General features: G+C 43.6%; 2 protein-coding genes across 2 annotated transcripts; both read right to left on the bottom strand.

The window, feature by feature from the left end:
* Nucleotides 1-9,890: 9,890 nt before the first annotated feature.
* LOC138802639 (adrenodoxin-like) lies at nucleotides 9,891-28,174 on the bottom strand. The gene is made up of 5 exons (XM_069986159.1): nucleotides 28,111-28,174; nucleotides 19,987-20,189; nucleotides 13,180-13,304; nucleotides 12,316-12,445; nucleotides 9,891-10,394 (listed from the first exon to the last, which is right to left on the bottom strand). Exons 2-5 carry the CDS (start codon nucleotides 20,142-20,144, stop codon nucleotides 10,277-10,279), a joined length of 531 nt encoding a protein of 176 aa, XP_069842260.1. The 5' UTR covers nucleotides 20,145-20,189; nucleotides 28,111-28,174; the 3' UTR covers nucleotides 9,891-10,276.
* A 2,265-nt stretch (nucleotides 28,175-30,439) lies between these two features.
* On the bottom strand, nucleotides 30,440-91,348 carry MSN (moesin). Its single transcript, XM_069985820.1, has 14 exons — nucleotides 91,201-91,348; nucleotides 90,905-91,052; nucleotides 56,914-56,997; nucleotides 48,022-48,117; nucleotides 46,887-47,161; nucleotides 43,085-43,168; nucleotides 42,446-42,592; nucleotides 40,036-40,132; nucleotides 39,520-39,683; nucleotides 39,292-39,422; nucleotides 38,366-38,526; nucleotides 37,997-38,089; nucleotides 34,088-34,321; nucleotides 30,440-31,939 (listed from the first exon to the last, which is right to left on the bottom strand). Exons 2-14 carry the CDS (start codon nucleotides 90,914-90,916, stop codon nucleotides 31,775-31,777), a joined length of 1,743 nt encoding a protein of 580 aa, XP_069841921.1. The 5' UTR covers nucleotides 90,917-91,052; nucleotides 91,201-91,348; the 3' UTR covers nucleotides 30,440-31,774.
* Between the last annotated feature and the right edge of the window lie 30,589 nt (nucleotides 91,349-121,937).

The following is a 121,937-nucleotide window of genomic DNA, read 5'->3' as shown; positions in this document are numbered from 1 at the left end:
TGGGTCCAGGCCAAGTGGCCTATGTCTCCATATGGGATCTTTCTCCACTTTGCACCTTGGGAACAGAGCGGGAGTTAAAAAATAGCATGACCATGGCTCGGACATTCCAGGCAATGCAATGAAGGACCTTGTGTTCGGTGTGATATGTACATCAGTGACACCTCGGAAACTGAGTATGTGATGAAAAGTTCATAGATTAAAGATTTTATGCATTTCTGAGCAGAAGCCGGACATGTTCTCACATACTGAAGCCAACTGTTCCCATAACTCACTTATTATGTTACTTTTATAATATTTTTTTACATTATAAACAGACTTTTTGCAGCTTTTATGCAGTGCAGGTTACGTTCCCTATGAGAGTATGCACACTATTTCAAGGACAAATCCAGTAGTTTTAGGTGGTCATACTGACAACATAGCACATTCTAACTTAGGTTGGTTTAGGGTTTGCAATGAATTACTGAGGCTTTTTTCTCACTATGTTTTCGTATTGTCCTGCCAGTGAACATGTCAGGGGATTCTACAATGCAGCTATGACAGATGTCACTTAGTGGTATCCATAATCCACAATTTATGCAGTAAATATTTACTATATCCTGCTTTATGGGATAGCAAAGATATCAAAGAACCAGAATCCCTGACAGAAATTTCCCATATGGAGGGCAAAATTGCACATGTTTCACCTCCATTGGGTGATTGGGGTCTATGACTATGTTTTCTGTATGTGTTGGAAGATTTTGAAGTGGTGTGAAAGAAGCCTTAGTAATTCCTTTTAGATATCTGTTGCCTAAAGTGACTTGGTTGATAAAGTAGTGAATGTGTGCGGTGTAGGTAAGGACAGTGCACTTATAACTTTTTTCATATAAATAGCTACAATATGGTTTATAGGGGGAACTCTTTTACCTTCACTATGAATCTATATGCATTAAGCTCCCCCTAGTGGCAGCATAAAGAATCTTATCGGTTCAGTATATGGCCACCTAGGTTTAGTGAGGAATGCCCAGTGTTCTTTATCTATACTGTAGGGTATATACCAGCCCTAGAAAATACTTTACAGACATGTACAGTGCTGTGCAAACATTTTAAGCAGTCGTAGAAAAGATACTGCAAAGTAAGAATGCTTTCAAAAGCAAACTATTAAAAGGTTTATTATTATCAATTAACAAAATGCAAAGTGAATAAACAGAAATCTAAATCGGATCAGTATTTGGTGTGACCGTCCTCTGTCATCAGAACAACACAATTTCTTCTAGGTAACTTATATACAATGTATGAAGGAACTCAGCAGAGAGGTTGTTCCAAACACTTTGGAGAAGTAAGCCCAGGTCTTCTGTGGATGTCGCTGCTCAGATCCTTGTCTTCATGTAACCCCTGACAATGAAGAGGCAGAGAAGGGGGGCTCCCTGGTGCAGAACACAAGTAGGGAAGTAGCCAAAGTGACTGCTAATCCCTAGAGATGAGCGCCTGCTTGGATCCATCTGAGCCTGAGCGTGCAGCATTTGATAAGCGGTGACTGAAGAAGTTGGATGCAGCCCTAAAGCTGTCTGGAAAACATGGATGGCTCTTGAGGAGATAGAAGATGTTGTTTTATTTTCAGTCTGACACAGTGCTCTCAGCTGACATCTCTGAGACAGGAACTTTATAGACAAGGAGAGGCTTTCTATGGAAGTATATAGGAAGACTTGAGATTTTCTAATAGAAGTAAATTACAAATCTATATAACTTTCTGACACCAGTTGATTTGAAAGAAAAATATTTTCGCTGAACAACCCCTTTAATCCACCATTTGCTATGGGGATCATTTATTATAGAAGATGGTGCAGAGTTCAGCTACAATACGTGTCAGTGTCGTGTGTGTTTTTCAGCCATCCCAACCATGGTGACAGCTCTCTTTGAAGCTGTAAGTGGAACAAGATTCGGCACAGGCAGAAGCAGACGACAGAGTCGCACACAGAGTTGTGGGAACATTTCTTTGCCTTGTTTTATTTTCATAGCTGAGATTTATTCTCGGCCGAGATCACAGCTGACAACATGCATTACTGCGGTCACAGAATGATTGCAGATGAGATGTAAAAGGAAAATAAATCCATCAACCATTTTTTATGAATATTGTTCACATCAGAAGATATTTGCCAGCTAGTGCATTGGTATACATGTGAAAACTATGACTAAACCAAACTAGTAATATACCCTCCAAATGAAAATACAGTAATTAAATAAAATGGAAATAACCACATACTGTACAATAGTAAAAAGCGATTTTTACCAATGTTTTCCATTATAGCTACTGTAATATGAAAAAATAAAGTAACAGTGCATCTTTTTGGAAGGTCCCAGTGGAGTGACTCTGTTTCTTCACAGCCTCCTTTTTCAGGAATTTTGCTTTCCCAGCTGTTGCAAAACTTCATTTGTTTTGCAACAGCTAGAGGGGAAAAGGTTTCCTATCCCTGAATTAGGGGAACTCCAGCGATGATGTGGTGACCCAGGGGTGCTAGGTAGTATTAGCAAGGGCTGATGGGACGGTACCGCTGCGGCACTCGTAACGGGGCTCGAAGTCACAGACTTTTCAATATAACAGACTGAAGTGCGTTTTTGATAAGTTCAGCGTTTTGCGTGTGAGAGGAAGTTATGCCAGTGTTTCCCTTTAAGACTGATGCTTAGCAGTTTAGGTGAATAATACCTGACTTGCAAAAGTCTCTTGTGAGGTTTTTAATAAAAGGCACAGTCTTACAACCTTGCCTACAGTTGTGTGGCTTAAATATAGAAGAAGGCTATGAAGTTCAGTCTAATACTGGAGAGATCACAGACTGCCAGAGCCAGTAGTACAGGCCCCAGGGTTGCACGACTAAGCAGAGCTAGTTCCTCATGATTACCCAAAAAGACCAAGCAGGAGACAGTTGGGCTCATGGCCTAATTGCACTTTTCCAAACCATAAGTCCTTATTCAGACTTGAGATACTTAGATAGCAATAATCCCCCACAGCGTAGAGAGGTCAGATTCCCTCTTTAGCAGTAGTTACCCCTGTAGTGCTCTAACAGGTCATAGCCTGGCTGGCTGGAACTTGAAAAAAGAACAAAAGCACAGTCTTTAAGTTACTTAGGCACCTGGCCAAAGGGCCAGGCCCTGGAAAGGACTCCCTCAGGAACTCTGCTCTCTGGTGGTTGTCTGCTCAGTAACTAAATTAAACCAGAAAAAAACAAGTTTGTCTCCATGCCAACTTGTAGGCTAGGGCTGGGACCTACAGTATCTTCTATTGGTGACAATGCACACACATTTGGCACGACCTCCAGCTACCATGTGCTGCCTTCAGTAATTTCTCTCTCCTTTCTGGCAATCACAACTTAGGTAAAGCAACTCTATACTCACAATCTGACCCCTCCAAACCGCTTGTACCTTCGGATAGCTGATTTTAATCCAAGATCTGTCCTGGGGTCCGTTTGGCAGGTGATGCAGTTATTGTCTTAAAAAACAACTTTTAAACTTGCAGCCCGATGGGCGGGGCCTAGATTGTGTATGCATTAGGCTGGCACAACCTCTCTGTCCCTCCTCCCCGCCCTCCTCATCATTAGGAATGCCCCAGGCAGATTGTCTCCTATTCCCCACCTGTGTCATCCCGGCACATGGGCTGGATCATTAAGGCACCTGTGCAATGTTCAGACAGGAAAAAATGTTCCAGTGGCATTTCTAATGATGAAGAGGGTGGGAAGGAGGGACAGAGGGGTGGTGCAAAGTTAGGACACAGATATTCTAAGCCACACCAATGGACACAGGGCTGCAAGTTTAAAAGTTGTTTTTTAGGACAATAACTGCATCACCTGCCGAACAGACCCCAGGACAGATCTTGGATTAAAAGCAGCTATCCGAAGGTTGAAGTGGTTTGGGGAGTCAGATTGTGGGTACAGAGTCGCTTTAAGAAAAGGCAGGGCCGGATTAAGATTGGTGGAGGCCCCGGGTGACAATCCCCCCCCCCCAAAAAAAAAACAAAAAAAATAACTATACCACGATCTATACAGATAACTGCTTACTGTAGGTGAATTAGCACAGACCCCTCCTCACTCCTGGCTGTATGGCTCAGCATTCTCTTCTGTTATGCACGTGGTCACTAGAGGCTGCAGTACAGGGGAAGATGCAAGGCCCTAGAGACAGGAGCGGGGGGGGGTGGACTAAGTATCAGAGTGTATTCCCACATTGTGTTTGTGTTAATAATGCAATGTGAGAACACAGCACTTTCTGCGCGCTCTTGCCCACTGTGTTAGGGCCCTATTACATGGCCTGATATCCTGGATAAGCAGCACCGTTCTGCTAGGGTTCGAGCTGGTGGGGGCCCCTAAGTGGTGGAGGCCCCGGGGCACATGCCCCTGGTGCCCTCCCTTTAATCCGGCCCTGAGAAAAGGCCATTCAAAAATTTGGAGAAGATTCACAAGGAGTAGACTACTGCTGGAGTCAGTGCTTCAAGAGCCACCAGACACAGGGGTATCCAGGACATGGGCTACAAGTGTCACATTCCATGTGCCAAGCCACTCATGACCAATAGAGAACACCAGCAGCGTCTTACCTGGACCAAGGAGAAAAAGAACTGGACTGTTGCTAGGTGTTGTTTTCAGATGAAAGTAAATATAGTTATATTTCTTTTGGAAATCTCGGTCCCAGCGTCTGGAGGAAGAGTGGAGAGGCTGTACACAATCCAAGCTGCTTGAGGTCTAGTGTGAAGTTTCCACAATCAGTGATGGTTTGGGGAGCCATGTCATCTGCTGGTGTAGGTTCACTGTGTTTTATCAAGATCAAAGTTAGCGCAGCCGTCTACCAGGAAATATTAGGGCACTTCATGCTTCCCTCTACTGACAGCATGATTTGGCACCTGTCCACACAGCCAAAAGTACCAATACCTGGTTTACAAACTACAGCATCACTGTGTTTGATTGGCCAGCAAACTTGCCAGACCTTAACCCCATAGAGAATTTATCGGGTATTGTCAAGAGGAAGATGAAAGACACCAGACCCAACAATGCAGACGAGCTGAAGGCCGCTATCAAAGCAACCTGGGCTTCAATAAGACCTCTGCAGTGCCATCTGCTGGTCGCCTCCATGCCACATTAATGCAGTCACTCATGCAAAAGGTGCCCCTACCAAGTATTGAGGGCATTTACTGTACAGACTTTTCATTTGGCCAACATTTCTTTTAATAATGTTCTTATTAATTGCCATCCACTTTTATACTTCACAGCAATTTCAGGTCTGTTTTTCAGGCAGAAATTGGTACTTTCTGTGAAAAAGGAAAATGCACTGGCAACCTGAGACCATGGACAAGAATGTTCAGAGGCCAAATGACCGCTTTAACAATGTACAACATTGGCTGAACTGGATGCATATACAGTATACATTTTTTTTTTTCAGCCTTACAAACTATGTAACAATTGTAACAAGCAATTGCCCACCCATCATCCACACACTATGCACAATCACTTGAGACACCATTAACATACACAAACACACATTACTAACACACACACTTACTGGCACACTTATAATATAGATATAAAAAAAGGTTTATTTTATAGACACGAAGTCGATCTGACCTCTTTATCAAGTGTCATACATTGATAAATAGCTTTTTAACATATACTGTATATACATGTGTATATATGTTATAGCTGTTACTCTATGTATGACATTTCATAAAGAGGTCAGATCTACGTTGAAGGGCGTCTTGTCTGAAATTATATATATATATATATATATATATATATATATATATATATATAATATATATATATTAACTTTCTTTTCCCTTTGAACTGTGCCCGTCCTTACCTGTACTGGAGACTGGAGTGGAGGAAATTTGTCTGACATTTTATTATCCCTAGAGGATCGTACAGCAGTGGCTGCGGTTCAGCATTGATAGTATCCATGGGAAGAGAAATTTCGGTCTCCAGCTTCTTAAAAGAATCAAAATTTTATTTAAGCGTCATCATTTAAAATCTCAGGTTAAAAGCACGCCGACGCGTTGCGAGGTAGACACCTCTTAATCATGTCTACCTCGCAACGCGTCGGCGTGCTTTTAACCTGAGATTTTAAATGATGACGCTTAAATAAAATTTTGATTCTTTTAAGAAGCTGGAGACCGAAATTTCTCTTCCCCTATATTCCACACGGGACACGGCCCGCAATATAGGTCTATCGTGCTTCTAATTCCGGAGAGCCTCAATATAACCATTACTGAGGTATGGAGAGCTGATACTACTTTGTTGCAGTGTTCCTTCTATTGATAGTATCCACCCTTGGTCTTGCCCAACCTACCAAGGTGAGAGTTCTCATCTTACACTCACCAAGAGAGTCTTTATGATTCGCTGTAGAGCGCTGTTTATTATTTTTTCACAAACGGTCACTTACTAACACACACTTCCTGACACACTCTGACATACACACATTACTGGATGACTGACACACACAGCACAGCTCAGTCTTCTTGCTCTTCCTCTCTGCCGGACTGATCTCCACACTGTAAGGTTGAGGTCCTGCTCCTTCTCTGTCTTCTGATGTTCAGCCCTCTCACCCTGCACAGTGAGCTGGCTGAACATTAGAGCACTGGGTTCCTCTTTGAGCCTCTAGAGGCGCTGTGGGCCTACCCTGTGATATTTACCATTTTAGGTTAGTATGTCCTGAGGTTTCCCAATACTTGTCTAGGCTTTATCATCTGAACATAGTTAAAGGTCTATTCATTTATGCATGATTTCTTGTTGTGTCCTTTCACTTATATGTACAAGTATCAGAAATGTTAGCTTGTGGATAACCTAAGATAACACCACAGTCTTCAGAAATTTGTCCATACAAGTAAGTGTTGGGTAGCTGGCAAAGCCTGACTGAAAACTGCTATACTTTCCAATAACCACTAGATGGAGCCTCTGAATCCCTCAACCTGAAATATGTGTTTCTCCATAATAACAGCTCTGTAGTGTCACCACCAGGAAATGGCTGCCACTACCATAGTTTCTATTAGAGGTAATGTGAATCTGTCTGCTGCAGGTTCCAATCTGCTGACAGTTAGATAGCTGTTAGGGCAGGGAGGCACATGGTACCTTTCATATATCAGTCTGTGCTTCTAGAATGTAGAAAAATGTTTTCAGGACCAGCTTTAGGCTTTGTGGGACCCGGTGCAACATTGCCCTCTGGTGCCCTCCCGCAGCTTCCCCTTACAGTGAATTCCAAGTGTGTTTAGTTATAGTGATACATGCCCCCATAGGCTCCGTTCACACTATGGAATCAGTATGGAAAAGAATTGATATGGCAATTCTTTAAGCGGAGAGCTGGGTGCACAAGCCCTCCCGATTAAGCACAAAACCGTAGTGTGAACTGAGCCATATACAGCAAGAAAGACTTTCCGTTCAGACTGCTGGGTGACAACACTGTTGTGCCACAATGCCACAATAACCTAATACTGCATGATAGATACACACTTGATATCGCTGATGCATACTGGGTGTTGTTACCCAGCTTTCCCAGGCCGCCATATCTGCCCAGGTCCCCAATTCTCAGGTTACAAAATTACCAGTCTAATTTGTTACCCAGAAAAAGCTGGATACAAATCCCCAGGAAGCTGTAGATGACATATCTACCATGTTTTGCTAAAACTGCAAAATTCTTAATCTACCTAGTTAGGCAGATTTACTTTTCATGGTCCCAGGAAAGTTGGGTCTGCAAGAGTTGCCTCAACAAGTGTAAATTAACAGTTGCACCAATGCTATATAGCACTGCTTCTCAATTCTAGACAGTTTTATCTGACAGATTTTTGAAGCCAAAGACAGGAATGGATTTGAAAAGAGGCTAAATCTTAGTTTTTCCTTTATGCCTTGTTCTCTGTTTATAGTCTGTTCCTGGCTTTGGCTTCAAAGATCTGTCACATAAATCTCTCTGTGTAAACGGACCATAAGAAAACCTGTGCTAATACCTGATTCACTGAGTATAATTACATCACCTGTGAACTACTAAGAAAATCCTCAAAACATGACCTGTTGATGAGCCATGTGGGCTGAAATTTTGAAGCACTGCTATATAGCATACATATATACAGATAAAGGTGTGACATGTCCTAAGTAGAGATGATCTAGGTAATAGGCTGAATCCCAGAATTCCAGGCGGTACCCGGGCTGTCTCCTCCTTTCCCACGGACTGGGAAGGCATTCGGAATGAAATGCGGAAGGTTCAACAAGGTTTGAGTTCGATAGAACCTGAGATTTTCCGATGTTCGATCATCTAGTCCTAAGCAGCCTCCTTCCTGGGGCACAGTCCATGGGGGTATTGAAGTGAATGGACTCTATTTCCCCATTCTTTCCCTGAATTTACAGTTTAAATGGCAAGCTCATAGAGAGTTATCAGCCAATCCCCAGCTGAAGATGGAATAAAGGAGATATTTCTTTGGCGGGCAGGTGTCTGGCGTTATGACTCTACAATTCTTGATGGACCACCAACTCCCCAATAAAATGAATTAAACCAAAGAACACAAAATAAATACACAAAAACTGTAATCAGGTGTCAAATGGTCAAAATTTTATTTAAAATCACATGACACTGAAAAGGCAGATCCTTGACTCACGAAGGGTAGGGGAGTGTAAATGAGTCAAGCTCAAGGTCCTCTGGTGGATCCATGCGGCGTATCTTTCTTTTATGGAACCTTCTTTATGACATAAGCAATTGTCCTCACAGTTCATGCTTGCCATGGTTACTACAGGTGCCCACAGTCATATAAAGCATTAACCCTTTAATGTAGTGGAAATATGCTTTACTACAGATGTCATTAAACACACTTATGACCAAGCAAGCAGCACTAATTAAAAAGCTTAGTGACCACACAGGTACTGTAGCTGTAGATGTGATATTCCCGGAACTGGCCCTATAACCAGCACATACCTCCCAACTTTTTGGATGACCAAAGAGAGAAACTACACTGCAACAACACAACCTGCACACGTCCTATAGCAGCTCTGTAACTGTCAGTGACTGCACTGCATACGGCGTCTGTGGTTGTCATAGTGATGCTGCCGCAACTTAACATGGCTGTTCTGCAGGACCTTGTGCTGTTAGATGATCAATAAATAAAAAGATGTATGGAAAAAAAACTACAGCACTTAGAAAAAGGAAAAATAGGATGCCCACACACCTGGTCCCACAAGGAGTAAATTATTTATGTAGAGAAAATGAGTGCAGCACTCAAAAAATATTGAAAAAAGACTAGATGAAGTAATTTTCCCATAGGACACAGCATAAATCGTTTCAGTCTTTCAACCATGCATAGTGACTTCCATAAAAAAAAAAAGAAAAGAAAAAAACAAAAAAAACGATCAAAACGGATAAATTTTTCTTTTTTTTTTAGTGTACACAAAACCATTTACAAACGGATACATTAAACGGACTGCAAAAATGCAGTGTGAACCCAGTCTGCCTATCATTTGTTAGTGACACTTGACACTATAAAACTAACAGCTTATGATGCTAATTCCTATTCTATGAACATTTCCATCATGGAGACCAAATTTTCCCCAGATCCTAATAACCAAATACATGGATGACTCCCCAGCACTCGTATACAAATACAACTACCCCTAATCGAGCCATGTTTATAGCATGTTGTCTAGATTGCCGATCATCGCTCTGCTCTAAAAGCAGTGGTCTGGCTAATATACATATATATAACTACAATATAGCTTTCTCTCTCTAGACATCAAGCCGGTAACAATAGGAGGGATAGAGCAGAAATTTCAGAAGGTAGAAGCAAGTTTGCTAAATTAATATATTTTCAAAAATATTTAACTTGACGTGCCCAACAAGTATAACTGTGTTAGTTGAGATCGGAATACCCCTTTATTAAGTGATGTCTGTCAGAAGAATGAGCACAATAAGGGTCAGGTGGCTTTACTGCAGAAACATATAATACAATGTCAATACATACATTTAGATTTGTCATACACATATAGGATAAGAGTGCATAGTATAATAATAAACTTGTCTCCTGGTTCACGTTCAGTCTTTTACTATCTTTTACTAGTCTTTCAAATCGTCATTCCAAACTGTAGAGAATGGTCAACTAGAATGCAGAACACTACCACAGTACCATGAGTCCTTGTCCAAATCAGCTCTAACCAAGCAGGCCATAATGACCTAAAACAGGGTTAGCACCACCGTGTCTCCAAGAACAGAACAAAAGAACTCTTGAGAAAGAAGAACACCAAAGACAGGTATTGCATACATCTAATTATGAGCACCAGCAAGTATTGCCTGTTAGTTATTGTTTGCTCTGTTTTTCAACCTGATCTCTTCTGGCATCGGATATATCTCTTGGAACTCGAACTGTCAGTCCGTCGATGGCTTTTGTCATGCAAATCTGGCATCCAAGGCGTGACCTATAAAACATGAAGCATTATAAAAGTTAACATAGTTATAAAATGTTCAAAAAAAAAAGTTAACATACATCTAATTTTCCCTAGGTTTCCAATTGTTTGCCAGCAGAGATGTACAGGCTTTGGACATTTTAAGTGGGCCAGGATCCTGTGGCAACATTTATATCTTCATTTTTATGTTCAAAGTTTTTACATTATAAGGCTGGGTTCAGACTACGGAATTCTCGCAGATAAATTCCGCCGATTTCCATTGCCTGTACGCGTTCACGGCCGTGTGCCTCTCTGCCCGTGCCAGAGACACTATTCTATGCACGGGCGGATTCCACATTCCGCCAAAAGAATTGACACGTCAATTCTTTCAGCGTATAGCGGAATCAGCCAGCGGAGAGGCGCGCGGCCATGAGCGCGTTTTAGCAACGGAATTCTGCAGAATTTATCCGCCAGAATTCCGTAGTCTGAATCCACCCTAAAACTTGTATTTGATTTGCTGCCTGTTCTTTATGCATGGCCAAACAACAGAGCCAATCTGCACCAAATGTGGTACATAGGTAAATCAGACACTTGAGAAGGTTTTACACTGTGTTTCAGCTCTCTAGCACCTACTGACCTCAAGATATTCTTAGTACTCCTCTCCTCTCACATGTTCTGTGGCTCCTCAGCTTGTTTTTACCTGTTTGACAACAAGGGCTTATGGCAACAATGACTCTAGCTTTATCCAACAGTGGAAGATGTTGCCTTCAAACAGGCAGTTATGTAAACTGAAAGTTAGGGTCACTCTCATTCACCACAGGGTACAATGTGGACATACATTGGCAGGACATCAAATTTCTGAGTGATATTTCTGCCATTTTTCTGTGCTCGCTGTGAATTGCACCTATACTGAATGTATGCATTCTCATAAATAGAAATGCTTTTAGACCAATCACGCCTCTAAAAGGGAACCCTGCTCTTTGGATGAAAGTGCATGTCACAAATAGTGATTTTCCTGCAGGTTCCTGTGGGAAAGTAGGGGAGGATTATACACCTAATTTTTCCCCAAGAAGAGAAAGAAGTTATTGAAGGAAAAGAAGTATTATACCAAGCCAATCACTTAATCTGCCTTAGAAGTGACATAGCTACATAGACATAGAGGTCGACTGAGCTTCACTGTTCAGGCAGTGCAGCCTTATAGAAAGCCATCCATATGTTCAGACTAACTAAAGCCATTTTGCTTCAAATCATCTGAGCTATATGAATATGTATAACAGGCTTCTTTCTTCTTCCTTCACTCTCCACATATTTAGAGCTTGTGAGGTAGCTACATCTAGTGTGGGCCAATCCAGGCACAATGATTTAGATAAGGATGATGGAAAAGAAAGTAGAAGATTGGTGGTTCCCTTGGTGGACACGATGGACGAATCTCTCTTTTCACTAAAGGATCCTTTAGAGAAAAACGAGGTTCGTCCACCAGGTCCACTGAGGGTTCAGCGCCAAGGGAACCTCCAATCTTCTACTTTCTTCTCCACTATGGTAAATAGTTTACTTTGTCAGATATATTGGCTTCATATCAGTTGCAAATCAGGTTTACAACCATACACAAAGGGCAAACAGTTGAAATCAACCTGTGCAAACCAAAGTAAAGGCTCTATTCCATGAAACAATTATCGTCCGTACTTGACCGATTACCAGCAGTTCCAGCCCTTAATCGTTTGGTGTAATAGCAACTATTGTGCGGACATGCACAGTCTCTTCCCCGCTATACTGTGTATGTCCACAATAGCCTTGAACGTATTGCCATTCAGTATTTTGTCATTGTTATGAAAGATGGACATAATTTCTTACGTAGTGTCAACCTAGCCCAGAATTGTACACATGAAGATATACTGATATACCAATGAAGATATACTGTATATGCATAGAGTTCAATAAATCTATAAGAACATACGTGTTGGTCAATCCAAAAGCCAAATCCAGCATGTCCATCTCCTCATCTGTAACAGAACCGAGCTGGTCAAAGACTTTCTGATCAAATATGAGGTGACAAGTGGAACAAGCTAGAGTCCCCTCACAGGCACCTGAGGGAACAAAGGATGAAGACAACATATTTATACAGTTTATCTATTAAATTCCTCCAAAAACCTCTGTCCTCCTGTTGTGTGTGGTATTACAACTCAACTTTATTTACTTCAATGGAACTAATTTTCAATACCACTCAAAAACTGAGGACAGAAATGGCGCTGTTTCTGGAGAAAAAAAAACAACTATTATTTTTTTCTAATCCTGGAAACCCTTATGGTGTATGCTGTAGAGTCAACAATAATACAATTTTAGAATTGTACTTAAAGTAATTGTTCTACTGCCAGTGGCACTACATTCTTTGGAAAACTAAAATACTTTAAAGGGGTTGTCCAGTGAAAACCTTTTTCTTTCAAATCAACTGATATCAGAAAGTTACAGTATATAGATTTGCAATTTACTTCTATTAAAAAATCCCAAGTCTTCCCATACCTTTAAGCTACTATATGTCCTACAGGAAATCTTGTTTTATTTTCAGTCTGACACAGCGCTCTCTGTCTCGGTTTTCTATAAATCCCCATACTCTGCACAGTTCCTGTCTCGGCCAGAGATGTCAGCAGAGAGCACTGTGTCAGACTGAAAATAAAACATTTCCTGCAGGACATACAGCAGCTAATAGGTATGGGAAGACTTAAGATTTTTTAATAGAAGTAAATTACAAATCTATATAACTTTCTAACACCAGTTAATTTGAAAGAAAAAGATTTTCACTGGACAACCCCTTTAAACTCACCGAAGCCTTCAATATTCAGGTGGTGGCGGATGACCACGTCCAGTAGACTGTCCCCTTCTTTAGCTGTGGCTGTCAGAGTTTCACCCTCACGGTTGATGAAATGAACAGTCAAGTCTTCTGAACTTCTGCAAAAGAGATGTGAATAAAGCCTGTAAAATACTCAGTTTCTTCTATTGTGACCACAAACCTGTACTGCAGGGATCCATAGAGTATGCTTTGTTCCAGTTCCCAATTACTTCAATGGAGAATGTAATAAAAAAAGTATGTGGATTTTGAAAAACTGAGCTAAGAAGCAGCACTGGAAAAAAAAGTGACATTACCTCTTATTTCAGTGATTTAAAAAAAAAATACATACACAAATACCGGTTTAGCGCTAAAGTAGTCACACTAGTGCGTAATGCTCCAGGATACTGTCAATATCCAGCATTGTTGTCAACAACTCTTGTATACAACGTATCTGAGCTCCACTTCTTTACAACTCGTGTGAGCATAATGAGTAAGGAAGCTGCGCCTTCCGAAACATTGTGCAACAGGGGAAAGGACGCCTAGCCTCCAGCTATCTCCAGTGCCTGTTTACACGCAGCCTAAGGCCCTGTTCACACAGAGCAAGAACGGCAAAATTCCGCGGCAGAATTGATACCGTGTCATATTGATACTCTGTGGGAGGTGCGCGCTGCATCTCTCGGCGCTGAAGAATGAACATGAAGCGCGGGGAGAGGAACTCCAATAGAGTGTCATTATGACATGGAGGCTGCCGGCATTCCGCAGCAGACGATTCCGCCGTTTTTCTTTTTCTTTGTGAAGGGGGCCTAACCTGTACAACTGAAAGAAATAAAGACAAGTCGTTTGAAGACTACAATACGTGAGTGGACTTTCTTTATTAGTTACGCTCACATGAGTTGTATTGAAGTGGAGCTTGGATACGTTTTTTTTTTTTTTACTTTTCCAGTAAAGTCAATGGGAGCTGGGAGCTCATGCTTTTTGGGGGGCTTCTTTTGCCTGTGTAAACAGACCCTAGAGCTGTATTTGTTATTAGTCAAAATGACAATCTATATTTTGTTGTATAGTATAGAAGTTATAACAGCCTGCTCAATAAACCCGATTAAATACATTGTGGGGCAGATTAATCAATAGCTGCCAATTTTTGCACGACAAAATTTCCCTGGGTTGGTGACTCTGGATCTATCAGCCTAATACTGTAATTGCGGCGAAAATGTTAATACATTTTCTGCAAGGGGAGGCCACACCACCGCTTGCATAATACCGTGCCCCCTTCCTGCCCACATGGCAAATGTTGTGCAAGGGGAGGACAAGTAGTACTGGCTGGGTTAAACATCTCAGACAGGGGCAGTTCTGTGACACGGCCGTATCACAGAACGGCTGCTGTTTTACCACATCTGAACATGGCCTTAAAGTAAAAATTATCTAACATAGAACAGAGATTGCAAACTGGAAATTCCCTGAAACAATGAAAGCCTTACACCCTGAAACAAAGAACACACATAAACACTTCAAATTAACCTCACTTCACTCCTTAAAATCACACCTTGCCCTGGTATCTCATAGGGCTCAAAAGAAATGCCATTTTCTCCCATAAGAGAGCATCAAGAAACCATATATACTATAAACTCTACTAACACATTGACTTTCAAACTAAAAAAAAACTCAAGGGATCAATTTCTACAATGTGGTCTATTGTTGTTTATAGCTCTGATCATTGCATGGAAAAATGCAAAGATTTAACAAATTGTTAAGTTTTTCCATGATTGTGTAGTAATCATTTGACTGCACTGTGTGACTATCGGCCTTAAAGGGGTATTCCAGGGAAAGATAACTTTAGGGGAAAAGTAGGAGATCGGGGGGTCCTCGACCTCTAATCCCCCTGGCAATCTCCGTATCGGACCCACCGGCTCTGTTACGAATAGAGCCCCGAGTCGGCACACGACCCGCAGCTCTATTCATTCCTATGGAGTGTCAGAAAGAGCTGAGTTCGCTGGAATAGTGATGTACTCGGCTCTTTCCGTTGCTCTATAGGAATAAATAGATTTGCGGGTCACGTCGGAAGGGTCCGATACGGAGATCGCCGTGGGGTTCAGGGGTCAGACCCCCGCGATCTACCCCTTTAAGGTTGTCTCACTGTAAATGAAAGCCGATCTTGTAGATTAGTCCTCGGTTACAGAGCCTGTTACAAGGCTTGAGCATCACATCCCCTATGACAGTAGGGATGTGAACCCAACAAGGAATAATTCTATTTAAGAAGTAAAAAGGCCAAACCAACCACGAATGAGCATTTTCTTAATCATCTTCTGATTGCTAGTCCTGTTACATAGGAAGATGTAGGGCTATTTGTTCAATATTCCCCACATATATAATAGGGCCCGAAGTCTATATAGTCGGAGTTAGGGATTGATGCATATTGCCCCTATATGCTTAGGGACACTAAGAATTTTCTTACCTTCATCCTTAGCGCCATTTTCATCAAATCTTTTGTTTAATCTATATGTAAATTAGACAGTTTGGTGCATTAGGGGCGGGATTACCTATTACATCTGCCCACTCCTCCTCATGAACATTTATTTTGTGCTATGCAGTGATGAGTGCCAGAGTGACGTGACTTCAGAGTGCCACCTTAATATTCATGAGAAGGTAGCTAGTGCATGGAGCAGATTGGTACATTGAGGGCTGTAGTTCTGCCCCAAGTGCACCAAACCACTTAATTTACATATTCATTAAATTATTACAAACTTAGTTAAAGGAAAGGCATAAAAAACGAAAAAATGGGGAGCAATCTATTTTCTAGCAACCAACATTTAACCTTGATATCATTGAAGTAAGTGGGTTACTCACGTCTCGGAGGGGAGATTGGTAAAACTCCCCCCTCCCCCGCCACCAGGAAATCTCGTAGCTGCAATACAGCCAGTCGGTGTTGCACTTCTCAGTGAGGGACAACTTTATTCCTTGTCCAAAGCTTATCGGAATACCCAGTTCCTTCACGCGTTGGGCAAGGAATAAAGTAGCTGCAGAGTATGCCAGAAGACTCAATAGGCTGTGCATAGAAGATCTGGGGAGAAATCCTGTCCTTCACTGAGAAGTGCAACACCGACTGGCTGTATTGCAGCTACAAGAATACGGGAATTTGACCAATCTTTTTATTACATTTTTTCTGCCCAATTTTGCACTTTTGAATTTTTTTGCGCTTACGCCATTTATTGTGCGAGATCAGTAATGTGATTAATTAATAGTTCGGGCGATTACGCACGCGGCAATAGCAAACATGTTGATTTATTTATTTACTTTTATTTAAAACATGGGAAAAGAGGGGTGATTCAAACTTTTATTAGGGGAGGGGGCTTTTTACTAATAACAATCCTTTTTTTTTTTTTTTTACACATATACTAGAAGCACCCCTGGGGGACTTCTAGTATATACACTTTGATCTCTCATTGAAATCTTTGCTGTATACTTATACAGCAAAGATCAATGAGATCGGCACTCGTTTGCTTTCGGCTGCTGCAGCCGAAAACAAACGAGTGCCGAGCCGGGTCGGTGCCATCTTGGAGTGGACCCCGGCCGGCACCACACACGGTCCCTGACAACATCCCGGAGGAGCGATCTCCCCCACTAGACACCAGGGAACGGCTGCCTCCGGTAATCGGAGGCAGCTGTCAACTTTGACAGCTGCCTCCGATTACCTGATTATAGCCGCGGTCCCGGGCTACATGCGGCACCCGGGATAGTGGTGGTTCAGAGCGGGGTCGCCGCGCGGCCCTGCTCTGAACACCTCCTGGGGACATATGATGTACGGGTACGTCATATATCCCTAAGAGGTTAAATGAGAAGTCCAGCGAAAATTTTTATTAAAGTACTGTATTGTCCCCCAAAAGTAATACCAAATAAATCACCAATATACACTTATTAAGGGAAATGCTTATAAAGTGCTTTTTCCCTGTACTTACTACTGCATCAAGGCTTCACTTTCTAGACAAAATGGTGATGTCACGACCCGAATCCCAGAGCTGTGAGGGCTGTGGCAGCTGGAGAGGATGATGGCAGGGGGATGCTGAGTGTCCCTCCAGTGCCCCGTGCCCCTCAGTGTCCTCCTGCCATCATCCTCTCCAGCAGCCACAGCCGGCACAGCTCTGGGAGTCGGGGTGTGACATCACCATTTTATCCAGGAAGTGACATCACCATTTTTATTCAGGAAGTGAAGCCTTGATGCAGTCGTAGGTGCAGGGGGGGGGGGGGAAGCACTTTATGTGCATTTCCCATAATAAGTGTATGTTGTAATTTGTATAACTTTTGGGGGGCAATACAATACTTTAATAAAAATTTTCGCCGGACTTCTCCTTTAGGAAATTGACCTTCATTCTCAACATTCAGTGTGCTATGGAAACATTACAGCAGGCTAAAGTCTTCTAACCTGCTGTTAGTTTCCCTTTAAGGCCCTTCGTAGACTCCATTCATCATTTAGCGATGAATTGTAGAAGGTCAATGACCATTGTTATCATTTCGGGAGGACCTTGAAACTCTTCACATCTGAGAAGTTTAACTGCAGTCTGACAGCCTGACCTCTTGGTGTATTGCTGTAACCCTGAATTTTTCTCATCTGTAATAGGCATGTTGATTGAAGACAAGATAAAATATATTACATAGGATTGAATGTAAGTATGAAAAAAATCATAAACATAGTCTGCTCGTGTCTACATTGGTTCTGATTTATACTGGCATATGTTTTATTTAAGGAATAAAAAAGCATAGACACCCACAGCAGCGACCATAAATATGATGTGAATCGCATCTACATCTGACAATTATAAAGGAGAAAGAGTTCATAGGAATGGTCATTCCTTATTACTAAAGGACAAGCAACCAGGCGATAAACAAGCAAACTCCCAATCATCATTATCAGCCGCACATTGTTCAGTGTAAACAGGGGATGTGCGGCCGACAGTAATGAATTTAGAGGGCCGCAGCACCATTGTTTGGACATCCTCTCACTCTATTCTGACAAGGAAATTGGGTCCCGATTTACTCCCGAACATGAGGAGGATCTTGGCAACACAAAGAGCCAGAGGCCCAGAAAAGCCAGGATATCCCCGAGTAACAAATAAAACGTAACTTTTAATATATGAATGGTAAAAAATTGTAGTGTAAGAATGTGAAATTAAAAACACTCAAACCACAGTCCAATCAACATATATCTGAGGAGGATCAGCAATGAGATCACTTGTGGTCAGATAGTTATCCCCTATCCTGAGGATAGGAAGTAACTTGTAATCATGGGACAGCCTCTCTAAATCCCTTTTGGATGGGCCAAGCAGGAGCCGACAACGAAGGCCGATCTCAGTGATCAGCACCTGAATGGCCCATTTAAACGAGCCTATATACTGGTCCCTCACCTAGTGTATTTAAATTAAGGGGGCAGATCAGTGAAACTGCTGCCCCAGCATGCACCCTGTGCTGGGTACCAGTGGCCCCAGCTGTGCTGTAAGGATTTAATATGGTAAATGAAAAGGCTTTAGTCATTAGAAGAACATAAGAAAGTGATAGCACAACATTTATGTAAAGAAGCATTATTTCTTCATAGACAGACAAAATCAATGCCAAATGCCAGACCGTTAGTCCAGGACTGCAGGCAGCTTTGGTAAATGATGATGCAATATGGTTAAAGTAAAACTTATATCTACGTACATAAAATAAATGCCATTTTCTTGATGGCAAAAGTAGAGTAATTCTTATAGGGCTGATATGGTTTATATGCACAGAAATGCAGCATGAAAGAGTGAGCAAATATTTTCCTATCAGGTAGATGACAGGGAGCATTGCTATTGCAGTAGTATCCAAAGTTTTTAACTAAACATTTATACAAGTATGGGGGTAGGAGTATACATGTCTGACTATCATAAAACACTCATAATAACTGAAATACCACATACTTAGACAAACTTCTCTCCAACATACATCAGTCTTGATTTGTCATTAACAAAGTGCTACAGGCAAAACATATATATCTAGATGTTATGTAAGAAGGCATCAATCCGGTTGTCAATGGAATGAAGACTTTTGTTATGGTCAACTTATGTTCAATTCCACCTGGCCACCATTTTGGCCTTTTGAAATTCCTTGAGTGCATAATAATTTTATGGTTCAGTAAAAGTGGTTAAGGCCACGTTCACATGTCAGTTTTTTTAGTCAAAAGTGCATTGCTTCCGTGTTTCAGACCCAGTCCTAGTTTTGGCTGCAAATACTGATATAACATACAGACTTAAATACTAATATACATGTCATTTTGGCTTAGTGCGAAGGAATCCTCTGTACCGGAGTATGTGCACACTACAGAATCCCGGCTGATGACCTGCCGCAGATTCCGCAGCTCGTACCTGCTCACGGACGCTGGCAGCCGTGCGTATCTCCGCTGGTCCCACATAGGCTTTATTCTATGGTTTGCTAGATTACGCCATTCAGAAGAATAAGCAGCGGAGATGTGTGCGGCTGTCAGCGTCCGTGAGCGGGTACGAGCTGCGGAATCTGCGGCAGGTGATCAGCCGGGATTCTGTAATGTGGACATACCCTTACTGACAGATTCTGAAGATTTCTCTCTCATTGTTTAGTAGGATTTATTTTTATCTTCTCTTTCAATAAATTAAAAAACAAGTTTATAACCCTAAAGTTGAGGAGCCCTTTCCATGTACGTCCTACTATAATCTACCTTATTAGTGTAACTGTAGAAGACAAATAAGCAGATGCTTGTCTTAATAAACATAAAATAACTACACATGCTTCTGCACCAGTTTTCTCAGTCCTTACCTGGTGTTGGATTTTGCATCTTGGCATTTGGCAGAAGTAGTGAAGCTCCTCAGGTAGCCAGTGACTAGTGTCTGTGTTGATGCGTAACTCTTCGAACACGTAGGAGCATGAAGTCTGCTCAGAAAGCTCCGCGAGAGTATTAAGGCAGAATGAGCCATGTTCACAGGGCAGAAATCCTGGCTGAAGGTTGTCTCAGCAACTGACTGAAATGTAAGATATAAAGGCATATTAGTCAGACAGAGCCATCCCACCAGGGGTGTCACCCTGTGTAGGATACACACACACTAGTCTGCAGAAGCCTGTGCATCCTCTATGTGCACACCAACATCTAGCTGCAGTGTAAATATAGTGTAATTCATATGCTTGTATACAGCATGTATCACTATTAACCTTGAACATAAAAAGCATACACAATGTTACAGAGCTATGCTACATGCCTGAAAAGAAGCTTTAAACCTTCATTTATGTTAGTATCCACGACAGAGAAAATTCACCCCCTTACCTGTGCCCAAAATGATACTTTGGCAATTCTCTACATGCGCCATGCCACACCACACGTTCGTTGCTACAGAACTGTTTAGGGGTTATTGGTCAATGGATAAAAGTGATAGCCTAGTGATGGGCAGAAAAGGAACGTTCACAGAATGTGGAAGCCCAAAGGTGTCTTTCTGTTTCTCAAAACCAATCAATAGAATAACAGGGAGAAACTGAGGAGTAGAGGGATTGTGACCTGCTGCCCCTGAGACACAGTACATGTGTCCATAGGATGTGGATCATTACATGCTGGCAAATAGAGATAGGCGCAGCTAGAGCATGCTCAAGTCTGATCGTTTGGCGCTTGATTAACAGTGGCTGAAGAAGTTGGATCAGGGGCGGATTAACTTTACCATAGGCCCTGGGCTGTTCACCAAGCCTGCCCCCCCACCCCCACAGTAACTGAGGCAACACTAGCCTGGCGTTCATAGTACAGGACAGATAATGTCATGATGTCCTGATTTGTGCAAAATTGTCATAAAAAAACAGTGATTTTTTTTCAAATCATGGCGGAAGTGTAGCCAGGAGACAGTACACCACTGAAAGTATAAGTCTTTTTGGGTGGTCTTGGGCCCCCCAGGAGCTCAGGGCCCCGGGCTGCCGCCCGAAACGCCCCTATTATAATCCACTACTGAGTTGGATGCAGCCCTAGGGAAGTCTGGGAAAAATGGATATAGCGTAATGGCTTCTCTGTTATTTGTTGCTGTTTCTGTGATGTAGATACATAAGAAGCCAGACCAACATCTATAGATGACAGCAAAAGAACAGGTACAGGTGAGTATCTTCTGCTTGGTGTGGGGTAGCTGTTTCCAGGGGAGCACACTGGTGCATTTTAATGAATTTCAATAGACACAGTATGCAGTATGGTTAACATAAGGCAGCACAGTGTATATTATAATTAATTTTAGGGGCCATAGCTTGTGGCACTATTATATTCAGTGGCACAGAGTGCAGAGCTGTTGTCTTCAGAGGCCACAGTAAGACAAGCTGTTGGTCACACTGGACAACAGATTTTTCCAAAAGTTTTGTTTCCTTTAAAATGAGGTGATTATATTAAACTTATTTGAGCTAAGTGGAAAAATAATTTCGGATAGTCTGTAACATGTAACATGAAATTTTACTGCAAAGCATTTAAATGTTACCCACTGCATTGGTTCTACTGAAGCAGAAGTGTTTGCTGCTGATTTTTGTTAGTGCTTAACATCTAGTGCATCATGTACAAGTGTCCAGCAATAGTCAACTAGCGCTGATGGATTCCAGGGAAGAATTCCAAATGTGAATGCAGAACATTTTTAATAACATGTTTCACTTTGTCACTTTGTAAGCCTAGGACCACACTGTGTTTTTGCATCTCTTTCTCTGTATCCATTTTAGTATGTTTATTTTTAACATACAGACGTGGTCAACCATGTCTTTGTGTATATAAGTTGCCATCAGTTTTACTTATTTTTTTTATAGTGTAAGTCAATAAAAAAAACTGCAATAGCAGCATCAGTAGGGTCAGCACAGCTCCGATGCCGACAGTTGAGACGGGTCCCAGGTTATCTGGGCTGCACCTGTTTCAGCCCAGGATGTAACGGTATGTCTCTGAGAAACGCACCACAAAAAGAAAGGAACAGAAGGACTATGTCCACATTTCTGAATGGGTTAAATATATGTGTTAAATGGACAGCAAAAACACATGTTTGGCACTAGCCTAAGCTTCAAGGAGGTTGTCAACCAATTTGTAGTTTGGTGCTCGATAGTTCCCAAGAAAATTCCCTAAATATCTTGATGTGATTTTTATGCAATTTTCTCAGTCCCCAGTTGTCAAAAACTGTGTTAAGTCATGTTGGCGGCTTCAAAAGACAGGAAACTTTTGTAACAGGTGACAACACATGCCGTACTTAAAGTCTAGAAGCCAGTTACTCTACATTTGCTTTAGACAAACTCCCAGACTAAGTCATTCAGTTTGGGCTGTGATAGAAGCTTTGGATCAATAGACATACATGGCTCAAAGTCTGAATCAGTGGCCTGACCCATGGACTTCAAAATCTTTATCGAATGCCTCCTCTAAGCTCTCTGTCTCTGGTGGCTTTGGTACTGGAAAAGTTTTCATCCTGTGGCACTGGTCTCATAGCTGAAGGCTGATTGGCATATGCTATAGATTTTTTATTCTTAGCAGAGAAACCAGACCCATTGGTAGGACAGAAGTAACAGTTGGTCAAATGATCCTTCTGTTCCTGCCAGATCCTTGGGACAGCAATCATCACTGACTTGTGAGAACCTCTCAGCCAACATTTAAGACTAAATGTTCATCTTGAGCAGATTTGAGATGCCTGGGATTTGTCTTGATCACCAATCTTGCATCCAACTCTACACAAATGTAACATAAGGTATTGCAACTGTTCTGGTGTAGTGACCGGGTACAGGCCCCAAAGTCTTTATTGCACCTGAGTAAGGTAACTCACTCGGGTTCACACAGGTGGGATAAAGTTTCCACTGCAGTTAGTGTTTTTCCCACTAGGCGTCACTAAAGCAGTCATTAAAGTAAACTGTTCTATTCTTGTTCTAAGTACTGGACTCTGGCCTATTCTTGCACACTTGCACCTACACACATTTACACCTCGGTTAAAACTTTTTAATGCTGGCGGTGCACCAAACTGTGTAGGTGCTACACCACTCTATGCTACAGTGACAAGTGCCCAAGTCACCCTAGACCCACTCGGCTACCTCACCATCATACTAGCCGACCCGGCAATGAAACCCACACCGTCTGTTGCCCAATTGCCGCGCTGACACTGTCGAGACATTTTAGCTAGATCAGATGGTACTTTAGTAGTTTATAGATGCTTAAATTTGAAATAACTTGCAGAATCTTTACAAGCAGATTTTACAGCCTCTGCAGCAGCGTCCAGACACGTCTAGGTGTGCCTAGTAAGTAACAATTCCACTGAAGTTTTGCAACTTCAGTGTATTGCGAAGAACTCATGGACAGCCTGAAAATATGAAAAATAAAGACACTCAAACAGAAGGTTCCGAATAGTGGTACATGCGGGGAGGTCCGGCAGCCCATAGATCATAGTGGCGGACTGCTGCCGCCGCTGCTATTCCACAGAGCGATGGCAGCAGATCACTGCTATCACAGTAGTTTGTTTTTCAACATGTGTGAAAGACAAAGGACTGCAATGATCAGCCAATATGAACGATGTCAGCTGATCGTTGCCTTTAGAGATGAGCGAGTACTAAAATGCTAGGGTGCTCGATACTCAAGAAGAATATTTCCCAATGCTCGGGTGCTCGTTTCAAGTAACGAACCCCATTGAAGTCAATGGGAAACTCAGCATTTTTGCAGGGGACCAACGCTCTGAACAGGGAACCTCAGAAAACACCACAGAAATGGACAGGAAACAGCAGGGGCAGCATGCATGGACGCCTCTGAGGCTGGCTAATCCCAACATTACGCCAAATTATGGGCAACAACCGGGTGGCCCAGCCAGTGACCCAGACCAAGATGGGCAAGGAACATGTGCTGGCACATGTTAGGAAAGCACCCAACCTGGTGCAACTGGGAGGACTTTTGGGGTAGTCTATGGAGTCTGTGTGTGCCAGGTACCAGGTGCAGGTTTGTTTTAGAGCACCCGTTACAATGCATACTGCACAGCCAAGATAGGGGTAGCTGCACTACAGATCCCAGCAAGGTACAGCATCAGCAAAAATGAATACTGAGAGGACTTTGGGCAATTTCTTTGGGGTCTATGTGGACCACGTGTTGTCCCCTTTCTGGTACCAGTCGCAATGGCGGTAGCTGCACTACAAGTCCCAGCCAGCAGCCAAGAAGAGGCCAAAAAAAAATGTAGTTGTAGCCCTTAGAAGGACTGTTAGGTTCTTTGTGGATGATTCCTGCCTAACAGACACTATTTTCCCAACACTCTCCCTGACAGACAGCAGCTCTCTCCCTAAGCTCATTCCGCCTGCGTCTGAAGCGACCATTGCGGGACCTGATTCTTATATGCCCAGGTCATCTGATCTGGCCAGCCAATCGCTGCTATTGACATGTAGGGTTCTCATGTGATGCTAGGAGTTCCAAAGCCTCTCCTGCATGATGATTGACTGAGAAAAAGCAGCCAAACATGCAGGAAGAAGAAGATGCCATTGTCTCGAGTATCGCGAGATGCTCGTCCGATTAACGAGTATCCTAATGCTTGAACGAGTACCAAGCTTGGAGAAGCATGCTCGCTCATCTCTAGTTGCCCTTTATTCCACGGGACGATTATTGGCCGTAACAGCCGATATCGGCCGATAATCGTCCCTTCAAATAGGGCCTTTAGCCTAAAGGTTTTCAGGAAGCAAAATCTTTGTTGTCCAGTGTTGTCAAACTGACTATTGTCTCAATTGTTTTAACAATGGTTTACAGGATGATAACTAGACAGATGCGTCTGGAACCCACCCTGTAGAGTCTGCCACAAAAGGGAGGAGCCAAGGCAAATGATGTCTGGGCGGCAAAGTCCACAGAGGCAAGATGTAGCTAAAAGAAGTTATGGCAGTCTGGACCAGATGGAGAAGTTATAGATGAACTCTGGCTGTTTCCAAAATGTTGCAGGGGAGAAAAAAAAAAAAACAAGCAAGCATTCTCCCTCTCAACCAATCAGTGATTGCAGTGGCGTCCCACTACAGTCAGTGAATGGCTGAGCGGGCAGTCCATCATCAGCCGCGTTGTGATGTCCACTTTGCTGGAGATCCTAGAGATCAGCAGGGGTGATCCAGCACTGGAGAGGCACTCAGAGAAGTTTATGTTTTTTTATGTAATCCATAGCATATCACTACTTACTATACAGGAGCCCTGTACTCTTATGTAGTTTCTGATGCTAAAGGGCAAGGCATAAATCATAGGTGAGTGTGAATAGGCAAAATTGAAGGTGGCAACAGCTCTGTGCTTGACTTAGTAAATGTGAACTAAGTACCAAGCGTACAATACATGCCTTGATGCTTAGTGAGTACAGAAGCATGGATTCCTGTGTTTACTAGGAGTCCCTGTACTAATTCACCTGTTGAATCACAAATATATATATATATATATATATATATATACACACACAATGAATCTGGTTTGTGCCAAATCAATTTACTCATCTCTAAGACTGTTGTTTCCAGTTATGGACCATGAAGCCTACAGACTGCAAGTTCATGTATACAAGGATGATTACAACAGCACAAGCCGCTGCTCTGCGTATTCAGTGATACAAGCACAGAGCCTTGAAAGTGACAGGGAAGATATAGATTGAGTAGCTCCTCAAGGACAGACTGTTTTCTGATTCCAGACTCTCTAAGAAAAGGGTAAACCTTGGTCAGTGTCACATCTCTGTGACCTCCAACTGAGCGGAGGAATGCACACAAAAGTAATATATCACTGAAGTTTTAAAGTGGTTAAGAAAGGGACTGGGGTTTAAAGGGACAGGGTAATAAAATCATTGTAGCTGCTTAGCAAATTTCAGGTTTCTTTTAGGCTTCTAGCTGTTACATGCTGTAGCTTCAAGTCTCCCTACAGAGTGGCTGCTTGGATATTAATTCCATTGATATTTATAGCAGTTTTATTGGCACACTGCCGTGTCTATTACTTGTGTTTAGAACTATCATAGAAAACAATTAAATATTGTTTGAAGTGTTTGATGGTCTGTCCTGTGGATAGGCCATCAATGTTATACACCCGGAAAGCCCCTTTAAATTAAAAGGCACAATATCTTATTGATGGGGTGCCAACATCGCCGCTGATCTGCTGTCCAGGGGAGCCACTGGACTGGCACTCATACAAGGCAAATGGTGCTTGAAGCTTTGTACCATCTACCGTATAACATGTTACAGAAGCTCAGCTCCTACAGAACTAGAGTGGAGCTGCAGTAGCCGCTGCACCACCACTACACAATAGACAGTGCAGGACTTCCAGCACCATCCGCTGTGTATGGGTACCGATGCAGTTACATTCCAGAACAGCCGACCAGTGAAGGTGTTGGCACACCACTGATAAAACACAATGATGGTCTGTCGTGTGGATAGGTTATCAATGGTATAAACCAGAAAACCCCTCTCATGTTTGACAAATTGCACAGACATGTCAGAAGGTAAGATCGGCTGGGATGCTTAGACGCCTTTAAACATTATAGTTGGGAAAAGCATGCCTTACTCCTTGGTTGGCCGTTCAATTCAACTCTTTGTGGGAGACAGGATCCAGAGATTTATAATGGAGTCCATCTCCTGAAATGAGTTGAATCGGGCTGTCAACTAGGGAGTGAAGCTGTGCGATATGTCAAAAGGTAATTTAAACTAATAAAACGTTTAAAGGGTAGCTTCACACGTACCGTATCGCTGCTTTTTTAACGGGGCGTTTTTAACAGTGCGTCTTTAACGCTGCGTTTTTTTACATTCACATTTTGATTTTCACATGATTTTCATGTGAAAATCAAAACTCGCATGTAAAAATCGTACGTACCAAAAACGCAGCGATACGGTACGTGTGAAGCTACCCTTAAGCGAATGTACCATCAAGTACAATCGCTTTAATTTGCCCATGGATAGAACGGTGCTGGCGCAAGGAAGCCAGTGCCACGATCACTTTTTGAACTGTGGCCCGCTTCCCGTGTACGGCGCCGTTCTATTCACGGGCACCAGCCGAGGGTGAAGCACTGGAGGCGAGTCAGCCCATCCCCTGTTGGAGAAAGCCCTGCCCCTCTATGACACGGCTCTATTAGAATGGAGCCGCATCATAGAGGGGCCGGGGTTCCCTCCCACTGGGGGCTGACCAGCCCACCCCCAGTGCTTTACCCCTGGCCGGTGCCCGTGAATAGGACGTCGCAGTATATGGGAACTGGGCCACGGTTCAAAAAAAGGACCGCGGCACCGGCTTCCCTGCGCTGGTGCCGTTCTATCCATGGGCAAAACTTAAAGTGAATGTGCCTGATGGTACATTTGCTTTAAGGGTAGCTTTAAACACACTGTATCGCAGCGGATTTTATGCTGCGGATTTGATCTAAATAACAGCACAGCATCAAATCTTCTGTGGATCTGCCGCAGATCCTGTACATGTGAATGCACCCTAAGGCCATTAAGGGTGCAAGGGTGCCACGCCCACAAGGTGAGCAGGGCTTATGCTATGGAAAAGGCATCTTGATAAATGTACCCTAACATGTATACCTGCTGGACTTCGCCTGTTGGATCTAAAGGGGGAAAGATCTAGACGGGTTGATTAAAGTAGAAAGGAAATCCATAGAGGCAATCCCTTATAGTTTACCATTATGTAAAAGACAGCTCTTTACTTCCATCATTGAATAATAATATTTTTTTACCTTCTATACACCATGCTCTAAGTCTTGTTATGGAGTTTTCCCTTTTTGCAGACACTGTTAACCCAAAGATGCCTAGAAGCAAAGGTCTGCTGGGTCTATGGGTGAATTTAGTAGATAAATTAAGAGTTGAAATAGCATATTAAAGATCAGAAAGAGCAGAAAAACAGAGATATGATATTTATATACAGTAATTCTACATCTGGTGAACATATCATATTACCTAAGCAAAACCAATGCCAACTAACATTGATGTCATCCTGATGGGACTTACCTCAGCAGACTCATTCACTGTACACAGTTCTCATGTTGTCTCTTCCTATCCTTGGCCCTCTGTACTTTCTGTGCAGTTCCTGAATAACACACTGCAGGCACACTGACTTTACTGCTGTTTGGCCTTGTATAAATGGCCTCATGCCAACTAACCATCGCTTTCTGCACAATTGGATGGGTGGGAATTCAAGTGTACAGTACTTCATACATATATCTGTAAGCCTGATATACACACTTATACTGATATTGTGTGTGTATATTCATAGTCCCTTTATTGTCAGTTCAGCAGTTTGAAGGGGCCATGGCACTTTGGTCTCTATTACCTACATGTACTCATCCTTGCACATGCCATAATTTTTGGAATCACCATGATAGGTATTGCAGCTATAGCGCATTCATGTGAACCTGACATACCTGCAATATATGGCAGAGTCACTGCAAAACATATGTCATGAAAGGCCTATGCTGACAATACGCCATTAGTTTTAAAGTCTTGTATACCTCCTTTGAGGTGGTGTTTAATTGATGTGTAATGGTGCTCAAATTCCTAATCTGTAATCAACTCTTTATTTTAGATGTGATATGCTAAAATGTAAAATGGCAGTGTAAAGTCCCAATGACACTAGTCACCATAACCACCACCAGGACGTCAAGGCTGATCGTAGCTATTGAGATGTGATATCAATAAAAAAAACTTTCCTCAGACACTCATAAAAAGCAAATGAAAATAAAAAAATGACAGGCAGAGGACAAAAGGTGGGAGTTTTTTTTAAAGCTCTATGTCAAAAAACTCTAATTTTAAGGGTGCGTTCACATGTACAGGATCCGCAACAGATTTGCTGGCGCAGATATCAATGTAACTGAACACAGCATGAAATCTGTGCCAATCCAATCTGCTGCGGATCCTGTACGTGTGAACACACCCACACAAAGAAATTCTGCGTAACAATGTGAAACAAGTGTTGCTCCCAGCACATTTTAGTAGGCGTTTGCAGCACTCAAGACCCTCACCGTTGGTTCCAAATTGATAGTTACACTTTAAGACACATCTACTTTCTTGCAATAAACAGCTCCGCACCTCTAGTCAGGTTGTGTGTGGTATTACAACTCAGCTCTATTCACTTCAATAGAACAAAGCTGCAAAATACCACCCAAACATGGGACAATGGTGGTTCTTTTGCAAGTCAACTCCCCCCAAGACTGCCGGTGATACCACTAAAAAAGGATGATTTCTCTTTTTTTTTTTTTTTTTTTTTTAAGGGGACAAGGTGTATAAAAAAGTAAGGGATGCTCACCTGCTTGATTGCTCATTACTGCCTTTTTAGACAGTGCTCATGTTCCCTCTGTTTACTGCTTCCTGGTAACTTTTCAACATGCAGGAAATGCAAACTAAGCACATCACTGGCCACAGTGGTGACCCGACTTAATCAGTGACTCTGATGTGTTGAGAAATAAACAGGGACCAGGGCAGCAGAGGCCAAGGATCAGTCAGGTAAATATCCCTTATTTTATTCTTAAGCCATTATGACTAGTGTTAAGCAGAAAGGTCAAACGGTTTGGATCTTCCAGGACTGCCTTGGGCAGCATCCACCTCTGCAACGGTGGAAAGCCAAATACCCACGTGTTCTTGTTTAGAGAACATTGCCGAACCCAAACAGTTTGACCTCTCGGCCGATTATCCCTCTGTGGAATAGAGACAACGATCAGCCGATGATCGTGTCATCAGCTGATCGTTTATTTGGGTGCAAACCTAACATCTGGCATTGCTATTCCACGCAGCGATGAGTGGCGAGCGACCGTCAATTTCACAAGCACCATACTTTACCTAAGCATGTTGCAGGGCTCCTCCTATGCGCAGCAGCAGCTTAGGTGCTGCCTGTCTTAGCTGACACACCGCTCAGCCAATCACTGGCCACGACGGTCCTGGCCAGTGATTGGCTGAGCAGCCTGTCAGCTCAGACAGCCTGCACCGAAGCTGCTACTGAGCGCGGGATCGGGAGGAGCCCTGCAACATGCTTTGGTAAAGTATGGTGTTTAACAAGGGCTGCAAGGACATCGGTAACGATGTTCCTGCAGCCCTTGCTAAACGATTTTTGGGCCGTGAAATAGGCCCAGTAAAAGAGCGCCGATCTAGCAGATCGTGAAATAGGACTCTAAGGCCCTATCCACACGTGTAAAATAGGATCAATGTATTTCAATGACCCAATTCATACTTCTGGCTGTGACCCGTACCACAAAAAAAAAAAAAAAAAAGACCCTAGTGCGGACTGAAATTCCACGGACACACCAATAGAATAAATTATTAATCATAATAATATAAACGAGTCGTGTTAGAGTCAAATTAACTATTCTTTATTGGCACTGGAAGAACAGAACAAGTTTAGATCACAAAAGGTGGAAAACAAAACCAAAATTACAAAACAGATCTTAAACAGGGAATCTGCACTGGTTTAGTAGAGAAACGTTCTAAAAAAAAAAAATAATAATAAGTTCCTATATGCTGTTATAAACCCCATCAATATAAATTACAGCAATAGACTATATAGTTTAGAAAAAAATATTAACACTTCTCATGGGTAATTTCCCATACAGCCAAGAATGACAGGGTTAACAAGCAAATATCTTCCAAATAAAAAACCCTAGACTTCCATCTTTAATACTGAGAGCTCTGCAAGCTTTACATTGTCTCAAAATAACTTCTCTTCATATAATACAGTATACAGTTGTAATCTGTTCCCCGGAGGACGCTTGCCTTGTCCTCAGAGACTAAACTGTGCAAAGCTAGAAAAAAATACTTATAATATCAGGAAAAAAAAAGAATATATAATACTGGTAGAGGGGGTGGGGGTGCCAGCATGGAACAAAAACCACCAAGGTGTAAAAAAAAAAAAAAAAAAATGCATTTAGGCAAAGACTATCCAGCAGCAAGGAATGGCAATGTTAGATGATCCCTACTGTAATTCACACAGGTTTATCGCAATCTGCAAACAAAGAAGCAAAGATGTGGTTTATACCTTTGCTACACAGGATGGATATGGATCCAATGTGTAATGACTATTACACTAAATCTGAGGCACAATTGGTAATGACATACCTAAGGCAAATTCCCCATTCTGAATATTCTGATTAGGTATTGGTTTTCCACAATAAATAACTATAAATGAGCACCGGAGGCTTTTCTCTAACGAATGTTACAACTTGTCCTGATTCTACTGATTCTACTACACAATTCAAGAAAGAACGATGGAATGTAAGGCGGTCAATTCCAATGGGAGATGGGACTGCGCCGCTCCACGTGACCAGTGCAAGGAAAACAACAACTGCGAGCTTAAAATTTGGTCTTCATAAAGTGAAAATATAACAGGCACACAAAGCTCCATTGTTAACTATGGCAGAAGCTTGTTAGGAAGAGACACTTGGGGCAATATACTTCAAAAAAATGCTGGAGAAATAGTAAGAGCCTTCTGTGACTTGGCTGCTTAGGATCCTAAGCAAGTCGATAAAGACAGAACAACTCTTCCTGTAGAATAGGAAGATCTGAAACACTACAGGCCTATGATTGTACTGCATCAAACCCTGACGTATAAAGTGGTGCAGCAGTTCCAGCTGAGCCATTGAAAGAAAGGAGACCAAAGTGTGAAATGGAGAGGAGTATTATAAGGGTGTTACATAGATTCAAATTCATCTATACGCTGCTTGGTGTTGCCTTGGCGGATCTGGCGAAGTGTCTTGTACTTGTCTCGTCCTGCGCGCACATTTTCAGCATGCAGGAGATCGTTGGCTGTCTTCTTGGTGTCATCTCTGGCCTTCTCCAGCTCCGAACTCAACAGCTGTAAAGAGAAGAGAAAGTATTACAGCAACCATGTGGTAGATGGTGTGACAGACCTGCCAAGATGCTTCACAAGTCAGCTGTAAGATCGGGAGTCCTCACAGACAGGGTCCCCCCTCCCTATGTACCTGTCTGTCATTTACTTTAATTATTTTGTTTTCTTGATTTTATATTACGTTCTGTATGTTAACCCTTTTATATGTACAGCACTCTGGGATCAGGATAACTTTAAACATAAATTTAGAAGAAAAAAAATAATAATAAATGCAAATAATAATAATTTTTTATATAATTTATCAAACCCATTCTTTCTTACCAGTAGTGAATCTTGCAAAGTTCATAACCTATAGAAGCTCTGACTCTAAAGGGCCTATTCCACAGAGCGATTATCGCTCCGTGGAATAGAGAGAACGATCAGCCCATGATCGTGTCATCGGCTGATCGTTCATTTAGGTGCAAACCTAAAATCATCTGTCGATTTGAAAAACATCATACTTTACTTATCCAGGCTGCAGGGCTTCTCCTGCACTCCTTCCTCCCGGTCCAGCGTGCAGCAGCAGCTTCGGAGCGGCCTGTCTGAGCTGACAGACCGCTCAGCCAATCACTGGCCGGGACCGCTGCAGCCAGTGCATTGGCTGAGCGGTCTGTCAGTTCAGACAAGCCGCTCTGAAGCTGCTGCTGCTGCTGCTGCTGCAAGCGGGACCAGGAGAAGGCATGTAGAAGACCTGCAGCCTGGATAGGTAAAGTATGATGTTTAAACAAGGGCTGCAAGGACATCGGTAACAATGTCCCTGCAGCCTTCGCTAAACGATTATCGGGCCGTGGAATAGGCCCACTAAACAAGCGCCGATCTAGCAGATCGGCTCTTGTTTACATTGTTAATACATATAGGGCCCCTGATCTTCATGCCATGTAAATAGCGCAAAACTTAAACTTTTAATCCACTATGAAGATCACTGAATTAAAACGTAACTTTTAATTTATTCAAATAAAAAGTGCGATACTGTGAGGTTAAAAATATGGTGTCACCAGTCTAGTTCCTCTATGGATTAATTGTTATATTTAAATTAGACCAATGATCCACGGGTATTAGTAACAAAACACTCCCTTTATTGGTATTACACTTTCAGATTAATCCGTTTTTTTCTATTGTGTGTGCCGAGGGAATGTCACTTCACTATAGTATGTGTTCCCCTTGATATAGCCACACTGTAGTGGTGAAACGTTGGGGTGGTGGTGGGTGTCTGTATGTGTGTTTTAATAGTTGGTGTTAGCTGGTCGGACCTCTAAAAGTAATATAGCGATATACTGAGCACGAAGCATCCGGCACTGATGGCCGCTGTGCCGGACGGCCAGTATCGCTATTACTGTCAATACTTTCAAAAACAACGGTAACAATCCCACTCTTTAGCTGTCTGAACTGCCTTAATACACTAACCAATAGTGCTCTTTGTAGTCGCAGGGGGAGTTATCGCTGCGATTCACTTATACAGCAATCGATAACATCTTGTTACAATATAGCACAGGATCATTGAGCACCTACAAGTGGTCTTACAAGGGGTCTATCCCCATTACCACTACATTTCAAGCTCATACTAAACGCTGTGCCTATAGTATTGTGAGTAATACCAACAGTCATGCATATTACAATCAATTGCAGTGACAGCGCTTAGATTGTGATACTAGTCTTGATCCGTTGGCGATCTAAAAGGGAAATTTGCCCGTTAATGCCACAATCTAGCATTTTTTCTCTATATACTGTGTCTATAAAGCAGAGAATGTGGAAGTGACATTCCCTCGGCACACACAATAGAAAAAAACGGATTAATCTGAAAGTTTAATACCAATAAAGGGAGTGTTTGTTACTGATACCCGTGGATCATTGGTCTAATTTAAATATAACAATTAATCCATAGAGGAACTAGACTGGTGACACCATATTTTTAACCTCACAGTATCGCACTTTTTATTTGAATAAATTAAAAGTTACGTTTTAATTCAGTGATCTTCATAGTGGATGAAAAGTTTAAGTTTTGCGCTTGTTTACATTGTTGACGGGGCCCTGGTCGGCCCGTGGAATAGGACCCTAATTCCTGTAACCACTATATAACTATGACCAATAAAAAGCTGCACTGAATAAAGCAATTACCTGGAGGTGTTTTTGGACCCTTTCATTCTTCTCTGCCTCTGTGGTCCGATCCTCTTCACTTCGGTCCTTAATAGTAGCTTCTGCTGTCAGTTCGGCACTGGCCTCTGCGCTGTTCTCATCTTGCTCGTCGTCATGTTCGTTCTCTGCGTGTACTGGCTCCTGTACGTGAGGAGTGGTCATCACATGTTTCAGCTCCTCCTTGGTCTTCTCTAAATCCATCTGCACTTCCTGAGCCTGGAGAAAGGACAGATCATCAAGTTACGGGTAGTATACATACCCCACCTTACATTTACCTCAGACTAGTTCATTAATTTTAATATGCAGAGAATTATAAAACCAGGGATAACAGCGCGGACAGGGGTATAAAAGGGACAGCTTTACGGGGCTATGCTTAGTGCTTGGAAACACATTCCTCCAGTAGGGATGACACTCTTCTGAGCAGATACTACTGTAAGTACTTATATACTATAAATGACTAATATATAATGCATATATTTACCTATACATACACATTAGTATATACTGTAAGTACTACTTTAAAGTATATTATACAGTATAGTATATTAGGAATTATAGTATGACACTGAAACCACTTAAAGTGTATATATGAAGTTATAAATATCTATATTTTTATATTATATACTATTAAAGGGGTATTCTAGAGATTTTTCTTTTAAATCAACTGATTTCACAAATTATATAGTTATATAGATTTGTAATTTACTTTTATTAAAAAAAAAAAAATCTCAAGTCTTTCAGTAAATATAAGCTATGAGAACTGTGTCAGGCTGGAAAGAATACACCACTTCCTGCAGGACATACAGCAGCTGATAAGTACTAGTTTTTTTTTAGTTTTTTGTTTTTTTTTACAAATCTGTATAACTTTCTGACACTAGCTGATCTGAAAAAACAACATTTTTTCCCCAGAGTACCTCTTTAATGGTTTCAGTGTCCGTAGCCCCTATAAATGAGTTTCACACATGAATCAAATTGTATTTTAATACCATAAGGATCAGCCTACTGTGGGCATTTAAATAAATTTGTTCAAGCTGGTACCCAGCTATTTTAAAAAAGATTGGCCATGCTGCGCAGCACTTCCTGGTGCTGGTGAAGGAACTGCCCACTCAGCCTCTGCATGGCTAGGCGGGCAATTACAGGTGCCATCAGTAAATGCTGCGCAGAGTGACTGGGCTCCATCAGAATGAAAAGGGAAGGGGAGTTTTTTTTTTTATTCAGTACTTTGTTTTATTCAATCAATGCGTGCAAATACACAGGAGAGAAGGCAGTCATAATGATCCTTTCTATGCAGCATACACAATGGTCAGATCATTGTATTTTTTTTTTTGACCCAGAGGGGTCTTTTTGCAAATTCTGACATTTCTGACCATCCTTACTAACACCACATATTCCTGGGGGATATGAATGTATTTTGTCGGTGTAATGTTATTAGTAACAACTTTAATTCTTCAGGAACAATAAAAAGAAGTGTAAATTATGAAACTATACTTCTAGGTTTAGTGGAATAAGAATCACTGGTGATAAATAACCTTTATGTACACAACAAATGATTTACTATATAAAGTACTTGCAACTACTACAAAAAAAATTAAAAGAAAAACTGTCAGAGCCAAAGAAACATTGAGAATTAAAGGGAAACTGATGGCACAGATAAGTATATATCGGTGCTGCCAGTTTCCCATTTCTGATGACATCAGCAGTGCATACATACCTTCGGCACTGTGAAGGAGCGTCTTCATTATGCAGCGTCTTCATGAAAAACATTTATCCTCGGGCTGACAGTATCATAGAGGTGTGTCTGCCTACACAGTCTCCCACCCGCCTCACTCATGGACCAGTGCAGTATTTTCAGGCCACCACCCGACTCCTCCGGCTGTCCATTATTCTGGAGGCGGTGGGCGGCAGCCTGAAGATAGCACGTGCCCCACTCTCCATCCGATACTTTATCTTTAGGCCACCGCCCCACCTCCTCCAGAATGATTGACAGCCGGGGGAGGCGGGCAGTGGCCTGAAAATACTGATACGCTTCTGTGACACAGTCAACCCGGGATAAAGAACGTTTTTTCACAAAGACGCCGAATTACATTGCAGAGTGGAAGGTATGTACGCACTGCTCAAGTGATGGGTAATGGGAAACTGGCAGCACAAATATATGCATATCTGTCAGCTGTCAGTTTCCCTTGAATGTGAAAGGGACAAACCGATATGGTCACAGTATCACTGGTAATAGTAAGCATTAAATCAGTGTATTAGATAGGCAAAGGATATAATATGCTATAATTTACATCACAGGTGTCAAACTCGTGGCCATGCATCTGTTGCAAAACTACATTTCATATCATGCCTAGACGGACAAAGTTTTGTTGTTTTACAAGAGCTGAAGGGACCAGAGTTTGACGCCCCTGCTCTCCTTAACCCTTTGAGGACCAGGCCCAAAATGACCCAGTGGACCGCGCAAATTTTGATCTTAGTGCTTTCGTTTTTCCCTCCTCCCCTTCTACGAGCTCTAGCACTCTCAGTTTTCTATCTACAAGCCATGTAAGTGCTTGTTTTTTTACAGGAATAGTTGTACTTTGTAATGGCGTCATTCATTTTACCATAACATGTATGATGGAATTCCAAATATATTATTTATGAAGATATAAATAGGTGAAATCGTAAGAAAGAATGCAATATGGTAATGTTTGGGGGGTTCCTGTGTCTACGTAATGCACTATATGGTAACAGCGACATGACACTATTATTCTATAGGTCAGCCCGAACACAACCATATGCAGGTTACACAGATTCTCTAATGTTATATATATTTTTTTTTATGAAATCCTTTTTTTTGGCAATTAAATATTAATAAAATGGGCCTATTGTGATGCTTATAACGGTTTTATTTTTTCACCTACGGGGCTGTATGGGGTGTCATTTTTTTCCGCCATGATCTCTAGTTTTTATTAATACCATATTTGTGAAGATCGGACGTTTTGATCACTTTTTATTGATTTTTTTTAATATATAATGTAACATAAAATCGGTAATCTGCGCACTTTTTCCCCTCTTTTCGTGTACGCCGTTTACCGGTCGCAATGACGCTTGTTATATTTTAATAGATCTGACAATTACGCACGCTACGGTATATTATATGTTTATCTATTTATTCATTTTCATATGTTTTATTTATATAATGGGAAAGGGGGGTGATTTAGACTTTTATTGGGGGAGGGGTTTTGGGGTAGTGTGTTAGTGTTTTGAACTTTTTTTTTTTTACACATTTGAAGTCCCTTTGGGGGACTTGTACATAGATTAGTCTGATTTATACACTGATGAATGCTATGCCATAGGCATAGCATTGATCAGTGTTATCGGCGATCTGCTCATTGAGCCTGCCTGTGCAGGCTCAGTGTAGCAGATCGCCGATCGGACCGCACGGAGGCAGGTGAGAGACCTATGGCAGTCCGTTTTACCGATCGGGACCCCCGCAGTCACACTGCGGGGGTCCCGATCGGTAAGTGACAGGGGACTCCCCCTGTCACTTACACTTAAACGCCGCGGTCGCGCCGCGATCGCGGCGTTTAAGGGGTTAATGACACGCGGCAGCGCGATCGCTGCAGCGTGTCATTGCCGGTGAGGTCCCGGCTGCTCACTGCAGCCGGCCCCCACCTCCTATGAAGCGCGCTCCGCTCCGGAGCGCGCTTCATAGCGGGAATAACACCCGTGACGTAAGGTTACGTCATGGGTCGTCTGGGGACAGACTTCCATGACGTAACCCTACGTCCAGGGTCGTCTAGGGGTTAATCAATATCACTTCTCTACCTGATACCAACATTCTGCTCCATTTAGTAAGAGGCAGATGATAAATACATGGCACCATGGAGAAGGTAAAAGATATACAATTGTTACCTTTTGCTGCCATTCATCTGCTTCGCTTTCCTTCTTTCTACGGGCAAGTTCCAGTTCACTGATCGTGCACGTCAGCTCAGCAAGCTCTGCAGCCTACAAAACGCAGCAAAAAAAGAAAAAAAAAAAATGTGAAAAATCAGACAAAGCTTTTTTGCTCTACATTGAACTTGAAAAAGGTTATAGTCCCAAATGGACCTTGCACTCAATAACTCCAGAGGATTTGAGTCCTAACAAAGCAAGGAACTGGTGAAAAGTTGCAGCCGACATACAAAGTATGGGCCAAGCCAGCAAGTATGCTAACTAACTGGAGAGCCACTGGTGAGTCTCTGGGACACATGCTCCTACCAGTCCTTATGCCGAGTCACTCACCAGCTGCTCCTGATTTTTCATTTGGTCCTGTGATTGTCTCAATAGGGCTTCCTTGGCTTCCTCAGCAGCCTGACGCTCTTTAGCGAGTCTCTCGGCCTCTTCCTTTGACTTTCTACGCTCCTCATCCAGCTCCAAGGCTCTTCTGGTCTGTTCCTCCAATTCTGTGTGGAAACAATATAAGGTTAGGAAAATTATTATTATTGAATATATCTGTTCTCTGTCTTACTGCAAACAAAACTGTAATATATAAAGAAGTCTGTGTCCCAGGAAAATATCCAAATGCCTTGACTGCAGAAGTCTCCACCTCACGTCTCTGTCTGCCACAGAAAACCTTCTGTTTTTACAAGAGTTTTTGCAGAATGACAGATACTGTGGGGGAGTATAAAGTATACGTCTTTGTGCCCTCATAGTGATGCTTTTCTCATATTCAACAGCCGTCAGCAGCTCCTGCAACGGCACATGCTCTATTGATGGATTGCCCGCTCAGCCAATCAGAGATTAAGGGGAAACACTACTGCAGTCACTGACTGACTGACTGAACTGGCAATGCATTAGCGGGGCCGTCACACTTCAGCAGCAGGAGACGGGTACGTGAAATACTAGGATGTCTGCCGAAAATGATACCAGGTGCCTCTCAGACAGACCCAACAACATCCGCTACGGGGGCACAGGGATGGGCAAGTATACTTTCTTTATTATGTTCTCGCACCCCCCGGCCTGCCTGTCATTTTTAGGTTTCATGGGACTTCCTCTTTTATAATGGATATTAAAAAAAGTTTAAAAAAAACCACACAACAACAACGTTTGCCCGAATTATCAGGTTATGCATTTGTGTTTGTGATCTTAGAAATAACTTCAGGCGACTTTGTCATCACCGACTAGAACACAACAACCATATAAAACAAATGTTCTATTCACAGTCTTACCTTCTTGGGCTTTTCTAGTCTGCTCCTCTATCTGTTTTAGTCTTTCCATCAGTTCCTCCTTCTCACGCTCAATCTTTTCCTTCTCTTTCTCCGCCAACTCCCTCTTCTTCTTCTCATTTTCTAGAAGGGCTCTGTATGGTAGAAATAGCAATTAATTAACAAAAAAAAAAAAAAAAAAAAAAAAAAAAAAACAATAAAAGCACAAAGGAGCTGGTAAAGTGGGAATACCTCTCCATCTGCTTCTGATGCTTCTCTTCTCTTGCTTGAGCTTTCATCTGTTGGACTTCAATGGTGTCTGGCTTCCTACGACGCATGTACAACTCATGGTTACCCATGCAGAGTGCCAATATTCTCTTGTTGATCCGTAATCGGGGAGCATAGAATACAAAGTCCTGGAACACAAGAATAAGCATGTGAACTAATGTTCTTATTGTGTTGGAACGTAGAGTATGCCCACGCCAAACAACATGAGATCCCTACTACAATGAGGAGGACTTTACTGCAATGTGGATGACAGAGGGCCACTCTGCCTATAATATACTGGGCAAAGTGTATGCCGATTGTCACAGAGAAATGGAGCCTACTGCACTCAGTAACAGGGTCCTTAATTCAAAGAAGGGGAACAATTTTGAGGCGACAGAGATCTAGTGAGTGAAGAAAGACACAGGTGAAATGGGTGTAATGTAGAAGCGGTGACCAGTACAGTACAATACACGGTAAATAAGGTCACACTTTAGTACTTACTGGAGCTTTCTTATCAATAGGTTTGATAACAAATTTCTTGTCATTAAATGAGATATTCCTGATCTCACTCCATGGAAAGCCAATCTTAGGTGTCAATCTGGAAAACAAAGATCATCCATTTAGGAAATTACTTACTGTGCAATAGGAAGGGAAAAAAAATACAACATGATCATTAAAAAGGACTATGGAAAATTGTCATAGTAAGACGATAAGCGCATACACATACTAACATGCAGGACCAAGGAAGAGTGATCCCCCTTACTGGAAGGTCGCTGGGGGCAACATATTTTACTGAAAGAGCATTATCTTACATAAAAGCAACTAGAGGTGAAATGGTAAGTCACACAGACCAATAAATTGTTTTATAATATTACTGTTATACTAATGTATTAATATTATTACCTGTATTTTAGTTTACCCACCCCCATCATGTGAGCCAGCCTGCTCCTCCTAATGATAACTCATGGAGTGGGTGGGCCGAAACAGCTCTCTGGGGGCTCTGAACTGAGGATTATACTGCTAACAGCATGAGAATAGTGCTGAGGAGGAAGGTAAAAAACATACCTTCCACCTCAGCGCCCTGTGTGCAATAGAGGATATCAGCAGGTTAGATTTGTCTAACCTGCTGACAGTTCCCCATTAAGACTAATAAAAATGGCATATCTTGCTCAGGCATATTTAAAGTTTACATAAACCTTCAGATGGCTTCTTATGTGTCAGAAAGTTCTGCAACAAGGCAAATGCAACTTTTTTTTTTTTTCTACAAAAAATCTGCACTATTGTGCCCTCTGCTGGACATACAGGCAAGTAACAGCTAAATAGGTTGTTCCGGAAAAACGTAAGTAAGTTAAACATTTGTAAGTTTCTTACAAACAAATGTTTATATTTCTATTTAAAACTATGACATGCTGCTGCAAAGACAGACAAAGGCAGCACACTATGGAGTAAGCACAGTCCGAACAGTCAAATAACCCATCTTTTTAGGGTGTGCAAGGATATACTCTCACAGGATATCTGAATCACTCTGAGATGAAGATGATGATGACGACAAATATTTTATTTTTGCTCAACAATGTGGTTAGGGGTGAAAACTACCCATAAGGGACACACCCAAGTGTATACTACTGTCATCTAAAACACGAAGTGGTGCAACATGCCTAATACAGGACAGGACGACAAAGGCCATTTCATAGAGCTAGTAACAGAACATACAATACAACCACAAAGACAACAGAATACATATACACATAATTACAGGAAAACAATTTACATTACAAAACACTTTTTATATCCATACACAATCTAAATACCTCCCCTAGGCATTGGACACGAGAACAAATCCTGTAGTCAGGCTGCTTGCTGGGATCTGGATCCATCACTCATACATTTAAAGGGGTTGGCCACTTTATAGTAAAATAGCTCAGTGTACAGTATTAGTAAGTGTACTCACTGTATATACTGACAGCAGCTCCCTGTGTACCTCATAGAGTTAAAAATCAGACTCCCTCCTCCAGGCTGTGCTGTCCTGTTGTGTGGTGTTTTTGTCCATAAGATGGCTGACATGGAGGAGCATGTGACCAAGCCGCGCCCCCCAATGTCCACCACTGAGCCTGTATATGCCTATGGTGGACACTTGGGGGGGGGGGGGGGGGGGGGTGTCACATGCTCCTCCATGTCGGCCATCTTATAGACAGAAACACCACAGACCAGGGCAGCCCAGCCTGAAGAAAGGGAGATCTGATTTTAGCTTTATGAGGTACACAGGGAGCTGCTGTCAGTATATACAGTGAGTACACTTACTAATACTGTACACTGAACTATTTTACTGCAAAGTGACCATCCCCTTTAATGACTACGGTTATGTGGTACTGTTGTTACAAAACTGATGCGTTAAAGGGGTACTCCAGAGGGAAAACATTTAAAATCAACTGGTGTTATACAGATTTGTAAATTACTTCTATATAAAATCTCAAGCCTTGCAGTACTTATCAGCTGCAGTATGTCCCGCAGGAAGGTTTGTATTCTTTCTAATCTGACATGGTGCTCTCTGCTGCCACCTCTTTTCGGAACTGTGCAGAGCAATAGCAATATTCCATAGAAATCTTCTCCTGCTCTGGATAGTTCCTGTCACGGAATGAGGTTGCAGCATAGAGCATTGAATCAGACTGAAAATAATACACCACTTCCTGCAGGACATACATCAGCTGATAAGTACTAAAAGGCTTAAGGAAGTATTTCTACCTTACTGTGGACATCCCCACTCATCATCCTTTACACTCATTTTGTTTTATTTATCCTCCCTATGTTTATGGCACATTCTTCACAATACATTCTAACCTATAGGGACGTAACCCCTTCCAATAATTATATGGTTTTATAGGCGGGATATCACCATCCAATAGTACATTACCTATCATTTTGTTCATAAATATTCAGTCCCAATGCATCCACTCCAAGCCAAAGTTCAGAGCCCTTCTTGTTCTTAATGCTAAAGTAGTTCACTCCGTACATTTCCAGATCCTGGGCTATTTTCAGGTACTCTAGGATGGCATCCTCCCTGAAAAACAGCAGAAATAAATGACATGACATCAGTGACCACTGTTTTTCACAGCATTAATAGACTTGCTCATTGTGTCAATGTCCATGAGGCTTGCCATAAAGCATCTCCAGACCCTATTCTTTTGTATGGTACACACTTGTGAGCATGCTTTATGGGCTCATTCCACAGGAGAGGGGGGCTGAGCTGTGAGACCTGCTATTGTGTGTACCTATTATCTATATACGGGTGTCACTATCTCTCTGTGACAAGGGGGCACTGCTGGGAAATTATCTGTACAGAACAGGAAGTCTCAGCTAGTTTTAAGAGAAGCATAGATGTTGAGAAACATGATGGTGTCTCTGCAGTATTTTTGCATATTTGAGCTTAGTTTTAAGCCTGGGGGCCAAAATGAAAACTACAAGGTTTTAGGATTAATTTATAATTTTAGCTTGTGAAATAAAAAAATAATAATAATAGTGTACTGCATGTGTCTCCATGCCCGCCACTTACCTTAGCATACCCCGATGCTCTTCATGCCAGACATGGATTCTTTCTTCCCACTGATCTTTACTAAGTTTGTGCTGTTCCAGAACTCTAGAAAGAGAAAGCAGAAATGGTTGCTATTGTTATTTTTAGCCCAGTACTGGTAAATGGATTTTTCAAGATGAACTTTATTTTCCGCAAAGGTTCACTATATCAATGCATATAGATCCGCAATCAAAATTATATTAACTTTAAAATAGGAACAAAAACTATTCCAATATCTGCACGGTGCAGCAAAATATTACAGAGCTGAACATTAGCACCACCTAGTGGAGAAGACGTCACATATAAGTACTGTACACTCACTGAGTATAGCGAGAAAAAAGCAGGATGTGTTATGTTATAGGGGCTGCATACTGATCAGACATAACATTAAAACCACCTGCCTAAAAATTGTGTAGGTTCCCTTTGTGTCACCAAAACAGCTCTTGCTTGTTGAGGTAATCTGTTTCTAATGTCTGTCATCTGGTCTAAGCTGATTTTAACAGCATTTAGGGATATGCTTTAGAGCAAGTTCCACTGACATGGGAGCAACAGGCTGGAGCTGATCCTATTACCTCTATATCAGAGGTTTCCAGGCATGCTGTGTGACCTGTGCAGAGGCCACCGTGTAAGGGTAGAGGAGGCAGAAACATGCATGCTCCACTGCTAGGACATCATTCTCATGATAGGAATAATTCTCATGCCAACAATCCCCCCCCCCTCCTCCCGTTTTTAGTGTTTTCTAAATGTTTTCAACAGATTTATTATGTGTCTATGTCAGATTTGTCTTTCAGATGTCCTGCCATATTTACTAAGACTTTTTCTACAGTTTTTGGTGCATTTATTGGTTGGTTTTCATATTAGTGACGTGACTGATGCAAGATGTGCTCTTACATATAAAACCAACAAAATAGAGTCAAATACATAATAAATCCAGTGGAATGGCAAAGTAAAACTCTAATGTGTAGCCATTTTGAGAACACGGCAATCTTAGGGCCCTATTACACTTAAAGTTAATCTGACAGATTTTTTTTTTTAAGCCAAAGCCAGGAATGGATTTGAAAAGAGGAAAAATCTCAGTCTTTCTTTAATAACATGTTCTCTGTTTATAGTCTTTTCCTGGCTTCGAATAAAAAAAAAAAAATCTGTCAGATAACCTGTTGGTATAATGGAGCCCTTAGTCATGAAATCTGAGCCACGTGATAAACTGATATTTCCATTTTAGACATATCTTGCAGCAGGCGCTGGAGTGTGATAACCTAAAGCAGCAGACGCCATGCTTGGCAATGAGAGAAGGCCCGGCCCAGGGGCTGGGGGGGGACACAGTAACCCCTCCATCAAGATCTTTATATGACAAAACATTTTGTTCATCCAGATTAGGATGCAGAGGACGTCTGTATATAAAATGGCTGAGCTTTTAGCAGGAAGTCGTGGAAAGTTTACTGCTTGACACTTCATTTCCTCTATTTTTAGAACATTGACAGGCAAATAGCTGATTGCTAATCGGGAGGTATCTAACTGGACAATAATCGGGAGGTATCTAACTGGACAATAAAGACAATAAAACACTAACCTACGAAAAACAAACAAACATCCAATTGACTCCTCCCTTAGGGAATATTCTCCTTACTCCTCTTATATGGGATTAGTTCCTATTATTTATAAGGAAATGACAGCCATCAAATACTACTATACAGTTTTCAAGATCTGGGTATTACAGCATGTCTTATCTGCAGGGAAAAGCCCTCTGAAGAGCCATGACACATGTGCCCCTTCATTGTAGTGGAGGTCCCAGGACTTTGATGCTCACTGATCAGGATTTCTTCATGAATTGACAGAAGTTTCATAAATTGGTAGCTACACTTTAAATGGAAACTGTCAATATGCAATGAGGAAATATTCAGCATTATATCTAAACTAAGACTGGTTACAGGACTCTGTGAGCTAGGAGTATGGCGGAGGATGATACTTGAACCTCTGTTGGAAATAATAGTGCAAAACGCATAATTCAGCATTTGGAAGCTTCAAACAAGACATGTACAAATTAATGTATTACAGGTCATACTGAATTGGTGTCTTCCTCAGGCCATAGACTCTGAGCCTCGGAGGCACAAACTGTGGGGTTTACCTTTAGTTACCTTAATGGTCTTAGGAACATCACTGAATCCTCCTTATAATTTATCCTTTACAGCTCGGTTCTATGTGAATTATTTATTTTGTTTGTACTGAGTGTTTTACAGCAGCTTGTGGGCTCCAGTCATATCCACTATTGTGGCCTTTATGATGGATGATATAAATGCATATTTAATCTATTATTTATTAACTGTAAGCTATTTATCATACTTTCATTTTCTGGTCGTTCACTATATGTTTTAATGATATATTGTGCCATATTTATTATACACCCATCATGCTTCATGCAATTTGTATCGCATTATATTATGATCTATGAATATCACTATGTAAAACTGCTCATTTCATGCTGGGTCATACTCAAAGGGGTATCCTGGCAGCACAAAATATATAGTAAAGTGCTGTAAAAGTAAAAAAAAATTGCCATGCTTACAACATGGTTCACTATTCTGATGGCCCCTAGTCCTCACTGCTCGCAGCGGTTTTAGATTCCTGTGAAATGCCTGCTTGGCCAATCACTGGCTGAGGAGAGTCACCGCTGTAGGCAGTGAGCATTTCTTTCTGGGACAACAAATGACAGAAACCAGGAAGCACCGGAGAACAGTAGGGACCAGAAGCTGTCTTAGTGGCAGTAGCAGGGGATTGGGGCAAACAAGTATGGTGTCTTTTTTAAATTTAAAGCACCCGAAGTCAATTAGAAAAAAATGCTGTGCTGTCTGAATACCCCTTCAACACTAAGCACTCAGCCACTCACTCTTCTCAATTCAGAAACCCTTAACGTGTTACCAGGTGACACAGCAGTAGGCTTCAAGTATTTCTTCTACAGCTCTAGGCCTTGGCGGCTTCCATAACCATTTCCCCTCCTGGAAACCTGTTCTGCCTCTGGTTGCTGTGGTCACTTAGGACACCTACAGAGGGATATGCACGCTTGCTGTTTTTTGCTCACTCTCTACCCCTCCATGGCTACTGCAGTGACCTGTTCCTACAACGCCTAATGTAACCTCTCTCCCATTCCCGTATATTCCCATGACACCGCAACCTCCTAATATTTCTCTGAATATATCCATCATTACTCCTACCCTGTGTAATTTGTTTTAAAGGCAAAACCCCTTTAAGGCTTGCTTGCATGCTTTAGGGCCCTATCACACAGGGCGATTATCGTGCAAAAAACTGTTACACCGTTTGAATTTAAGCAATGTGTGTGTGTGTATGCAGGCAACAATAAACCGACTAACAAGAAGTCATGTGTCGCTGATCGCATCTTTTGAGCCGACCCAATTCGCTTAGTCTAATAGGACCCTTACTCACACATTTGTTATACTACATTGCCTAATCTTGATCATTATTGACTATATAAGGTCAAAAGGGCATTTACCCCCGGCATCCTTTTTCCTTACATATATGTTTGTTACAATATAAGGCCTGATGAAGAAACTAGTTAAGGTTCAAAACACGCATTACCAATAAAGGGAACATCACGGTATTGTATTTGGCATCGTATTTGTATAGCGCTGCGGAATCTGTTGGCGCTATACAAATAATAATCATTATTAGCACATAAGGTAGTCAGCAATTTTCTTACATACATACAGTAATTGTTAACACTGGTTATAATGGCAGAGTAAAATGCAGCAGCTATTCTGAGTATCCATACCTCTGAGGAAGCAGCTTGTCTTGTGACAAATAGCCTGTCTTTTGGACATCCTTGTTAAAGTCCCCATATTTGGCCTGCACGGCGTATGAAGCCAGCAGCACTGCCGTTTCTGGTGGACAGTAAATGTCATCATTCAGAATGCCTTCCTTCACTTGGAGAAAGAAGAGTCGCTGGGTGATATCCTGGATCAGTTCCTCAGAAACATCTTCTGGATAGAATTTGGCACGAAACTTGAATAGCAACGGGGTATCTTTCCGCACATCCTGAGTAGTGACCTGAGTGAGGAACATAGTCAATCATTAATACTAAGCAAAACTACAGTCTACAGAGTCTATGCTGTGCTGTCTGTCAATCCATTATTTTTCATATGATGCTCAAAGAGGTGCGGGTAAAACATGTTTGTGCAGTGCTGAGCTTCCATGTTCCGGAATGTTTCTGCAGCACAGAGCTTCCGTGTTCCAGAATGTTTCTGCAGCACAGAGCTTCCGTGTTCCAGAATGTTTCTGGAGCAAGTCAGTGAGATGGGACACCACTACGGTCACTGAATTGCTGAGTGGGCCTGTGGCGCATCACCTACAGATTCAGAAGCGTTGCATTGTGAAGACTGGAGCTCTGGTGCCTGGCGATAGTTAGGGGCTCTTTCTTAACCCACACTTCCCTTAGCACACCTTTAATACATCTTTCAGCTCAGTAGTTACAGAATTTTTAATGGAAAGGGAAAAAAAAACGCAAAAATTTTGTAGCTATTTACAGTCAATCACTCTATACAGAGGGACTTTGGGAAGCTAGAGAAATGGCAAATGAAGATTGTTGTGGATAAATGTAAGGTTATGCACTTAAAAATATAAATTTATGTACTAAATAGTAGAAAAAAAAAAAAAAAAAGGGCAAGACTGCCACCAAAGAGGACCCAGGGGTGTTGGTTACTAGATGGCAGGTAGGACGCTGGTCCAGGGATTTATTCTGTTCACCATACCTGGAACCAGTAAGGAATAGTTCTTGCGTGCAGTAATTGGCATCTACCTGTTAAGGGATTTTGTTTGCCTCTGAATTAACACTTGCTGGCTTGACTTGACGGACCTATGTCTTGTTTCCACCTTATTAACCATGTAACTATGAAAAAACAAAGTGTTACCTTTTTGTTGAGTTTTAGCCATGTCGGGAAGCCCTTTGTGTCTTGGTACTGAAGTCCAAAGAACCAGACTTCTCGAAGTCCAATTGTTTTCACCACCTTAGAAGAAACAAAGTCTGCATTAATAAAATCAGTAATAGAAACGGATGTTGGTAGGGCTGGGCGATATGGGGGGGAAAAAAAAAATCTCGATTTTGTAAAAAACAACAACATTTTTTTCTTCTAAATAAACAACATTTTTCTCCCTGCAGCGTCAGATACAATTTTATGATATTTCAGACAACTGTATTGCTTCCAAGTGTAACACAGCCCCCCCCCCATGCCCCATTTAAGTAGTTTTCCCAAATATGTAACACTCTGTGCCCCCATATAATATAGATCTTGTTTGTGCTTCCATCTAGGTAGGGTGTAGTAGTGGAGGTGTAGTGGATAAGGAGTGTAGTAGTGGAGGTATAGTAGATAAGGGGTGTAGTAGTGGAGGTATAGTGTATAAGGAGTGTATTAGTGGAGGTAAAGTGGATAAGGGGTGTAGTAGTGGAGGTAAAGTGGATAAGGGGTGTAGTAGTGGAGGTATAGAAGATAAGGGGTGTAGTAGTAGTACAGGTAAAGATGAGGGGTGTAGTAGTACAGGTACATATGAGGGGTGTAGTAGTATAGGTACAGATGAGGGGTGTAATAGTATAGGTATAGATGAGGGGTGTAGTAGTAGTACAGGTATAGATGAGGGGTGTAATAGTACAGGTATAGATGAGGGGTGTAATAGTACAGGTATAGATGAGGGGTGTAATAGTACAGGTATAGATGAGGGGAGACTGGGGTGGGACACTGAAGGGGACTGGGGTGGCTGAGGGGCAATGGGGTAAAACTGAAGGGGACTGGGGTGACAATGAGGGGACACTGAAGGGGACTGGGGCAGCTGGGGGTATTGGAGCAGGATGGCACATCACACACACACACACACACACACACACACACACACACCTCCTGGCCAGCCATGGAAGTCCCCGGTCTCTGGAGGAGGCCGCAGGACTACATGAAAAGTTGATCCCTGCAGGTCCTGGAGCTGTACAGCGGGATCGGGGGGTCTGCACTAAATCCCCAGATCCCACTGTACAGCTCCAGGACCTGCAGCGACAGGATCACCTTATCCCGTAGTCCCTGCGGCCTCCTTAAGAGATCGGGGACCTCCATATCTGGCTGGGAGGGGAGAAGGACGCTTAGTGGAAGGGGCGGGGGCAGGTCAGCGGCAGCGCTATAAGCGGTTGGAGGCCGCCGGCACCGCATCGCCTCTTCCAGTCTGCCCACCCAACATCTTGCCCCCGCCCACCCCTCTACAGCTTGCCTGTGTCGTGCCCCATGCCACACCGTCCCTCTACGGCAGGGGTCCCCAAACTATGGCCCGCTGGCCGCATGTGTCCCCCTGAAGCTTTTTATCCAACCCCTGCTTCACTTCCAGATGGGGCACCTCTTTCATTGGCAGTCAGTGAGAGGAGTGAATTTATACCGCTTCAGCGCCGACAGCAGGTATCCTCCCACAGGCAGAGTCCAAGTGACAGTTACGTTGCTCATGCACGTCCCGCTGCGTGACGTCACTTGCCTTGGCCTGCCGTCGCGGGACGAGCGTGAGCTCGGCTTGCCTCACTGTCATCCTGACAGTGCTGCCTCCTCCAAGCAGAACAGATAGCACCCGGTGTGGTGAGTATTCCTGCCGGGGTGGGGGGGTCCTGCGTGGGAAGGGGGAGTGAGAGGGGAGTTGAGAGTGGGAAGGTGGGTGAGGGGATGAAGGGGGAGTGAGGGGAGGCTGAGGGAGGGGTGCAAAGAAAGAGGGATGCTTTTACTTTTGGGGGGCGGGTGTTGTGGCATTTTGCATTGGAATTTGATTATAAATTTTAATTTTTACTTTTTTTTTTAAAGTCCGGCCCTCCGAAGATCTTGGGGACAATGAACTGGCCCCCTGTGTGAAAAGTTTGGGGATCCCTGCTCTATGGCCTGCCAGCCGGCCCGACACTGCACCCCCACTCCCCCCCCCCCCCCCGCACCGCCCTTCTCTGGACTGCCTGCACGCCTGACACCGCGCAGCCCGAAATTATTTTAAATTTATTATCGTATTTACGATTTTCACAAAAAATCTAATCGATTTCAACGTTCTGGGTGAATTAATCGAATTAGATTAATCGCCCAGCCCTAGATGTTGGGCTATAAATGTCATGAACTATAAAATGTACATGGAGCAGAAATAACAGATATTAACAATAACCAATTATTGATTTCCAGTCCATATTGTACTCCTGCATGTCAATACAGCACAGCCCTTTAATCTGGAGCCATCATCCCTGACCGGTATGTCAGACAGTGTAGGAACACAAACAAATCGACCAGGATGGCAACACCCAGTTTACAATTTAGTCGTATATTTCTAGTAAAAAAGAACGCAACAAACAGATGAAAGAAAAGATGTTCTAAAATTGTTAAAAGGAGTTATAAAAGATTTGAAAAACACATCAGCTTTCTTCTAATAACAGCGCCACCTCTGTCCTCAGGTTGTGGGTGGTATTGCATCTCAGTTTCATTCACTTCAATAGAACTAGGCAGCAGTACTCCCCACAAACTGTGGCGCTGTTTGTGAGGGAATGCAGATATGTTTTTCTAATCCTGGAAAACAACCTTTAGTTCAAGAGGATAATTCACTAAAACAGGTATATCAGAAGGGCAGACAATTCTTCTTGAAGTGCACTGTGACACTGACTCATGTCAGAAATTTATGTCATTTACAATACACCATTTCCCATCCAGTTCTAATGCGAGTCACGGAAACAAAAGGTAGACCAGCCCACACGGCTGATTCCGTGATCCTAACCACCTCCGCCCGCACATTCTGACAGGGATAGCCCTTTGAATTATTTTATTATTGGGATGTTTGGATGTTATCCCAGAACAAGAATCATCCCCACATTTATTACAGCACCACCCTTCCCACATTGCAGCCCACAAGCTTCAACTTACAGTCAGACCCAGACAATGCAAATGAAACAGCCCAATACTACAGCGTCTGCCCTTGTTACCAAGCAATATCCTAAACTACAAGCTATGGCCTGACATTGGCATTTGTTCAGTTGCTAATAAAACACGCAACACATGCAACAACATGAAAGACAATATAAGATTAAAAGCGCTATCAATGTCTGTTGTCACCGAACCAGGCATCTATATTTAGAAGGAAGATTTTCAGTAAGAGTCCTGGTTTACCAAACATAGTGTGACCGAGACCTCCGCAACCAACCCAGTGTGACCGAGACCTCCGCAACCAACCCAGTGTGACCGAGACCTCCGCAACCAACCCAGTTTGACCGAGACCTCCGCAACCAACCCAGTGTGACCGAGACCTCCGCAACCAACCCAGTGTGACAGAGACCTCCGCAACCAACCCAGTGTGACAGAGACCTCCGCAACCAACCCAGTGTGACCGATAAGAGAAACAGATCGCTGATCTCAGGGAGACCAGCCAAACGATAATACTGACGGCTGCTAGTAAAAGCGCTCAATGCAGTGAATTCCTAGGTGCATTGCTACCTGGGAAACATAAATATGCAAAAGAAGAACCCCTCTTTGGTGTGGAGCAGGATTCTGGCTAGGTGGGAGCAATGCCCCACCTAGCCATAGCTAGCTAGAGCTAGGATTTCACTGCATTGAGCGCTTTCACTAGCAGCCGGCAGTGTTGTTTGGCTGGTCCCCCTGAGATCAGTGATCGGTTTCTCTTATGGCTCTATTAGGCATTGCTCCTACCTAGCCAGAATCCTGCTCCACACTGATGAGGGGCAACATCCCGAAACAGCTGTATGTGGATGGATACCTGGCCTTGGTTTTCCCCTTGCCATTACACTGACTTATAGGGCCACTTAATATGGTGGTTTCCCTACAGGAGCCACCCATTGGCTGGGTCCTTCCCAGAGGGATATCTGGCTAGTCCTGTGTTTTGAGACTCTTTAATGATAATCATTATTTTAATGCATATCCAGTGTGACCGATACATCCACAACAACATCATAAAAGATAAAGAAACTTGCGGCAGAATATTCTAACGTTACCTATGAACCAGGAAAATATGATGGTGAATTTGCATAATGTCATCATCAAACCTTCGCTATGTGCCACAGTTTCCTGCCTATATCTGGGCTTAATGTCATCTTAAGGGTACGTTCACACGTATCGAATCACAGCGGCTTTTTAGCTGCAAGCTTTCGGGGACCAGGTGAAGCATACGCTCCGGCGGCCAGGGGGGGTTGGGCTGCGGATCCGGTACGTGTGAACGTACCCTAAAAGGGGTACACTAGTAAAAAAAAAAAAAAAAAAGAAGAAGAGGTTTTCAGTACTTCAGCTGCTGTGTGTCCTGTAGGAAGTGGTGTGTTCTCTCCAGTATGACACAGTAATGTCAGGAACTGTCCAGAGCAGGAGAGGTTTTTTTTTGGGGGGAAGTTGCTACTACTCTGGACAGAGGTGGCAGCAGAGTGCACAGTATCAGACTGGTAAGAAAACACCACCTCCTGCAGCACATACAGCTGCTGATAAGTACAGAAATACTTTTTAAATAATTTTTAAATAAAAGTGATTTACATTGCCCCCTCTGTCCATGTCAGAGCAGAAGAGGTTGGAGATCTTTGTATAAAGGAAAATAAAAAGGTCTAATATACTTGGCAGCCAAATTCTCTTCCTCTGTCCCTGGTATCTGTCAGTCCGCTGTAATTATTACTTCAGGGAGACTTCATTAAGAACTAGAAGCACCGGATGATCTGCCCATGTAACATTGTGCCTCTATGGAGGGAGCAGCAGTGCAGCAGAACACCAAGGTGACAGATCCCAGTGGTGAACAGCTGAGGAATACTTCCCATAGTATGTATATACTTCTGTGTTCTCTTCTGCAGTTAGGGCCTTATGAAGCTTCTCACAAAACAGATGGGATTAGTTTATATGTGCACTTGTCTATGAATCCATATGCCAGAGTATTCCACAGATCTGACCCTTCAAAACCATTGGCAAGAATCAGTAACAAATAGGAATGCCCTGAAGTTCAAAGTTACTTTAGGGTCTATTCACACGTCAGTATATTTTTCCAATCCGCAAATTTCAGTCAGTATACAATCCGCAAATTCAGTCCGTATTGCATCCGTATTGCATCCGTATTGCTTCAGTAAAATACAGACCCCATAGAGTTGTATTGGATGTGTCAGTTACTGTCCGTACTAGGGTCTGTCCTTTTTTTTTTTGCGGAACGGATTGCAGCCCAGTACACAACACGGATGTGTGTATAGGTCCATTGAAATACATTGGTCCTATATTATTGCGGATCCGCAATTGCGGACAGGAACAGGATGTGTGAATAGGGCCTAACCACGGTGTATAAATGGGGGTTTTGTAGCACTGAATACAATGAAGCACCTCCTGCACACTGCCAGAGGGCAGACCATGGCTGCAGGTTACAGAAAGTCAATGTCATCTCTATGCACAATACGCATTGTGGGCAGAAGTAATAGGAATTGAAGGGGTTTCCCAAAGCTGCTGGTTCTACCCATTTATGATGAGGGTCTTCCTCAGTCACTAGAACACAATGTTACCGATTGTAATGGTTTCCCAATAACAAATATACTTTATTTTGTGGAACAAATAGGGCATGGCCTGCCCCCCCCCCCGCCTGCCCCCCCACCATTATGTCTTCCAAAAAAGAGGATATGTGATCTGCTTAAGGGTTATCCAGAGATATTTTAAACAATACATACACTTCAACAAACATGGCAGCTAACCAGCAATTTATAAGGGCAAGCAATTTATGGATACATGTTGTTTATGTAGAACAATTTAAGTTCTTTCATTTAGTATTACGTGCCTACAGTAGTTAACCTCACTTACACATTGCCCCCATAAATCACAGCACATTGCTAGTGCAATTTCCAATCATTAAAAACAAAACTCCCTATGTTTCAGCTTTCTGGTTTCCTGTGAATGTGACAATAAAATTGCAGCTCTGCAAGATGGAAAAAATATAATTTTTGTTAACCCTGAAAATCCCCTCTTTTGTCAGGACCTCTCTGAACACCTCGGCTTTGTTGCCTGTTAGCACGGAATAGGATGAGAGGAGCAATGAGGTGCACAGAGAGTTTTAGCAGGAGGATATTATGTCGAAATTTAGAAATCACACAAAGATTTATGTTTGGAAGAAGTGACCATTATTATGCAATTTTTAGAAAGGGTGCGATGACATCTATTTTAAGAAGAAGGTCTCATCTACAGCAGACAGCCAGACAGAATTAGAAACCCTCAAAACCCCACCCAGACTAACCAGCACAAGGGGAATTTGGCAGTCAGAATTCCAGCTAAGGGAACAGTTAATAAGTCCCATTCTTCATCTCGTCTGCCAGGAGGCAACGCCCAATCCTTTCCTCAGCCCGTCCTATAAAACAGACTGCACTTCTATCCAGCACTGGAGACTGTACAGCTGTGACGGAGAGCTCTCCAGCAGCAGCCCAGTCACACAAAGAATCCCCAAATTCTTCACCCACATAATCTGCTTCTGTTTGGGCTGAAACCTAATAGGACACGTCAATCTCTAGAGAGAAAGGCTGAAAACAGCCAGCTTTAATGGTAAAATAGATAGATGTCCCAGCATAAGGGTTCATTCACACGTCCTGTGTTCTGTCTGTGAAACATAGACGTTGAATTCAAGTCCTGGTCTAGTTCCCCGGACAGCATGATGTGTCATGCCAGCAGCGGGAAAACGCTTAGCATTGCTGCAGCACTGTAATGATAGAGCCGCGGCAATTCAAAGAGTTTCCCCCGCTGCCGGCATGATGTTGACATCATGCCGTCCGGGGAAAGAGTTCAGGACTTGCATTCACTGTCCGTGTTTCACGGACAGAACATGGGCCATGTGAATGAAGCCTAAGGCATATTATTATTATTATTATTATTATTATTTATTTATAAAGCGCCCTTAGTTCCAGAGCGCTATACAATAGATAGGCAACAGGCAGGAACAATACAAGATCAGGCACAGAACAGTATCGACACATAACTGGGATTTTATATAATGCAAAAATTAGAGAAGGAAGTAGATGGATGACGGGAAGTACTGTGGATCCATTAACCCTACCAGCACATGTATATACATATGTATATGTAAGGATATATGTATGTGTGGCTCCACTGCTTGCTCAAAAGATTATCTGTGGAGGTTCCAGGTGTAAACACCCCACTAATCAGATATTGGTGTACTATCCTGAAAGTAGGCAGAATACTCAAAATCACCCCAAAGGGCTACTTCGGGGTAAAAATTGTTTGAAAATAAACTGGTGTCAGAAAGTTATACAGGTTTATAAATTACTTCCATTAAAAAAAAAAATCTCAAGACTTCCAGTACTGCTGTATGTCCTGCAGAAAATGGTGTATTATTTCCAGTCGGACAGAACCTCTGTCAGAAACTGTCCAAAACAAAATAGGGTTTTATTTTTTATAGGGGTTGGCTACTACTGGCTACTGTATAGGACACTACTGTTCGGAGTTGGCTAATGTATGTGACACTACTGTGGGGGGGGGGGGGGAGGGGTGGCTACTATATGGGGGAGTTTTGTGGGGACTGCCTACTTTATGGGGCACTTTTACCATGTGGGGCACTACTGTGGGGGTTTAAAACATCATTTATCATAGTGAAACGCCCTGAGTGACACACACCGCTCTGACAGTGTCAGGAACACCGCTATGAAGGTGCCAGAAATGCTGCTCGCACACTTCAATAAATATCAAGGTTGGCCCGTGACTTTGTCCAAGCTTTTAATTTTGGCCCACTGTGTATTTGGGTTTGACACCCCTAGTCTATAAACATGGAATAACATGGAGCTCTGTATTTTAAGCATTTTCTACTGTAAGTCTCACTGTGCCAATAATGTGCAGTTTAAAGGGTCCGGCTGCTTTATAATAAAATAGCTCAGTGTACAGTATTAGTTAGTGTACTCACTGTATATACTGACAGCAGCTTCCTGTGTACCTCATAGAGGCAAAATTAGAATCCCCTCTTCTAGGCTGTGCTGTTTCTGTCCATAAGATGGCTGACATGGAGGAGCATGTGACCATGCCTGGCCCCCCCCAGTATCCACCATAGACATATACAGCTCAGTGGTGGACACTGGGGGGCGGGGCATGGTCACATGCTCCTCCATGTCAGCCATCTTATGGACAAAAACACCACAGAGCAGGGCAGCACAGCCTGGAGGAAGGGAATGTGATATTAGCTCTATGAGGTACACAGGGAGCTGCTGTCAGTATATACAGTGAGTACACTTACTAATATTGTACACTGAGCTATTTTACCATAAAGTGGCCGACCCCTTTAATGAAAATCTTCATGTGTCTGTTGTCTGAGCCCTGACCAACTATGACTTAAAAAAAAAAAACCTATCCAACTAAAGTGGCATATTTTTGAAGTTTTAACCTGCTGAATGGCTGTGGTCTGCACTTAGGCTCTATATCATTCTGACTGCCATCTACAGGGAGAACAGTGTCATGGTGAAGGGAGGTAGGGCTAAAAGAAAGATAGTTAGGCCATGTTCACACAGTGTATTTTTTTAAGACAAGAACGGCCGTTGTTGGTTACTATTGTCAATTATTTCCGGTCCCTAGAGTGCGAACAACGGCTGCTATTCTGTTTTTTTCACACAATTGGTGACCATTTTATGGTTAACTGGAGTGCAGGCAGACCCAAATGTGCCCACATCCCAATTAAAATAAAATGATGTTCCAGTGTGAATGCACCACAGGTTTTGTCATAAATTCTTCAGCTTCTTCCTCCTCTCCCTCTTGTCCACTGTGGATACAAGTCTCCTTTTTCAGTAATAATGAGGGGCTGCTTACCTGGTCAAAGAGTTGCTTTCCAGTGGTGTTTGGCTGGATGGCAAACTCCAGCTCTGCATCCATTGTGGTCACACGTACGCTGATCTAAAGAGAAAAGATGGCCCACGGTTAGTTATTGCACAAAGCCGACACTTGTCTTTTGCAAAGTTCTATCTAGTAGTAGTTATTAAGTTTTGTATATTAAATTTTCTTCAACTTTAACTTTATTTCATGCACATAAAACTATAACAACATAAAACAACACTGTCATTTGTGGTAACTTTAAACATGACATTAGACATGAAAAAAGTTATTGGACGCTCTCACTTCTGAGACCAGCTGCGATCCTGAAATACGGCCGGGGGGGGGGGGGGGGAGGGGGAGTGCACGGCAATGGGCGTCTCTCCTTTAAATCAAACCGGGATTGTTCGTTTATTACAGTCTATCGTGAGCTGGATGCTCTGCTGGCTGCTGAATGGAGTTCACTGCCACGCACCCTGGAACGTGGATAGGTAATGTATATTGTCAGTCGCCGGCCGCGCACCGCTACGTGTAATAGGCGTCTGACGAAAATATGTCCAAACCTATATAAACGATCAGCCGATGATCGTTGTCATCGGCTGATCGTTGTATTTATTACATGGAGCGATAAATCGTTCCGTGTAATAGTACCCTTACTCTCTTTTTCAACCAGCACAAGACTAAAAAAGCATCAGAAGACTGGACCTGGATTTTTGGTAAGTATAGCTTTGTTTTACAGCATGATAAAAAAAAATAATGAATGTAAGTTGCAAACATGCTTTATATCAAATCTACTGTTGATTTAGATTTTGAAAGTAGTGACAACATGTGACACTTTAAGAATAAAGTTGTAGAATTGTGGACGGCTAGCCATCTTCCACTGTAAAATGTAGAGGGATGGATGAACTGGCGGCATGAACCAATACTCTTCCCCAGAACCTCCACTTTAGGAGCGTGAAAATCAACTCAGTGCAGCATCTGCACAAGGCCTAACAAGACCCCAGGGTTTACTTGAGTTCCTTAGAGGCCGTGTTCACATGTTGAGGTTATGACTGAAGACAAAATCGGATCCATCGGGCACCGTCTATGTCTGGCATGTAAGGGATGTGGCACTGCTGTAATTTTAGTGATACAGGCACAGGGCTCCTTATAAAAAACCTGCTATAAATGCTAAAGTGTTTCAGAGAAATTGTGGTTTAAAAGGGATTAATCAGTCAGTAAAAACTTAAAAAAAAACCTATCCACCAAATGACTCCTGATAATCCCACCGAGTAGTTGGTTACAGTGGCCATGGCACTCATGCAAGAACCACATCATCTTAAGCGTTTACTTGTACTTATTTTATTCAATTTTTTTTACAGGCTGGATATGCCCTTTAAAAACACAGGCTGGGAATAAATAGAAAAGACTAGCCGTCTGTCTTCCCATCAGCTTGTCTCCACTCCACTGGGCTTGATTGACAGGTCTATATGGGGTGTTCAAGTAACGTATGGGGGGTATGCAAATTAGATATTTTCTGCTACCTACTGGAACCTGGTTGTCTAGTGCCAAGTCATATGTGCACTCTATAACTCAGGCACAAACACACATGGATGGGGGTCTATTCAAAGGAGAAGGGCCCCTTACATCAAAGAATTGATACTCCGAGAAATATTTAATCACCATCAGTAGTCAGCAATGGCATCTACCCAACACTGCATGTCTACAGCCTTTGACTCCTAAAAGTTAAATGAATGAGAACATAGGAATCCCTCTGCGGCACTAGAGCACATCCCCTCCTCCACCTTGGGCCAGGAGTCTGGTGAAGCCTGGTACAGCTATCAGCAAGTACATTCCTGAGGCCTCTTTTACATGGAGCTGCTCAGCACTCAGCGGCCGTGCCAGACAACGGTTAACTCTCAAGTACAGTATATAAATGTAGATTCTGCTCGGACTTCACCAAGAATGCAGAGAATCCGGCCGCCATGGAAACACTGGAATTTCATTTCAATATCCAGCTTACAATGACGTTTTAAGAAGGATTTCCAAAAAATGACTACCTTCTAAGGACTCCGTAATGGTGGTCACCCAGCATCCCTGTATTGCATAAAGCCTTCAGAATGGGGGCAGCACGGAGGATAGCGCTGCTGTGGACTGAGTGCTGGCACCAAGGACCCAGAAAATACACAGCATGCATATGCCATAAATATTTGAGATGGGAATACCCCTTTAAATAAATATACATTAGGATGGGATGTTTTTTTTTTTTTTCTTCATATCCTTTAAACTTGTATGAATTCAACAGGGCACTCGGAGTCCATAGTCCTTGTCCTTACTCATGACTTAGCCCTTTAACACAATGGGAGTTTATCAGCCTGGATGCAAAGAATAGGGTTTCTGTACACAGGGAAAAAAAAAAAAAGATAGCTGCATTGTGCAGCAATTTCCACTATAGTTTATGAGTTTATAGTGTGCTCAGCTATCTGACTGTCTCCCATACACTATGGCTTTGCCGTCCTCTTGTTTGTTATCACGGGTTACAGCTTGTATTACATCCAAGAGCTGCACTCGCTATTTGCTGGTTGTCACTGTAAACAAAGAAATCATATCCTCACCGAGCTCATCCTAACAAGTGAGACACACAGGGAGCGGGGTTATGGAAGTTGTTTTTAAGGGGGGGGGAAACCACCTCCACCACTGTACTTGTTGCCCACAGCAGCCAATCACGGAACAGCTTTCATTTTTCTAGAACAGAATACTGCATAAAAGCGATGCTGATTGGCTGCTTAGAGCAACAAAAAAATTATCCTTTCAGACTTACAGAAATCTAACCAATTGTTTTTGTTTTTTTTTGGAGAAGGAAAAAACTATCCAGAACACAAGTCACCAAAGAAAGTTCTAAACAGACATCAAACTAGGTAAAATGCTGGAACAAGCCCCAATCACATACAATGGGACGTAGGCTGGAACACTGTTAAAAGGGGTGCTGACGGATAACCCAACATACAAAGACTTTCTTGGGGCAAAAGTAGTCTGTGACTGTGTTTGGTTCAGTTTTCAAATCTATCCTATTACTCTGCGAGTCTCCACCCTTACAGACCATGTTTTTCAGTCTTCAACACAGGGGCGTAGCTAAGATTCACAGGGCCCATAGCAAAAAAACTTGTAAGTGGCAGAATCCTGCCTGCAGCCACAAGAGTGACTGGCAGAGCAGAGAGCCAATAGCTGCTTGCTCTGACAGTCCACTGTTTTAACTAAAAGGGCCCATTAGGAGCCCTTATGATAAATACACAGGTGCAGAAGCAGACTACCTTCTGCTTAACCCCTTATGTGCTGCTGTGTATAAGTGACCCAAAGTTTAGAAGACAAGGAGATCTCTGCTTTACTGCTGGTGCACTGATAACCTCTGACCTCTGCATGGAGCTCTGCACATTTTCCTACTTGATTATAGCAGCTGGAGAACAGAGGTCACAGGTTATCAGAGCAATGCAGCAGAGATCTCTTTGGTCTTTTGCTTGTTAACCCCTTTTTTGTGTTGCAGCATGTGCTGTAAACAAACCTTGGGTCACTTACACACTGCAGTACATAAGGGGTTAAGCAGAATGACACAGGAGGCTCTTATTTTCCCTGTGCATCCCCGGCCCCCCCTCCCCCACGGGCCCCATAGCAGCTGCCTACACTGCCTTTATGGAAGCTACGCCACTGCCCCAACATAAATAGGATACTTCAGGAAAAAGAACAAAAATTTGCAAGAATCAATGTTCAATATGCAATGCGAGGGAGCTGACAGACATACAGAACTCAAACAAACAGATTGTGGATATTCAATTACATACAGAGGAGATCGACGCTTACAATAAAATACAGGAGTATATAGAATTATAAAAATTAGTTTTGCCTTATATCATTTACTTACAGACATTGAGCGCAATAAGAGGAGGACGAAGCAGTAGCACAGAATCCACAGGTTTCTGAGTTATTCTCTGCTCCTTTGGTCATAGGCAACCTCTAGGTCACATGAAAGGGCTTGCAATTTTTCAAGGGATTACATATTTGATTAAACCAAGTCTCCTCCCAAGGGAGTGAAGGTCCCTTTCATGCCTCAAGGAAACCAAACTGCACTAAGCAGCCAATAGTTTGTTTACTGCTCTCGAAAATTCAGGATACTGACCGGTGGTTTCCAATGGGAACCAGTGATATCACTAGTCCCCTTCTTTCTACAATCATATACAATCATTAGTAACTGTGGAAAAATGTGCTTAAGGGTTACATTTTAATACAGTAAATGCTGACATATCCGGCAGTGATGTGTAGAAGATCTACACCTTCCTATTAACAACTGCTCTTGGTAAACCAAGTAACCAATGTCTCCTAAATATTCCCTACCAAACACATACCTGTCTACAGGGCACTACTTACACCTATTATAAATCTACTGTCATAATGCTGATAGAGGGGAAGGGGAGAATAATAACTTTTCATCAGGTATACATGGCCACCAAGTGCCCCACAAAAAAAATCTACCGTCACCTCCCAAACCTTTTAGAAAATAAATTGTGAGACGGCATTACTAAATGTACTGTACAAGCATCCCTGCAACCACCTAACGCCTTAAAGGGGGAATGTTTAACACTACAGATTCCAGAACCAAATCCCTATAGATAGAGGTTCATCAGAATGGAAAACACAACTATCGCTCATGTTCTCTCCTTTCAAGAAGTTATGTTCTTCTAAAAATATATTTTAGAACTTCGAAAAAGTAATTGCTGAATATACTGACTACTGGGCTAAACAAAACTTGGTCACCAGAGCGACTGGAAAAACCAACTGGCTTTTCGTTCCCCACCCTTAACGCATTTGGCTTCCAGTTGATTCTACTACTGCCATGCCAAGCATGGAGGTGAATGATGTCAATGACTGTATCGAGTTCCAAGCTTCCTAGCACAAGCTGTCCCAGAGGCAGAGAAAGTACAGAAAGCGAGTAATATTGGAAAAGTTAGGGGGAAGGCCTGCTGTGGCTACTGGAGGACAGAATTTTACACTACCCGTGGTACATTGTTGTGACAACCGTTATAATGTGCTATTTGTACAATAGGGTTTGGAGTGGCAGGCCAAACCTATACACGGCCGGTTGCAGTAAAATCTTATAGCCTCATCTGAGCTTTGTGGACAGTGACCTACAGCTTGATGTGGTTGACTCCTAATTTTTGGACCTAGATAAGATTTGGCCAGGCCGGGTTGGAAAAGCTCAACCCTTATAATATAATAGGCATGTAGTGCACTAGAATTTCCTGTTATGCTTTTTAATTACCGTAATAAAAGGTGAATATATGGTGAGTGCCGCGAAGAATCTTCTTTACTTCTTATGATGTAGTGCACAAGAATTTGCTTCAGCCAGATGAAGTGCGCGAGCCTCACGAAACAATCACCGATGAACAATTCTGCATGTGTGTTGTCCTCCCTCACCCCACCTGTGTTCTGTTTTATGAATTTTCAATAAAGAAAAAGATTTTAAAAAGATACCGGTGAGTTGCCACATTTTTTTCTACTTTTTTTCCCGCATGGTTCTATTGTTACATGCCTCTGCTTGTACCACTGATCACCACAAGTACTGTGATGACCTATTAACTGTTTCAGATGCTGGTGCATGACCTACCAATTTCTCAAAGCTTATTTGGTAGTGCCAGGTGTTTTTCTTCTGAGTGTGGACATTGCAATAGAATTTAGTTGTGGCCAAAAGTTTGTGAAAAGCTAACTTTGTGTTAGCCTCCAAAGTCTACTGCTTCAGTGTTTTAAGATCTTTTAGCCAGAAGTTTCTATGGTATCCTCAAGAACAATATCAGGTTTTCAACATTTAAATTTCTTTTAAACATTTGACAAAAATCTTAAAATTTACAGACCCTTCTTTTTAAGACTTCTGCAGATCGCTGGGGTTCTGATGGCCACCCATAAGTGCTTGGACCACAATTTCTCCGTTTTGGGTCCACAGGATTTTTTTGGAACTGAGATATGGGGAGTTACTTCATCATGAACGTAAAATGTCAATGTTTTGTTCCTCAAGCCGCACAGTTATCATTTTTGCCTTGGGACTGGCGTTCCATGATGCTAGAAAAAGTATGCTCCTGGACCACTAGGAGAAGCTGCTCTTAGATACTGTATAGATACCATTCTGTATTTGTGTTCATAGGCAAAATTGCGAGTAAGTCTCCATCCCTTTGAAGAAAAGCATCCCCACACAAATTATATTTTATGATGCTTTACTGTTGGCATGACACAGGACTAAAGATTAACGAACCGGGTTCGGGTTCGAGTCGATCCGAACGTTCAGCATTTGGTTAGCGGTGGCTGCTGAACTTGGATAAAGCTCTAAGGTTGTCTGGAAAACATGGATACAGCCAATGACTATATCCATGATTTCCACATAGCCTTAGGGCTTTATCAGACTTCAGCAGCCACCGCTAATTAAATGCCGAAAGTTTGGGTTCGGATCGACTAGAGCATGCTCGAGTTTCGCTCATCTCTACAAAGGACTCATGATAGCGCTCACCTCACAATCCTTCTTCCAGATGTCCCAAACAGTGTGAATGAGGCTTCATTAGAAAAAAATATAAGTACCTCCCCAGTCCCCTGCAATTCCTGCAGAATATTGGTCTCAGATAAATGGTTTCTCTGCTGCGTCACACCTGCCTGCTGCCATCCCTAAGCAAGCTCTGCACTGGTGTTGAACCAACCCTGTGGCTGGATCCTCTTTATTATACGTACTGGCACTTGCTCGATTTTCTTTGGTGCCCAGAATCCTTCTTTACAGCAACTGAACCTCTCTCCTTGACGTTCTTGATGATTTGATAGATGGTTAATTTAGGGGCAATCTTACAAGTAGTAATGTACTTTTTGACTGCATGCATTTTTTTGCATTCACAAGGTCCACTCCATCGACCATTATCAACATCATACACCTAGGTGCAGCGCCCCCTACAATGTCAGTGGTGGACCACAAGGAGTGACAGATAGAGAGCTAAGGGAAAAAAGGCCCATGAAAAAAACTATTGGCCTCTCCACCGTCATCTCTATCTGGCCCGCAGCACCTGAAGCAACAAGCTTTGTGAAAAACAAAAAACTTGCTTTGGTCACGACTGTGCTCAAAAGGTAGAGATGGTAATATGTAAGTATTGTCAGTTATAGCCCAAGGGCAAGGCTTTCTCAGGAAACAAACCACATCCTCCCAGTGCTGAGCTTCCTATCTAATCAGAGGAGGAAGGGGCGAAAGTCAAGTGTGAGTGACATAAGTATTCACAAGTCATATTAAGAAAGGATTCTCCTTTCTGCCAATCACTATCACTAAAGGAACATTCAACAGGAATGTACTCAGCATGGTACCATCACAGCTGAACAATTAACATGCGTGGAGCAGAAATCCCAGAAATTCACAGAAGGCATCCTTATTACAGAAGAACTACTGTAACCCGAAAGTGAATACTAATAAAAATTCACCAATTGTCCTTTAATTATCAGTATTAAGTTCACTCCTCTTCAATTAGTCCTTTATTCTATATAATCCATAAAAAATGAATTACAACATGTATTATGACCCAGAGCTGCAATCATAAATTCTGCTGGTTGCTCAAGTCAGTCTGTCAGCTGGTCCATGCTCCATACTGCACTTTATTTTGGGAGCAATTACTTTCCTAAAACACTGTATAGTGTTTGTACTGAGCATACTGGGAAGTGTCGTCTGCATCAGACACTGAACCAGCAGAGAATGCAGAAAAGGCTGATGCTGAATAATGTACTAGGGTATGAAAACCACCTATAATATGCATCAGTAATGTATTCGCACAGCTCAGCAACTTTACATAAAGAACTAGTTATATTAAAAGGTCAGAGGTGAGTACGACTTTCACTCTGTGTGCACATCAATGGATAGAAGTCTTTACTAAGTGCAATTCTTAGTTGTTTGCATTGATTATTGATCGGCAGCTCATAACATCTATTACTTCAGCATACAAATTATACCAGACTGTTTTTTTTTTATTATTATCTTGAACCTTCCCCCACCCCAATGTCTTTTAGTAGGTTGTCACCTAACTATAACACTTGCACCCTATAACATATAAAGCAGAGCATCTCCTTTTCTAGCCACCTCTACATCTCTTCCACAGTGACTGCTTGCAGCTTTTCCAGTCACTCGGGGTTTTAGAGGCTACACTGAGATCAGCCCTGGCTGCCCATCTTGCTGGAGCGGCCATTTTTACTGAAGATGCAAACAGTGTCAGAAGTCCAAGCAAATGCCAAAATCATCATATGTACCATAAGATGTGATTGTGTTGCGACTTGTAACTGCATTGTGTCCATTTCCAATAGTTAGTAATGGAAGCACTGAAAACTGCAATGCAACCTAACCGCGTGCTTTCACCTTTAAAGGATCCAAAAATATGTAACCCCAGTGAAGGGATGTGTGCACAGGAAACGTCAGTAAGTGCTGTCCATGGAAGATCACAAAAGAGGAAGTGAAAAAAGTCACAAAACCTGAAATAAGAGGAACCATGAGAAATTCTCATGGACCAGACAATGCAGTTCTGAGATTTTCTTCTGTAAATGCTTTTCATAGGAAGGGACACAAGAAAATGATTGCGGCTCATTGACTGACAGCAGCCGGCCTCCACAAACTGCACGAAGGAAGGACTGTATGTGACACATGGCTTATAAATATCTGGTCACAATTACTACATCTGTTATCGGTTATTAACAAAGGTGATCGTACAGGGACAACAAGAAAGGGCTACAAAACTAAAACTACTTTGCGGTCCTAAAAAGCCTCCCCAGCACAGCTCAGTCCAGTGCACCTTCATCAACGCTGTCTTGGCAAAGCAGTAAGGACTAGGTGATGTGCTGTGATTGGCCAGATAAGTAAGGGAAAGGAAGTACCCAAGTGTTTACTACTAGCAAACAACTCAGCTCAAATAGAGAGAATGTGTGATATCCGTGCACCATGGAGGGGACACTCAAGGGCTTAATAACAGCAGTGAGAGCACTAAAGTTTTCTTACCACTCTAAAGGGTTAATAAAAAAAAAAAAAAGCCACAGCAGTTCTTAAAAATCTTTTGAAATGTCAGGTAAACTTTAAACAAATTAAATTAAAAAGGGAGCTATGAGCAGGTTAGATGAGGACAAAGGCAAGTCTCTTACCTTTATCCTTGGCGCCGTTCCTGTGCAGTTTGTAGTGTAATCCTGTGCCCAGTGAGGCTGTTTTGAGCACTGGGGGCTGGCCCCCGAACCCCGTCCCTTTTAATGACTAACAGTGGGATGGGCCGGATCAGTAGTCCCACCCCCAGTGCTCCAAACAGGATTACACAACAAACAGCACGGAAACGGCACTGAGGATGAAGGTAAAAGACATACCCTCATCCTCAAAACCCCATGCCCACTAGGGAACTATCAGCAGGTTAGATTTGCCTAATCTGCTGATAGTTCCCCTTTTAATTTAAATTTAATAAACTCTGCTTGTCCCTTTTTTTTTTTTTTTTTACAATATTATCAGCTGTTGTTGAATCATGGCAGAAATCTTAGGTTTGATGCTGATCAATGAGACTAATCCTAGATTTTTGTGCACAAAATCGGCAGCAAACTAACAGTATGCTAGTTTCATTCTTTGAGGCAGATAAAAATCTCTAAGGTAAATCTCTATTGTACAGATTGCAAAAACAAAGAAAAAAAACTATTCACTATGCACTGGTGCAGTGCAGATCACATACCAATACTGGTGCCCATTCCCAGAAATGAAAGGGACTCAATAACTGGTGAAAACAGTGATATCACCACAAAGTTTTGAAACAGGTTATTGCATCATATGCACAAACTATTAGCTTCCCTTTGAAGAACCTACATCAAACCCAAGGGAAATGGAGTCCTGGAAATGCAGATTATTTTCGTCTTCACCGCATGGGATCTACCTAGGTGTGACCATGTTTAGCCTGCTTCCTTTCACAATACATCCTTATTATAACAATGGAAAGACTACAACTCCTACATCTGTAATGAAATTGCAGTTAGTATAGGCAATGAATGACACATATTCCCCTTATATCATTGGGTAGATAGAATATAGATCCTTATCATGACCAGTAGAACAACGTATTCCACATCATCAACCATTAGGCTGGGTTCACACTACGTATATTGCAACCAAAACCAGGAGTGGATTAAAAACACAGAAAGGCTCTGTTCACACAATGTTGAAATTGAGTGGATGGCCGCCATATAACGGTAAATAACTTCCATTATTTCAATACAACAGCCGTTTTTTTAAAATAACAGCAAATATTTGCCATTATATGGCGGCCATCCACTCAATTTCAACATTGTGTGAACAGATCCTTTCTGTGTTTTTAATCCACTCCTGGTTTTGGTTGCAATACGAGGACCACAATACTGACTGAAATATACGTAGTGTGAACCCAGCCTAATACTGTGAAGCATATATGTGCGCGCCTCCTCTACCGTCCTCATCTGCAAACCTTCTGTGACAGCCAGAGCCTTTGCAAGGATGCCTGACAAGGCTATCCCGCTCAGTCCCTATACACAAAGGCCTTTTCATTCAGTGTGAGCTGTTCCAGACAAGACCAGCAAGCAGAATGCAGGGAGTAGATACTTTGTATTATCAGTGGTCCCAGCACATTCACAATATAAACGTCTACAAGTTTAACACATGACGTTTGGTGAATTCTTATCCAGTTAAAAACCTTGTAAAACTCCCTTGTAGCCCACAGAACCCAGAGAGCAGCTTTCATTGTCCAAAGAGCTGGGAATATAATAAAGGCTCCAGACCACATAACAAACACAGTAACTACATCATTATAAACTCATCTAGGAAAGTGTGTGTCTCCTATATTAAAGGGGTTATATTAGGTGAAGAAAACAAGGCTGATTTTTTTTAGACACAGCACCACTCTTGTTCATGGGTTAAGTCAGGTATTGCAACTCAGACAGTTTTCATTTTTCAACTTCCCTCTCTAAAGCCCCTATTACACAGGGCAACAAGAGTTAGCAAGTAATCGCCGACCTTTCAGGTCAGTGCTTGCTTGCTTCTCATTTCCGCTCACTACCGGCGCTGTTACATGTGTCGGCAGCGAGCGGGTAAGAGGTGTGATCACTAGATCGTCCGGGCAGCCTATAGAAGATAGTGGTGGTCTACTGCCGCCGCTCCTATTACACGGTGCGACGCCAGCAGATCGCTGCTATCGTGAGCATTAATTTTTCAGCGTGTTGAAAGACAATGCTCAGCGGACACTGTGCATGTTGGCTAATCATTGCCTATAACACAAAGCGATTAATCGGCTGTAACGGTAGGTATCGTCCGAACACGGACGATAATCGCTTCGCCTAATAGGCCCTTTACTCTTACTTATCTCCACACCCAGTTTTAAATAATAATAATACTTGATAAGCAATCATTTGATTGTTTATACAGCTCAATGCATCACTACTGCACTGAGCTGTGGGATAAGCCATCTACTAGTACAGTCTGAGTGTACAGAAGACATATGCACATATACATCATTAGAAGCTTCTACTACATAACTGGGCAGTGCGAGGCCAGACAGCTCTATTAATGCTATGTTCAAACCCATACCCTACACATTCACAACTATATATCTCAAAGAAAGGTCAGATTTATACAATATAGTAGAGGGGTAGGTGGGCACGAGACCGCCACATTGCTCTTTGGTACCACAATGTTAATTATTACACAAAGCTAACCATACAGACCTATGATCACCAAAGTGTGGCCTCTACTACTAGTAACCTGCTTACTAAGTCAAATTAACAGGTTTAAATTTTTATTTTATTTTTTAACCACCAACATGCCAGTACATGTATGTTCAATTTAACATGTATTTCTTCCCCTCCATCTGTTTCTTCGATTGCACCAAACACACACACACTTGTCAAGTTACAAATAAGGCACGGTTCACTTTACGATTGGGATGCTGACATATACACCACGGTGGACGTTAGAATATGTTTTGAAAGTATTCTGATTTATAGCTTCAAAGAGCAACAGGGAAATGGGTTTTCTGACAGATACCAAGAACGCCTAAGCCACTTCAGCATGCCACTAGTCTAGAAGTGCTGCAGTGATATCCCTCACATGCCAGAGTACCCCTTTAACTGCTGTTGCTACCACGCTGTCACACAACTTCTGGCAATAAACAGTCAGTATGGTAAAGTGGTTGTGGAATCAGAAGCTCTGCTGACTGAACGTTTGGTTTTTAGTTATCAAATTTTTCTAGATAAATAGCTCACTAAACTAAATGATACCCACAATAAATATGCTGCACTCTTACACACATCGCTTCATGACTGCTGCAAAGCAAATTTTAAATTCAATTTTGTTTTAAGCTTTGTGGGAATGGAACAAATCACACAGTAATTTCATGCTTGGCCTTCAAGAGCTGTACATAATGGATTGATGCAGCGCAGCTGAAGGGATTACCATTCCTTCGAGGGGGAAGAAAAAAAAAAAAAACATGAATATTTATAAGAGAAGACATTAGGAGTAAAGTGCACAAAATACGCTTGCTCGCAAAAGGAGTTGACTTTTACCAATGGCTAATTTACAAGTTATTTATTGCCAGGGAGCGGGAAAATCCTTCAGAACGAGTTACTTATACATAATGAGTGTGTAACCAATAACCAATACCTTGAAGGTATCTACACGCTGGGTGTGCAGCTTATGGTATAAAAGTGACCTGGGGAAGAAGCAGAAAGTCATTCGCTGGTTGGCAAACAAAGGACTCATTAGGACCAAGCAAAGAAAGTTGTGTGTGAATATTAGCTCCGGCGTGGGGGAGTTTCTAGATTCCAGTTTTGGCAGGGATACAATCAATCCCTTCAAGTCAAGAGCAGCTACAGCTAAGTGAGTGCAGGGAGCCTTCCCACTGAAATATATAGTTTTAGTCACGGAGTAGAACAGAGGTTCAGCTGGATTTCACAAGCAAAAAGTCATCTGTCACAGCAATATACGATTACCATAACTACTATACACAAGTCAATAATAAATACTGAGGAATATAACGGTCTTGTACATCAACACCTTAAATTATATTTTTATTTCATGTTATTCTTCATAGGAAACTCTGACAAAGTTTCTTCACAACCTTCTATGGGCTTCTCGGAGAAGTTTAAAATAAAGTCTGAAGTCGAGAGGAGAAGAGAATTTTCCCACACGGGCGGCCCCGGCCTGTACGGAGCATGAGCAGAGGAGATCACAGAGCCGAGCTGCTTCACTCCACAGACATAATAGAAGAGCAGCACACTGCCAAATAAGGCTCGCAGAGGCACAAGAGAGGCAGGAAAGGCCTGGGCAGCTTACGTAGAGCTACGGAAGACTTTAGTCATTTCCTACCCAGGCTGGAGCCTCTCCAACACACAGCACCCAACGCCTCCAAACTCTTTTGCTTTATTTTCACTTTACTACTACATTAAGTGATCACTGTTAAGAGATATTAACAAGCCCATGGCTACGTTCCCACTCAGCTTCCAGGCACATATTTTGGCACGTTTTAAGGGCCAAAATATGTGTAAAGCGCTCCCGTTATTGTCAATGAGAAGAGGCATTGCAGTTCAGAGTATGAATTACAATGTAATATATATGTATATACACACACACACACACACACACACTGGAATGACTGACATGTCAATAGTAAGACAATCATAAGCCAACCTCAATGTCTCTCTATTTTAGGGCCCTATTACACGAGATGATTATCGTGCAAAAAATCATATTGTTCCAATTTAAACGATAATCGTTCTGTGTAATTGCAGGCAATGATCGAAAAATCGTTCATATATCGTTGATTTAGATCTGAACCCAAAATTATCGTTAATCGTTCGTTGTAATTCCACGGTCGTTCAAGTTCTGCATTTTTTTCACTAATCGTTTAGTGTAATTGCACATTGTTCATTGTTTTGCTGGAATCAGAAGGAATAAACGATCATAGTGGCGATCGCAATAACGATCGTATCTAACGACCATCGTTCTGTGTAATATGGTGAACGATTTCAGGTTAACGATAAACAATCTCTTTTGCAATAATTTATCATTAGTTAATCTTTAAAAATCGCTCTGTGTAATAGTACCCATACGGTGCGTTTACACAGACAGATTTATCTGACAGATTTTTGAAGCCAAAGCCAGAAATGGACCATAAACGGGTCATAAGTGAAAGACTGAGATTTCTCCTTTCTTCAAATCCATTCCTGGTTTTGGCTTCCAAAATCTGTCAGATAAATCTGCCTGTGTAGACGCACCATTACTCTTCGGAAAAACAATTCCGTCTTCCCTGTTCATTGCTACAGAACACGATTTGCCCCCATTTATAATGGTGCGTTTACACAGGCAGATTTATCTGACAGATTTTGGAAGCCAAAGTCAGGAATGGATTTGAAAAGTGGAGAAATCTCAGGCTTTCCTTTATGACCCGTTCCCTGTTTATGGTCTGTTCCTGGCTTTGGCTTCCAAAATCTGTCAGATAAATCTCTCTGTGTAAATGCACCATAAGACTCTAATCACATTACTGCTCAGGTGTTCTATAGGAGTCACTGCAGGTATTTTCTTTTTAGGAAAGAAGGATGCAGCAAAGGTACCAGAAACCTCAGACTCAATAAAACACCTGTGAAGGACCTGGCCTGTCTGCCCATTATACAGATACCCCATTAAATGGTCGTTTCAAACAAACTTCCTTACATGTAATAACCTATGTGATGCCTAGTATATAATTTTATTTACTAAAATGTATTTTTCACCATAAGAACAATGAAAGGATAAAAAAAACTGAATTTAAAGTTAATCAATACCCTAAAATGATCAGATTTACTCATCGCCTTTTGTCAAGTTTTTAAACACTATAGAAGCATTTGATACTATTCTATCATTTACATAGCTTTATGTGTCAAAGGAAGTGGACTGTCCTGGGTCAGATGACCTCCTGTGAACTAGAGGATTACATCACCTGCCAGATCCTTCCTGGTATTTCCCAGACCTCTCCCCTCCCCAGTAAGCTCTGTCTGTATGCTGATGCTATCCCTATGGGATCAAAATACATATAATGTAATAGGCGAGTCCATACACTGATTAGATGCAGAATTAAAAAGGGGTACTCCAGTGAAAAATCTCAAGTATTCCAGAACTTATCAGCCTGGCCCCAGGAAACATTCAGACCCCAGGATCGGACATATTGGAGACGACAAAACGGTACTATGGTTAAAGGGGGTTGTCTGGATTCAATTTAAGGCTATGTTCACACTTTGTAAGAGACCGGCCGTTTCGTGACATTGCCGGGTCACGGAACGGCTGGTCTCTGCAAAGATCATCCCGGCCAATCTTTATGGCGCGCCCGCATCAGAACTTCCCATAGTACACAATGAAGCAAGCAGCGGAGCCACTCGCTTCATTGTGTGAACTGACAGGGTTTCCTACACACTGAATTCACTGAATTGCGGCCGCAGAAAACTGACATGTCAGTTCTTTGCCGCGCTGCACGGGATCCCGGCCGGAGCATATACGATGTGTATACGCTCCGGCCGGGATGCCATAGAACAATAGGTATTGTTCCACAACGTGCAAAGTACGGCCGTTGTCACTAACGACCATACTTTTACGTAGTGTGAAGTGACATAGCCTAACAGTGTTAGAAGACAAAACTTGATCAATCAGTTACTATACTTAGGACTAAAACCCCTAAAAGCTCCTCGCTCGCTGCCGGCGCTATTACACGCGTCGCCAGCGAGTGGTTCACAGCCGGGGGGTTCACAGGCAAACGAATGCAACAATCAGCAGACATTGTTCATGTAGCTGATCGTTGTCTTCGATTACACAAGGGCCTTAAAGGGGTTGTCCGGCGATAAAAAATTATTCACAGAATAACACACATTACAAAGTTATACAACTTTGTAATGTATGTTATGTCTGTGAATGGCCCCCTTCCCCGTGTTTCCCCCCACCCACGCTAGACCCGGAAGTGTCATCACAGTTATGCTCAGCCAATTGCGGCTGAGCTTCGGATGACGCTGCAGAGGGCGGCCGGCACTCGGGAAGATCCGCCGGCCTCCCGAAGAAGACGTCACTGCTGAGGATCGGAGACCGTGGTCGGCACGTGACAGGTAATGTATAGCGCACCACACTTCCGGGTACACGGGTGGGGGGGGGGGGTGGGACACGGGGAAGGGGGCCATTCACAGACATAACATACATTACAAAGTTGTATAACTTTGTAATGTGTGTTATTCTGTGAATAATTTTTTATCGCCGGACAACCCCTTTAAGTGCAAGAGCAGTAATGTGACTCCACCTCCTATACATCCAAAGCCAGAGGTATCGTGGGAAGGGTAGACAGAATTAGGAAACTATATTGGTAGGAAAATATCAATCAATATGGCTGAAAACCCATGCATCAGCAAAAACAAGTATACACAGGAACTTCTATGTTATTCTCAAGAAAAAAACATTACCGTACATTCAGATGTGGCCACTTTGGTGGGCATCTGCTGTGGAGATTCCACAGTACGGGAAAACTGACACACTTACAGAAACAGTCAAGAGGAAAAACCAACAGGTTGTGGATTTTCAAGTGTTTTGTGGCACAAATGTAGATTTTCACAATAAATTTCATCTCTTCCAAGTATAGGGGGTGAAATATGCAGTGATTCCTTAACATAATTCACATGTCACATGGATTTTTTTTTCCTCCAGTCAATCCCTGCAGAATAAATGGAAACCTGACAAAAACTATTGAAATCAATGGGACCTCTTGGGATCAGTTGGTGTCTGTTGTTGGAAAGAGTCGGTGAGGCCCCAAATGGAGCCCCAATGCAAGTGTGATCCATTTTTACATAAAAGGAACCTGATATTAGTTTTATGCTGCCTAAACCACAAGAAGCATAAAACACTAAGTCCCTCTGTGTTTCACTTTGAGATGCTGCAGCATTCTAGAGGACTCCTATATATACCAGTAGACAAAAACAAGGCTCAGTCATCAGGGTGGACCCTGGCAGCTTCACCCCACCCTGCCAGTCACAACTGATTCCAGAGGACTTAAATGCCTAAAATGACAGGTATGCAGAGATATAGTGCAGTGAGCCCATTCTCACTCTGATAGATGGAATGTAGTCACTAGAAGACCATACCGGGTTGATCACAGTGAATAGGCCATGGGTTTTTGTAGTCTAATTTTTAGAACCATTTTCTTTCAAGTCGTATAGCTGGTGATGATACGGCTAAATTCTTGTTCACCGCCACTTCACAGATAAGAGGATCTATTTTTAAAAACAGCCCACTCCCTTCCTGACCTGGTGAACCCAGCACAAAACTTATCTGAAAGGGTTTTACATACCGGTCTTGTGTTTCAATAGACTAATTTCCTCAACAAAACTCAATGAGAACCTGATTTTCTTAATTTTATAGTAAAAGAAAATTCCTTCCCAATTAAAAATCTGGCTCCCCTTCACTACGATGCTCATTCCATTAAATGGTCCACGAGGCGTGGGGGCATACTATTTGTATTGGTCTTAGTGAGTTATGCAGGGTCAGGATGCACATAAGGGAAAGGGGGCCGTCGATCTACCTGCAATCCTAATTGTACTTACCTGAGTGTCCTCTGGACCTGTTCTTTGTCAATTCTTATGCCTCATGTCACTTCATTATTGTGTGATCTTATATTTATGCATCTTGTATAACATTTACCATTAAAAACATATATGAGTGGAAAAAAAAACCCACACTGATGGGACGGCATCCAGCTGTCTTAAATGACTGGCTTCCTCTGGTAAAAAGCTTCATAATCTTACAGTAAAGAGCCCGCTTCTGTGTTGCTGTATATTCTTACTATGTTAAGCTGGGTTCACACTCTATTTTTGCAGTCCTTTTATTTATTTATTCATGCAAAAAATGGATAAAAAAAAACAGATTTATTTGTGTGGTATCAGTTTGATCTGTTTTACCTTTGACTTCTATTAAAAAAAAAAAAAAAAAAAATACTAATCAAAACGATTTTTTAGTGTACATAGAAACGTGGTCAATGACCTTTTTGTGTACCCTATTACCGTCATTTAACTAAACTTCTGACATGTCTCAGACATGTCAAAAGTTTGGATTGGTTGGGTTTGGATGTGGACATCATTGGCGAGGATCTTGGGGGGGGGGGGATAGGTTTTTAGTTGATTTAGTTAGAGCCCAATTGATTATGTGCGCTGTAAGATACTTTCTAATATATTTATGATTAAAAAAAAAAAAAAAAAAACACCTGCAATGATTCCTGGTAATGCTAATCACATGGTAAAGCTCAGACAGTCATGTTAGACAAAACTAAAGAGCCCGACGTGAAAGTGTGCACAAGTGATCAGATGAAATCCATTCTATGGCATGAAAATTAACTTGAAGAGAAGCTGAACTGCTGATATGTCCCTATAACACACAGGGGGCACTCTATTTATCTGGCTCTATAGTGATGAGTGCATGAATATTCATTAGGAAGGGTGGGCCGGCCGGGGTGATACAGTCCCGCCCCCAGTGTGCCAAACTGCCTCATTCACACAAAAACAGCGCAAAGAATCAAGGTAAGAAAATTACCTTCATCCTCAGCGTCCCATGCACTAAAGGGACATATTAGCAGGTTAGAAGCTGGAGTGAGGTATGGGAGCACTAGATCTGAGGACTGGTGTTGGTCCCCAAGGTGGGAGCTGGATCTAGGGGACATTTATATGCTGTGTAAATGTCATAGGATTTCCCTGTAGCGTATACCCCATTAAGGCACAGTAGCAACTACTTAACTGTATTCTGATTAAGTGCATGATATAGAGATAAGTCTGGTAAGTGGAAATGGGAGGGGGTGGAATCTGCACTGGAGCATTTCTTATTCATATGTCGTTTGTACCATGATAAATGTGTTCTTACGAAACAAGCTCTGTGCCAGGTGTATCCTGCTGTGACTGCGGCGACATCAACTGATCATAACCTAAAGCAACAAATACCTGCAAGTACCTGGAAGTGTCACTGTTAAGAGAGAGGGAAAAAAAAAGGAGAATATCATATAGGGTTGATATTCTTGGAGGTGTCAATAATATGGATAATGATTTAGCTTTGCTAGATAAGTGGTCCAAACATTGGAAATTGAAGTTCAATGTTTCCAAATGTAAAATAATGCCTTTGGGGAGGAGGAATCCTCCATCCGAGTATCAGATCGGCAGTTCTGTGTTGAAAAAGACTTCAGAAGAGAAGGATTTAGGGGTAGTGATTTCTGACAGCCTTAAAATGAGTCACCAGTGCAAGCAGGCAGTAGGGGAAAGCAAATCGTATGCTGGGGTCTATAGCTAGAGGTATAACCAGTAGGAAGATTGTGATCCCGCTGTATAGAGCTCTAATGAGTCCACATCTGGAATACTGTGTCCAGTTCTGGAGACCTCACTTAAACAAGGATATTGATAAAATAGAACGGGTCCAAAGACGGGCTACAAAAATGGTGGGTGTCAGGCATAAAACATATCAGGAGAGACTTAAGGATTTGAATCTGTATAGTCTGGAGGAAAGAAGAGAAAGGGGGGACACGATTGAAACCTTTAAGGAAGTTAAATGGCTAAATAAAGGTTCAGGAGGGAAGTGTTTTTAGTAAAAAAAAAAAAAAAAAAAAAAAAATAGAAAAGAAAACGGAGCTCAAGAACGAGAGGACACAGTCAGAGGTTATTTGGGGGAAAGATCAAAAGCAACGTGAGAAAATTATTTTACTGAAAGATTAGTAGATACCTGGAACAAACTTCCAGCAGATGTGGTTGGTAAATGTACAATAACAGAATTTAAACACGCCTGGGATAAACATACATCTATCCTACGATAATAAGAATGAAGATGCTAAAAGGGCAGACTAGATGGACCCAGTGGTCTTTTTCTGCCGACAATCTTCTATGTTTCTATCAAATTCTGGTCAGGACAATAGCTGTATCAAAGGCTCCCCAACTCTGTGCACTGCAGCTTTTATTATCTAAGGGTCTCAAGCTAATATGTCCCTGACAATCACTTCACCAAAAAGTTAAACTTGAACATTTTTATTAACACAAACTGCACCACATTTCCATTCCCAATCACAAAACCATCGTCAGACGAACATCGGGAATGCGCAATGAAGGTCGTGCAACTTTGGACCGAAACTCACTGCAGTTTTTAATAATAAATTTTAATACCACACAAAACCTGAGGACAGGGGTGGTGCCATTTTTGCATGAATGTAGCTGTGTTTTTGCATTAGTCCTGGAAAAAAAAAAAAAAAAAACTTTAAATACTTATTTGGGGCATGATGAACTGAGACCTTCATAAGACAAGCTGCAGTACCCACAGCCGAAGAGCCCTGCATTTAGCCCAGGGGTCTCAAACCCACAGCTGGTGGGACCACGTGGTTCCTGATATCTCCCAATTGTCCGGTTGACTGGATCTGTATACTCCTGTATTATATTGAGGTATTGTTACTGAATGGAGGCATGGAATTACCAATTATTACCAATTGGAGGCACAGTGGGATGCATTACTACTGAACAGAGTCCCACCTGTAACTTATTTAGTAGTAAATAATTTTATTCTACTAGAATACGCTTCACTCGGCTCAGGGCCAATGAGAGACATTCTGATCCAACACTTCCTATCACAGGAGCATTTCAGGGATGTAAATATACAATGCAGAGTAAACATTAGTCACATTATCTGCTTTCTAAGTAAATAAGAAGGTGACAAAACAAGAACAGCAAACATTGCAGCAGACAAGATGGCAGAGATTCAATTCTGAAAAATGTTAGGAGCGTGTAGAGAAAATAAAAGATAAGGCGCCGTCCGATTACTACTGGTCCTGAAGTCCAGCTATGTAATGCTGAATAATATTTTACACCATCACACGAAATAGACAAAGTTATTTTTTTATGAAATGTCAGAAGTTGTTACACCCAATGCTCAAAGCAGCGCGAGGCATGAGAGTCTAGAACAATTAAAGGGGAACGCTGAAGAAAAAGAGGTTTTAAGTCAAATGGTGTCAGAAAGTTAAACAGATTTGTAATTTACTTCTATTTAAAAATCTCCAGTCTTCCACTACTTAGCTGCTGTATGTCCTATGCGAAGTGGTGTATTCTTTCAAGTCTGACACAATACTCTCTGCTGCCACCTCATGGAGAGAAGGGGCAGCAAAGAGCACTGTCAGAATGGAAAAATACACCACTTTCAGCAGGGCATACATAAGCTTATTAGTACTGGAAGACTTGAGATTTTTAAACAGAAAAGTCATTTACAAATCTGTATAACTTTCTGACATCATTTGATTTAAAAAAAAAAAAATAAAAATAAAAAATCCCTCCAGAGTACCCCTTTAATCACTACTTTGGTGTAGCCTTAGGAAAACATAATTGTAGAGGGCAGTATTGTTATGAATGCAGTTCCCTAATATATGTCTAGTATATACTTCACTCCCTTGAGCATAACATGCACATACTAAAACATGGCTGTTTTGTACCCTAAACAGCGCCACATGTGTCCTCAGGTTGTATGTGGTATAGCAGCTTAGTCATACATATTCAAGTGGAGCTGAAATACAATACCGGACAAAAAAAAAAACACACACATGCAAAAGGTGTGGACTTGTTTCTGTAATCCTGCACAATCCTTTTAACACTGGGAAGTGCAAGGAATGATGGGATGGGCATTTTAAATTCCCAGTTTATTCCTGCTAAAAAGAAAATATTTCATCTTAACCTCCATATGACAGGCCTGAACTCGGTCTAGAGATTGTGCCAGGTTCTTACCAGGAAATGTTGAAATCTAAGCGTGCAACAATGCAACAAGTAAAATGAATGATTTTTTAATTTAAAACACGTCATGTACAGTAGTGTATACAGAGTATACAGCCTTCTTATTTCTCTCCCGAAAGTGGAAGTTGAAGACTGTCAGTCACTGAAGCGGTATACTTTATCTTAGGGCTGGGCGATATGGGCCTAAATCAATATCGCGGTTTATCGCACATGTAGCCGTGGTAACGATAATTCAACGATAATTATGACACGCCCCTTTTTTGCAAACCACACCCACTTTCCATGTCAAACTGGCGATATTTTGATTAGAAAAAGTAAAAAAAGAACTGAAAGCAACCCATGGTTAGTCAATTATCATTATTACTATTTGTCATTATTAGGGGGTCTCAGCAGAGACCTGGATGTGTATATACAGGTATACAGCCTCTACATAATGTGTATACACAGGGGGTCATATAGGAATACATGTGTATAACTATATGGGGGGGGGAGGGGGGATAGGTGCATATGACTATATGGGGGGGGGGGGGATGGATTGGGATGTATTACTATACAGGAGGTACATAGGGATAGAAGTGCATGACTATACGGGGGGGGGCAGACAGGGGTGTATGACTATACAGGGGGGGCGGACAGGGGTGTATGACTATACGGGGGGGCACACAGGGGTGCATGACTGTATGGGGAGGACATGGGTGTATGACTGTATAGGGGGGCGGACAGGGGTGTATGACTGTATAGGGGGGCGGACAGGGGTGTATGACTGTATAGGGGGGCGGACAGGGGTGTATGACTGTATAGGGGGGCGGACAGGGGTGTATGACTGTATGGGGAGGACATGGGTGTATGACTGTATGGGGAGGACAGTGGTGTATGACTGTATAGGGGGGCGGACAGGGGTGTATGACTGTATAGGGGGGCGGACAGGGGTGTATGACTGTATGGGGAGGACAGGGGTGTATGACTATACAGGGGGGCCGACATGGGTGTATGACTGTATAGGGGGGCGGACAGGGGTGTATGACTGTATAGGGGGGCGGACAGGGGTGTATGACTGTATGGGGAGGACAGGGGTGTATGACTATACAGGGGGGTGGACATGGGTGTATGACTGTATAGGGGGGCGGACAGGGGTGTATGACTGTATGGGGAGGACAGGGGTGTATGACTATACAGGGGGGTGGACATGGGTGTATGACTGTATAGGGGGGCGGACAGGGGTGTATGACTGTATGGGGAGGACAGGGGTGTATGACTATACAGGGGGGCCGACATGGGTGTATGACTGTATAGGGGGGCGGACAGGGGTGTATGACTGTATAGGGGGGCGGACAGGGGTGTATGACTGTATGGGGAGGACAGGGGTGTATGACTATACAGGGGGGTGGACATGGGTGTATGACTGTATGGGGAGGACAGGGGTGTATGACTATACAGGGGGGTGGACATGGGTGTATGACTGTATAGGGGGGCGGACAGGGGTGTATGACTGTATGGGGAGGACAGGGGTGTATGACTGTATAGGAGGGCGGACAGGGGTGTATGACTGTATGGGGAGGACAGGGGTGTATGACTATACAGGGGGGCGGACATGGGTGTATGACTGTATAGGGGGGCGGACAGGGGTGTATGACTGTATGGGGAGGACAGGGGTGTATGACTATACAGGGGGGTGGATATGGGTGTATGACTGTATAGGGGGGCGGACAGGGGTGTATGACTGTATAGGGGGGCGGACAGGGGTGTATGACTGTATGGGGAGGACAGGGGTGTATGACTGTATAGGGGGGCGGACAGGGGTGTATGACTGTATAGGGGGGCGGACAGGGGTGTATGACTGTATAGGGGGGCGGACAGGGGTGTATGACTGTATGGGGAGGACAGGGGTGTATGACTGTATAGGGGGGCGGACATGGGTGTATGACTGTATAGGGGGGCGGACAGGGGTGTATGACTGTATGGGGAGGACAGGGGTGTATGACTATACAGGGGGGCGGACATGGGTGTATGACTGTATAGGGGGGCGGACATGGGTGTATGACTGTATAGGGGGGCGGACAGGGGTGTATGACTGTATGGGGAGGACAGGGGTGTATGACTGTATAGGGGGGCGGACAGGGGTGTATGACTGTATGGGGAGGACAGGGGTGTATGACTGTATGGGGAGGACAGGGGTGTATGACTGTATGGGGAGGACAGGGGTGTATGACTATACAGGGGGGCCGACATGGGTGTATGACTGTATAGGGGGGCGGACAGGGGTGTATGACTGTATGGGGAGGACAGGGGTGTATGACTATACAGGGGGGTGGACATGGGTGTATGACTGTATAGGGGGGCGGACAGGGGTGTATGACTGTATGGGGAGGACAGGGGTGTATGACTATACAGGGGGGGCGGACATGGGTGTATGACTGTATAGGGGGGGCGGACAGGGGTGTATGACTGTATAGGGGGGGCGGACAGGGGTGTATGACTGTATAGGGGGGCGGACAGGGGTGTATGACTGTATAGGGGGGCGGACAGGGGTGTATGACTGTATAGGGGGCGGACAGGGGTGTATGACTGTATGGGGAGGACAGGGGTGTATGACTATACAGGGGGGCGGACATGGGTGTATGACTGTACAGGGGGGCGGACAGGGGTGTATGACTGTATGGGGAGGACAGGGGTGTATGACTATACAGGGGGGCGGACATGGGTGTATGACTGTATAGGGGGGCGGACAGGGGTGTATGACTGTATAGGGGGGCGGACAGGGGTGTATGACTGTATAGGGGGGTGGACAGGGGTGTATGACTGTATGGGGAGGAGGACAGGGGTGTATGACTGTATGGGGAGGAGGACAGGGGTGTATGACTGCAGTCCCCCCAGTAACAGTACAGGACTGTAACATAGGAGGAATGGATTGGCTGCAGCAGGCAGGATACCACACACAGCTATAAGTTATCCTGCCTGCTGCAGCCCATTATTCCTCCTATGTTACAGTCCTGCACTGGTACTGAGGGGATGAGATGACAGGTCAGCTGCTCCCAAGTGCTGCTCCTCCACCTCCAGCTATGACATGGCCGCCTCCCTGCACACACAGGACAACGTGTGCAGCGCTCGCCGGCCGGGTGGACAAGACTGGTCCGGGAGGGAGGACCAGCACAGTCCCGTCCGAGCGCCCCCCCCCCCCGGCCGGCGAGCGCTGCACACGTTTTCCTGTGTGTGCAGGGAGGCGCCCATGTCAGAGCTGAAGGTGGAGGAGCAGCACTTGGGGGCGGCTGTCCTGTACTCCCCTCAGTGTGCTGGGACGCCGGACCGGACGGGTGGTGGGCGCATGGACGGGACAGATGCGGCAGGACGGGGCCTCTGACCGGACGGGAGGAGAGGGAGGAGAGGGCGGAGAGGTGCGGGGGGGGGGGGTTTCGCTTGGAGCAGGCAGGGGCGGGCGGCATTGTCACCTGGGCCCTGTTGCTCCTCCAGCTCCCGCTCCGATACTGGCGTTCCTGCACATGACGTGCAGCGCTCGTGCCGGGCCGCTTGTGTGTGCGGGGGGCTCTGAGAGGACGGGTGCGGGGACATAAAAATACAAAAATACCGCAATTACCGTCCTGGCTAAGTTGAAGTCGGTTAACCGACGCCAGTGACGGTATCAGTATTTTTGCGGTATACCGCCCAGCCCTACTTTATCTCCACCTTGGGAGTGTAACAGCCCCCGTTAGTCTTGTCAGTAGCAGGTTGGGAGGGACTTCCTGCCCTCGGAACGGTTCTAAGCATAGAGCAAACTGTAAGCTGTGTCAGCACAAGCGCAGTAAAAGACGGATCAGGAGTTGTTTTTGTCACTGTTTGTATTAAGAACGTCAGAAACAGAGGAAAATCTCTCAAAATTTTATGATGACAAGGCAAATCAATATCCAGCAATGAAGAGTAGGCTGAACATTACGCACCAGCTGAATACACAATGTGAGTTACTGACACCAAGACGAGGACAAGGAAGAAATGATTAATTCCCTAAAGCTGCACTCGTGAGCAGGAGGCCCAGCAGATTTCTACACTCCTCTAACACTCCTATATTCCGGACCCTGCTGTCTGCAGGGCCATAATGAAGGCACCTCACCACCTTCATTTTGGCCCTAGCCACCTTTAAAATGAGCGCTGTTCTCTGTGGATAGTTTACTGAGCCTATTACACAGATAAGTCATTCTAGGAGCAGAGCTGCATGTACGATCGGCTCTTTTCTTTCATTAGCTTTTGGCAGCCCATTACTTCTTACAAAAGGAGATATGCAGTCTACAGCCAATGATTTTTTCTTTTTTAACATGCCAGGGTTTACAAATAGAGATGAGCGAATCTGATTTGATCAAGATGGCATTCGATCGAATATTGCTGTATTCGAAAGATTCAAATTCAATCGAGTAGTGTGATGAATAAGCAGGAAACATTTGAAAGCCCTCCCATCACACTTGGCGCTTTTTAAATCCAACACCAAGCAGGGAGGCCGTGAGGGACCTTGGGAGTACGCACGCAGCACGAAAACGGCGTCTACCCTCATTGGATGGCTGAACGACATGACCTTGAAGATTTAATAATTGACTTTCGCCTCTCGACCGCAGATGTGCTTTCAACCTAGCCAGGGGGAGATAGGTTTTAGTAGTGTTTTGGTTAGGCAGGATTACTACTGAACCCAAAAGTCTTTTTCAGGGCTAAGATTCAGCGAAAAAGGTCATCTTTGAATCCAAAGCACTTCTCAGTGCTAAGACATAGATGATATAACAGAAACAGCTGTATTCATTCCAGTACCCTGTGTGTACAAGTGACTTATAGTGTCCCTGGTTTAGCCCACTAAGGGCATGTAAACGTACATATTGTGCCAGTTGCCCAGTAAAAGGCACGTGATACCTTATTGTGCCAGTTGCCCAGTAAAAGGCAAGTGATACCTATTGTGCCAGTTGCCCAGTAAAAGGCACGTGATACCTATAGAGCCAGTTGCCTAATCTCTGCTCTGCTGCGGTTTAGCGTTCGTACAGTGTAATGCATGATACGCGCAAATAACGTGACGCTCTAGAGACGCACATTGGAATCATGTATGTAACACTGCGCACAAAATATGAAGGAAATGTGTGAACATTGCCGTAAACATTTGTAAAGTGTTGGCAAATATTTTTCCTTGGCAACTGCGGAGAGTGGCATTATAATGCGATTTTGGGGTGTTGGGTGCACCCAGGCATGCTCCCCCTGATTTCACAGTGTCATTCCGAAGGTGTGGGCATCGTTTAGCAAGGCTTCATGGGGTACTTGGTGACCTCCAACTGGTCGAATTTGGATTTCCAAGAAGTGGATTGGCTATGATTTGGAAGGTGAGGGAGACTTTCTGGGTCAGAGTACAGGGCTGTAAACCCCGCTGTGCAGACCATGCCCCTCCTTCACTTGCGCTTCCACCCAGTACACTGAGCTTTTAAACCAAAGCAATGCTCTTAAACCAAGTCACAATTTTGAAAAACTGAGTTCTTAAACCAAAACGCTCTTGAACCAAGTTACTCTTAAACCAAGGTACAAAAATCTGATCCTATGCCTTCACAGCCAGGAACAGTCTACCAGCTACTCAAGGTGTACGACCAACTTTAGCACAAGAATACTCAATCACAAGCATAAAAAAAGAGAATAAAATAGACAAGAGATATCCCTACTTATAGTGCACCTGTAAAAGTGCTTCGTGCAAATGTTATTCCATGCAATAAAGCCATTTCATCACATTTTAACAGCATGACAAGGGTTACACATTTGGTATGGTTTATATGTAAGCCATCACTAATTTAACTGATGAGTTTTTTTAAAACCTAGAAAACTACAATCCAGCCACACTGTTCTGGAAACTGTAATAGTTAAAAGGCTCTAAAAATAAACATAAAAAGGTAGAAAAGAAAAAAACAAAAAAAAAAAACAACAACCCTTTTCCATCTGATCTATAGATTGTGGGTCACCTATCCAGGACCCCCTTGCATGCATGCAGATTTAATGTTAGATTGTTATTGGGCACCCAGGCTGTGTAAAAGCAAAACCATGAGGCCAATAATGAATAGACCCAACGGATGCATTACTTTGCAAGTATGCAACTTGCAAAATCGCAGCCATTAACAATTCATTAGAAGTCCGCACATCTTGAATACATATTGAGACCACATGACTCCACTACCTAGGAACTTAAGTCATCTCCAATATCTGCTTGCTGTCAGTGACTGTAAACAATAGAAGCCATCGAATCACTAAGTGTACAAGTGCCCTTGCCTGAAGGAGTTTAAGTGGTTGATGCTTTTACTATAGGTATACCTTTATGAATTATAATACATATACAGAGCATAGATGGACCCTCTATAGGTATACACTCTACAGATATGGCATTCATTTTTCATCAACCTCTTAGAAGTCCACTGGGATCTGCACCTTTAACGGTTTTCTATAGCTCACACTGTCTGAGGGCCGGATACAGGCAGTGTAATATAAGGCGTGGCAGGAATACAAGTATTACTCATACCCACCACTTTACGAGTCACTGCTGAACCCCCCCAGCTCATACAAAAGAAGAGCTTATGAAACTCTAGAAAATCCTAAAGGCCACTGGGCAAATCCGAGACTAGATTGTTCTGTCCTAGTGATTCATTCCCCTTGTATCTATCCTGTACTGCATCATAAGACTGGCGATGGTCTGCAGCTTCATAACTCATAAAACTTATCCTGCCTAGGGGAACAATGCCAGTGTAACCACAGGTGATCTATATACATGTATATAGTCCTGTGCATTCTGAACATTACATATTTATGCCATGATCACATTTTTAGCATATATGATTACAGAAAGAAACACAGTTATAAAGATCACAATTTTGGCATACATGTCTATGGGCTATTATAGAACTGGCGCAGAGTTAAAGATAGCCTTGAGATAGAGACCTTCATATGTTTTTTTAACATCTACTTTACTTGATCACATTGTATGATCCATAAACAGGGTGCATCTCTCTTTTCTCACTTTTAAAGTTTCAGCTAAACCCTTCAACCGCTGAAGCAGTGTGATCAGGTCACTTCCCCCACTGCACGCTGACACTTCCTTCCGTTACGAGATGTATTTGGGTAGACAATTCTTTCTATAGCAGGAAGTGATGGTCACACAGCAGCACATTTGCTACTTGTAAGAGAGTGCTTTTTTGTGAATACATCTATTATAACTTTGTATACATTTAATGCAGTGCACAAAGTATAACACAACATCATTTGTGTTTCCTACCAAACTGTACTTTTTCAGTCTTCTAGCACAAGAGTCTTGGGTAAGTCTCGTAGCTGTGGGTGACTGCATTTAGAGCAAAGGCCAGACCTTGTTTCAGCTTGAATGTAAGCATTTTTGGCCAGTGATCTATTAAGCTTTAAGCTTGTCAAGTTTGTACACGACCATTCAGCGTGAAGCTGGCTTCAGATTGGAAAGCAGTTAATAGTAAAACTCTGTCAGTAAGTTATCTCTGCTACACTGGGAAAACACAGAGCCCAGGAAATTCAACGTATCAAGAAAATTGCTGTTTTTATAACCTTCACGCTTAAAGCTGTAATAACAGTCATGAATTACCAGGTGAAGCTTTAAATCTTAAAGGAGAAGTCCGGCGAAAACTTTTATTAAGGCATTAAATTGCCCCCCAAAAGTTATACAAATCACCAATACACTTATCACGGGAAATGCACATCCAGTGCTTTTTTCCCTGCACTTACTACTGCATCAAGGCTTCACTTTCTGGATAAAATGATGATGTCACGACCCGACTCCCAGAGCTGTGCTGTGGCTGCTGGAGAGGATGATGACAGAGGGATGCTCAGTGTCCCTCCAGTGCCCTGTGTCCCTCAACGTCCCCCTGCCACCATCCTCTCCAGCAGCCACAGCCCGCACCGCTCTGGGAGTTGGGTCGTGACATCACCATTTTATCCAGGAAGTGAAGCCTTGATGCAGTAGTAAGTGCAGGGAAAAAGCACTTTATAAGCATTTCCCTTAATAAGTGTATATTAGGGATTTGTATAACTTTTGGGGGGCAATACAATACTTTAATAAAAATTTTCGCCGGACTTCTCCTTTAACCTCTTAAGGACGGAGCCAATTTTCGTTTTTGCGTTTTAGTTTTTTCCTTTTTGTGTTTAAAAGGCCATAGCACTTGCATTTTTCCACCTAGAGACCCACATGAGCCCTTATTTTTTGCGTCACTAATTGTACTTTCCAATGACAGGCTTAATTTTTGCATAAAGTACACTGCGAAACCAGCAAAAAATTCAATGTGAGGTGAAATTTAACAAAAAAAAACAACGCTTTTTTATTTAGGGTTTTTTTGTTTTTACGCCATTCGCCCTGGGCTAAAATTGACTTGTTATGCATGTTCCTCAAAAGTCGTTACGATTACAACGATATGCAACATGTATAACAGTTATATTATCTGATGGTTTGTAAAAAATTCAAACCTTTGTTAACAAATATATGTTCCTTAAAATCGCTCCATTCCCATACCTATAGCACTTTTATCCTTTGGTATATGGGTCTGTGTGAGGTGTCATTTTTTGCGCCATAATGTTTACTTTCTATCGGTACCTTGATTGCGCATATACAACTTTTTGATCGCTTTTTATTCCATTTTTTCTGGATTTGATGCGACCAAAAATGTGCAATTTTGCCGGGTGAGGATGTGTGGATTGCTCCTCCGGGACGTCGTGGAGGAGCAATCCACCCCACTAGACACCAGGGAAATGCTGCATCCGGTAATAGGATGAAGCTGTCATCTTTAGATCCCTGATAGATCCCTCCTCGCCATCCGAGATCCTGACTTGTTGCTAAAAGTGCTGTTGGAGACCATCTCCCACGGTTACGTCTCTCTGACAAGGCAAACTTTTTTTGTTGTTGTGGTGACAGGGCCTCTTTAAGGAGTGTTTTTTGCACATATCCATTTAAAATTTATGAGAAAAATAAATGAATCTTCCCATATTCCAACCCAGTTAGTGCCACCGAGTGGCTACAGTTCCATCATTTGTAACAAAAGGAATTCCATTATTGGATCCAGGCACAGAAAAAACAACCCAAAAAGTAGACTCTAACTGGTATCTGGAGGCACTGGCTTCCTACGGTATCAAACATTCCACACCTAAAGGAACTTTTCTCTTAAAGCATACAGTGTGTTATGATTTATGCTTCTAAATCTCCGCAGCTCCTGAAGGAAGTTCAGGTTGCCATGAAAAGGTCCTCAGAATCCTAGTTCTGTGCACGGCACCTATTCTTATTAATAGGGCTTGTGCATGGAACTTAAAGATGCTTAGGACTCTTCTACGGCTACCCAAACTTCCTTCGGCAGCAGCATCTGCACATAGAAGCTTAGAGGGGTTATCCAGCGCTACAAAAACATGGCCACTTTTCCTCCTACTGTTGTCTACAGTTCAGGTGCGGTTTGCAATTAAGCTCCATTTACTTCAATGGAACGGAGTTTCAAAACCTCACCCAAACTGGAGACAACAGTGGGGGAAAGAGGCCATGTTTTTGTAGTGCTGGATAACCCCTTGAAAGGCCTGAATAATGAATGTTACTCTTTAAGGGTACGTTGACACTGAAGAATACAGGCGGAAATTCTGACCGGAATGTCTACCGCGGACACCACTTGGAATCTCACCAGCCTCAGTGTCTCAATGGAACGTATAGGTCGCCCGATACATCCCCTTCAGACACTGAGGCAAGAGGGATTCTGAGTGGAGCTCGCAGCGGGGGGTTCTGCCCCCAATTTCCGCCTGTTTTCCTCTGTGTGAACTTACCCTCAGCAACTAGCTGCTTATATCTGCACCACTTTGGACAATTAGAATCTATATGGACTCAAAAAATAAAATACTTTCTATTGTGTTTTTCACTGTGGGTGAATGCGAATGTGTTGAATTCACTGCGGATTTTACAACTTTCACCCACATACTGTAGAATGTGAATGAAATTTCCACATGGAAGCTGACCTGCGGTGCAGATTTTCTAACCCATAGTATGCCAATTGGTACAGGAGATTTAATGTATAGGGGTGGAATCTGCATGAAATCATATATCAATGGAATGCCACCCCTGTCTGTCCTTCCAGTTCGGATTACAATTGCAGGACCCTAGTTCTGGAAATAGGTGCGTTTTCTGTGACTGTCCCATTCATTCTGCAGAAATCCATGTCCCTGCGGCAGAAAAACAGATTTTCAGATGGAGAATTTCCTCCAACTCTGCAGAATGTGACTATAACCTTAGTCAAGACCCTAATAAGGGAGCATGGATATAGCTTCATTCTGCACCAAGAGTGGGATTTCTCACTTCATGGAAACAGACGTCGTTCTTACTGAATGGACCTATTCAGTGAACTTCCATGAACATTGGTGGGCGTACAAATGCCATCTTTGTCATTTGAATAAGGCCAAGAACTATGAAGAAGAAAAAAAAAAAAATCACATCAAACTGTCCTTCTGTAAATACAACGTTCAAGAATTTGGTGAGAAGTAAAACAAATTAAGTTATTGACCTTCGTGGTTTAGAGCTGAGCTATACAAACTAATGGTTAAATGACGAGTCGCTGGTTACGGAGAGCAAATAGTTAACAGTGGTCACTTCCTGCTAGGAGACTCATGCAGAGACTCCCCAAGTCACACACCCAAGGGAAGTTGCTTCAACTTCTTAAAAAGAGGGGAAGATGCTGAAGCAAAGTCCAGACCACCACCACACCCTCCAATACATACATATATATTACTGTCACCGAGAAACTGCAAGTCAATGACTTTCATAATTCATTGCTGGTAAGTCCAATTCAGTGGACCCACACAAAGTGATGAGAACCCGATACAAGGGAATCATATAAGTGCCCTGTGCTTAAGAGAGCATGTGATGGGCACACCTTGTCGCTCACGTAATGGATAAAGACAAGTGGCACACTATGGTAAGTATGGCACATGTCATAACTACAATAGTAATAGTCAGCTCCTCAGCATATTATAATAAGTAATAACCACATTATTACTACAACAGCCAGTGATATTAAACCACACACCCAAGGTCAGCACATACATTAACGAAACACTGCACAATTGTCACAGTCGTCACAGCCTCCACTATACAATGTAGTGATCAGCTACGTCAGACCTAATGTCTACGATGAAAGTTCATCTCTGCGAACTCCATCATTCAAGATTGAAAAACGAAAGTAAAAAAAAAAACAAAACTGTCTTGCCACACGCGCCCATATTATAGAATACAGGTCAATCTCACCAATGGAACATCAGTATTCTAGAGCACATAGAAATCTAGACACGTTACAGTAGGTACATTAAGTACAGCTAAAACTCTGAGAAGACCACCCAAACCTGCAGTAAAAGGGGTCTCATGTAGGAGTGGGTGTTCTTAAAGAAAACTGACAACGAAAATATGGTCTGGAGGTCTTCTCAAAGTGGTGGTCTTTTGGGAGCAGATCACTATACATACAGCATTAGTTATGTAGATGATCACTATACATACAGCAGTAGTTAAAAAGAGGACCACTATACAGTACAGACAAAATTAGTTCTAGAGGGGATCACTATACATACAGCACTAGTACTAGTTATAGAGGGGATCACTATACATACAGCACTAGTACTAGTTATAGAGGGGATCACTATACATACAGCACTAGTACTAGTTATAGAGGGGATCACTATACATACAGCACTAGTATTAGTTATAGAGGGGATCACTATACATACAGCACTAGTATTAGTTATAGAGGGGATCACTATACAGCACTAGTATTAGTTATAGAGGGGATCACTATACATACAGCACTAGTATTAGTTATAGAGGGGATCACTATACATACAGCACTAGTATTAGTTATAGAGGGGATCACTATACATACAGCACTAGTATAACTTTTGTATAGTACACTAGCCACCTAGTTACTGTATACAACCATTGGCATCACTCATACAGAAGCCCAGTCTGGCTCTAGCAGTCACTGGCACCACACAAAGGGCAGCAGCCTGGACTGGCATCCTTTCTATGGGGCACCCCGGGCGGCCTGTGGAGCAGTATGGAGTGCAGACACCAGGCTGCTGTACACTTGTGGAGCACTCACTGGGGTAAGGGGGGGGGTAACTTTAGGAGTAAGAGATAAAGAGCGGGACTCACAGTTTTTGGCATGGTGGCGGCTTATAAGCTTTGGTGCACTCGTCCCTTGTAGCTATCAGCTTCTCCCCATACAGCACCGGGAGGATGATGAGGGTAGCACTGGGTCCGGGAGCCGGGATGCCGCTGCTGTAACAATGTGATTCTTCTCCTAACGGAACAGTAAAGTATCTGCTAAAACCACACCCAGGGAAATGAAGACATGACACATAGCATGGGCGCCGGCCCCGCCCACTGTCTACTCAGACCCCCCACCCCCCGAGAAAGGCGGGCGAATCTCGGAAACATTGGCTTCATACCGGCCGCCCCCCTCAGGGCACCGGCTGTGGTGATGGTCGGGGGCGTCCAGGGCGGCTCGTGTGGAGACTGAGAAAGTAGTTATAATGTAGAAGCAACGGTCCGAAAGAATGGCGGGCTCCCCTCACAGAGGGGGGTGAGGGGCACCCCGCCCGCCCGCCTGGCTGCCACCCTCAGCATCTCCACAGGGATCACTGCTGAGGGTTATGGCGGACTGACCAGGCTCTCTGCTGAGGGCTATGGCGGACTGACCAGGCTCTCTGCTGAGGGCTATGGCGGACTGACCAGGCTCTCTGCTGAGGGCTATAACCGACTGACCAGGCTCTCTGCTGAGGGCTATAACCGACTGACCAGGCTCTCTGCTGAGGGCTATGGCGTACTGACCAGGCTCTCTGCTGAGGGCTATGGCGGACTGACCAGGCTCTCTGCTGAGGGCTATGGCGTACTGACCAGGCTCTCTGCTGAGGGCTATGGCGGACTGACCAGGCTCTCTGCTGAGGGCTATAACCGACTGACCAGGCTCTCTGCTGAGGGCTATAACCGACTGACCAGGCTCTCTGCTGAGGGCTATGGCGTACTGACCAGGCTCTCTGCTGAGGGCTATGGCGGACTGACCAGGCTCTCTGCTGAGGGCTATGGCGTACTGACCAGGCTCTCTGCTGAGGGCTATGGCGGACTGACCAGGCTCTCTGCTGAGGGCTATAACCGACTGACCAGGCTCTCTGCTGAGGGCTATAACCGACTGACCAGGCTCTCTGCTGAGGGCTATGGCGTACTGACCAGGCTCTCTGCTGAGGGCTATGGCGGACTGACCAGGCTCTCTGCTGAGGGCTATGGCGTACTGACCAGGCTCTCTGCTGAGGGCTATGGCGTACTGACCAGGCTCTCTGCTGAGGGCTATGGCGTACTGACCAGGCTCTCTGCTGAGGGCTATGGCGTACTGACCAGGCTCTCTGCTGAGGGCTATGGCGTACTGACCAGGCTCTCTGCTGAGGGCTATGGCGTACTGACCAGGCTCTCTGCTGAGGGCTATGGCGTACTGACCAGGCTCTCTGCTGAGGGCTATGGCGGACTGACCAGGCTCTCTGCTGAGGGCTATGGCGGACTGACCAGGCTCTCTGCTGAGGGCTATGGCGGACTGACCAGGCTCTCTGCTGAGGTCTATAGTGGACTGACCAGGCTCTCTGCTGAGGGCTATGGCGGACTGACCAGGCTCTCTGCCGAGGGCTATGGCGGACTGACCAGGCTCTCTGCTGAGGGCTATGGCGTACTGACTAGGCTCTCTGCTGAGGGCTATGGCGTACTGACTAGGCTCTCTGCTGAGGGCTATGGCGTACTGACTAGGCTCTCTGCTGAGGGCTATGGCGGACTGACCAGGCTCTCTGCTGAGGTCTATGGCGGACTGACCAGGCTTTCTGCTGAGGGCTACGGCCACCCTGCACTTTTCAGCTTCTCCTCATTACTTCAGCATAGAGGAAACATCAGTTCCTGGTGTTTATATTACTGTCAATTACATAGAAGCAGATGGCTAAAAAAAAATTGTTTTTTTTTACGTTTTTTTTTCTGTGGTTTCGGTGATTATATAGTAAATAAGCCGAGTTTGGTGATTCTGGCAGTAACACATCACAACCACCCTGTCTATGTCCTCCACTGTACATTAAAGTCTATGGGAAAAAAAGTCGGCGCACATACTGTAGGATAACTTTAATATAGCATTATTATTTGATAATTATGGCTGTGTTTTATAGTTGTTTTACTGTCATATTTTGCATTTATTTTACCGTGTGAACTTAGCCTAATGCTTACCTGTCACTATGGTCCCCCTCACAAGCATGCCGAAAAAGACTGTTGGCGCCATGGTCCTTGACTTTTCATAGCAGTTGAGAGCTGCTAGGTAGAGAGGACTGGAGTTGGGAATCCTCTATATACAGTGGTCCCTCAACTTACAATGGCCTCAAGATACAATATTTTCAATATACAATGTTTCTTTTTGGACCATCGTAACTTAACAGGCTCAACATACCATGCTACAGACAGGATCTGCGGAACATGTAAAAAAAAAAATACTAGCTGATCCACCAAAGAAAGTGTCCATTTTGCTGGTAAAATCCCAGTATAAGTGAAGTGCATGCACTAGTTGGCTGTCTGGTATCTCCTCCCTACAGTACAGTGTGATACTACATGTCCTGTACTGCTTTGTGTGTCTAGTACCTCCTCTCTACAGTATAGTGTGATACTACATGTCCTGTACTGCTGTTTGTCTAGTATCTCCTTTTTACAGTACAGTGTGGTACTACATGTCCTGTACTGCTATGTTTGTCTAGTATCTCCTTTCTACAGTAAAGTGTGATACTATATGTCCTGCTCTTTACCTGTGTCAGGATGAGTTGCACCTTTGGGCACCAGTTAAGGGCAGCTTCATTTTATTTTTCTGGGACCCTGTGTGATCTGTACAAAACCCTGAAAACACTCCAGTCCTCTACATAGAAAGACATTTAGAGTCTCTTGTAGCTCTTTCTGACTGTTGTATGTAAGAACTTGTATGTAAGAACTCTGCTGCCTGAGGCAAACTATAAAAAAGGGTCTATCCCCACACACACACCAAAATATATATATATATATTGGGGCTGTGTTTGTAATCCAAATCACTCTTAAACCAAAGCAAATTTTCCCATTAGAAATTATTGAAATGCAGACAATAGGTTCCACACCCCCAAAATAATTATTTTTTTGTAATTCTGATTAACATGTAAAACAAACATTTAAAAACTAATATAAATATGTCATATTATAAGTTACTGTACAGTAATCAGCAATATATGGGGTATATAATGTGTAGTAAGTGCATAAACAGGATGGAACTGCAGATCCCCATAATGCAGTAGTGTAGTATGATAGGCTAGAATAGAGAAGCAGGGCTTCTATGAGAGGTCTGTGTTGTCTTATGACAGCAATGGGGAAGGGGTGTGTGTTCAGCATGGACCAATCAGGAAGTGAGAATCTCAGAGCTGTGCAGGAGGACAGTGACAAAAACTTCTCTATACAGCAGTGTGAATGGCTGAGTGTAAGTGCAGGCACATCCGAGCAGCACAGTGTATAGCTGAGTGTAAGTGTTGGCTAACAGAGACTGCAGGGAGCATGAAGGAATGAGCAGGGCATATGTGGGCACATAAATGCAGCACTCTCTGGGCAGAGGGGTTACAGCTATGAAGAGATTTCCTCCACAGCCCTCTCCCCTGATACAAACTCCAGCCTGAAATGGATCTGCTATGATTTGGAAGGTGAGGGAGACTTCCTGCGTCAGAGTTCAGGGCTGTAGACCCTGGTTAGCAGACTATGCTATGTTAAAGAGCTCACAGTGAGCTCTTTAACCAAAGCAATGCTCTTAAACCAAGTTACAATTTTGAAAATCTGTGAACTCTTCTTGCAAGGAACTGTCAATCCAAGTTACTCTCAAACCAAGGTACTAGTGTGTGTGTGTGTGTGTATACACACTGCTCAAAAACATAAAGAGAACATTTAAACAAAACAATAAAGCTTCAAGTCAATCAAACTTCTGTGAAATTAAAATGTCCACTTAATAAGCAACACTGATTGACAGTCAATTTCACATGCAATTAGCAAGACACTCAATAAAGGAGTGGTTCTGTAGGTGGGGACCACAGGCCATTTCTCAGTGCATATGCTTTCTGGCTGATGTTTTGGTCACTTTTGAATGTTGGTGGTGCTTCTCACTTGTGGTAGCATGAGATGGACTCTACAACCCACACAAGTGGCTCAGATAGTGCGGCTCATCCAGGATCGTACATCAATGCGAGCTGTGGCAAAAAGGTTTGCTGTGTCTATCAGCGTAGTGTCCAGAGGCTAGAGGTGCTACCACGAGACAAGCCAGTTCCCCAGGAGACGTGGCGGAGGCCATAGGAGGGCAGCAACCCAGCAACAGGACTGCTACCTCTGCCTTTGTGCTAGGAGGGACAGGAGGACCACTGCCAAACTCCTGCAAAATTACCTTTAGCTGGCCACAAATGTGCATGTGTCTGCACAAACAGCTAGAAACCAACTCCATGAGGGTTCGACATCCACAAAGGGATGTTGTGCTCACAGCCCAACACAGCGCAGGATGCTTGGCATTTACCAGAGAACACAAGGATTGGAAGATTCACCACTGGTTCCCTGTGCTCTTCACAGATAAAAGCCTGCAACATCCTTCAGCATGACAGGTTTTGCAGTGGGCCAGTAATGGTGTGGGATGGCATTTCTTTGGATGGCTGCACAGCCCTCCATGTGCTCACCAGAGGTAGCCTGACTGCCATTAGGTACCGAGATGAGATCTTCAGAACCCTTGTGAGACCATATGCTGGTGCGGTTGGCCCTGGGTTCCTCCTTATGCAGGACAATGGTAGACCTCATGTGGCAGGAGTGTTTCAGCAGTTCCAATAGATGAAGGCATTGAAGCTATAGACTGGCCCGCCCATTCCCCAGACCTGAATCCGAATGAGAACATCTGGGATATCATGTCTCGCTTTATCCACTAACCTCATGTTGCACCACAGACTGTCCAGGGGTTGGCGGATGCCTTAGTCCAGGTCTTGGAGGAGATCCCTCAGGAGACCATCAGCCACCTCATCCGGAGCATGTCCAGGCATTGTAGAGAGTGGAGGACACACACAATACTGAGCCCCATTTTGACTTTTTAAGGACATTACATCAAAGTTGGATGAGCCTGGAGTGTGTTTTTCTACTTTAACTTTGTGTGTAAATCCAAATCCAGGCCTCCATTGGTAAATAAATTTGATTTCCATTGATGATCTTTTTGTGATTTTGTTGTCAGCACATTCAACTTTGTACAGAGCAAAGTATTCAATGACATATTTCATTCATTCAGATTTGATTGTTCCCTTTATTTTTTGAGCAGTTGTATACAGTGGTACCTCGGTTCTCGAACTTAGTTGGTTCAGGGAGGCAGTTTGAGAACAGAGCAGTGTTTTCCCATAGGAAATAATGTAAATGTGTTTAATGTGTCCCAAGTGGGATCAATATTGGTTTATTTTAACTTTGCGCACACTACTGTATATATTTGGTGTGCCCCCGGATGATGTAGCGGTGGGACGGCCAGTCACTTGCTAGATGGAAGTGTAATGCCACTACTTGTGGTTGATGGCCGAGATACATCTGGACCTTAGGGTTTGTCACGTGATGCCATTGCCTGGTAGGCACACAGGTGTGATAGCACGCCTGCTTTTAGAGAGTAAGGCTGGTTGTACCCTTCTCCCCTGTGGTCGGTGTCCTGTCGGGTTGCTGAAGGGTCCCTTGGGATTATGTCACAGATGGCCAGAGTGGTGTACTAACCCTCCCGAATAGTGGTAGTACCCGCCACCCACAGAAAGGGGAAATCTCCCAAGGTTGCTGTGCAGGTGGAAGCGAATAATCACAGACTCAAGTGGTAACGTTGACTTGGTTTACTACTTGGTAATGTGCAGCAGGTAATACAAAAAATCTTGAAATACACTTGATACAGTACCAATAAATACACGAACATAGAACCACCAGATCTGTGTGAGAAGTGCTGAGTAGGATATAGTAGAGTTGATAAGGTTGTACTGAGATAGGGTAGTAGAGAGGAGAGTGCTGTGAGAGTCTCAACCCAATTTGTAATGTGCTCTGCCGAGAGGCTAGCTGGGTCCAGTACACAAACGCTGCGAGATGGAGTTCATAGACTTTACGTAACTTTGCTCCACCCGGATCAGTTCCTAGCTTTTTGGGGCTCTTTTGCAGATACTGTCCTGCACTGTAGTTACTCCTTGTCCTCGGCGTTGGTTGAGGTTATCCGTTGGCGAGTCCTCTCTTGAAGGGCTTAACAGTGCATCACACAGCGTGTGTGGTGCTTCAAGAAAAGGCTTGTCAGAGGGCTCTGTTCTGCATCCTACCCATGCGGGGTACTTACTTATGGTGCGTTTACACGTAACGATTATCGTGCAAATTTGCGCAATAACGATCGAATTCAAACGATAATCGTACGTGTAAACGCAGCGAACGATCAAACGACGAACGATACATCACTCATTTTGATCTTTCAACTTATCAAATCGTCGTTTGCAAAAAATTCGCAAATCCTTCCGAGTGAACAGTTCTTTGCCGATTTAACCAATGTGTGAGATAGGCTTAAGCGTTCGCAAAACAATCGCAAAACGGATTTTCCATACGATATATCGTACCGTCTAAACGCTGATCGTTATGTAAAACAAATCGTTACTCCGACATCGTTAATCGTAAGATCGGGCCAATTATCGTTTCGTGTAAACGCACCATAATGGTGCGTTTACACGTAACGATTATCGTGCGAATTTGCGCGATAACGATCAAATTTGAACGATAATCGTACGTGTAAACGCAGCAAACGATCAAAAGACGAACGATACATGGCTCATTTTGATCTTTCAACATGTTATCAAATCGTCGTTCGCAAAAAAATTCGCAAATCGTTCCGTGTGAACAGTCGTTCGACGATTTAACCAATGTGTGAGATAGGCTTAAGCGTTCGCAAAACGATTGCAAAACGATCGTTATGAAAAAAAATCGTTACTCGTACGATCGGGCCAATTATTGTTTCATGTAAACGCACCATAAGACTGAACTGTAGAGGGGACCTGGCAGAGGGCCAGGGCCCAGGTAAAACCACTGTGGAGAGCTATCTGAGCTGCGTCCTTTCTCCACCAAAGCTTAGCTAAGACTTCTCCTTCACCCAAGGGACTAACTTCCTAACCAGCGTGTAAGATGCCCTGTGGTTGGGTGGAAAGAGTGCAATAGACAAACGGGATAGAAAAGAGAGGATAGGAGAGAAGAAAGGAGAAATCCTACTGGATTACAGAATCTGAGACTTACACAAACAATAACCCTTTAGAATACTTCAGCTGTGCAACTTCTAGACCTTAGTTATATGATACAGCAACATCTAGTGGTCATCTCTGGTAATGCAACAGCTGTGACAAGACCACAAACAAGTACAGACTTTTACGAGGGATGTAAAGGATAACAACACCCGCAGTGGGACACCACATATATGTTTATTTATTATCTTATCTTTATATGTTTTATTTATAAAATGGGAAAGGGGGTGATTTAAACTTTTATTGGGGGAGGGGTTGTGTCATTTTTTTTTAATTCATTTTTTTATTTTACACTTTTTAAGGCCCCTAGGGGACTTTTACATTTTTACACTAGATCAGTAACACTGATCTTTGCTATGCCTAAGCATAGCATTGATCAGCGTTACTTGCGATCAATGCATAGAGCCTGCCTGTGGCAGACTCAATGAATGAATTGCCAATCTGACTGCCGGAAGCAAGGTAAGAGACCTTCGGCAGTCAGTTGTAACGATCAGAACACTGCGGGGGTTCCAATCAGAGAATTGTAATTGTGTTATTGTAATTGTAACTGTGTTAAGTACCGCAATTGCGGCACTGCAAGGGTTAATGGCGGTCCGCCATTAACAGTAAGGACCTGGCTGCTGATAGCAGCTGGTCCCCACGTGTTATGACGTGAGCTCCGCTCCTGAGCTCACTTCATAGCGCCACCAGACCCACTGGCATATTAGTACGTCATAATTCCTTAAGTGACATGATATACGGCATGGGTCCTTAAGGGGTTAAAGGGGTTATCCAGCGCTACAAACAGATGACCCTTTTCTTTCAGAAACAGCACGACTCTTGTCTCCAGTTCAGGTATGGTTCTCAATTAAGCTCCATTCACTTCAATGGAACTAAGTTGCAAACCCCCTCCCAAACTGGAGACAAGAGTGAGGATGTCTCTGTAAGAAAGTGGCCATGTTTTTGTAGCGCTGGATAACCCCTTTAAGGACCCTTGGTTATTTATAAAAATGGGTCGTGGCCCCAACACGGGTCCATAACAAACACAGGTGTGTGTATGAGGCCATTAAAATGGATCTGAAATGAGTGAAGCTGAACAGTGCTTCCAACGTTCCTCTCAATCAATGAATGACATGGACACTCACTTTAACATCTTAGCAACCCATGACATACCTGGTACATGGTAACTGCGGTGCCAAGCAGGTAATGTATGCTCCAGGCGGCAGGGGGTTAAAGGGGCCAGGTTACATTTTCATTCCGCTGCGGTTATGTAACCCCATTTAAGTGACAGTACCAGGATTTGCTGCAGATTTCACTGCAAACTCGCAGCTGCGAATTAGGTACATGTGAAGCTACCCTTAGGGTGTGTTCACATGTACAGGATCTGCAGCAGACTTGAATCAGCAGCAGATCCGCAGCAGATTTGAATCTGCAGCAGATCCGCAGCAGATTTGATAGCCCAGATTTGATTTACGGATCCTGTACATGTGAATGCACCCTCGAAGGATTAAACAGCATATAGTATAGAAACTTTTGAGGCTCTTTGGGCAGGGGCACCACTACACAGGGAAAGAATGAATTGTTTGTCAAATCACCGAAAGTCATAATGTGATGGAACTGTATAACCTAGCAATATGTCATCACTTTCTGAGCTGGGAAAACCCCTTCAATATCACCACTTGTTTTTCTCTTTTGCCTATAGAAAAGCCTATTGGAAGCTGTCAAAAAATACTACCCCATGACCATTTACTATTTCAAATGTGTGTCAAATGTAATTCTGTCTCTACTAGATTGGCATTTGTTTACTGCGCCTATTACATGGCTCGGCCATTGTGCAGCAAGGGCTGCACAGACTTCTTCCCGCATCTGCCTGTGCAACTTCATAGCAGGTCTCTAAAGTGACAGGCCGCTCAGCCAATTGATGGCCATCTCTGAAGTTGCAGCAGATGCTGCGGGGAGAAGCAAGGTAAACATCGGGGAGCGTAGAGACACATAGCGATGCGTGGTTGTAGGCCAATGGTTTCAGGGCAGGACCTAAATATACAATCTGCCGATGATTGTTGTCATCAGATGATCGTTGTTTTGTCTCTATTAAATGGAGGGATAATCTGCCGAATCAGGTTAATTTGACATGTCAATTCTTTGGGCGGATTGCGCTTGAGAAATCCCATTGTATCAATGGGACAGGCAGTGTGGATTCCGACCTCCAACTGCAGACCACACCACAGATGTGTATCTGTAGCTGTCCACAATGCAAGGACCTCTACATAGACAACTATCTGTGCTGAAATTGTAGGTGATTGTGGGTTTTTTTTACATCATGGATCGCGGCTCTTCACATGTGCAGATGTGCAAGCGAGGCCATTGATATGTATGAGTTTGTAGTGCAGTCCACAATTGCAGGTCCGAAACCATAGGCCGTTTTATGGAACATGTGAATGAAGCCTAAGGGTGACATGACGAAATGGTAATTGTAACAAAATATTCACATTAAAACACTTGAATGTTAAGATTTTGTGGTTTCATTGAAAGATTTTTTTGCCAGCACTGAATATCATACATGTGCTTTCAAAGTTTGCATTGCTCCAGACTTGCCTGAATTAAGAATTTATTAATCCACCCAGGCACTGCAGAATATGAAAGGCTGCTCCCAAAATTTCTTGGAATGAAGCAATTTTACCTAAAATGTGCTTTTTATTGTACCAGCGCCTGTATGAGTCACTTTTGCCACTGTTAATAAAATTACACGTATCGCGGTCTGTCCAAAAGGTATTCATAGTCCTGCATACGTGTTCGTCATCTTATGATGTTATTTTATTCCTAGCTAGCTCAAAATTAGAGGCAGCCAACGGTCATGGAAAAATAACTTATATTGATGTCTGTGTACGCAAGCAGTTAGGTGTATGTCCAAACATTTGACAGATAGTACCACTTCATTAACAGGTACCTGTCATTAAAAAAAAAAATATATATATATTTTATATCCAAGTACAGTGCTACATTTGGACCCACTCAGTGTCGGACTGGGGTAACTTAGGCCCACCAGGGAATTTAATACGAGGGGCCCACCCTACATTTACCAGATATAACCAGCGCCAAACCTTTCAGATTATTATAGCGACTTTGCAGAGAGCTGTGTATGTGACCAGCAATGCTGGTTCACTGCTAGTAACTTGTCAGTCACTCTATGCGAACAGTATAAGGTGCCACATAAGTTTCTTGAAAAAAATCCCATTAAACTGACAAATCTCAGGCAGGGGGAAACATAATAACAAAAGTATACTTATCTGTTCCTCCGTCCCTCGTAGCTCTTCCTTAACCCCTTAAAGACTGAGCCAATTTTTTTTTTCGTGCTTTGTTTTTTCCTTCGCATGTTTAAAAAACCATAGCGCTTGCATTTTGTCACCTACATCTACAGATGTAGCCTGTGTTAACTTGTTCACAATGACGCATTTAACTCGACACAGCATTTTGCATTTTGACATCTCTACACAGGTGTAAAGGGTAAATTTTGTGTTTTTCATACCTTATTTCATATCATACGTCATGGTGTTTGTTCAAATAAAAAGTGTCCTTTTATCAACTGCAGATTGTATTAAGTGGGCGTGGCCTTGTGGCATTAGCACCACTTAGCCGTTGGCCCCGCCCCCTTGCCGCCCATTGGTTGGTGACGTAAAGGAAGTGGGGTCTAGACCTTTTGGCCAGCCTGTTCCAATGGCGGGCGAGGGGGCGGGGCCAACTGTGGTGTTGTGGGCGGGGCTAAGTGGCGCTAATGCCGTGAGGTCCCGCCCACTTAACAAAATCTGCAGTTGATAAAAGATGACTTTTTACTTGAACAAGCACCATGACGTATGATATAAAATAAGGTATGAGAACCGCTAAATTTACCCTTTACACCTGTGTAGAGATGTCAGAATGCAAAAAGGAGGTGACAGTGTCACTTTAACACAGCTCCCTGACACAATTGTTGCGTCAGGGATCATGTTAACCCTGGCTACATCTGTATATAATAAAAATGAAAGTCAAAAATTACTGAAAATTACTTCCAGAAGCTGTGGAAGAAAGAGCGGTCCGGGGGCACGGGGACTGGTGAGTTTCTTTATTATCTTCCCGCACTGCCTTCCATTTCGTGTTCCAAACTGCTGACACCATTAGATGCTGTTAGGTCAAGAAGACACATGGTACCTTAAGTATATTTGCCTGTGCTTCTATAGCATAGAAATTGTTTTTATTTTCTGGTAGAAAGAGTCAGACAGGGAGGCTTACCTCCTGCCAGAGGCCCACCAAGGGGTAGGGCCCACCGGGGGATTCCTCTGTTCCCCTGTGGGTCAGTCCGAGCCTGGACCCAGTAAGGTCATTTTCATGATTTGCCCTTACAGTAGTTTTTTCATGATTATCCCATACCCACAGGATGGGAGATAACCGTCTGATCATAGTGGGTCAGACCTCTGAAACCCCCATGATCTCAAAAACTGGGACCCGTTTCTTTGTTTCTTCTGTGAGAATAAAAGAGCGCACAACACTGCTCAATTCATTCAGTATTGTAGCGGCCAGAGTACAGTGCTGGCATAGAATATAGGGTGAGTGATTTTTTGAACTGTCATTTTATGGCCCAAAAGATGGCTGTTTTATAGAAGTATTTTCAGCTGTTTTTGCTTATGGGCCATAAAAAACCTAAAAGCAAAAACAGATGAACATGTGTCTGCAAAACAGCAGTTGTTTAACTTGACGGATCAAAAAAGTTTAACTATATTAGTTGAAGTTGGGAACACCCCTTTAGGGTACCTTCACACATACTGTATTGCAGGTACACTGCATGTTCTGGGATACCATTCAGCGAATCACTGGTGCCGGAGGGCATCCTCTGTGAGAAATGGAGTATCATAAGCTTTAATGGTAATCAGTATCGCAGAAGATTTCGCTGAAAGAAACTTACTGTGTGAAATTCACTACGATATGGTATTTGTTGTTTTTTTTTAATTTTAAAAGAAGTTATCCATAGTAAGGGTCCTATTAGACAAAGCGATTTTTCGTTTTTGCCAATTAATAATAAAGGAGAGATTTTGCAAATGACTTAAAACAGTTCACCATAATACACAGAACAATTGTCGTTAGTTACAATCGTTGTGGCAGTCTTCCTATCCTAGATGTTATTTTTTTATGCTTTTTATTTTTAATTATACTCCCACTAACGTCCAATGACCGACTGAACTACCTGTACATACAGTGAAAGATTTGAGAACGATTATCGATCGCTTAACGATGATTTCATGGTCTGCTCAAAAAATACGATCAATGACACGCAAACGGCTTCTGGTTAGGTGTTTGACCATTGACTGCATTCACATATAGAGTATTGTGTACATTTGAATGATAGAACCATTTTTTCACATGATACTCGTCCCGTGTAATAGGGCCTGTAGACACTACAATATTTAAAGGGGTACTCCAGCGAAAAGCTTTTTTCCCATAATTGAAACACATTACAAAGTTATATAACTTTGTAATATACTTCAATCACCTATCAGCCCCCCTTCCCTATCTTTCCCCCCTCTAAATCACCCATCAGAAAGTGGAGTAAACTCATTCTTACCTAATGACTGTTGACCCCAGGCTTTTCTGTGGCAGCCATTTTGTGACAATGACATCATCAAGAGGGAGGCGGGTCTAAGCCCTGTTAAGCCAGCCTCCCTTTGTCATATGACACAGGTTGCTCAGCTCTGATTGGCTGAACAAGATGTAAGCCATCTAACAGTTTTACAGAGTCAGTTAGACATCACAGGAGACAAAGTACATCATGGGAAAGCCCAATCTAGGAAGTGAAGAAAAAATTAAGCCACCAACTAGAGCTTCAGGGACCTGCAAACAGCGAAAAAATTCCATTGGAGACAGACTCCAGAGGGATGGTAAATGTAAAAACTATGTTTAACTGATTGATTTTTTTTTTATCAGTGCTGGAGTACCCCTTTAAAGAAGCAGTTAACAAAATATTATTATTGCCCCCCCCCCCTGTAGGCGCTGGCACGTATACTTACCACAGCTAAATCGGTGTCCCGGGGCGCGGCTTCGTTCCGATCCATTCAAATCTGGCGCGCGCTCACGTCAGCCTCTGCTGTGACTCCTCTTCTGTGTCTGAATGCCGGAAGTCACGCGCTTCCATACAGTCACAGCAGAGGCTGATGTGAGCATGTGCCGGATTTGAACGGCGCCTCGGGACACAGATCAGCTGCGATGACATATGTGCCACCTACCGGGGCGGCCAATAATATTTTTTGTGAACTGCTTCTTTACCTAGATAAAGCCACAACCTTACATTTGCATTTCAGTGAATTTGCTGCTGTTACGGATATGTTAAATATTTTCCCTTTTTCTTTTTACCGCAAAGTGCAAACACAGAAAGCAATAAAACGGAATGAATAAATGTTTAGGATGAAGCACATCTGAACAGAAGAGTATGGGTATAATCACAAGTTAAAGTTTCCTCTGTTCTTCTAAATTGCATAAACAAACTAGTAGATTTGTTCCTCTGTGCCTAGATACTGTAAATATTTAGTGCTTGCAGAAATCACTAATGTCTTTGTGGTAGCATTCATCAATAACATCAGCCGAAAAGTCACAAATCAAAAATCATCATTCTTGTGTACATTTATATCCATATTAATTGGAGGTGAACGATTTTACAGTATTAACAAAGAGAATCGCTTCCTTTGAATTCCATGCCACTCCGCTCCAGATACCTGGAAAAGCTGGATACAGACCTGGAAAAGTTCTCAGAGTTTCACAGGACTGGATCCAGCTTTCCAGGCACCCGGGGTAGATCAGCTTGGAGTTCAAAGGCAGCTGGCTGATAAGCCAACTGCTGAGCTAAGGCTGGGTTCACACTACGTTTTTGCAATCCGTTTTATGCAACCATTTGCATTTGTGTGCATCCGTTTTGATCCGTTTTTCCATTGACTTCCATTGTAAAAAAACGGATCAAAGCGGATCAATTTTTTTTGACAGACACAAAATTGTAGCTGACGCTATTTTTGTGTCCGTTAAAAAAAACGGATCCGTTTTGATCCCTTTTATTTACAATGGAAGTCAATCAGTTTTTCAAAACGCAGTGTGAACCTAGCCTAAGGAAGCGATTCTCTTTGTTAATACTGTAAATTCGCTCATCTCTAATATTGCTATTTGTATTTTATAGTTTTAGTTGTATAAAACTGATAATTGCCTGACAATACACCAAAACATCCCTCAGATATAAATTGTCTACTTATAATGTGCATAAAATCGTGACAAACATGCTGAGCAGAACGACTTAGGGTGGTATAACACGGGCCAATAGGGGCCCGATAACAACTGTAAATGAGCGCCGATCTGCTAGATCGGCGCTCATTTACTGGGCCTATTACACGGCCCGATAATTGTTAAACAAGGGCTAACTGATGTCCTTGCAGCCCTTGCTTAAACTATATATTTTACCTATCCACACTCAAGGGCTGCTCCTGCTGTCCTCTTCTCCCCGTGTCCCACATGCTCTAGCTTCAGAACGGCCTGTCAGCTGACAGGCCGCTCAGCCAATCACAGGCCGTGCTGTCCAGGTATGATGGGAATTGTAGTTTTGCAACAACTGGAGGTTCCCCATCCCTGGTATAGATAGACAACTGTCAATCAGTGGGCAGAGGGAGCTGATGTTCATGAATATTGAGGACTACTGAGCAGACATACATAATGGAGAGCACTAGTATGCGGTCTCCCAGGATATCTCCGCTGCACAGAACAATGTAAGTGATACATTTGTTTATGCTACCCTACGATAGGGCAGCCCACTGACAGAGTGTCTTTAAATGCAGGTGGCATTTGGACTTGCCGCTTTAAACAGTGAAAGGTATAGGTGTGACCCACAATTATCGATAAATAGTAAGCTCTAGTCTGTGGTTAGATGTGTATTATTGTACTATTGTTTTTACATTCAATTTTTTGTGGCATGTGATGTAATAAACACAATTCTGGCATTTCCTTATTTTTTAAATACATTTTCATTATTTTTCATTTTTAATACATAGTTTCCAAACCTGCAGACCTGCAGACAGCCAAAGCTTTGTCCAGGCATGATGGGAACTGTAGTTTTGTGGGCTGCAGGTTTGACACCTAGGTGGGAGGTGGAAAATGGAGGTCAAATCAAAACCAGAAACTGTAGCTCTCCACTGGAGACCAAGCAAGCATTTAGCTAATCATATAAGCTTTTCAGACACAAAGCTATATGATTACTTCCGTTGCTATAGTAGCATCTAGCACTTGGTCACTGGCATACATTTCTCTGACCCCCATCTTAGTAAATGCCATTTCATTTTCACAGATTTATTTCATAATCCTGGAAGTCTTTCTGTTATTAATGCAGCCATTTCGAGTTTTTGATTGTAACAAACTGAATCAGCTATACAGAGAACACTTAAAGGGAATCTGTCAGCTCCAATTTACATCCCAAACTGCTGACACTGTTAGATAGCTGTTAGATCAGGAAGACACATGTTACCTTTCATATATCTGTCTGTGCTTCCAGAACGAGAGAATTGCTTTAATAATATATGAAGGGTCAAAGATGCTTTCCTGAGCCCCTGAAGGGCAGCAAGCTGTAATACCTCCTTACATCCCCTTACCATACCTGAGCCTGCTTGGAACTCGGCTTCCAGGTATCAACCAAGCAGGGAGGGGGCAGAATAGGCATTTCAGGATTCAGGCTGTAGCTATTCAAGGACTTGGGAAAGCCTCTTTCGCTCTTTGTAACAGAGAATAAGAGCATTTCTCTACATCCTGGAAGCACAGCTGGATATATGAAAGGTACCATGTGTGCCCTTATCTTAACAGCTATCTAATAGTGTCAGTAGTTTGGAACATGAATTACAGTTGAAATATTCGTTCTAAAGAGAATCTGCCAGGTCTATATCATGCTTAGAGCTCAAGTGGCAAGGAAGCGGTGCCAAGCTGCAGGATGCATGCCTTCTTGCTCCCCAACCCCTCTCTCCTTTGGCAGATTGACGTACAGGGCTCAGTGCTAGAAGCCAAGCTATGTGCATCATTTGGTCAGGGCAGGGAGGGTGGTGGAGAGAGGAGGCATGCATTCTGCGGCTTGCTATTGTGTCTTTGAACATGAGCTCTGAGCATGATATAGAGCTGATAGATTCCCTTTAGGGTACAAACTCACTGGGCGGATCTGCAGCGAGTTTCTTGCTGCGAATTCGCAGCAAGACCCGCTGCGAATTCCTGCCCTGTACAGTCTATGGGCATACAAACTGGCAGCAGGATGCACATCCTGCTGCAAGTTTGTACGCAGCCCGCCCCGTTTACCCCGCGCCGGCTGGAGCGTATACATCACCGCTTCCCCCACTCTGGCTTGCTTCAGGGCTCCCGGTGTCTTCACGTCCCGTTCAACCAATCAGTGTGCTGCGACGGGGCAGCGACGGAAGCAAGCCACAGCGGGGACCAGTTGATGTATACGCTCAAGTCGGCGGGGCGGGCTGCTGCGAGTTTGTCTGCCCATAGACTGTACAGCTAGAGAAAAAGAGAACAAAGACAGCGTTCCATGTGCAGGACCAGTTGCAATGGGATGGACAGAATTCCAGTACCGGAGTAAAACCAGGTCCCCTCTCACCTGGCTAAGTTGTGCAAGATCGAGGCACAACTCTCCATGCGTATACTCAAGAAGGGAACCAGTGTGCAGCCTTCCTGCAAACCCACACCAGGGCCGTAACAAGATGAAGACCTCCTCTCCAAATTCCAGCAGGATGAATAGGCGCAGCTACTCCCAACAGATGATGTAAAAAAAACTACTTTATTAAAATAATAAAAACACTTCCGGTTCCGGCGCCATGCAGTGAGGACGGCTCAGACCGCAGCTCCGGGTCCCGATATTGCTAATTAGCTGCTGCCACCCGCACCACGGCACAATTTACCCGACTGAGTGTCCGAGGGCATACTCCATCACTATGGACCGGTTTCTGCAAACTCCTGGCCCGAAAACCCGAGGTTCAGTGAAAAATCTAACACAGCGTGAGGAGACCATCATGGCGGAAGGCCGAGATGACGCAGGTCAGAGAACAGCTTCTCCCACTCGCTCCGCAAAAGGATCATCAGACGGCAGGGGGGAAGCATCCCCGATGCACGTGGACTATGTTAAATTGGCAGGTGAGGTAGCCACCCGGTTAGCCCCTGACCTACAAGAGACCCTGGCAACTACTATAGCCCATCAATTCCAACAGCTTCAAGCTGAAGTAAAGCAGCAGGGCGAGCGGATAGAGGAGATAGAGACACGCATCCAAAATATGGAAGATCAGATGGACACTCTTTCCTCTCCGCAGGGTATGTTTGCCCAGGAAACCCGCAAGTTATGGGATAAGATCCAAGATTTGGAGGATCGTTCCCGAAGGAACAACCTTCGGGTCGTGGGGGTACCGGAACAGTTCTCCAAAAAGATCTCAAGCACTTTTGTGAGGTACTGATCCCTGAATGGTTAAACATGGACCGTATATGTAAAGTGGAACGGGCGCACCGCCTGGGCCCGGATCTGAGACCGGCACCGGGTGACACATCACACGCTGCGCTGCAACATCGCGCGCGCCCGAGACAGGTGATTGTGCGCTATTTAGACTATGCGGATAAAACTGACATTTTGCGAGTCTTCTGCCGTCTAAAAGGAGGCCTGTTTTATGAGGATCATAAGCTCCTGATCTTTGGTGATTATTCCGCTGAGACAACAAGACGGAGGAAGCTGTTTTCCCCTATTTGCTCTGTACTGTACCAAAAGAAGATCCGGTTCGCCCTCCTCCATCCAGCTACCCTGCGAGTGTTTCACCCAGATGGCTCGTTCTCCACATATCACTCCCCTGACGATGCCAAAGAACATCTTCCCCAGGAACTTAACATAGACCCAGCCACGCCAAGGAGAGCTCGCAGCCCCAAGAAATCTCCCGCATCGTGGGGAGACAATACTTCACCTCGCCGGCAGGGATCAGATTGGTTCAGTCCGCCGAGGGAGCAGAGACGCCGGCGTTCTTCTCTTCCGCATGCCTAAGAACGCTTCCCGTGTTGGATTACGCCTGCTCGATTGAAGGGTTTGCCCGGTGAACGTTTGCTACTTACTCCACCAAGCTATTCGGGGTTGTCACTACATCACTAAAAGGGCTTAACATGCTGTGCTCAGGGCCGTGTTCAAAGCAGCAAATATCTTATTATTGTTAAGTTTACTCCGGGACCGGGGTGATGGTTTATATGTTATCAGGTGTTATTTTTTGCAGTTAGTTAGAGTCCTGCTGCCTGGAAAAAAGTGAAGTCCTGAAACGGCGCTTCCTTGATAGGAGAATGTTTTCAAGGGAGCATGTTTTTTCTTTCTGTTGGGGGGGAGGGGGGTTTAGTTGGGAGGGTGGGGGGAAGGTTGGGGGGGATCCTGCAGGAGTGGTGAACTCGCATGGACACTGTCTAGGTATTAAGCATATCTCATTATTACTATGTTGCGTGTGATATCCTGGAACATAAAAGGCCTTCGCTCCCCTCACAAACGGATGAAGGTCCTCCGCCACCTGAAAAGGCTTCGACCTGACTTAGCACTGCTTCAGGAGACTCATTTGGGTAGCGAAGACTTTTTCAGGTTGCGGAAACTATGGGTTGGGGCGGTTTATGGATCAGCTGCGGTAAATAATAAGGCGGGTGTGATCGTTCTGGTCCATAGGGCGTTTCAAGGTGAGGTCCTGAATTTTTCCTGTGATGACGCTGGTAGATGGTGTGCACTACGTATACGCCTCCCGACGGAGGAGGTCTTGATTTATAATGTCTACGGCCCTAATGGCCCTAATAAGGTGTTTTATGACAATTTCTCCCGTCATCTGGCGTCGACTCAGTTACCACTGACACTAGTGGCGGGAGACTTTAACGAGGTTTTGTCTCCTGTGGAAGATCGCACTGGTTCACGCTCCTCATGTGCTGCTGTCACACCGCTTCGATCTCTCTGTCAATCCCAACACCTCACAGACACATGGCGATATCTACACCCAGACGCGAGAGAATATTCATATTTCTCACCGGTACATAACTCATGGTCCCGCATTGATTACGTGCTAGTCTCCGCTGCCCTTCTCCCTAGATTGAATTCACACACTTTCGAAGATATGGTCTTATCAGACCACACCCCCTTAGTATGTACTTTCCATACCCAGTTACCTAGAGGTACTGATTTCTTATGGAAATTTCCTATTGGGCTAGCCAAAGATGATGACTTTAAATCTTTGTTAAAGGCGTGGTGGTTGGAATATTCCACGGACAATGCGGAACATGTGTCTCAACCGCAGCTGTTCTGGGACACCGCTAAAGCGGTTCTTCGAGGCCGCATAATGGCCTATAAGGCGACTATGCAGAAAAGGGTCTCAGTACAGCTGCGGCAGCTAAGCACTGCACTACGAGATGCTTATACAGCTTTTCTGACTACCCCCTCAGTAGATACAAAAAAGAAATGGCAAGACACGCCAAGAATATGAACAGTGGTTGGAGCGGAAAGAGAACTTGAATAGATCTTACTTTGACGCCTTGCTGTTTCGCCACGGCAGTAAGGCTGGCAGATTGCTGGCCCGTTTTGCAAAGGGTCCATACACTCCCCAACACATATCACAACTCACTGATGCCAGGGGCTTTCCACAGAGAGACCCTCGGATGATCAATTCTATACTAATGAACTACTATGAAACTTTATATTCAGTCCCGCCTAGGACTGATAATAATGTACCGCCGGATTGGCTCCAAGACCAGACACTACCAGCGTTGTCGGAGGAACAGCTAGCCATTCTCAACTCTCCTGTCTCACTAGAGGAACTTAAACAAGTCCTATCTACACTGAAGTCTCATAAGGCACCCGGTCCTGACGGGTTTTCAGCCGACTTTTATAAGATCTTAAGTGATGACATCTCCCCAACACTGCTATCCCTTTTTTCCTCTTACTTGGGTGGGGCCCCTATCCCTAATGTGTCCAACACTGCTCACATAAAGCTATTGCTGAAACCCGGCAAGGACCCCCATTCCCCATCATCCTATCGGCCAATTTCTTTAATGAACTTGGACCTGAAATTGATATCTAAAATCATGGCAGAGCGTTTAGCCTGCATTCTCCCAGATCTTATTTCTCCCTCTCAGGTTGGGTTTGTAAGAGGACGTTCTGCAGTAATGAATGTGCGTAAGGTGATGGCGGTGTTGGATGAGATAACGCTCCGACCCCATGCGCATCCATCCCCAGCTCTACTCTCTATTGACGCCGAGAAAGCTTTTGACAGCGTGAGCTGGGGATGGATGTTGCGGGTGCTGGACCGGATGGGTTTCACGGGGCCCTTCATGAACTATATAAGAGCTCTGTATACGTCTCCTGTAGCTAGGATACATACACCAGGGTTCCTCTCTGCCGCCTTCTTGCTGCAAAGGGGAACACGGCAGGGGTGCCCCCTTTCGCCCCTCCTCTTTAATTTGGCTATCGAACCCCTGTCCCTTCGGCTTCAGAGAGCGGTAGATATTGAGGGCGTTAAAGTGCGGGCACATGAGGTGCGTATTGCTCTTTTCGCCGATGACCTTCTGGTTTTTTTGGACAATGCTGGTGCAGATCTGACAAAAGTTTTCCAGTATCTGCACGACTTCGAGCAGCAGTCCGGTTTCAGGGTCAACGTAGACAAGAGCAATTTATTGGATCTCTCCCGAAATCCAGCCCCTGGCTCCCTGATGCCACTGTCTTTACAAGTTCGATCCACCAGGCACTTTATTACATATTTAGGTATTAAGATCGGCACCAATTCTGGATCCCTTTACTCCTTAAATTTTCCTCCCACAATACAAAAAATCCGCTCTGACCTCCAGCGTTGGTCCCACTTACCTCTCTCATTTTTCGCCAGAGTGGCCCTAGTTAAAATGGTGGGATTTGCCAAGCTCCTGTATCCACTCCAGACCATTCCGTTACTATTAAAGCATGCTGATGTAAATCTTATCAGAACAGCTATTTGCAAATTTGTCTGGTCTGCAAAGAGGCCAAGAGTAGCTCACAAGAAGCTCATGCTACCCAAAGAGAGGGGAGGTTTAAACCTGCCTGATGCTCGCTTATACAATATCGCATGTCTCCTGAGACATGGGCTGGACTGGCTACGTGGATCTAGTACCTACTCGAACTACACATTAGAGGCCCATCTGGCGCAGCCCTGGTCCCTTAATAGCCTACTCCACATGAAATATGGGGACATGCCGCGCGACATCAAACTCAGCTTGCTGTTCCGTGATTCCATTAAGGCATGGCAAGTAGGCCGGAAGCTACTGGGGCTCCCATGGCAAGTTAGTGCCCTTTTAGATCCTTGGCACCACCCAGCCTTCCCACAGGGACAACAGAAACCTCTTTTTACCCACTGGAGGAATAGAGGTATTTTAAGAGTGCAGGACTTGGTGTGCACCTCCGAGAAACGGTATTTAACCTTCCCCGAGCTGCAGACTAAGTTTGGGCTAGGCCCAGGTCATTTTCTAGCCTTCCACCAAATTCATAGTTTCTTGCTCTCCCGTTTGCGCAACTTAAATACAGAACTGTCTTCTAATCCCATATCTATGTATGTCACTACCTCCATTCCTATGCACTCTCTCTCTGCTTTGTATATGACCCTTAGGGATGCAGTTACCAAAGGGCCGGCATCCTCTATCCTGAATTATTGGGCAACTAAATGGCCTATGGAGGATCTATTGGTTCAAGCACTAAAAGGGTGGAATACTGTACGGTCAATCGTTATTTCAGAACAGTGGAGGGAATCCCAATTCCGAATAATGCACCATGCCACGTATGGGTTCTCATTCCCTAGGACACCGACTCATCCCAACAGAATAATAGCATGCCCGAAATGTGGGGAGGTGGGCACAGACTTGGAACATGGTTTATACTCCTGCCCTATAGTCCAGACATTTTGGTCGACATTATTGGCCTGGTTGGACAATAAATTACATTTCACCTGTCCACTTACTCCCCATCTTATGATATTGCATATCCCCCCACCTGATGTTAAGATTACACTTCTCTTCCATTTATGGATCTTGGTAGCTAAACGTGGCATATTGGCAAGGTGGCTTACGGGGGAGATGCCCTCTATAGAACACATCTTGTCGCAAATGAAACATTATTTACAAATGGACCTATTGGACGCTGAACCAGCAAGGGAATTGAGGGCGAAGTCCTTCTTTAAGAAATGGAAGACGTTTATAATTACTTTTCTAGACCAGGCAGAGATCAGGAGGGTGATGTTCCCTTTCCGAAACACCACATGGTATCTGAAGGCAGATATTGCAGGCTCATTGGGAGCTCTGAAAATCCAGGACTAGGCAAGGTATTGGATGGGTAGGTGCGAGTTTCCACTCCTGCAGGAGAGGGGGGGTTGTTTAGGGGCGGGGGTGGGATGTTATTTTGGGGGGGGGGGGGTTTGGGGAAGGGGGGGTTTCAGGGGAAGGGGGGAGGGGGGGGAACAGTTTGGGGTTATTTTCTAGTATCTGATGTTAGGAATTTTATATAGCAAGCACCACTAATTGTATCTTATGTTCTGGAATTGATTTAGATTCCTTCTGACCTGTAAATGCGATTTTACAGCAATTCTCTTTGCTTACTTGCTGTCTTGTTGTACACGTGAAAACAATAAAGATATGTTTGGAAAAAAAAATAAAATAATAAAAACATGTATAAAAGGCTCAGCATTACGCGTTTCTAGACCGGACTGGTCTCTTCATCAGATGCTTAGACTGTACAGGGCAGGGATCCACAGCGGGTCTCACTGCGAATTCGCAGCAAGAAACTTGCTGCGGATCTGCCCAGTGAGTTTGTACCCTTAGGCCATGTTCACACTGCGTATGAGACCGGCCATTACGTGACCCGTCAGTTCACACAGTGCTTCACTGTGGGTTATGGGAAGCTCTGATGCGGGCGCACACTGATGCGCCCGCATCAGAGCTCTGCGGCCGGAAAGGTCATCCGGCCGGTACTTGATCCGGCCGAGATGATCCGGCCAGAGACCGGCCGTATGATCTTTCCGGCCGCAGAGCTCTGATGCGGGCGCATCAGTGTGCGCCCGCATCAGAGCTTCCCATAGCCCACAGTGAAGCACTGTGTGAACTGACAGGTCTTTCTGCGGCCGGAATTCACTGAATTCCGGCCGCAGAAAACTGACATGTCATTTGTTTGCGGCGGCGTATGGGATCCCGGCCGGAGCGTATACGTTGTGTGTACGCTCCGGCCGGGATCCTATAGAACAACAGGCATTGTTTCACTGCGGTAAAAGTACGACCGTTGTTGCCATCAGCAACAACGGACGTACTTTTACGTAGTGTGAACATAGCCTTAAAATGCAAATAAACACAACACAATATATTACCATGTATTTTCTGTGCTGAATACCACATATTCAGTATTTTTCATTCATAAAATCAATTGTCCTTCCTTAGATAAGATAAGTAATAATAAAAGTGTTACAGGATTATGAATATCAAAATATCAATATTCCTATTAAATATTAATAATTAATATTCATAAATGAATATTAATATCCTAGGCGAATATTAATATTTCCTATTAATAAATACAGCACTGATAATCACTCTTGTGATTATGCTTGTGGTATTATTAATATAACTCCTGTTTATGATTCCATTAAGGTGCAATATTGACCCTAAACATCTAATCAGACCGTTAACAATCAATATTACAATACAGTACAGTCTCAGCAATGCTAGACTGTATTGTATTGAGACACACCTTAATCGTACCTAACGTTTCCCTTATTCCTATACAGCTACTACACTACTATACCTGTGCTTGTATAACAGATTGAGACAATACCGTGTTAATAATAATCCAATATTTATTATACACACTCAATCTACTCTATACAAATCACATACAGTATAATTAAAACAATAATAATAATCTACAACACCTAACTATATGCCTACCCACGTATCTAATACACACACACAATACTGTACCAACCCACCCAGACCTATGACCAGACTATCCCTAAAAGGGGGGAAGCAAGTGGTAAACAAAGGGACAAGGAATGAAGGGGTTCAGTGGTTAGGGGGGGAGAGAGAGAGAGAGAGAGAGGCTGGGAAGCAAGGAGGATACTTAGACCACTTCTTGTGTAGGGATGATCCTGTGGAGCAGATGGTCTGTTGGTTTCAGTGGGGAAGATGGAACTCCCACTTGTTGGTCTTGATGGGCAAGATGGAACTGCCTAGGGTTACCTCTGGTGGTCTATTTAAACTTCCCAGGGGGGGCGTACCCAAAGCTACGTGCCCGAGCATTGACGCAGAGAGATGATGTCACCATGCTCGTGCACGTACAGGTATTTGTGCCCGTGCACGGTTGTGCCCAAGGTTGTGGTGGGATACAGATGTCATACAGGAATACAGCTATCTAGGAGACAAAGGATCAAAGACCCCTGTCTTCCTGTATTACAGGGTGTAGTAACAAAGATCAATGATCCCAGAGAGAGATATGGTCCTATAGATAGTCTGAATTGCACTCTACAACAAAAGGGTCTGTGTGATTACAGTAAACATACCTGTGATATTCAGGAGACGCCATTGTAATCAACAGTTGGGCTTATTGTCCTCCTCCCTAGCCCAGCAGACATATACAGTCCTCTGGGAGGGGGCTTTTGCATTCTGGGCCCTCTCTCTTCTGGGATAAAATATTATATATATATATATATATATATATATATATATATATACCACCCTATAAATATCTGGGGGATATACTTCCCCTGCTACATTCCCCCTGTTCGTCGCCTTAGTACCGCGACAATGCAAGTTGAGGGAAGTGTATCGTTGGGATATATTTGCTTACTCAACTCCTCCTAATAACAGGCAACAGTTCAGGATGAAATGAAGTATAACTCTTACTCTTAGGTATATAGACATCACCCAGTGCGCCCATCACCTGCCCTGCCCTTCACCGTAACCGAGCATCTCCATCCACAGGATTCCCCGGTATTCTCTCTGGATCTTTCTTGCAACTGTCTTTAGACTGTCTTGCAACTGTCTTCGGACGATCTTGGAACTTTCTTAGAACCATTGTAGATGTGTCTGTCAGTTAGTGCCCATATTCAGGAGTTTGCCTATCCCAATTTTGTCTTGTACTGTGCAGACTCTGGAATGGCCTCAACCTTCTTGCTTTATTGGTAAATCCACGTAGCACCTTCTCTGTTTCGAGGTACGACTGCTTCAGGATACCTTTTCTTTTGGTCTAGGCACAGCTTTCATCCGACACTCTTTCTTTATTCCTTGATTGAAGATATTGATGAGCAGGTTTTCCCATGGACAGATCTGCAGGTCTTTACAAGGCAGGACAGGATTTCTCGAGTAGGGGTAATGTCACAATACCTAAGTTGACTGCGGGAATTAACACCGTCTAATTCTAACAGACATTCAATCCATCCCTTACAAACTTTACCACGGCAAGGGTTGAGTTAGCAAATATGTTAGGGAGGGGACCTGTCCCTAGGGGATCTAATCTACTCCCCATTCACACACAACAAAATCTCCCCTTCCCCCACCCCACATAATTAAACCACTGTAAAGAAAACAGTATTCACAAGGTTAGGGGGTTCCAGGACTGAGATTTTGTGCTGGAAAATTCCACATATGTACACAGTCCAAGATTTCAGGAATTCAACTGTGCTGGGTCCTGAATCTTCGGCGATTTGCCTCATGGAACTCTGTCTGGTTCTCCTGTATCTGGTCGGCAAGTCTTTTTACCCTCCGGTAAACCAGATACAGTCCAATGTACATGATAACAACCAGAACCAGAAGAACTATCACCGGATGGATAAGCAAATTAAAAAAGGATGTGGCTTTCGAGCTGTAGCCAAACAGACTTTCCCACCAGGAAACCTTCGCATCATTGTTCAGAATATTAGTAATTCTTATAATTTTGGCTCTGTCGTGCTCGAGCCGAATGGTAGCTTGGTTCTCCGTCTCTTGAAGATTTCTGAGTATCTCTTCTTCTTTGGTGAAATCTAACAAGAGACGCTTAAGCTCACTGCCAAAACCAAGGGGAATCTTCTGAAGTCTCACAGGAGTGTCAGGGCGAATGTCAAACCTCTTCTCCGGTGTGATTGGAGTTCTTCCCTGCTGCTCTGCGACATCTACACCTAGAACGGGATTAAGGGTACAATATGCTCCTGGGAGGAGTTCTCCTCTTTCGGTGCAGTTAATTCCGTAAACAGAAAAAGACATGTTGTGCCCTTGGTACCAACACCAATACCCCTGACCCATATATCTCAGACGGGAGGACGGTATGGGATTGGCCTTCATCTCGCAGGACCCCTCGGAGTCCCAACAGTGGTGTCTAAGCACCCGATCCTGACTACCTTGGCAGAGGATGGCATCCTCTTTCCTCCAACATCCCTCTGTGTCAAACAGATAAGGATGGCCTTTATAATAAGTTAAGATGTCCGAGGGGAGCTGTGGGTGAAGTACTGTCCAGTTATTCAATACAATCCCTAGGTTGATGGCACTGTACCCCTGTCTGAGATTACCTGATACAGGTGCCAAAGATGACGCAGTGCAACTGAGATTTTGGCATCCATGCCACTGAACCACCCACCAGTTAGTGTGGTTGGCTGCAAAGGGGGAGATCAGGGAACTTACCCTTTGTCGGAGGTTGAATGGGAAGTGGCCCCCGTATAGAGAGGACACAATATGTTTAAGGTTGTCTGAGAGTTCACTTTGGACCTGCGTACATGCCAGGGCGAGCTGAGCACTGTTTTGCTCTTCCATAATACCCACAACTAGCCGTCTAAACTTCTCTCGTAGAGACGAAGATAGAGAGGTAGTGGCATCAATGTGCGAATGCTGCAAACCCTCTAGGACGTGGTTTACATCAAGCTGGGTCCTAAATCCTTCCCCGGCATGTCGTGCAATGTCTCCAAGTTTACTTCTCAGGACTTCCATATCCATAGTGTTTAGGGCACCCACTCCCAATGCACTTCCTCCCAATCCCATGGCGATTAGATCTCTCCTCCCCCTGACCTTCCTGTGTCGAGGATCATCTTTTCTCACTTCTTGCCCTGTCTCTATCCAACCTTTCATCAAGTCAATTTGGTTCCTCACAAACTCCTCACATCTGTGATCCCAGTGATCAACTCTGAAGTCATCTACGGAAATTCGCCAGGTATACAGGACGAATTTAGTGCCCGTGATGATCTTCCATGGGGATGACAGTTGAGGAGCTATGGGATCTGCCAATTGATGGTTAGAAACTTTGCAAGAATCCGAGTGCGGTTTGACTGGTTGGAGACCTTCGGCTTCATATGGGACTCTTACCACTGTCACACATACTTGACCTCTCCCACTGAACTGGTACCATCGGTCGCTATCTCCAGCCTCTAACGCTAGGTTCCCCACAGGTTTAGATTTGGACAGATAGACCCACTGTGTAAAGGACCAGCACCCTTCATCTACCGCCTCACAAAAAGGCCACCTAAACGGACCATCTATATTGATGTCAAAGTTAATGTCCCTGCCTCTGGGGTCTTTCCAATCAGTAGACACATATCTGTTCCGGAATTCCTCAGTCATAGGGGTACCATCCATCCATACATCCACAGTTGGGGTATCCACCCCGTTGCATACTAAATCCCACCTCCAGGGATTAGCATCTACCGTAACCATCTGTGTATCCGGTTCCCAGTGGGCATAGGTGATGAAATAGTATCCTGTCACTTCCGGTACACAGTCATCTCTCATGATCGTAATCATGAAAGACCGGATGGATGGAGATCCCTTTAACTGAGTATACCTCAGATCCTTGGCATCAGTCCGCACTTTTAAAACTGTTGCTCGATACAAGCCCTCCAGTTTTACCGGACCACTCTGATCATTCCACAAGGCCTGACCAGAGCTGCTGCAGTTTAACTTTAACATCAATACACTGGTACGTAAATAGTCCGTAGACACATGTCCCTGGACATACCTGGATTCCCTGGTGATTATCATCTGGGAATCCCTCAACATACAATAAGCTTTTAGGGTGCCTTTTACAGGTATGGGTCTATCAAAATATGTCCTTACTCTTAATCCATCTTGGCCTCCCTTACTGGTGAAGGTAGCCTTGAGGATATACCAGCCGCTGTACTCGGCCCCAGTGACATCTTCAGGACTCAGCTCCCCTTGTTTTGTACACAACACCAAGGTGGTGTTGGCTTCCACTTGCTTGTAGGGATGCAAGTGTGGGTCCCTAGACACCCATCTTAAAGACTTGATGGGTGTTGGATCTGAGTCTTGAAAATGTCTGAATTCTTTGAGGCAAAGGGCATGTAAGTCATGTTGTATGGCAGACACATTCTCCACGGGTGTGTAATGTTGTGCGACTCCATCGGCAAAACCCTCTCTCTGGAACCCATATAAATACCACTAACCAGGGGTAAAGGTAAAGTTGCTGTAAGGCTCCAGGATTTTGCCCTCTAAGCATTCTACCATTAAGAGCCCTAATCCCTTAAGTGATGATCTGTCCATCCCATTGATAGGTTCCAGACCCTCTCCTGAGGAGGCTGAGCCTGCCATAATCATGCTTACCACTAGCGTGACAAACTGGAGATGTACCCTGTTCAGGGGGTCCCTATGTCTCTGGCTACTTGGTTTCCTGGTGTCCCTCCATCGAGTGATCTGTTGAAAAGTGTGTTTGTTATTGAAAAGTGTGTATGATAATCAGGTGTAATTTGACCTAGGGATCCACCTTCGACCTACCAACCCCCCCCTTCACCCAAATCTATGTGTACATTATTGAGTTGGGGAAGCTCGGGTGGCCTTTGCTTGGTCGATGTGGATCCAGAATGTTTTCTGACATCGGCGGGATCTTTTCTTGGTTGTCATCGGCCGCTGTACCTTTAGCATTGTGTCACCCAAGACCTCAAGGACCTGATAAGGTCCCTCCCAGTTTGCATCCCAGGGTCCAGATTGGCGGAAGACTTTCACCATCACCATTCCTCCTACAGGGGGCATTGGTGTCTCCCCCTGTAGATACGGTTTGTGTAACCGTATAGCTGCATGAGGCAGTAACTCCTTCAGGTTCTGTTGAACCTGTTGGAGGAACATATCTCTTGCGATGGCATTCTTCAAGGGCTCAGATACTTTAGGTTCATTAGGTAAACACAGGGGCATTTTCCGTCCAGTCATCAGCTCAAACGGAGTGATACCAGTACTGGTTGCCTCTGTTGCGCGTATACCCATCAGCACCGCCGGAAGGGAAGTTACCCATGAGGAACCCCTTTCCAACAGTGCTTTAGAAAGCCGGGTTTTGAGGGTTCGATTCATGCGCTCCACTATGCCCGCAGACTGAAGATGGTAAGGTACATGAAACCTCTGCTTTATGTCCAGAAGTCCACAAAGCGCCTTCATGACCTTACCCGTAAAATGGGTCCCTCTGTCTGATTCTATCACTCTGGGGATACCCCATCGCGACAGAACCTGTTCCCAGAGAACCCGGGCAGTAGTGATGGCTGAATCATTCACTGTGGGGATGGCTTCTACCCATTTGGAGAAGACATCCACCACCACCAGCGCGTAACGGCAGTTACGACTTCCAACTGGTAATGGTCCGATATAATCAATCTGGATTGCAGACCACGGACCCTCTGCAGGAGGAACTCTCTGCAACACTGGCTTCAGGGCAGCTGCCCTTGGGTTAATTTGCGCACATACCAGGCATTGCTGGGTGACTTCCTCTACAGTGTTAGACATCCCTGACCAGTATAATTTGTCCCTAAGCAGGGACAGGAGCTTATCCCGACCAAGGTGTCCAAACAGCTGGTGGTTAAGTCTCGTCAGCTCTACCTGCAGATGCTGAGGGACTACTGGTAGAGGAAGTGCCTGTGTACCGGTATCAAAACACAGTATCCCCTGTTTGAGTGACCAGGGATGCTGTGGAGCTGTGATGTGTGTCATTAGAAGAGGATCTTTGGCTTGTTCCTCCTCAAATGACACCGGGCCTTTCTTGAGTTTGGTCTGTCTCACTGCAATCCGGTATGCTGAAATCTGTTCAGCGCCCGGCTCCCGAAAGTCCCCAGAAACTGCGGCTAACTTAGCTAATTCGTCTGCCTTGTTGTTTCCCACAGTCAAGGGCTGGTCATCTCTCTGGTGTGCTGGGACTTTGATAATTGCTGCCTCTGCAGGATGTGCCATGCCCCACTCCCACAATTCTGTCAGGACCGATATGTGAGCCAGAGGTTTGTTCTGACTGTCCACAAATCCTCTTCTCTTCCATGTTTCCAGGTGCAGGGTGAGGGATCGGACTACATATGAACTGTCGCTATATATAGTCCGATTTCCTAGAGGTTGAAGGAGGAGAGCTTCCTTAACCGCCTCCAGTTCAGCCCGTTGTGCAGACAGGTGACCTGGCAACCTAACAAGACTCTGGGTGCCGGTGGTCTCATCTAGCACAGCAAATCCTGTTACATAGGTGCCATCCAGACAGAATCGAGAGCCATCAACAAAGATGACCCTGTCTTCTGGATGGCTTACGGTCCGGAAAATCTGTGGAGCAGAGATCTGTGACGGCATTCCACAGTCATGTGCGGTCCCTGTCATGTTCAACAACTGGGACAGAACATACTTCGCCTTGTGGTCCACTTTCAGATTCCGCCCACTGAGGTCCATGATCCACCTACCGAATCTCTGTTGGGAGACTCCAGGTAGTGTATCACGAAGCAACAGAACCAAAGGTGAATGCGGAGTCTGTAAAGTGAGAGGGCGGAAGCCAACAATATGCTCGGTCGCTTTGACCGCATAGTGTATGGCAGCCAATTGCTTGGCACATTCGTCGAACCCTCGTTCGACAGGTGAGA

The sequence above is a fragment of the Dendropsophus ebraccatus genome, chromosome 10 (assembly GCF_027789765.1).
Source record: "Dendropsophus ebraccatus isolate aDenEbr1 chromosome 10, aDenEbr1.pat, whole genome shotgun sequence".
Classification (NCBI taxonomy): domain Eukaryota; kingdom Metazoa; phylum Chordata; class Amphibia; order Anura; family Hylidae; genus Dendropsophus; species Dendropsophus ebraccatus.
The sequence above is the reverse complement of the archived record's forward strand: the minus strand, read 5'-3'. Positions and strand labels throughout refer to the sequence as shown.

Bases quoted from the DNA above. Each gene is read 5' to 3' on its own strand.
- MSN (XM_069985820.1), bottom strand. The intron at 39,684-40,035 runs GTAAGTACTAAA...CTTGTGTTCCAG, and splicing joins CTATTGATAAGAAAGCTCCA to GACTTTGTATTCTATGCTCC. The intron at 34,322-37,996 runs GTAACAATTGTA...TCCTTTCTCCAG, and splicing joins CAGATGAATGGCAGCAAAAG to GCTCAGGAAGTGCAGATGGA.
- LOC138802639 (XM_069986159.1), bottom strand. From the start codon at position 20,144: ATGGCTCATTCTGCCTTAATACTCTCGCGGAGCTTTCTGAGCAGACTT. The intron at 13,305-19,986 runs GTAAGGACTGAG...TCTCTTTTGCAG, and splicing joins GATGCAAAATCCAACACCAG to AAGTTCAGAAGACTTGACTG. The intron at 12,446-13,179 runs GTGAGTTTAAAG...TTGTTCCCTCAG, and splicing joins CCTGAATATTGAAGGCTTCG to GTGCCTGTGAGGGGACTCTA.